At 32.6% G+C, this 113513-nt stretch overlaps 4 protein-coding genes and 1 long non-coding RNA gene across 8 annotated transcripts; 3 read left to right on the top strand and 2 right to left on the bottom strand.

The window, feature by feature from the left end:
• Positions 1–11999: 11999 nt before the first annotated feature.
• Positions 12000–28045, bottom strand: LOC134680632 (E3 ubiquitin-protein ligase RNF34-like). 2 transcript variants are annotated; one of them, XM_063539755.1, is made up of 7 exons: positions 27952–28045; positions 19375–19578; positions 18535–18822; positions 17907–18140; positions 15767–15971; positions 14949–14966; positions 12000–14427 (listed from the first exon to the last, which is right to left on the bottom strand). In XM_063539755.1, exons 2-7 carry the CDS (start codon positions 19549–19551, stop codon positions 14234–14236), a joined length of 1116 nt encoding a protein of 371 aa, XP_063395825.1. In that variant the 5' UTR covers positions 19552–19578; positions 27952–28045; the 3' UTR covers positions 12000–14233. The 2 variants fall into 2 exon arrangements, with proteins under 2 accessions (XP_063395825.1, XP_063395824.1); XM_063539754.1 differs by lacking the exon at positions 27952–28045 and adding an exon at positions 20602–20753.
• Positions 25517–37371, top strand: LOC134680631 (uncharacterized). Of its 3 annotated transcripts, XM_063539752.1 has the most exons (5): positions 25517–25663; positions 26595–26676; positions 30085–30333; positions 32877–35073; positions 36240–37371. In XM_063539752.1, exons 3-5 carry the CDS (start codon positions 30121–30123, stop codon positions 37208–37210), a joined length of 3381 nt encoding a protein of 1126 aa, XP_063395822.1. In that variant the 5' UTR covers positions 25517–25663; positions 26595–26676; positions 30085–30120; the 3' UTR covers positions 37211–37371. The 3 variants fall into 3 exon arrangements, with proteins under 3 accessions (XP_063395822.1, XP_063395821.1, XP_063395823.1); XM_063539751.1 differs by lacking the exon at positions 26595–26676; XM_063539753.1 differs by lacking the exons at positions 25517–25663; positions 26595–26676 and adding an exon at positions 27916–28252.
• Positions 37372–58643: 21272 nt separating this feature from the next.
• On the top strand, positions 58644–65551 carry LOC134727409 (thiosulfate sulfurtransferase-like). The gene is made up of 6 exons (XM_063591791.1): positions 58644–58753; positions 61871–62015; positions 62870–63074; positions 63767–63862; positions 64953–65079; positions 65532–65551. Exons 2-6 carry the CDS (start codon positions 61879–61881, stop codon positions 65549–65551), a joined length of 585 nt encoding a protein of 194 aa, XP_063447861.1. The 5' UTR covers positions 58644–58753; positions 61871–61878.
• A 474-nt stretch (positions 65552–66025) lies between these two features.
• Positions 66026–67645, top strand: LOC134681693 (uncharacterized). The gene is made up of 2 exons (XR_010100663.1): positions 66026–66151; positions 67369–67645. It is a non-coding gene; the product is annotated as an uncharacterized LOC134681693 (long non-coding RNA).
• A 5066-nt stretch (positions 67646–72711) lies between these two features.
• On the bottom strand, positions 72712–112974 carry LOC134680634 (uncharacterized). The gene is made up of 5 exons (XM_063539756.1): positions 112781–112974; positions 101247–101315; positions 76737–86082; positions 75669–75910; positions 72712–73981 (listed from the first exon to the last, which is right to left on the bottom strand). Exons 3-5 carry the CDS (start codon positions 86051–86053, stop codon positions 73011–73013), a joined length of 10530 nt encoding a protein of 3509 aa, XP_063395826.1. The 5' UTR covers positions 86054–86082; positions 101247–101315; positions 112781–112974; the 3' UTR covers positions 72712–73010.
• Between the last annotated feature and the right edge of the window lie 539 nt (positions 112975–113513).

Raw genomic sequence — 113513 nt, forward strand, 5'->3', positions numbered from 1 at the left:
GTTTGATTGGTCGAGGTATATAATTTTCCACAAATGTCACAGTGGTGATGTTTTAACCGATGCCTCGTGTAAAGAGAGTGCGACGTTCTCTGCAGGTTAAGAAACATTGCAACAAATCTATGAGCCTTGCCTTTTGCCTGAGCCTGTTGCAAGGCAAATGTTTGTCCCTATTCAATATACGTTTATTATCCAGCTGCACTCCAATTTTCATTGCCCTTTTTCCAACCCGGATGGTATCTATTACAGTACCTTGATGACATAATTGTTGTATTTGTTGTTTAATTGTTCTCGCCCTGAACATACATGTAATATTTGTCACTGGACATAAAGCAAAATTATAATATTGTAAGTACTTCATGAATTATGTTATTATAATTATGAAGGCTCTCAGAAGGATTAGTTTTAACTAATGAGATAATTGTCTTGAAATGAAGATAATGTATTTCTTCGTTCATTTTTCCTATAATGTGCTTTGTCTATATGCCTTTTCAGCTCATCTGGCCCATCATTTGGCGTCCGTGAACTTTTACAAAAACCTTCTCCTCTGAACCTACTGGGCCAAATTTCAAATTCAACCAAATTTGGCCACAATCATCATTCAGGTATCAGTTAGTTGAAAAAAATGTGTCCGATGAACCGGTCAATCAACCAAGGCGGTGGCTGGCATGATTGAAAATAGAACATAGGGGTAAAATGTAGATTTTGGAATATATCTCTAAATCCAAAGCATTTTAGAGCAAATCTGAAATGGGTTTAAATTGTTTACTAGATCAAGATCTATCTGCCTTAAAATTTCCAGACGAATCGTACAACCCGTTGTCGAGTTGCTGCAACTGAAATTTGTAATTTTTAAGGAAATTTTGCAGTTACTTTTTGGTTATGATCTTGAATATTATAATAGATAGAGCTACATGTAAACTGTACTATCTACAAATAAGTCAAACATTACCAAAATGGTCAATTGACCCCTTGATTTTTATTTTGAAATCTTACAAATATCTTCTACTCTGAAACTACTGAGGCAAATTTAACCAAACTTGGCCACAATCCGCATTATGGTATCTAGTTTTAGAAGTGTGCTTGGTGACCCTGCCATTCAACCAACTTGACAGACATGGCTAAAAATATAACAAAGGGGGAAATGCAGTTTTTGACTAATATTTCTTAAACTAAAGCAAAAGAATAACGGTTGCATTATTTCATGCATCAATTATAAATAAAAATATCAGGAAAGCGACACAGGCTCATTGGAGCCTCTAGTTGTGTTTCCTTGTTACATGTTTGTTGTTATAGAGATTATAACACAATGTTGACTATTGTACCCCTATTTTTGACATTTTTACCTATTATGTTTGTTTTGTTCACATATTGTTGTCAATATAGTGGCAAGTTTATACGACTGTCATGCAAGGGAGAGGTTCAGAGAATATGTACATTATGTAATGAGGGAATTGGGATGAGTTTTTGTATATTTTTTATATATAAAAATGCTGAGGCTTCTGCTTTAGATCAACGTCTATACCAAATTATTATTTTATGAATCCAAGCAAGAACAAATTCACTGGCTTGCTGTCTATATGTAACGTACAAGTTCAAATGAAATTATCAATTTTCGAGAAGAAAATTATGAAATACTTTAACTAATTATACCAATTGTTCTTTATAATATATCTATGTATTTGTGTTTCATCTGTCCTGTCTCGCTATGTATTATCTCATGTTTGTAAGTACGTCTGAGTCAGTGACAACTCTACAACAGATGTATCCATCGGATCGCCATCAATGATGGTGATACATGGCTGTGTACATAATGTATAATTACAACTCGTCTAAACATCAACCCAACAATGTTAGATCTGTAAATTTGCTTTCATGTTTGTATATATTGTCCTCTTGTTCACCTGAATGAGTCTGAGGTTATGAATAAAATCTTGAAAATCTTGAATCTTGAAACTAGATCTATTAAACCAGATTTAAACTACCATTTATAAGGAAATGCTTTTACCATAATATTGTTCAATTATATTCGTGTCGGACTATTGGGGTGTCGGACTAATGGGGTGTCGGACCAATGGGGTGTCGGACTAATGGGGTGTCGGAATAACGGGGCTGCCCCATCTGTTCAACCAAATTTTGCAATTTTCACAGCTTTTTTAAATATTTTACCTTAAGTTTAACTTCATAGAAACCAGGTATATCCTGAATTGTACATGTATCAGCTTTCTACATGCCAATTTTCAACATACCTTTAAAGCCTTCTAACAAAATAACTGACCTTCAAACAGAGGTACTCCAAAAAAAAAAGGGGCAGCCCCGTTATTCCTGTTTGAAGGTCAGTTATTTTGTTAGAAGGCTTTAAAGGTATGTTGAAAATTGGCATGTAGAAAGCTGATACATGTACAATTCAGGATATACCTGGTTTCTATGAAGTTAAACTTAAGGTAAAATATTTAAAAAGCTGTGAAAATTGCAAAATTTGGTTGAACAGATAGGGATTTTTAATTGGTGGTCTGACACCTTTAAAAGAAACCGTGCATATCCGATTCGCTGTATAGAATTATATGATCGACTTTGTTTGTACCAGCCTCTCTCGCAGTAATTGTTAAGGCAACATTAAGCTTCTCAATGATCAAAATGTTTTGAAATTATTAGATTTTTGTCAAAGGGTCAAAGTAAACATGTTGTCAAAATTTTATGAAAATTAAAAGAGCTAAATTAATATTAGTCAAGGTGTTGGTTACTACCTTTAAAACGTGAGAGCATGGCACTCTCTCTCTCTCTCTCTCTACGTCCCACAGGCACGTGACTACGCATTTGTACATACTGCAGCCAAACCGACGATTAACTTTAGTAAAGGTTTTACTGGTGCGCTGGTTGTCGGAATAAGACTAATGGATGACTATATTTTTAAACCATAAGTCAACCCTCAGGGTAACATGGTAAATGAAGCTATAATGTATCCGAGTTCTAGATACATGATTCTTAGTACACAAACCAGATCATTTAACTTTGACACACATTTCAAATATATGTACAGTACCGTAAAGACAAACATATAACATATTTGGCATTTGATGTCATGAAAGCAACAAGCATGATTAGGAAAAAAACACTCGGCAAATTTGCCATATATAGGATGTAAGGTTAACTAGGATCATGTGAAGGCATCAACTATTTGCCACTCGATGGTAAGCACACAAAATTCATGCAAAAGGCATCCGCATCAAATATTTGCCACTGGATAATAAGAACACAGCAAGCATGTAAAGGCATACGCATCGAATATTTGCAACGGATGATAAGAACCCAACAAGCATGTAAAGGCATCCGCATCAAATATTTGCCACAGGATGGTAAGCACATAGGCATATAAAGGCATACACGTCAAATATTTGCCACTGGATGGTAAGCACACAACACGCATGTCAAGGAATATATATACATCAAATAATTACCACTGTATGTTAAGCAAACAACAATCATGTAAAGGCATACACATCAAATATGTGCCACTGGATGGTTAGAATTCAACAAGCATGTAAAGGCATACCCATTAAATATTTGCCAATGGCCGTTAAGCCAATGTTAGAGAGTATTTCTTCCTTTTGGAACATAGTTAACGAAGGAACTTCAATTTAGTGACACTGAGAGACTTTGTGATTTTCAATCTTTAGCTTTCCGAGAATTGTTGTGTTAAGGGAATCATTGATGCATTCACACGAAACACATTGATTTTTGTCACTGGATGTTAGACATAGAATAATTATTTAAATGTATACACATGAAATACTTGCCTCTGGATGTTTAGCAAACAACAATAATTAGATAATAATTAAACCCATACACACGAAATATTTGCCATGCGATGTTATCAAAGAATCATCATAGCGGAGTTTTTCTTCACCAATGGTATCGCCAGCCCCGTGGTCAGCACTTTTGTGTTGACATGAATTATCATTGACATGGTCATACTTATAAATTAACTGTTTACAAAACTTTGAATTTTTGAAGAACTCTAAAGGCTTTTCTTACTCAGGAATAGATAACTTAAACTATATTTGGCAAAACTTTTAGAAATATTTGGTCCTCAATGTTCTCCAAATGTGTACTCTATTTTGGCCTATTTTACTTTTTTTATTCTAGCAGAACTGATGAGTCTTTTGTAGACGAAACGCTCGTCTATTGAAATTATGAAAATTCAATCCTGGTATCTATGAGTTTATAAGAAGGGATACACATTGAAGTACTTGCCCCTTGAAGTTAAACAAACAAGGATCACGAAAAGACATATATACATATACATATGACACATTTGTCAAAGAAGAAAGTCATACATGAAATAGTTGCCACTGAACAATTAGCAATAACGATATGTACAGGCATACACATGGAATATTAACTTTAAGGCAAATAACTGGTGTCCCATGCTGGCAAGATAAATTTCTATTCTGATTTAGCATCAAAATAACTGTGCCAAGAGAGTCCTAGCAAACTCGGGATACTGTATGAACTAAAGACAGAAATAAAATCAATGGAATGAATGGCCTTACTCTCCTTCCTCGACATTTTTCTGTGAAAATGTCATGGCATTCATTGAAAGCAAGATTCATTTATCATACATTTAAAAACAAATCTTGCATATCACTTTTCTAAAAGCAAGAGTTGTCAACACTGAGTGCAAGTTAGATTATGTTCAACAATAGGATATAGAAGTAACAACCGGTAAATATTCACAAGATTCAGTGAAACCAAACTTGAGCTGAAATACAAAATGGAATAAAAAAAAGAACAAGTTAATGACTGAACTTAATATAAGTAACATAGCAGGATCCAACAGAATAATAGGTATTGTATTCACTTTCTTGAGAACATTAGCTCAACTCTGATTGGTTGTGTTAAAAGCGAGGCAGAAGATACCAAATAAAATATAAAAACTCGTAAATAAAAAAAGTCAAATTAGCAATGCAATAGCCCCAAACGAAAAAATCCCAATAAACAAACATTGTCTATGTGTTACATACTTGTTTTCGTTGATTTTTTTACATAAATAAGGCCGTACGTTAGTTTTCTCGTTTGAATTGTTTTACATTGTCTTATCAGGGCCTTTTATAGCTGACTATGCTGTATGGGCTTTGCTCATTGTTGAAGGCCGTATGGTGACCTATAGTTGTTAATGTCTGTCTCATTTTGGTCTTTTGTGGATAGTTGTTTGTCTCATTGGCAATCATACCACATCTTCTTTTTATATTGGTACACACACCACAACATAGAAAACTGAAGACGTAGCAAACAGAACCATCAAAACAACGAGATGATCTCAGGTGCTCTGGAAGAATAAACAGATCCTGCTCTGCATGTGGTACCCATCTAGAAGCTTGTGTAAATCAGTCACACCGGTGATTATTCAAATTCCTTAGACCACTTTCGCGGAAAAGAGAATACAGTACATTTAATGTTTTAAACAATTAGAACATATCTGTTATCTGTGAGACAAATACTCTTTAACAATCAAACCATCTTGTAATGGTGTCTGTAAAACTTTTGGTGTGATGGTTTCAACTTCACAACTTGAACCTCTTGATTTAAAAGCTTCCTTATGAGAAGCAGTTCAATATCAATGAAATCATGATAGGAAATACAAGCCCAGGAATATCATATCAACTGAGAGGTATATACTCAATATGCAGGCTCTGTCTGAGTGCTGCTTCATAGAAATGGAAAGTTCACAATTGTTAAACTGAAATCCTCTCTTTTCTCCTTAAGTTTTGTTCTCAACTGTAAAGTGTATTCTAATCTTAAGTTTTCTGTGTTTTGTGGATATTCTTTTTGTCATTTTTGTATTTGATAAAGGTGTTGTCAGTTTTTATTAGACTTTTGGTTCTTTAGTGTCTCCTTTGTATTGTTTTCTTTATTTTTGTTCCATGTCACTGGCATAACAAATGTTTTAATAAATTAAAAACCAATTGTTCAGAGAACAATTGAAGGTCTTTCAACCAATAAGGATCTATTTTGATATGAAAATATTAAAATTCAGTTGAAAATGTCAGTTCCTATGGCTATCTGATGTATAAATATGAATTTCAAGCAAAGGTCAAAATCTAGAACGTCCAATTAACCTATGACCTTGACCTCAATTTCAAGGTCATAGACTAAACATCTCAAATCAAATTCCTTAATATGTATGGTTCATGAGTAATATCACTTTACCCGTAATTCTAAATATAAGAGGGCGAAAACTCCTATTTATTGTCTACGCATAATTTGTCGATATCTTAGATAATTTAGAATTTGACCTTGACCTTTATATTTCCTTTTTTTTGGACCAAGGATCTTAAATCAAAAGACCCTAGGTCTCTATCACTTATGGTTTACCAGTTAGAAATGCATATCACTTATATCATATACAAAAGGGGGGATAACTCTCATATGGAGTCTCCTGGTCAAAATAAAACAGAACATCCTGAGGATATAACGAGCAATTTGGAAAAATAAATTTGTTGGTTTCTTATACAGTTGCGAAGCCTTAGAGATAACAAGAAAAACAGTGTTCGGGGAGATAACTCTTATATGGGAAAGTATTCGGTTTTATAGCAGAGTGGGTTTCAAAAGCATATAAACTGTTCCATATCATATTTCAAATTTCTAAGTGACATCTAGCGAAACAGGGAAGGAAAAAAATTAGGTGGAAGAAAAAAATTAGGTGGAAGAAAAAAAATTAATGATAATCAGAACAAAACCAATAGGTCTTTCAACCGAAAAGGTTGAAAGACCTAATTACTGTAAATCCAACATTGCATGCATCTATCACTGTTATTTGGCTACAACAGACCAAATGCCAAAATAATTATTGCCATAACTTGAAAAGCTGGGTGCAAATTAATGTGTCTGCTTTCAGAATGAGAATGGTTGGAGTACTCACCAAAGTCCCATAATTTGCAATAATTTTATGAAATGTCAATAAAAAATGGTGTTGTCTTTATATTCAGTTATCAATAGCTACCAAATTTTGGACAATGGAAGTACAAACAGAAAACTGAGATATATAAATAAACATATGTGTTTTTTACAAATGATGTTTTATTAGCTCAATCAGTTAAAATTTACATCTTTATGCATGATTGTACAAATAACATAACTGTACTAACTGTGTTTATTACAATACAGATTCCTTAACTGTACAGTTACCTATTTCATATTACACATTCATTATATAAAGGACTTTGTTTAATCCTCGTCTTGTACTACAATGAACTGTGCATAAGGGAGACTACTCAAAAGAACAAAAATAAACACTTTCATTGCACTAAACTTGTCTGGTTCTTTACAATAGCAAAACAGAGATAGAATAACAAGGTAAAATAAAACAATACAATTCTACTTTTTTTTATATTACAGTGTGTGTAACCTGCTTAATCTGGCATCTGAGTATTCAAATATCCTGCTTTAACCAAAATATTTTTATGGTCCCATAAAATGCCTATCCTTGCAGAAAAAAACTGAGTGTTCGGACACCCTGCTTAATCCAACAATTTTTTGTGGTCCCTCAGGTTACGCTGTATTTCAAATAACAATAATACTGCATTGATATCAGGTATTATAAATTTAGAAATTATTGTGTCTACATGATGTTTTCATTATTGTAAAGTATAAAATCAGGTGATAGTGACATTCTGATATCTGTTTACTTTATTTGTATGCAGATTTTTCCTGATATCAGAATTTAATAAAAATTCTCATTGTTGTCTTTTCTACAAAAATCACAAAAATTAATGCACTCAATAATTTCTTCTTTCAACTGTTTTTGCCCCTAAATCTCTACCCAAACATGAACCCCTAACCATCAAATCACTGAATATCATGGTATGATATCTTTTAACTTATAAACTGGAATTTTACAACATCACAGGTTTGTTATGTTTGAAAAATACGGCAAACAACAAAGCAAATTTATCCCAAATGAACTAAAAATGGACAATAATTTACAATAATAATTTTTTTTTCAGGTTCATAGGCAACACAAAATAAATGACTGTCTGGTAATACAGGATAATTAAGCAAAAGATTTCCCTACAAGGGTTATAGGATACTTGAGTCTTATCAAAAGGCTAAAGAGAACAATAATTAAAGTGCACCAATTGTGTACAGTTATTGACCTTATATAAGTGATCACTAAAATAATTGTCTGGGTGTAGGCTTTTATGCAATAATTGTCAAATGTTGAAATTAAGAATTCATAAAATTAGTTTCCCTCAATTTAAGTAAATCAGTGCACACCAAAATAAAAGAATCCACAGAAATGCATGCTTTTCCAAAGCTGAAAGACCTTCAATCCTAATAATAGTAATTGCAGTCTTTTAGTGTCTTGTGTTTTACTTAGTTTTACAAATAGTTTAACAACTAGCATTTAAAGGGAAGTGCAGTTGTACAGAAAAAAAATAAAACTGATAAATTCATGGCTTGAAAAAAATGTACATTAGTTTATGTCTAAGCATTATTGCAATAAAAATTTGGAAAACAATTCTGATATACACTATCTTATGTTCATAAATGATTATAGGTAAAGTCATCTTATAAAATTTAAATAAAATGTATAATACTGTTTAATTATAAACTGTCAATCTTTTCAAAAGACTCTTTATTGGAATTTCCAAGTTTTGTTTTTTATTTTCTAAGCACTTATTTATCTCAATTATGTATACCATCTAATTGTTTGATCTGTAAAAAATAGGATCTAATTGAATTGTCTATCCAAAAACAATAAAAAATTTACCCAATGTTTTTTCTTAGCAAAATGACTCCATCAATTTTTTTATTTTTTTTCAAGTTAAGCATTTTGAGAATGAATAACAAATCGGTGGATAAATTTAATGGTGTTCCCAGTCAAAAAATGGGAATTTAGTAAAAACATGATTCTAGTCTTGTCAATAAAAAAGAAAACAAAATCAAAATGACTAGCAAAAATATCACATGATAAAAATGATATATATAAAAAAATAATGCACACTTTAGACCCAATATTTACTATCTTATTCTCAGACACAACATTTAGAATAAATTTAAGTGTCTGAGAAAATATATAATCAATCTACAAGGTCTTAAGCAACATAAAATATAAATCTCTGCAACAACATCTATGTTCTCTGTTGAACCTTACTGATATGCATTGATTTAATGCCAGTCAAGATACAAAATTCCGAACCCCATGTTTTGCTTATTTAATGAAAGCAATAAAGGTTTTTAGAACTTAACTACACACTGTACATGTATGTAATGTTAATTGGAAGAAAAACTCAGTCCATAAATTAGTAATATACAGGATATTTCCTTCTGTTTATGTTTGGTTAGATACCAAGGATAGTTTAAAATAGTTATTAAAATTTGAAAAACTTTAACCACTGAGTGAAAATTGTGGACGTCGCCAAATAAATGTAGGATCACTATGTCTAGCTTTTGCAACAAATGTCACAGGCTCAACAGAACTGATGTTAGAAGAGGAAGCATGTTTAAAATTGTCAAAGATGATAGATGAAATTTTTAAGCAAATTCACAACTTTGCAGGCTGATAAGAGAAATTTTATGATAATGCAATTCAATCTAAAGTGCAAAGTATTTAGGGCTATTCCAGAAACAAATGTATGGGGGGTTGGAAGGCACTTTGTATCAATAATACATGGGTGATTGGTATCAGTGCATCTTTTCACACTGTAATGCACTATAATTCTCAATTACAATTGTCTGGGTGGCAGGTGCTGACAAAAACTGTCTTCCAATCCCCCATACATTTTTTTCTGGAATAGCCCTTAGCAAAAATTGAAGTGAGCTATAATGGCAAAGTGAAGTACAGGATGTAGATATAAAATTATGCTTCTTGACTGACAATTCTTCATATAATATGGTAAACAATTTGTATTAGCAAAAACAATTGCAAACAATATATTTTGTATTAGCAAGCACACTTGCAAACAATATAATTTGTATTAGCATGCATATTTGTAAACATTTAAAAAAAAATAAGCAATATTACAGTAATGTACATTTATCACATTTGTAACAAAACACTTAATATTGACCACATCGTCAAATTACATAAACATAAAACAATGATATTGACCAATAATAATAATTAGATCTGCTTTAAACTTTTTTTTCGAATAAGACAAAGGATTTAATTTTGAACTTAAATTATGACTGAAATTCTCATGCAACTAGAAATAAATACATCTATTTATAATAAGTTATCAGGCGTTACTTAATACTCATTTTGAAATAAGTGAATTTCGGTTATGTAAATAATCATCTATGATTAAAAAGATGTTTGACTATCACCACCTGTCATGTTTTAAGGCATCTATGTAACCAGAGCTTCAGTTATATTCTATACAACCTGAGATGTGCACTACTGTGGATTCATTATAATTCGTTGGATACCAATTTTTGTGGATTTCGTGGGTACAGATGAACCCTGAATTCAAATGTTTAACTAATAACCTACTTTCTTTAGGCTTTGTATAAAGTTAATGGCAAAACCACAAAATCAACTATCCACAAAAACACAAGTTTTCTCAATTCACAAAAAATTGATACCCAAGAAAATAAATAAATCCACAGTAACTTATTCCTGCTGCAAATGTATTTTTGTATTTGAAATAGCAACATGCATATCAAATACACAGAGTTGTAATATTGAATGTGTTATTTTTAATATGTGACCTAAGCAGATACATGTATATAGCAGGCATATGTACATATTATAAAAGTTTTCGTCCATTCACAAGTTGTTGTACTCAGAACATTCTAATTTAAACATAACAACAGATACATTTTTCTACGCTATCAGAACACATTCAATTTCCTGAGAATCTGAAAATGGAAACCCTTTCTCAAAATCTGGTATTGTATGTCATTGCAAAACAACGTGTTATAATGGAAAAAAAATCACATTTAAAAATGAAAATTGTCTCACCAGGAATCACTTTGTCAGCGTAATTCCAGAGGGGCACATATGACGCAAATAAATTTCTGTCATTTGTGGTTGAAAATTTTTAAACAAATTAAATCATATGAAAATCAAAACTGTTTAATTAACATATTTCTTTAATATTTTCATTTGTTTAAGGTATAAATAAGTATTATGCATGGTTTCTGAAAAACTGATACAAATTACCTCTAAACATGGATTTTATGCAAAAGTCTTTGAATAGATTAAATGAATACGAACAAAAATATTCATAACTTTCAAATCTTATCTATTAAATTGTCAAAACAAATAATTAAACAGATCAATTTTGGCATATTAAGGGTTCAATAGGTCAAGGAAGCCCTTTCTGCTTATAAGAAATCTGTGAATCTTATGGAAAGTGAAATTGGCAAGAGTAAAAATAAGCTGAAGATAGAAGATATTGTAATGAGATCTTTAGACTGTCTCTTCCTCTTATATAAAAAAAAATAAAAGATACTTATGGAATTTCACAGTGGGAAATTTTTCCAGGATGGCCAGTCTTATGACATTTTCACCAGCCTTTAGTGATTGGTCAAAGTGTTTCAAGACATTTCTTACCATTACACAGAGAAAAATATCAAGGTCAACAATTACCAACAACTGGACCATCTTAAACATATGGCACAACAATAAAATTATCATAATCAACATTAATAACTGTAACAAAGACCTAACACATAATAATAATTTCCATCAGTAAATAAATGAAAGCAATACTTATAAAAAAAACTATTATTGAACTAAATTAATTAATCACCATTCAGGCCACTGAGGCCAGGATTGTATGATAACAAGACCAATAAATGGAAGAAATCTTACTTAAACAATATGTCTCTCTTCTCAGGAGGAGAGAATGAATAAAATAATGTCTAGTTAACTTAAAATATCATTGGATTGTCGTGTGTATACAAAGCTTTTTAAAAGCTAAGTTTAATAAGCATTATTTTGCGATCTTCTATGATGTAAGTTTGTTAAAATTTATATATTGTATATAATGATAAATAAATATATAAAATAAAACAAAAAAGTAACAAATTTATACATAAATATCACAGGAAACTGTGTCACAAATAATAATCTACCAGTATGTGTGCTGTGTAATGGATGAAAAATGTATTTCTCTTTCACATATGCAAATGTAAAATTGTTAAAAACATGGCTATACTGTAGCAATGAATTTACAGCATTCAGATTTACTAAAAATTATGTATATTGAAAATCCTAGCTTAAACTATTTAACTATTAAACTTAAAAGCAACATATAAGATGTTTAAGCATATATTAAGATTAGAAACAATATTTCAAGATACTGTCTTTTACAAACAAATTTTGACAAACTTGCCTTCATTCTCATGAAAAGCTGGCGTTAAATGATTGATTTACCATTCTAGGCATACACTAATTTAAAAATCATAAAATGTTAAGTTTATTTAAAAAAAAGAATAACATACTCAAAATTTGGCACAATGCTGTGATTGTATTCTCATTGCTAAGGCCAAGAAAAAATGTATGTTTGTTTCAAGATAACCTATATACATGTATTTAAATTTCAATAAAAGTCTAGTCTGTTTCACCAAAGTTTTTTTTACAATTCTAGTATTAAATTTGGTGCTTTCATTGAAAATTTCGATTTTTAAACTTATAATCTCTCACAAACAGTTTTCCACAACATGATTTTTCCAATCAGCTTTCAACAACAAAACAGTCACAATCTTACTGCAACAAAACTGTCTAAAACATCAAACATGAACAAGCATAATCTTATGCATCCAATGTTTTTCCAACATACATGTATCAATAACAACATCATCCTTAATCTTAAACTTCTTTAATATTCTATGTTATGTTGCACCATGTTACAGCTAAACATATTGAGAGCATAAATTAATTTTTACTTTTGTGTATACTAGGTGAACCATGAGTGTGGATGTTTTTTCTTTGTATTTTTCCCCATTATTCTCTATTCTTTCTATTTTGCCACCCCATTTTTTATTTATATTCTTTATTTTCATGCCATATTTTATATTTTTTGCTAATTTCCAGTTTTAATTTCATTGTCCACCTTGGAAGCAAACAAAACTTAACATCATTGTCCTATGTACACACTTAAGAATATTTGCTGTAAATTCTTCATTCTATTTACTTTACACAAATGTGCATTTACATGACCTTAATAAAGCAAATTTAACAATGAGGTATATTTGTCTATCACAAACTTAACAATAAGTTAAAGAACAAAATATACCGCAAATAAAATCTCTTAAGCATCAGTGGAAATTTAAATTTTGCTTCTGACAGGAAAAGCATCATTACATCAAAAGTAAAATTTGACAACCTTGAATGCAGTATATTGTTGATATACAGATTTATGTGTAATAAGTCTGAAAGTATAAACATTAACAGACACAAAATTTGCACTATTCTATGCTTTTGTTTAATTTTTCTACAAAAAATAAATTTAAAAGTGATATATTTAGATTAAATAATTATTTTTATCTATGAATTTATAAATGGACAACCTTCTTGGGTATGAAAGAAGCAAAAATTACAACTTTTTATTTAAAAGTTATTTTCTTTGATAAAATTGTCAGAATTGATATTCCAAGATAAGAGGCAGGTTAAAAAAAAATGTGATAGAAAAAAAGACATTCATTTATAATACTTAATCTTTTCAAATACTGAAAAAAAATAATTGGTAAAACATACTCAAACTACAAAATCTTGAAAACTATACAGAAACAATGTATACTGTTAAAATTCAACAAAAGGTACATTTACAATAACATTATGTACTATTCATTAACAAGATATAAAATTTGACTCCCTGAGTCATAATTTTTTTGATTTTTCAAAACAATCTACATGTTTATCAAATTGCTTTAAGGCCGTAAATATTTATTAGCTTCTCTGGTCCCGATTTATGTTTCTAGTACCAGTTCTGTCTGTTTACGTTACTTTTACAAAATTCAAAAAATTCTAATAATTCTTTCACATTTCATGACTGTTTCAAAATTATAAATCACGATTAGGTATAAAATTACTCAATTTTTTAATTGATTGAAATTTTAAATTGAAACGTGATGTGGAAATAAATTTAAAAGCATATGACCAAATTGTGTGTATTTATTTGTATCAAAAATACTTTCCAAAGAAGAAAAAACAAACAAAAAAGCCCACCTTGCTTGAAGTGAAACGTTTAATTTTGGCATGAGAAGCTAAAAATCTTTATATGACCTAACTTCTAAATGTACGGACAACTCTGACCACATACTGTCTACATATTGGACATTCTGAAAGTCTTTTACCACATTCTGTACAGGAGACCATGTGACCACATTCTAACAGCACACAATCTACCATCGCATCCATACAGATCTTACAAACTTCATCTTCAGGGGTTTTACCATTACTGGTTCCACCATTGCCTTCTAAAAAGTCAGAAAAATAAAACATTTTAAAATCTGAAATTTAAAATTCACAGAACCTTTCATATTATAGACACATAAAAAAAACCACCAGACATTGCTCATCTTTCATAATATACAACAATCTGTTGATGAATTTGAGGAAGGGTTGAACTTACGAGTCGATTGCAATATATGATTCCCATCCCCAGAGTAGTGTTACAAGTTGATTTATAAGAACTAGGCTTTTCCAAGTCTTTTTCCATTTACATTGTAGTCTTAGTAAAATAATATAATTAAAAAATTCCTAATTAATAATTATCTGCATTCTTAAGCTTTTGTTGTTTGTTAATTCTTCAATTTATGTGATCATGTGTTTCAGCTTTGCTTCAACTATTGGAAACTGGTCATGGCATTTTCAGTTTTGTAGTACTGAATCAGATAAATGTCACACTTTTGTAAACATTTGAATTTTCTTTTAATTTCAGATTCCTCTACTATGAAAGAAAAGAGGAAATAAATACATACAGAACATTAAAACTTACCATCTGCCATCTTTTTGGCTGAAATAAAAAATATTGTGATAATATAATAAGCCGAAATAAATATCTATTCATATATACAAACTGTGTAAAACTGTTATAAAGCTTCTGCACAGGGAGACATATGCAAAGGTGGATCTATACTGTTGTTAGTCATGTATTACTGTCATTTTGTTTATTTTCTTTGGTTACATCTTCTGACATCAGACTCGGACTTCTCTTGAACTGAATTTTAAAAGTGTGTATTGTTATGCATTTACTTTTTTACATTGGCTAGGAGTATAGGAGGAGGGTTGAGATCTCATAAACATGTTAAACCCTGCCGCATTTTTGCGCCAGTCCCAAGTCAGGAGCCTCTGGCCTTTGTTAGTCTAAAACTGTCTTGTATTATTTCAATTTTAGTTTCTTGTGTACTATTTGGAAATAAGTATGGCATTCATTATCACTGAACTAGTATATATTTGTTTAGGGGCCAGCTGAAGGACGCCTCCAGGTGCAGGAATTTCTTGCTACATTGATGACCTGTTGGTGACCTTCTGCTGTTGTTTTTTCTATGGTCGGGTTGTTGTCTCTTTGGCACATTCCCCATTTTCATCCTCAATTTTATTACTACAAAATTAAAGTATTGTCTTGATTACATCTGATTGACAATAGTCACAGAACACATGTCTAACACATTACCATAAATTCATATTGACATCATACATCAAATTATATGTCTATAGAACTGAACTTTTACAAAATATTCTTTAGATCATACAAAATTATCTGTTTATAAAAATGTTTTAAAGGTTAATGAGATTTAGGACATAATTATTTACCCTTTTCTTCATTATTTTTATGTTCCTTCCATAATCTTATGACTTTATTCTTTAGTTCCTCTTTCTCTACACAACCTTTGTAATCAACAAAACTTCTAAATAATAATTCTTTCATTTCCTTCACACTAAGATTGTCTATTGCTTCTAAAGTCTCTATATCACTTATATTCATTCTTTTGGTCTGGTTAGGATCCTTTTTCTCTTTCTGAAATTTCAAATATAAATCATTTTATACAACTGAATACACTGATGGATGTTTAACTTCTAACAAACCAATACTTAGATATAGGAAGATGTGGTGTGAGTGCCAATGAGACAACTCTCCATCCAAATAACAATTTAAAAATTAAACCATTATAGGTTAAAGTACGGCCTTCAACACGGAGCCTTGGCTCACACCGAACAACAAGCTATAAAGGGCCCCAAAATAACTAGTGTAAAACCATTCAAACGGGAAAACCAACGGTCTAATCTATATAAACAAAACGAGAAACACGTATATATTACATAAACAAACGACAACTACTGTACATCAGATTCCTGACTTAGGACAGGTGCAAACATTTGCAGATTTAGAATGATAGCAGACACTAAACTATATTCTGAACTGGCTCATAGCCAAAGATTGGTACATAGCCACAGACACAGTCTGCAGGAAGACAGATTTAGTCATTCTAAATTCATATTATAAAAAAGAAGATGTGGTATGATTGCCAATGAGACAACTATCCACCAGAGACCAAAATTACACAGACATTAACAACTATAGGTCACTGTAAGGCCTTCAACAATGAGCAAAGCACATACCGCATAGTCAGCTATAAAAGACCCAGATATGACAATGTAAAACAATTCAAACGAGAAAACTTACAGACTTTTCAATTTATACATATGTAAACAATTATAACACGTCTGATAGATTTTTACTGTGGAGAGCATTCAATGGGATTTAAGATTGTTATATGGTGTTTTGGTTTGTTAATTGTAAACAGCAGGGTTTCCGCTGGCGGTCGCCATTTTCGCAATTTGCGAAAAAACAATAATTGTGGCGATTAAAATTCGTCATTGGCGAAAGAATTTGGCGAAAGAAATATATATAACGATTTATTTTCAGCCATCTTGTTCATTTACTTTTTTCGGGTTTCTCTAACTTAACCTATCAGACAATACTCGGAATTCACCTTCAACTCGTTACGATTTTGACAGAAAATCAATAATCAGCTGATTGCTTTCATAGCTATCGACATCAAAGGACTAATTAATAAAGGTGTTGATTTTATGATATGACTAAATAATATGGTTAAATGGCTTCTGTTACATGTCACAAAAGGGACTTATTAACAACTTTGCGACGCACGTGTTTGCAAAATTTTTACGCTTCCTCTCCTTCTTTTAATGATAGTCTAGAAAAGAAAATTGTTGTTATGACGAAAAATGTTCAAAAGCAAGAAAAGTCTCTGATTTAAAACTTTATCATTTAACTTTTATATAGATCATTGATTTGAGTTGGTACTTCAAAATCGTATCAGTGTTCAGTGACACACGTGTATCAAGCATATATTTTAACTTATTTACGATGGTCTAGAAAAGAAAACTGTCGTTATGAAGAAATCTATTCAAAAGGTTGGTATGAGAGTAACCCTTCAATGAATTGACTTCACCTTCCACGAGGGATCAATTCCAAGTGATAAGATGTTTCGTTAATTTGGGGGGGGGGGGGGGGGGGGGGGGGCTGGAAAAAAAGGAAAATTTTAAAAGAAAAATATATTGGTGTTACTTGGCGAAAAAAATAATTAAGTGGCGAAAAATATATTGTTTTGGCGAAAGAGGTGGTGAAAAAAATAATTGACCATGGGGAAACCCTGGTAAACAGCATACATGTTGATGTTTAATTCAAGGTTATCTTGTTATGTTGGCTTTTTACATGTTAAATGTACCTCATTATCATTTAACCCATATCATTTTACCTTTTATTTCTGTAACACATAGAACTAAGAGAATGCAAACATTAGACCCAGTCATATAAATAAATAATAAAACTTCTAAATTCTCCAAAGAGATACAATTATTATGATATAAAATTTTAAAATAGTTATATAGGTTAATAAATATCCTTGTATTTGATGTCATTAATATTTACTGAATGATCAGGATCAGCATTGATTACTGGACGTAGAACCTCCTCTGATTGTCTCAATTCTTCGTGTTGTCTTTGTCGTAACCTTGCTGTCCTATCTTCATCTGTTTCCTGTCTGGGTGAAGTGGTCCTCTGAGGAACCTGACCGGGTATTCCACCATTGGTCGGGACGGAAGATGACTGAGGTGGTCTTGGTGTCTGACCTGGGTTATCTACTGATATTACACTTTCAGTATCCTAAAATAGATCAATAATCCTATTTATAGCTTTGGATCTATCACTATTTGGCCAACAATAACTTTCATGTTTCATTTTTTTTAAATAACTTAATAAATTTAAAAAATGTGTTAAATTAAGGATATTGGATGATATTGTTTTTTACTTTTAATCCAGATTCATGAGGTGCCACTAAAAAAATAAATGCTTACCCCACTTTTTCCTGATTGAATGGTTTTACACTAGTAATTTTTGGGGCCCTTGCATTTGATAGCTTGCTGACTTGTGAGTCAAGGCTCTGTGTTGAAGACCATACTTTGACCTATAATGGTCTACTTTTTCATATTGTGACTTGGATGAAGAGTTGTCTCATTGGCAATCATATCACATCTTCTTCTTTCTCTCAAATACTTACACTTCTTTCTTCTACGTCATCATTCCGAGTCATGTGACCAAAATTTATCACAATGAGATCAATTAGTTCCTGTTTTTCTCTACAACCATCGGTAGAAATATTTCGTTTCATTAGCAAACATTTTAAATCCTTAACTTTCCACTTAACAAGTTCCTGTCGTGTAAAGGTACCAGTCAGTAAGATACGACATTTCTTACACTGACGAAATGTCTCTTTATTCTGTCCTTTTAGTGATAATCTATGTACACAATTTGAACAAAAACATCTTTCACACTCTCGACAAATTTTCTGAAAAATAAAATTTAATATACATTGTATTTATTTATATGTACTATAAATTACATAATGATGAAATCTAACAGACTGCAATCATGACAATTTAACTTTATAATGTTCAGACTCACTATCTGATATGTTGTCTGTTTAAAAAGTCAATATGGATGCACAGGTTATGGTTAATAAACTACTACATTGTGTCTGAATACTGATTTTTTTTATGAGCTAACTAAATAGTATCGTCTAATTATAACAATCAAAATGTTCATGAACAATGTTTATGTATACATGGTCACAAGAAAATATTAGAAAATGATCATAAATGATCCTGAATATGTGTGGACAATAATGAACTTAATATGAAACATCAGATCATGTCATCATAACTAATTGTAGTTGCTCAAGCATGAATTGTAGGACATGACAACAAAATGTTATTCAATTGGTAACTTTAATATTCAATGATTCAAGATACATGTACATGACCTTTCTTTTGAAGATATTAAAATTGACATACTATGCTTCACATGCCATATCTTTTGGCGAGTTTGATGTATGAATTACCTTTCTTTTGAAGATATTAAAATTCACATTACATGCTTCACATGCCATATCTTTTGGCGAATTAGATGGATGAGCGTTTGAGGTAAATTGTGTGTTTGTTGTTCCTCGTTGTCCTGGCATTGGAGAAAACATGAACACATGTGTGCCTTGTTGACTCCTCACAGCAGCAGCACCCATATCAGCTTACTGTCACCAACTCATCTCCTAAAAAACATTAACAATTAGTTCAAGGTCATCACAGCAGCAGCACCCATATCAGCTTACTGTCACCAACTCATCTCCTAAAAAAATATAAACAATTAGTTCAAGGTCATCACAGCAGCAGCATCCATATCAGCTTACTGTCACCAACTCATCTCCTAAAAAAACATTAAAACAATTAATTTAAGGTCTCTACACTTTATGTATAACAGTTCCTTTGGTACATGTAATTTGCTTTTGCTTGTGTAAACACAATTTTTCAGCAACAAAGCTCATCTCTATCATATCAAGAGTAAAAACTGAAGTAGTTCATAAGTACTTCATTGGTGTGATATCACATTCATTTCATTATTCTAATGATGTTAACTTTTACATTGTGTTGCTTAGCTATTGGTTTTTATAGGTGGCTAGTTCAAATACTAATAGTGTTTTTCAATATGATCCAAATAAACACTTTGATGCATGTCTAGTCCAAATAATTATGTAGGAAGGCGTCCAAGAAAAAAATTAAAATAGACTTGCCAGTTGTCACACTTATTTGGACTAATGCGTGGCATGACATCTAATCAAAGTGGTTTACATGTATATATATTTCTAGATAAGGTGACTTTCAAAATCATGCATTATCCTCTGCATTTTCTATGTCACAGTAAGATTTGACTGTTGAATGACGATATTTACATCAAATCCGTGTTCTCATTCATCGAAAAAGCAACACAAGATTTGACCTAAACTATAAACATGATATATTTTGGCTATTTTGGAGTAGGGAGTGGAGAAAGAACAGCAGTTTTTCATATTGTTTTCTTGTTTACCAACTTAAATCTTTATAGAAATGTCTTGACCATTAAATAACCAATTATAAGATATATTTTGAGGGCCATTCAAAGTTCTAGATAATTTTTATAAGGTTGACGTCAACATTATTTCATAATGTGCACAATGATGACCGTCATTGGCTCTTATTTTTCTGAATAAAGACCAAACTTAAGACTTGAATGCCCTATCAAATTTATTCGTAATTACCATTTTCTAATGACAGACTAAAATAAGAAGAAAGAAGAAGAAGAAAGTCACATCAACTACCAGACTGCAGACAGACAAATGTATTCTACTTCCTGTAACTACGTAAATCGTCTGGGTCATCCACACGCTCTTGACAGGTGCGCGATAAAAATGTTCCGAATGCCTCAAGTTTTTTAAGCGGGAGTTTTTAAAGATCTTCAAAAAATTATCTCCATCTCTCGGGCTCCATCTGCTCTTGAACCATTGCTGACTGTAACACTGTCTGCACGCAGACACCTGTCTCTGAAAAAGGGGAAGTGACTGTCTGCAATGAGTTGAATTACATATAAAATATAGCTTAATTCGTTGGTTTTTACAGACGTCTATGACTTAAATTATAAACTAACAGGTCCCTCATGGGCCGGTAATCGGATGTCCATATACACATAATCACCGTGAAATATTTTGATACAGGGATTTCTATACTATTAGTAGAAAGTCCGTGACCAATATAATCATTAATAATTTTTTAAACAATATATATCAAATAATAAGAAACACAATCCTATATATGAGACAATATCTGAAAAAGTCTAGTTTCCATGTCCCCCACTTCACCAGCAATTATTTTTTTTATTCAACCATCTTTTTTGAAAATTTTAAGTTTCAGTGTAAACTAAATTATATAATGCACCAACCCCTGCCAATTAAACACTCATTCTTATATTTCTTCCGATAAAATATTGTAATTTAAATGTTCACCCCCCCCCCCCCCCCCCTAAAATCATGTTGTCCCTTGTGTTTTTTTGTAAACTAAATCATTCAGATAATATCCAAATTTATTAAACAGGCGTCCGATTCTCACATATATGATATATTATATAATAAACTTGCCCCTAATTTGTCTTTTTATATTATAACTATAGCATGTAATAAGATTTTGCAAATTTTAAGAGAAAAAAAAATTTGTCCCCAGGGGTGATTTCCCTCCTGTTACCACAAGGTTTTTTTTACCTGTGGAAACGTTTACAAGACTTAGAGTTATTTTCCCATTATGTATTGTGAAGAGCATCATTTCCTGAATGTATTAGTACAAAGAAATAGTTGGAAAGGCGGCCAGGTTTGAAAATTAAAGCCCATCAAAGGTAAGAATTTATAGAAAAATACTTATTGGTGTTCTATCCTGTTATGGCCTTTTCTTACACTTTCTGAGAATACTTATAAATGTGCACCACAACATTAAGTGTGTTTTTTATTATCATCTTTTTAAAAGTTATATGTCACAGGAAAAACACTTACATTTAACGTGATAAAAAGGACAAAAACTATCGCGTAATTCCTTTCTGTTATGTTCTGTCATGTTACCTGATAAAAAGTAACAGCATAACCATCATCAGTAACAAGGATATTCAAGACAATTTCACTGAAGAATAGAAAAGTTAATCTACTATATATGCCAACCATTTCATTTAATATAAGTTATCACAACCATGTCAAATAAATTTCAAAATAATACACAGTATATTGAATAAAAAAATAGTTTTTTTGCTTTTGATAACAGCAGAGAACATTTATGCAATTCTAGTATAGTAGATAGTAACAGAAAGGAATTTAATTTAGAATTTTTCATTACCTAGGCAGATTTTTCATCTTGCAAATACAGTTTCAAAGGATAAATGACATTGTTTGCTGTTATCTTCCAATTGTGACCAATCTCAAATGATAAATTTTTCTTAAACTTTAAAATAAAGCAGAAAAATCCTTTCTGTTACCAACTCTGTCCTGTTACCGTTGTCCTGTTACCCAAGATTCTTTCATGTTACCGACATATCTAACTATATTTAAGTATATTTCTAAACCTTTTGTATTGCAAATGCTAAAATCAATAATTGGCATTTGATAAACTATTGTAGGATATACTAGTAAACCACAAATAGTGTCTTAAACTTATTCCTTATTCCCATTAGAAACTTTTTAAAATTGATTCACTTTCGCACGGTAACAGGAAAGAACTGGATTTTTTTGTTCTATTTTTAAAATTGCCATTGTTTCCTTTTTAAGCAGTTGTTTGAGTTACAGACGAAGTTCCTTGATCCCCAATATGTGTTCTTCGATTTGTGCTATTAAAATACCGGGTCTAAAGATTTTTTTGGGTGTTTTTTCTTATTGCCAAAATCTAGACTTTTTCAGATATTGTCTCATATACTGATCTATACTAGAAGCAAGGATTTGTATAATGAGATAATCCTAAATATTTGGTCAGGAAATCAAATAATTACTATAAAAACATCCAGTACTCACCTGGGACTATCATAAAAGTCACAGTACCCCCATAATAACATTTAAAAAAACCACTAGGGAGCACTTTCATGTGGGATAACTGGTATTTCTTTGTATTTAGTGATCATTTTACCAGATCAATTTGATTCATTGTTTGAACCAGTCCCGGAACCAGTGGATCCAAAATATCTCTAAAACTAATTGTCTTTCGTATAACCTTTAACGTAATCAGAGATCAATATTTTAATTAGATTGCTAACCATGCTAAGTAACTAGTACATTGTAGAGGGGGCAGGACCTTTTAAGGGACGTTGGGATCAGGTGTTTTTAAGCTTGGGATTTCGTGAATGGCCCTTTCAAGATTCAGGAATTCTGTTTATGAATTTCAGGTTCCGGGAATTCTGTTTTCGATTTTCAGGATCCGGGAATTCTGTTTTCGAATTTCGGGATGTCGGGATTTTAATTTCTTTAAATTCGGGACCTCGGGATTTCGGAATTGGGACCCCTCCGAACCCCCTCATTGTTAATCTTGTCTATTAAAAAGTAGTATGCCAATCAGTAATAAACCATTCAAGTTTGCAGAGGAATAGAAGGTAGCAGAGGCGGATTTAGAGGGTTTTTCAGTGGGGCCCGTCCCCCCTTTTCTTGGAAAAATGGTTGATTATATAGGGAATAACAGAAGCATGACCGGAGCGGGCCCCCTCTAAGGCAGTCAGTGGGCCAGGACCCGCTACTGGGTAGCCTGCCTACATACATATTTAAAAAAATGTTCTTATCTTTAATATCTACAGTCAGGATGAACCAAATGTGAAACTGCGATTATTTTAACACGTGAGTAATTTTATTCTCGGTGTGACTATATATTGACTCCCTCTAGTAATGTACACCACCTTATGACGAACTATTGACAATCAGCCTACAATTTCCCAGATCGAATATTGTTATACCTAGGAACAGTAAATATCTAACAATATATATGTTTATGCTTATACTTAATGTAGTTTTTATCCTGGTTTTTTTTCTCCAAAAAAGATATTACTAGTACATTGTCTAGTTTTCATGAAAATCAAAAATTAAAAACATATCAAATATGATAAATTTACAAGAAAATAAGAATGTACGTGTCCATGGAACACGAATGCCCAATTCGCACTATCATTCTCTATGCCCATTGGACCGCGAAATTTGGATCAAAACTCTAAATTGACATTGAAATTAGAAAGATCATTAGCATAGGAAACCTGTGTACTAAATTTCAAGTTGATTAGATATCAACTTCATCAAAAACGACATTATACCAAAACTGACTTTAACCTGAATCGGGATAGACGGACGGACGGACGAACGGACGACGGACGACGGACGAACGGACAAACGGACGACGGACGACGGACGAACGGACGACTGGACGACGGACGAACGGACGGATACAGAGACCAGAAAACGTATGCTCATAAATGGGCCGGGCATAGAAATGGTGTAATCGAACACGTTTCTTGCTACAAGTGAAAGATGATTTTTGTTTAACTAGAATGGTTATCTCCCCGTGTAGTTCAATACTAGAATCAAACAAAAACTTGACTGATTTTAATTTTTATACTTGTGAATATAGTATCAATGAGGCAACAAATCCGCACTATGTATTATATGTCTCTGATGTTAATTAACAGTCTTACAAATTAATTTCTAATTTGTTTTAAATTTGCAAACTTCAACAAGGAACAAGGCCGATTATTTACAGCGATTTTATAATCCAAAATGGTGGTATATACTGATTTTCTAAATTATGCATATATTCCAATTGCAGAAACACTAGTCTAATTAAATTAACGGTACCAATTTTCTTGCACCAGATGCGCATTTCGACAATATATGTCTCTTCAGTGATGCCAATGGCCAAAATATTTGAAATCCAAAGTTATATAAAAGATGAAGAGCTTTAATCCAAAAGGTCCAAAAAGTATAGCCAAATTCGTGAAAGGAATCAGAGCTTTGCATGAGGGAGGTACATTCCTTAATTTATAATAATTTCTAATATTTTGTAACAGCACATTTTAATAACACAAAAAATCCGTATTTTCATGCCAGTAAGTTATTTTACGGTCTTTTGCGGTTTACAAATATAGTTTATACTGATAATCATTTTGACAAATATATAAATCTTTTACATCATCGTATCATAAGCTTCCTATACATAATTTTCCGTTCACTGATGTTTTTATATATACGATCAGATAATAAAGAATCATTGGTAATTCGAAAAAAAGTAGATATTCGTATTCGGGAGAAATTTTTAAACTCTAGTAAAATATATATATATATATATATATGAAATGTGTCCTCGAGAATGTGTCATTATAATCCTGGTACCTTTGTCAAATTGATAACTATTTGTATAGACTATAGTCAAGGAAATATTTTCTTGTACAATCATTGTCGCAACCGGGTATTTTCACTAAGGTCCGCGTGTCCTTCGTGTTTCCGATGAGGTCCGCGTGTCATTTTACATAGTTTTAACAGGTGTTTTCATTGATTGTGAATAGTGGATAGAATAATTTTGAAATGAACTATAATGTTTTCTGTTTACGTTTTAGTCGACATTATGAAATTAGCTATACACTGAACCCGCCAGCTTTTCATGATCCGTACAGTGTTTTTCGAACAGTGCGTTTGAAGATAGGCGAATCTAGATCAAGACGAAGCTTGTAAAAACGTGTGTTTTCATATCCACTGCCAGAGAAGAATATAGATTTGCAATCATTTTCTGCGCGCTATCAACCTTCTATTCAAAATTTTGATAATGGTAAGAATAAATTACATATATCTTTGCAATAACGCATCATTTTATTATCTTAAACAGCATAAATTCATGGGAATCTCGACAGCCTTGTACTTTGTTTATCTACTTCCTTAGTAGAAATATATCAATCATATTATAGATGATTTATGCGAAACAGACGAACAATTACTATTTTTAAAATTAATAGGCAATTTTTGTTTCTATTGAAAATGGTGCTAGTCGCACAAAACTCATATTTAATGTGTAATTAAGACTTACAAATTCAATATATGTGTTCAGCAGATGCATATAATTTGGACACTCTTATATTGAAATTAAGTTAAAACATATGAATAAGATTAATATATAATCCCTTTTGGATAAATTTTCTAATTTTGCCAGCCGAGTGAGAGCTATAGAATTTTAGAAGGGAATTTAAAAGAATACCAATTAAAACTGTCTTGGCATTCTAATCAGCAATGTTCAGTGAAGCAAGAGTTGCTGTATTAGCATACTGTCAAAAACTTTAAAACACATAATGACAAAATTATATGGTTAACTAATTTTGAACCAAAAAAATAAATTTTCTTAACATGTAGGGACCAGTCTCTCAAATGAGTTATAGCATCATATTATGACACGAATGACAATTAGGGAATATATATATTTAAAAAAAATTTGCTATTTTGAATTTTGAACAACAAAAAAAAGACCCCACAATTTAACATTTGAAAAAAAAAGACCAAAAAATATATATATATAATTATTTTTGAGCCATTTTTAAAAGCCTGCTGTTAGGTTAGAGTCAAGGCTCTATGTTGAAGACATATACAGGTGTTTTGACTAATTGTGACTTAGATGGAGAGTTGTCTCTTTGGCACTAGTACTGCATTGATATATTTGGTTAAGCACTGCTAGCCATAAACTACAATGTAGTTCAGAAATTTTTCTGTAGGCACTATAAACAAGTAAAGAAAGATCCTCAGAACTAGGTCACCACTGGTGTTCCCATTAATGGGAATTGATCCATAGAGCAGGTATGGTATCAGATAAATATTTTGTTATTTGTTGTGTAATTTTAAAGTAGTCATGATGTGCAAATAAATGTGAATAGCAACAAATTTCCTTTTAAGATATTAATTCGTGAAAGAACTGGATAAAAGTTGATGACCTCTGAAGATTATATATTTCAAGTTCATTAACTTTTCTTCTAATGATATTTACAGTCATGTCTTGAGGCAAAATATGTTGGCTTTACATCCTCTGCCTCCACCTACCGCAAATATCCTGAAACTCACAACTTTAAGTAGGCCAAAATAATTGATACATGAGTTTCCGCTAACGTGTTTAACAAAATATGGTAGGTAGATAGACACTAATTTTATTTTACAAACATCTTTTACATGTTATAGGTGGTTACTAAATGTACAATGGAATCAGTCTTACTTTAACAGTGCTTGTTTAAAATGGCATAAATAGTTTTAAGGTATAGACACTAAAAATTAGGGTAGGTACATGTAGGGTTAGAGATACTATTTTTTGGCATTGGACATTGATAACTGATTTGGGGTCAAATACACATGTTCAAAATGTATCTGAAAATGGGGATAATTCCTTTTTAGGTGGAGAGTACCCAACTTGATAAAAGTCCAGAATATTTCCCTAAATTCCATATGCAAAATAAAAAAAAATGTAGCACATTTGTACATAAGAAATTATTAATTGAGTAACAAATTAAAGTTCTTTGGTTCAGGATGTATCATATCTTCCTCCTTCAAAGGAGCACAATTTAGTGCCAACCAATGTACATGTATCTTTTGTTGAACTGTATATTATTACCAGTGTTTATTTCTATTTCTTTGAAAAAAAAATAGATGCTATTTTGATGGTGGAGGTCTAATGTTACAAAATCTTGTTGGTGAATATTTATCAAAAAGAAATTGTTGTATTGTAATTTGGAACATGTGAAGCTGTTTTGATGATAAAACATAATTCCCTGGAAAAGAAGAAATTGTTAAAAAAATTATCTATTATTATGAGTTAGAGACTTTAGAGGAAACTTCTTGAAAGTGGACAAAATAAACTCATCAAAAGTCTCAGAGTGTACATGTATAATAAATAGTAAAGAGATGGCTCAAAATTAGGATATCACATACATTGTACATTGTACATGTATATGATATTTGGATTTTGGAAGAACACCAAAAGACAATAACCCTTTAATTTGATATTTGTACATCAGGAAGTACATTTGTAATTATGGTTGTTTAATTTAAATCTCTATGTGACTTTGTGTTATAGGTGTGTATTACCTGTGATCTTAGGAGAAGCCATATTTTTAGGAACACAATCTTTGCCTCCTATCTACCTGTGTACATTTTTTTTGTAATTATCAAGTGTTTCCCAAAATAGCATGTTACTTATATTATGACCTTTAACTACATTTCGGGGTTTCTCTGACTTTAACCAATGTACAATGTACATGTATATGCAGGTCAAGGATAGATATAAAGATAAACATACTAACATTGTGATAATTTGGATGTAATTGTTGTTCACAATAGTAGTTTTATAACAGACGGTAAAAACTAAACAGGAGACCAGTGTGAGCTCGTATGTATTTTACCTCCCACCAGAATCTCCTTGTATATATGATTTGTGGTTTTTCACCAAGGCAAGTCCTATGTAAACGTATTTCTGAATTAGAAGGGTGAAAGTTGAAATTCACCAGTTATATATGGTCATTACATTTGTATTTTACAGCACAAATTAAAATTTCTGATCAGATCAATTTAAACTTCGTCATGTTCGTCATTTAAACGCTATTTACTGCCAAATTACTGGACATTGGTGGATAGTTTTATGACTCCCAAGTGGAGATAACTCAATGTTTTTGAAATGCAAAAACTGTCTCGGAATCTCTATTTAAAATTGAACTTTTTTAAAATTCAAAAACAACAGACACATGAAACTATTTAACCTTGCACTGTAATCTCAAATATGTGGTTTTTCCTAATATACCTGTTTATTGATTCACAATGTAGATTAAAGCCATAATTTTAGAATAAGTTTATACATCATGTTATATTTATAACAGCTTTCTCTGTAAGGTAGGGCAAACAACAAGTATGACACATTTACATTATATAGATTAATTAAACATATGTACGAAATACCTTTGGCCTAAATTAATATATTGTTTGTTTCCCCAATCCCGACCCTGCCAAGCAAGGTGTGGTAGGTAGGGAAATAATTTTATTTTTCCAAAAAGCCTGAATAGTATTGGAAGATGTTACAAGCCTGAAAATCTGAAATGAATAAAATAATTTTAGACTTAGTTTTGACAATAAAATTAATTTGGTTTTGACAATAAAATTTTATGAGTAGCATCCTTTTTGAAACAAACAATATTTTATTTTAGGCCTTTTATGTTCAGTTCTAGAAGTATTCAATATTTTTTTTTAATTGAAAGGCAAAAAAATTAGCAGATAGCTATAGGCCTAGGACATAACCCTGAAAAAATACACAATTTGAATATGATGAAAAATTTCATTCAGTATATTACTTGTTCTGAAACACCTGTTCACATGTCTCAGGTGTGTCATCTGTTTCATACCTGCTAATTATTTATAATCATTGATTAGTATAAACACCATACAGAAATCAAAATATTGATGTATTGACGACAACTCAAGTCTAGGAATTGATGCATGGAAAATGAAGACATATATTGTAATATTCAGTAGACATGTAGATTATGGATTTAATTTGACACGTTTTGATGTTTGTTTCTAATAAAGTAAAATAAATACTAGTTTTGACATGTTTAAATATTTCTGATAATTATAAAATAACCCTTATTGATCTCTATTGATTATTTCAGTAATTTAAAGCTTGAAATTTTGCTGGTATAAGATGACACATTTTTCTTGTTCCATATATGGTAGGTTTTCGATACAGATTGGAGTTTCTAAAAATGCATGCCAAACTACATGTATGTTAATATTTGAAGTTTTCAGATCATATCAATGAAATTTGATATTTGCGAAAAAAGTGATATCTTGTTGAATGTATTTTTGATATGAAACGATTATCCGTAGGCTCCCATTTTCCAGATCTGTTTGCCCCATTTTTTAAATGACATGGTTTTGCATTGTTTTGAGGTTATCATCTTTATAGTACTAAATAAAAAGTATGTATATCCTTAGGCACATAGTTCCATGTTAAGCCTGTGACACAAAATCCATGAGAATTCACACCTCTGGAACATGTATTGCTTTGTTTGCATCAGTTTTAATTAAAAAAAGTTCTGAACCTTTCACTAAATATATAGGGCTAGAGGAGTTTGCTGACATGTCAGATTTTAGTTGGTGTGAAAATAATAACATTTATCTACAACCAAAGTATAAGTTGATTTCAATTTTGTGTGTTTTATTTTTCTTCAGGAATTGAAGCCATGATATGATTACCAGAGAATAAGCATGGATAATACACAAAATATTGCTCTAACACCAGTAACCAACCCTTCATCTGGACAGGTGACAAATTATAATGCTAAACCATATCACATGCAGCCGGTCCAGACTAGTGGTGGGCGTGACCTGGCTTCCGATTTAGTTTGGCAGCGCGACCCAGACTGTTCTAGGGATCCTAATGTTGGTAACCATGGTAATCCAATGATGGTTTCACAAGGGGTATGTAAATATCAACAATTTATCCAAACCATTGAGCATTGTCACTAATAAATATTTTTTTGCTCGTTTTTACAAGAGCATGTTGACGGCAGATTATATTTTTTTTTTTTTCAAGGTTACCTGTTACATGTACCTGTATAAAAAGTAGTATATGCATTTAAAAATACCCAGATTTGAACATGGGTCATGCAGTTACTGTTAAACTCAATCACTTAGGCCAACAAAAATAATACATGTTTTTCTGCTATGTTTTTCTGCTAACCCTACCTACCCAAAAAAATTTGATTGCCTACCCTAACACTTTTTATGTCATTTTGGAACAAGCGCTGTTAAAGTCAGGCTGATTTCCTTGTAGTAACCAGCTAAACAATTTGAAAATAAAATGATATTGCCTACCTCCCTACTCTATTTTTTCAGCACATTAGCAGAACACATGTATTATTTTTTTGGCCTAAGACCCAAACTTAGCAGTTCTATTTGGTAAAAATGACAAAGCCTTATGGATGAGCAGAGTTTTAATCTCAACCAAAGATTGAAGAGTCATATTCCATTTAAAAATATGTACACATATATGATTTCAACAATCTATACTATTAAACGAGAAGACCTCATTTTGGGTGTCGCTTCTCTTCTTTCCATAATAAATTAATCATCATGCCTCTGTGTCCTATGGGTACAGTACATAATCGCATTTTGTCATCCATTCATATGATTATTCAGTTTGAGTTATTTTGGGTGAAAAACGAGAAAAAAGACGTCCGGATATGTTTCCGTCATTGGGCGAAATTTTAAGTCAGATCATACTTCTGGTTTGCGTTTTCCTGTATACTTTGAACATACATTAATACTACGAATACAGTGTATTTTCTGTCTTATATCCGTCATTGAACGAAATTAGGGAGCTACCATTTGAGTTTTATGGGGGGCCATGATGAAAATTTTTACCGTGCACTTTTTTTTAGATATAATCTTTGTCCTGCCTTTTATTTTTCACTCTGTTCGGTCCTGCCTTTTTTTTAAAAAGTTTATCCTGACTTTTTTTTTACCTTAATTGTCGTCCTGACTTTTTTTTTTTGCAAGTGTCTCATCCTGCCTTTTTTTTAACTCAAAACTCCTGTCCTGCTATTGTTTTTCAAATTTCATCATAGCCCCGCCATAAAAATCAAATGGTAGCTCCCTTAGACCTCCGGTTTGCGTTTTTCTTTTTACTTTGAAACAAATGCATATACCACGAATAAAGTGTATTTTCTGTCTGATTCATTTTCAAGTTTACTATCCACGGCAGTCACAGGGTTTCTTAATAGAGAGGGTCTGAATAATATATCAATGACCGCTGTGGATCAATTATTAAACTGAGAATTGACTGTTAAAAGAAAATACACTTTCATGACGTCTGGAACGGGTGTTTTTAAAATCGAAATTTCAGGATTGACCATTTGGGGATCCGGGATTTCTTTTTTCAAATTTCGGGATGTCGAGATATTTAATTTGTATACTAAATTCAGAACATCGGGATTTCATGTTTTTAAGCCCGGGATATTGGGATCAGGGCCCCTCCGCAGTGGCGGATCCAGAAATTTCCATACGCAGGGGCCCGTTGACTGCCTAAGAGGGGCCCGCTCTGGTCATGCTTCAGTGATTCCCGATATAAGCAACCAATTATTTTCCAGAAAAGGGGGGGGGGGACCCCCTAAATCCGCCTCTGCCCTGAACCCCCCCCCCCCCCCCACCTCCCCCCCTTTTAATGAATGTTCATAATATACAGATAAGCGCTAAAATTATTCATGTGTTAAATTAATAGAGAACAAACAAAAAAAATAGGATTTTTTTGTGGATAAAGGAGAAGCCAGGCTAGAAAAACAATTATCCTATCCCAAATTACCTATTACTTTTGATACCTTTTCTGAAATTCTCAAGTCACTAAATGTTTTACAAAAAAAGAAGATGTGGTATGAATGCCAATGAGACAGCTCTCCACAAGAGACCAAAATGACACTGAAATTAACATTTAAAGGTCACCTTACGGCCTTCAACAATAAGCAAAAGCCGATACTGCATAGTCTGATTTAAAAGGCCCCGAAATTACAATGTAAAACAATTCAAATGAGAAAACTAACAGCCTTATTTATGTACAAAAATGAACGAAAAACAAATATCACTGAACCACTGAATTACAGGCTCCTGACTGGAATGTTCATTAATCATGTACACTAAATGTATGTTCATAATGAAATTAATAGAAAACAAAAAATGGGAATTTTGGAAATAAAGGAGGAGGGTTAAAAAAAACATTTTTCCTGTCCCCAAGTACCTAAGACTTTTGATACTTTTCCTGAAATTCTCAAGTCATTAAATATTTTTGCCCGCGATTTCGCAGGTGTGTTCTAGTGTTATTAAAACTAGCAACATTTGAAGAAAAAAAATGATTTGGTGAAGGACAGTACATTTTTACTGTATTCTCACTTATTCAAAATTCATTATAATATATAAATCTGTAGGTCTGTTTATATATTTTGTATATTAATATTTGAAGTGTATTTTAGGTTCATGTTCCAGGAAACCAGACACAAATGATGCCAATAAATCAACCACATGGTGTTCATCAGATGCAGGGAGTACCAATGAGCCAGCCACAAACAGTTCCAGTAAACCAGTCACCATCAGGGTACCCTGTACCTAATGTTAACAATACTCTACCTCATAATCCTGCAGGTTACCAGTATCAGGGGCAGACAACTACGGTTCCAAATGCCTCTGGCGATCATGCTCACGTTAATATGGGTCAGACATTTCAGATGCCACAAGGAAACGTTTATCCTGGGATGAGACCCCAAGGTTTAGGTAATTATTTGCCAGTCACAAGTCATCAGCAACTCATGATGGATACTGACGGAAATAGAATTCAACAAAATACCATGATGCAACAGAACATGGCAATGACGGGGTACCAGATGCCTCCTCAAAATATGGTACCAGTTCAATACAATCAAAATTTTGTACAGGGAGGTAATATGAATGGCAACACACAGTATATGAATATGCGCCCACCTACAACAACAATACAACATCAACAGCAGCATCAACCACAGCATCAACATCAACAAGCTAATTACAATCATCCACGTCTTGTACCATACAATCAGCAATTAATGAATGCTCCCAGAACTCAATATAACAACCCTAGACCACCAGTGGTCCAAACACCTACTTTGAATATAATGGCAGCAAATCAGATAGCTCAAAAACCAACAAATCTTAATTTACCATCTGGTACTCAAGTTTCTTCACCAGACATAGGTTATCCGACTGTCCAATCACCAACCGTCGCTTCACCAGGGACTGAAAGTGTTAAATCACCCACATATGTTTTCATGTGTAATAAATGTAACTATGTAACACCACACCGCAGCTCATTCAAAACCCACTACAGCAGTCATATACAATATAAACCATATCAATGTGCCTACTGCGATCACGCTACCATTATGAAACAGCCAATGCAAAAACACGTCAAAATGAAACATGCTATAGAGGATTCCGAGGGGTTCTCATATGAAAGTGATTCAAAAAAAGAAAATATCATAGAATTCTTCAGCAATCAGTGTAGGTCAACTATGAATTTGGAAGAAGCAAAAAAATACCTGGATAAATATGAATCTGGTGAGAAACTAAAGAGTGGACCAGCAAAGCGTAAATTGTCTATGGAAGAGAGGGAGAAGGATTCTTCAAAGAGGAAAAAGTCTTGGCCTGAAGCTGGGGAGGATAGTAACCAAAGTGAGGCTTCATTAGGTCAATCAAAATCTCCAATTAGCCCGAGAAAACTCACACACTGGAAACAGGGCGTTACATTTGATCATCACAATCAGGATACAAAACCTAAAGTAGGTCGTGGTCGATCTATTAAATCTTTTACTAGTTTTGCTAAACAGAAAAAGTTCATTACTTCAGGTGTTATGAAATGTCCATTTTGTGAATTCAAATCTGGATCACAGAAAGGTTTGAAAAGACATTGTAATTGGCGTCATCTTGAGAAAAGATATAGATGTAACAATTGTGACTTTTCTACTTTCTTTCTAGAGGAGATGGAAGGTCATATCCAAAGAGATCATTGTGAAAGTTACCAGTTACATAGCAACGAAATAAGGAAATCTCCAGAAAAAACTGTTGGGCGACCAAGAAAGAATGTATCCAGCGCAGAAGAGACTACCCCTAAGACAGTTAACATTGACAGGTTTGCTGATGACAATGCAGACGACAGTGGAAATGATGACATGCAGTTGAATTGTCCACACTGCAATTTTTCTTCAAATCCATTTGCCCTCAAAAGACACTTGTTCTTCTATCACAAAGAATGTGATTGGAAATGTAAGATTTGTGGATTTATTTCTGGCAGTAAAAAAGAACTTGTACGACATTCCAATAAGGCACATCCAAATACTCAACCAAACATTGTTCAAACATTTGCCGATATTTCTTCTCTGTTACCTGACGATGCTTCAGAGCAAGAGAAGGGAACTCCCCCTGATAAGGATATTGACGAAAATGAAAAGGTAGTGGGTAAACATAAACTAATTGACCGTGATTATATAAAAACAAACAAGAAGCGAATGGTGTTAGGGAAAAAACGGGTATCTAAGATCATCAATGATTCCAGTGGGGAAGACAGACTGCAAATTATGAAAATTATAAGTGAAAGAAAGAAACAGAAACGTGGTAGAAAAAGAGAAGAAACAAAGAATGGTAAGAAAAATAGGAAAAATTGTAGTTAAAAGTCATGGCCTTGTGAAATTTAAACCAGTTAACTTTTCTAGTAACTTCTGGTGCTAAGGATTTTACGATAATTACAATGATATAAGAAGGTGTGGTATGAGTGCCAATGAGACAACTCTCCATCCAAGTCACAATTTGTAAAAGGAAAACCATTATAGGTCAAAGTACTTTACTCAACAGAAAGTCTTGGCTCACACCGAATAGCAAGCTATAACAGTCCCAAAAAAATGACCAGTGTAAAAACAATTCAAACAGGAAAACCAACGATTTAATTATATAATCTATCATGGATATATGAAAAAAATAGAAATGCTAATGAACCACATCAACAATAAACAACCACTGAACATCAATTTTTATTATGGCTAGGCTTTATCTTGTTCATTCAAATTTAGATAAGCAAATGGTTCAGCATCAATTATTTGTAATTTATTGTATACTTCTGTAAGTAGTTAAAACAGATAAATTGCAATCATGCTGTATCAGCCATCCGTGATAAATCGATATTGGTTACAGTTGCAGAGGCTTTTTTACACCCCTTAATTGTATGACGTCATATCTTTTAATAAAAAACATCTACTTTAAATTCAGAAATTATTGCGATTTTGTCATGCTTGACTTAAATGCGTTTTAATTTTTATGATTTTGAGAAAAATCCTGTTAAATTCATATGAAATATTTCAAAATGTGAGTTTAAATTATTGCGATTACAACTCAGTCGCATTTTTCGCAATAATAAAAACCTCACATTAATTTCTGAATTTACAGTACTTGAGGTTCAAATGTATATAATGAAGTGACTATAATATAGCAGAGCTCTTTAGGTAATATTGATGTCTCTGGCTGATACGGATGTGATATTGGAAAACCATATGATATTCTTTATATATTGTTTTCCAACTTTCACAGTTGACTTTCACCTTGTTTGTCATTTACTTCATCTGTCCTTTTGAGCAACAAATATTTACATCACAATATTTTTTGTTACCCCTAAAGAAATCACTACATTACATGCTTGCATTCAGTTGCAGTTATGATCAGTTATATTAGCATTGGCACATCTCATTTAACAATAAAGCAACCAAGTTACACTGTACATCTAAATACATCATAATTCTTTGGTTTCTAAATTTCAGATCAGAACTCTTATGTTTTGCGTCCATTGAAACTAAAGGTTGCCAGGATAGGATTTAGTTGTGTTTACTGTACCTACGCTGCTCCTCTCAGGCATCAGTTACGACTACATTGTTACGAAAAACACACTAAACATCCAGCTTGTTTGATGGAGTTCATAAATAGTACAATGGCGTTGGAAGAACAGGAAGACTATGCTAGAGATAAGACTGAAGAGAAAAGAAGTCCAGAGAAGACGGGTAGTACTTCAGAGATAAACGCAGAAATACATGTCTCAGGGGATATGGTAGTTAATTCTAGCAGTGAGAAGCAGGAAAAAGATATAAAAGATTTGGAAGAAAAATCTGTTCCAGAGGGAGAACAAGAATCCATAGAGAAATCAGAAGGAAAGAAAATCCAAGCGATGGCAGCAACTGAAACAGTTGAAGAGAAGAAAAACAAATCAGAAGAATCTATTATTGAAATTAGCTCTGCAGATGAAACGGAATTAGATATCACAATAGAAGATTCTGATTGTGAAAAGAAGACTGAAGGAGAAACAACCAAAGACATCAAAGACACAAGTAAAAATGAAATAAAATATCTTCCTGAAAATCCAAATACAGGAACAGATACCTCGATCTCAAAAGTAGATGAAGATCAAAACAAGGAAGTTTTGACTTGTATGGAGAACATTCTTGCCAATATTGGGAATGCAGACAATACTACGACAGAAAATGGTGCTAATGACTACATTTTACAAACTGACAAATTTAATGGTCACAAATTTTCAAATCCTTTTTCTACGCTTATCGTTCAACTTAATTCCACCCAGTTATTAGTTAAAGATGCCTTCGAAGGAACACTTGATGATGTAGATATATATTTAGAAAAATATGGAGTTCGTACTCTCAACATGGATTCTCTTACTCCTAAACAGTTTTCATTGTTCATGAAAAAGTTTGGAAGTAATTTACAGCAAATTGCAGCATGAATATCTATTGTATCTTGACTATTGTTGTTAGGGTTTTTATTTTTATGTACTATATTGTTAGTTTTGTAAAGTTGTGGGTATTTTTTGTGTTAAACTTTGTCATACAATGTTTAACATGTCATACAATGTCTACAGAAGTATTCCGAAAAAACAAAAGCAAACAATAGACATTTAATTTCTGTAATTCAAACTGTCAATAGTTCAAGGTTTTGTCATAAGAAATACTGTAACCATTAATGAATCTAAGTTTTTGTTTACTTATGAAAATGTCTGTAAAAGTACAGTTCTTCTTTTATTGATAATTCACAAGAAAATAATGTTAGGGGCCAGCCAACTCTCAGCATGTGTCCTAGGCACTAATTACCCAATTTTTTTGTCCCTTTCTCCAACCTTTGTTCTGCCACTCTGTGTTTTTCAACAACAAAAAACATGAATTAACTTATAATATACAAAAACAAAGTTTGCTATCATGTTTGATTATTTTGGATTTGTTCTACCAAAGTTATATGTAGGTATCAGAAAATCCGAAATGGTCCTTCATTTCATTTATAAATCAAATTACTTTGTATTGGTTTTCTTCATTTTATACAGTTTTTGGATTTGAAGCTCCTATTTAAATATTAAGGTTTGTCATTACAGTAATAGATATGAGTTATTAAAATTGTAAGAGTTTTTTTCATTCTTACATGTAAATGGCTTTTTATGGGAAAATATTTGTATTGTAGCTTATATTCTTTTCTGCCTCATTCCTACTTTCTCATTCTGAATTTTCCATTTTAATATTTTCTACAAGTACTTCATACTTACACTTGCCTTATCTTGACATTTCATATTTTCTAGTGTGGATTCAATACATGCTTGAGCGGTTTACATGATTCATGTGTAACACTTTATATGGGTCCTTGTAACACAAGTTTTTGATGGGATTTTTGGTTGTGCTGAGTTTCTAATGGTTAAGGTGTGATTGCTTTTTTTGTCATTTTATAAAAGATAATTATTATCAAACACAGTAAAGGTTAACAAGGCTGTATGTACAGTATGAGCAGACAGAATAATAGTAAATGTTTGTGTTTGGTACATTTTTTTTGGTCCCAGCTCAGTTTTTACAGTGTTACTCACTCTTTACAGACAACTAAAAAATGACAAAAACTTGAAAAGTTTCAGGTATTTTTACTTGCATTCTTTTTTTTTAATGGTCACAAATGGAGGAAAAACCTTGTTATTAAGGATTTATAATCACAAATCATGTACTTATGTTTCCCCCTGTTTTTATAACTTTAATATAAATTATCTCCCTTAATTCAATTATTGCAGTTGTTGTATATCTTAACTTTTAAATACCTCAACTTGTATTACACATTATGTTGAAAGTGTTGGTTCCTCTAAAGAGTTGTTTTTCATAGTGTCACAATAATATGTAGGGTATACTATGATATGATAATGGTCATTCAATTTCCTCAAGTGTAAGAATAAACAATATAAGACAAACCAAATGACACAAATAAGTAGTACATATTTACTCTCTTTGGAAACTATCATAGCAGTAGTAGTTTGTTCCTTTTTGTCAAGTGATTTTGTTGTATTTGTGTAATTATAGAAGGAATACAAACAAAAAGGATTGTTTGAAAACAATTTTGGAAGTTTTTGTATTAATTGTACAATGTATTATAGACTTGCAAACAAAACAATAAGTTAGGACGCATGATTTTTTTAAGGTGTACATGTATATTTTCAGTTACTTGTCCCAAAATGAATTTTAAGAATGAAAAAAAATCCCCATGTTGTTTTTGAATTCCAGTTCTAGAAAGTAGATTCATTTGTTTTGCTGAGTACTAATTCTTGTGGATTGAGTAACAAATATATAATGCTTGTTCTTTGAGGTTTTTACATAAAATTGTAATTAATAAATACATCAAAAGTTGAAAAAAATAGCAATTTGTTGAGCATTCAAAATTGTGCTTCAACTCTATCTACACAAAATTAGAACCTAACAAATGTTATGAGTTGGCCGTTTCAGAATCTAGAGCATCATAGGTAATTTCATTGTTCGTACCTCAAAGTAAAAATAACGTTATGTCTGGTTGAATTTCCATTGTTTATAACGTTGTAAACCAATCAAAATGCTTTGGTGTACACTTTTGAAAATATTACCCAGGATGCATTAGATTCAAGTACATTTCTCTCTGTTTGTATAGTGCTACATAGATTTATATGAACTATATTCCATTGTTTTTCTTATAGATTTCTTTATATTTTGTTGTACAGATTTGTTTCTTTACTAATGTTGACTTCTGTTGTAATTTTTATTTTGTTGAATCATGTTATATAAGGTTTAAATTTTTCCTAATGTTTTGTTTTTCACTTAAAAGCTTGATATTGATTTTAGTAGATGCTTAAATTTCGAATGCATCCAATTTGTTGAAGTTATTATTCTAAGATCATGGTATTTCATTTTCACTTCATGATTTTATTTGCAAGATTTATGTTTAGATTTTACAAGCCTTTGATAAATTTGTAATTTATCTTACAAGTTATAATCCATAGTTATTGTCCCAATTCAAAGTTCAGAAATTAGTCTGAAATAACTGTAATTCAAAATTTTAAAGGTTGATAATAACAGAAATCTTAAGTTCCCTTGTTTTGATAATCCAATCAGATTTTTAGTTCTTAAAGGTTAGTGCATTAACATTTCAAGCTTTTGACAACCTGTATAAGCCTATAGAGTAAGACTATTCAGATAGATGAAAGAAAGTTGGTCTTAATTTTATCAAAATTGAAGATAGGGCCATGTATTTTCATGAGAAATTATGAATTTTTGCATTTTGTGTTCTTCATTATGTGACCAGAGAAAATGTACAGGTCACAGTACTGTATATCAGTTTACCCTGGAAACTCTGTATCTTTGAGTATGTTAAAATTAAAAAAGTGTTCATCAGCTCAAATTGATATCAAGTTCTTTACTTAAAATGGCAAGTTTCTCGTTATTGTGAGAGAAATTAAGACAATTTTGTTTTTGTACGTCAAGTTCTCAAAAATATTTTTATATGGTCACAAGTTATCATGATTTTTAGAAAGATGATGTTTTTTTCTTAATTCTTGTGTATGGTTATTATAATTTGTTTATGTTTTGAAAAATGTACAAGAGGAAAAAAATGAATAAGGAAAAACAGGACTATCACATGCATTAAGTCTTATCCAAACCTAAATGTCAGAAGAAGATTTTTTTTGTAGATACACAATAAGATAATTTTTGGTAACAAGAGCTTTGATGTATAAAAACTTTCTTTTTTGTTTAATATAAATTAAAGAAGTAAGGTGTACATAAGGAAAATTAATGAATTTGTAAAATCTTTATAGACATAATAATTTAACTTGGATCAGTTTTGAAGAGAAAAAGTGTATTTACTTACAATTTGGTTTAATCCATCAACAAATTTAGTAATTGTTTTAAACTTTTATGTAAGATTAAACCAAGTTTTAGAAGGATCAAAGCTATCAAATTCTTTTTTATTCAAACTATTCAAATAATAATGAAAAATACTAAAATTAAATTCTAGTTTATCCACTAACTATGTTCGAAAAGTACTGTCAACTCACTGAAGTTATCGGTCCCAGAAAAACATTTTGGTAATCCTTGTTCATATGTTCTAAATATATGCTAATTCTCTTAATTCTTTTGTTGTATTCTTGTGCACATATAAAGGGGTTTTGTAATTTGATGTTATTAATGTCTACAAATGGAAATAAAACTATGCATATTCAAAAATACTCTCTTCAGGCCAAAATTAATGATTATGTTAATTTCTGTGAATATTCCGTTAATGATTTGGGTAGATTCACATTTGTTTAAAATTCCTTTTGATAGGAAGATCATATAGTTATCAAGTTATAGGTACCAGGATTATTATTTAATACGCCAGACACGCGTTTTGTTTACATAAGACTTATCAGTGATGCTCAAATCAAAATATTTATAAAGCCAAACAAGTACAAAGTTGAAGAGCCAAAATTCCAAAAAGTTGTGCCAAATACGGCTAAGGTAATCTATGCCTGGGATAAAAAATTCTTAGTGTACACAAAAGTGTACACAAAGTACATGTATCAACAAATGAGAGATTGACATACAGTATAGGCATTTATCTATTGTTGAATACGCTTCTGACCTCTTTAACAGGGGCAGATCTATGAGGAAAGGGAGGTCATAATTGTTGTAAATTGTAGAAATACTGCAGAGCATAGTTAGGCTTATAACAATTGACAATTAAGAGAAAGTAATTATAGTGATATTTATTTTCAATCAAAATGTGTGTGCAGTCGATGCTCTAAGAAACAGCTACTTTATAAGTCTTTTGTGCTTTGCCTTCAACATATGTTCAAAAGAAAAACAGATGTTATCCATTCCTTTGATGTGTTTGTAATTTTGATTTTGCCATTTGATTAGGAACTTTCCATTTTGAATTTTCTTTGGAGTTCAGTATTTTTGTGATTTTACTTGATGTTTGTTATATAGATCAGTTGTCATGCTGCCATTTTATTTTTAGAAATTATAAATATACGACATTACAAGAATAATGATTTATGAAGCAAGTGGACACAACTTACAAAAGTAGAATTTGATAAAGCATGATATTCAAACTTGGTGGGAAAAGATCAAAAGAACATTTGAATTTCATTATCACAGAGAGTCTTTTTATTAGTTAAATGAGTGGCCTGTCTATGGATTGTAAGAATGTTCACCAGGATACACACCACATATGTCTATATGTCTAATTGTAATCAGGGTATCTATGATGTGTTTACAACTTTTTGGAATTTTGGATCCTCAATGCTCTTCAACTTTGTATTTATTTGGCTTTTTAACTATTTTGATCTGAGCGTCACTGATGAGTCTTATGTAGACGAAACACGCGTCTGGCGTATAAAATTATAATCCTGGTACTTTTGATAAAAGCCACTGCTGGTGGACGTTTCGTCCCGGAGGGTATCACCAGCCCAGTAGTCAGCACTTTGGTGTTGACATGAATATCAATTATATTGTCATTTTTATAAATTTTCTGTTTACAAAACTTTGAATTTTTCGAAAAACTAAGGATTTTCTTATCCAGGAGTAGATTACCGTAGCCATATTTGGCACAACTTTTTGGAATTTTGGATCCTCAATGCTCTTCAACTTTGTATTTATTTGGCTTTTTAACTATTTTGATCTGAGCGTCACTGATGAGTCTTATGTAGACGAAACGCGCGTCTGGCGTATAAAATTGTAATCCTGGTACTTCAGATAACTATTATTGTATATTTGTATGATTGGTGTATGTAAGTTCTTGTCAGTACCAAATGACACCGAACTGACCGTGCAGTGGCAAAAATAATCTATGACAGACGACAAAATGGCAAATCAAATAAAAACTAAAGACGGAATAACATGAATCCCACAAAAGACGGGTGATCTCAGTTTCTGTGGAAGGATGAGCAGTTAAATTTATGTGCTGAAGTCGATAACTAAATCACAATGCAATGGTATAAATATAAAAAGAGTAACAAGAATCTCACAAAAGACTGGTGATCTCAGTTCATCTATAAGGATTAGCAGTCCAATTTATTGTAACTGAAATATAGATGAGAAATTGCGTTTTAAAATGAACTTCATTGAAGCAGCAATTTTAGAAGATTTGATAATGTCCACTTCTCTAAACATGTAGTTTCTATACAAAATAGTTGTCTCTTTAAGCAAGAGCTCATAAAATTTATTTTGAAAACCCCAATTTCTGTGATGTGTCAGATATATGTAGTACACTATATGAAAAGAGCGATAGGGGCCAATAACAAACCGTACCAATTTTCTGCAACAGTTGAGCATTTCGACAATCAATGTCTATTCAGTGATGCTCTGGGCAAAATCTTTGAAAATCCAAATCTAATTAAACATGTTAAAAGGACGAAGAAGAAACATGCGACTGGCGTGCTAAATTATAATCCTGCTACCTTTGATAACTATTTAAACCAAAAAAGAACAAACAAAGTACCGCCAAAACCGGGCAAGGAATTGGAGAGTGAGATACATTCCTTAATTTTAAATAATTTCAAAACTTTTGCAACAGAATGTTTATATAACAGAGGCATCGACCCAGTGGTAGTAATAATATAAACGGTACCAGATGGGCATTTCGACAAGCAATTTCTCTTTAGTGATGCTCGAAGCCAAATTATTTGAAAATACATGCTACAAGAGAGTATGAATTGAATGGCGGTTTATAATTTAAAAATGTCAGTGTATATCACAGATTGGTCTTGTGTAACATGAAAAAGTTGAATGTGTCGATCGACTTGGAGATGGTGGGAGCATGTACACAGTCACACATAGTCCTGCTGCTCACGTTATAACTCAAGGGGTATAATCAAAATCACGTGATGGATGTACACACACCGGAAGTAACAGTCGAGCAGACCGCTTGAAAGGTAAGTAGACGTATTTACTTGTTTATATCAATAAAATTTAATAAATAAGGTAGTGCACCGAATGTCGGATACTATCTAGTTTTGAAATACACAATTATCCTTGCTGGAAAGCGTGCAGTTAATGCTAACACTTCGACACAGTTCTAAAATTTCACCAGATAACTGTGTCGAAGTGTTGCAATAACTGCACGCTTTCTATCAAACATAATTGTGTATTTTAAAACTACATACTATCCGACATTCGGTGTGCCAACTTATTCAACAAAATTTAATTGATATAAACAAGAAAATGCAACTACTAACCTTTCAAGCATCGAGTTCGACTGTAACTTGGGTTACACTTATGTCCTGACAATGTCCTGACAATGACCTGACAATGTCCTGACAGAAATGTAAATGCTTAATACTTTTTTATTATTGGAAGGATTTACTTGAAATTTGGAATAAAGCAAGATGAGAACTTATATTTAATAAATAAAATTAAAAAAAAATAAAAAAATATTTTTAAGAGTTAGAAAACTTGACCTGACCAACTTGACTTTAAAACTACTAATGTCCTGACCGATATGAAATGGCTAAAAAATGTTTTATTATTGACAGGATAGACTTCAAATTCGATACCAAGGAAGATTAATACATTTGATACACAAATATAAGAAAAAATAAGAAAAAAAATATTTTCAAGAGTTAGAAAACTTGACCTGACCAACTACGTACTCCCGTGACTAATGTCCTGACCGATATAAAATGCTAATAACTTTTTTGTTATTTGAAGGTTCGACTTCAAATTTAATGTCAAAGAAGATTCTAACATTGAATACATAGATATAAGAAAAAATATTTAAAAAACTATTTTTAAGTGTTAGAAAACTTGACCTGACCAACTACGTCTTTCCCATGACTATAATCCTGATAATGTCCTGACCAATGTAGAAAATGCCTAAAACTTTTTTATTCTTTAATGTATGGATTTCAAATTTAATGTCAAGGTAGATTATAATACTTTATTTATTGATGCAAGAAAAAGATTAAAAAAGATAATTTAAAGAGTTAAAAAAGTTGACCTGACCAACGTTGACTCTGCTCTGACTAATGTCCTGACCGATGCAGAAAACTTTTTATTATTAAAAAAGAAATGACTCAAGTTCCTTACCAAGGAAGATGATAGCAATAAATATAGGAATTTATGAGAGAGAAAATAAAACGCTGAAAAAAAAATGTTTTTTTTATTTTTTTGAAATGTTAGAAAACTTGACCTGACCAACTTGATATTTGTCATGATAAATATCCCGACCGTTATACAGATATCAATAACCTTTTTGTTATTTATTGGGATATTACCAAGTTAGGTATCAGGGAAGATTACAACACTTACTATTAGCATGTAAAAAAATATTTTAAACTTGACCTCACCAATGTTTACCTTGTCTTGCAATGTTCTGACTGATGAAGAAAAGACAAAATGTTATAAAACTGTTTTTTTTCTCTATCTAAAGACAGAATATACTTAATTCTTTAAAATATATTGATATTTTTTTTATTTAAACATAGTAAAGAAAGAACTTGTATGCACTTTTTATTATTCGTAATATATGTGTACATGGTGTATAAGAAAGGCAAAAGACAGTGACATAATAAAATTATATTTCTGTGTGATTCTAACATAATTTTACTTTGAATGCTTGTAAAAACAATATATCGACATCAAAAGAAGCCCATTTCCTGTCCTTATTTATCATGTTTATGTTATTTGACATGTTTAATCCCTCATTAACTAAACAACAAAAAATGAGTGAAATAAATAAGAAAAATATAGTTAAGTATTTCTGTAAACACTCCAATTTGTGTTAATTTTAATCAATGTATGTGTGAATAAATTTTAATTATTCATGTCACTGTCTTTGGACTTAATTGCATTCTGTACATCTTTATAATCCTTTCATATTAAATGTAGAAAAGGTGCATTTACTTATATCTACAGCATCTCTAATCACATATAACTTTTCTCAGTGATATTAAACTTAATTATATCCTTTCCAATAACAAAATAGTGATTGAACCGACATTCATCATGATGTATATAAAGATCAAGTTTTCTTACATTTAAAAAAATAACAAACATTTTTTTTCATAAACTTTTATTATGAATATTATAATTTCCCTCGGTAAGGATCTATAATTAAGTCAATTCTTTCAATAACAAAAAAGCAATTAACATTTTCTACATTGATCAGGACATTAGTCAGTGCAGAGTCGACGTTGGTCAGGTCAAGTTTTCTAACACTTCACATTAGTTTTTTTAATATTTTTTCTTATATCTATGTATTCAATGTTAGAATCTTCCTTGACATCAAATTTGAAATCGAACCTTCAAAGAACAAAAAAGTTATTAGCATTTTACATCGGTCAGGACATTAGCCACGGGAGTACGTAGTTGGTCAGGTCAAGTTTTCTAACTCTTGAAAATATTTTTTTTCTTATTTTTTCTTATATTTGTGTATCAAATGTATTAATCTTCCTTGGTATCGAATTTGAAGTCTATCCTGTCAATAATAAAACATTTTTTTAGCCATTTCATATCGGTCAGGACATTAGTAGTTTTAAAGTCAAGTTGGTCAGGTCAAGTTTTCTAACTCTTAAAAATATTTTTTTATTTTTTTTTTATTTTATTTATTAAATATAAGTTCTCATCTTGCTTTATTCCAAATTTCAAGTAAATCCTTCCAATAATAAAAAAGTATTAAGCATTTACATTTCTGTCAGGACATTGTCAGGTCATTGTCAGGACATTGTCAGGACATTAGTGTAACCCCTGTAACTTCCGGTGTGTGTATATCCATCACGTGATTTTGATTGTACCCCTTGTAACTGGTGACCTTGTAGATAATAACCAAATCACTCCGAAATATTGAATTCCGTAGCTCATCAATTGAACGGAAGGAGAAGAGCTTTATATTACTAAAAATGTAGTTGATGAAACTATACCAGAAAAAAAGGAAAAGTGCGAGTAAGATAAACCAATACTGATAACTTTATCTGATATAACAATGTTTTTCAGTTATGTATTTAGAAGCGCATTTAACATCTACGATGCACAATGATGGCATACGTTTATGCCCTGTACTGCATTATCGTATCTTCATGATTATAAGCAAAGCTTCCATACATTAAACATACAAACATCGTTATTTAGAATGTCCGAATGAAGAACCGTGAATTTACATCAAAACTGGTAATCCCACATATACCCAACACCATTCACAAAATATGATTTTATATCGAACATCAAAATGGACGATGACCTTTCCCGTCTTTATACTGAATACATAATCTTTACACACCTCTCTATGGCGATAAAAACAGGTCATCAAAATGTTCGACTAAATGTTCGTGCATTTTAGTTAAGCTCGAGGCAAAATTATTTGAAAATCCAGAATTATTAAGAAGATGAAGCGCTATAAACCAAAAAGGACAAACAAGGATACCCAAAGCAAAATCGACACTACAAAAGTAAACTGACTGGCGACATGTCTTCGCGATCTGGAATACCAGAAAATTGCATGCTCTGTAGTTCTATCAAATCTGTCTTTTCCCCGATTGTAATACTATGGATTGTATTCGCATGGCGTGTGATGTTCGTATAGCAGGAGATGCTTATTTTTTTTTCTGATACCTTGATTTGTACGTTTTTATACTACATTGTAGAATATGATCACTAGAATACTTTCTGCTACCAAAAGTCACAACTAAATGGTATCTGTAAAACTCTGAATTGGTTTTTCGTTTTGTGAGATTTGACCATCGATAAACTACTGTTGCCTCAATTTCAGTATTGTATTATATCCGATAATTAAGATGAGTGTTGGTACATTTTTTTGGTTTTTGTGCAAATGACACAATTTCTCTTTGGTTGTTATCTTTCAAAATTAACTATTGGACTGATCAGGTAGTTTAAATCGCTAATACTCATTTAAATAGTTACATAGTTTTACTGTCAGAGATTTAGAATGAGCTTGTAATAAATTATCTAACTTGTGCCGATTTGGCCAAGAACAGTAGAATAAAGGTGTATAGATTACACTTTTTGATTTTAATTCAAAGATATTTGCGTCAGTAGCTCGTTTGTCATGGATCTTCAAAAACCAAATTCAAAAGACAATGATATCTGTAAGTTAGCTGTCATCGACAGGTTTTGCTACCCAGCTATATCATACCATTAATCGTCTTTTTCGTAGGATTGGTGGGTGCATGTTGAGATATTTTGTGGTTCAGTCAGTGCTAGTAATGTTTCAGTGCGTACGCATAGAAACTTTAATGTATATTCGTCACCCTTTGTGATACTTGTTTTGCATATTTCATGGAATTTACATTTATCTGCATCTGTAGAATTTGGAACATAAGAGAGACATTATGTTTATAATTTTGGTTTTGCCGTTGTTTTAAGAATAAGAGAGTAGAAAGATAGAGAAGGAATAAGTCAAACTAATACGTCAACATCAACGGATAATGTCATGGCAAAAAAAAAAAAAAAATCGAAAAAAATAAAAAATAAAAACAAATCAAAGTATATAGAAAACAAAAAAATGAGCAACCAAAACCCCACCAATTTTAGGAGTGTATTCAGGTGCTCAGGATGACTTAGATGATCGTGCTCCACATGTTGCTCATGTAAATACGCCTCTGTTGATTAGAGGAAAAGAGGACAGAATTATGGTTACGACTATTGGAACATATCCATTGTAATGTGTGTAACCGAGAGCTGAGGACATTTCGACTCCAAGGGTATCACCAGCCCAGTAGTCAGCACTTTGGTGCTGGCATGAATATCAATTACATGGTCATTTTTATAAATTTTCTGTTACAAAACTTTTCGAAAAACTAAGGATTTTCTTATCCCAGGAATATATAACTTTAGCCGTATTTAGCACAACCTTTTGAAATTTTGGGTCCTCAATGCTCTTCAACTTTGTTTTTCTTTGGCTTCATGGCTATTTTGATATGAGCGTCACTGATGAGTCTTACGAGGACGAAACTCGCGTCTAGCGTATTAAATTATAATGCTGGTACCTTTGATAACAATTCCATAACAGTTAACCAGCTCATGATAGCTACAAAGAAATTGTTGAAGGGATGATTCCAGCTGCATCATTCACCGTACAGAGATATATACTCCATATGCATGCGCTTTTGGAATGTTGCTATATAGAAACTTAAAGTTCACAAATGGGAAGCTAAAATAGACCGACCTTCATAGTGGAAGATGAAGTTAAAGAATAATGCTGACTCCTTCATAAGAAGCTCTTATATGAAGTCAATCTCATATGGATAAAGGAACTTGTCGACATGAAGAAGAGAACAGTTGATCCCCATGTTATGTCCATTTTTTTGTTGAACAACACGTTCCCTAAAAATTACAAATACATGTATTGTGTAAATTATGCAATCAAGTATCTTGATAATGTCAGCATTAGAGAATTATATGTTTGAATTACAGTGATGGTGTTTACAAAGTTTGTTTGGTATATGTTTATGATAAGATTAAGAGATGCTAGACACAGATTGATCTGTAAAGAAAGGGGTATTTTCGAATGCTCGGATTCATGATGAAGTATATTTTCCAAGTTGGTGACTTCAACACATTTGTTGGCAAAGAAAAGTTTTGGAAGTTATCTTTCATCCTTTTCATCTTTTCCAATGAAATCTAGTCTGAAAAGTCTGTGACTGGCAATATGAGCTGATAGATTTGTATTGCTTTAAATGGGGATTAGTTACTAGTACAATGGTTTCCAAACAAAACCTGTACAGAGAATGAAGTTTTGAAAGGGGTAGTAAATTCAATTGTGTCAAATAACGACTATGACTGCGTCTATGCCGATGTGCAGAGTTGAACACGTTCATCCCATACACTAAGTACAGGAAGAACTTTGTCATTGGAACTGGTAGAATATCTACTAGTATTCCATCAACTTTGTCATTGGAACTGGTAGAATATCTACTAGTATTCCATCAACTTTGTCATTGGAACTGGTAGAATATCTACTAGTATTCCATCAAATTTGTCATTGGAACTGGTAGAATATCTACTAGTATTCCATCAACTTTGTCATTGGAACTGGTAGAATATCTACTAGTATTCCATCAACCTTGTCATTGGAACTGGTAGAATATCTACTAGCATTCCATCAACTTTGTCATTGGAACTGGTAGAATATCTACTAGCATTCCATCAACTTTGTCATTGGAACTGGTAGAATATCTACTAGCATTCCATCAACTTTGTCATTGGAACTGGTAGAATATCTTCTAGCATTCCATCAACTTTGTCATTGGAACTGGTAGAATATCTACTAGCATTGCATCAACTTTGTCATTGGAACTGGTAGAATATCTACTAGCATTCCATCAACTTTGTCATTGGAACTGGTAGAATATCTACTAGCATTCCATCAACTTTGTCATTGGAACTGGTAGAATATCTACTAGCATTCCATCAACTTTGTCATTGGAACTGGTAGAATATCTACTAGCATTCCATCAACTTTGTCATTGGAACTGGTAGAATATCTTCTAGCATTCCATCAACTTTGTCATTGGAACTGGTAGAATATCTACTAGCATTGCATCAACTTTGTCATTGGAACTGGTAGAATATCTACTAGCATTCCATCAACTTTGTCATTGGAACTGGTAGAATATCTACTAGCATTCCATCAACTTTGTCATTGGAACTGGTAGAATATCTTCTAGCATTCCATCAACTTTGTCATTGGAACTGGTAGAATATCTACTAGCATTCCATCAACTTTGTCATTGGAACTGGTAGAATATCTACTAGCATTCCACCAACTTTGTCATTGGAACTGGTAGAATATCTTCTAGCATTCAAACAACTTTGTCATTGGAACTGGTAGAATATCTACTAGTATTCCATCAACTTTGTCATTGGAACTGGTAGAATATCTACTAGCATTCCATCAACTTTGTCATTGGAACTGGTAGAATATCTACTAGCATTCCATCAACTTTGTCATTGGAACTGGTAGAATATCTACTAGCATTCCATCAACTTTGTCATTGGAACTGGTAGAATATCTTCTAGCATTCCATCAACTTTGTCATTGGAACTGGTAGAATATCTTCTAGCATTCCATCAACTTTGTCATTGGAACTGGTAGAATATCTACTAGCATTCCATCAACTTTGTCATTGGAACTGGTAGAATATCTACTAGCATTCCATCAACTTTGTCATTGGAACTGGTAGAATATCTTCTAGCATTCCATCAACTTTGTCATTGGAACTGGTAGAATATCTTCTAGCATTCCATCAACTTTGTCATTGGAACTGGTAGAATATCTTCTAGCATTCCATCAACTTTGTCATTGGAACTGGTAGAATATCTACTAGCATTCCATCAACTTTGTCATTGGAACTGGTAGAATATCTACTAGCATTCCATCAACTTTGTCATTGGAACTGGTAGAATATCTTCTAGCATTCCAACAACTTTGTCATTGGAACTGGTAGAATATCTTCTAGCATTCCAACAACTTTGTCATTGGAACTGGTAGAATATCTACTAGTATTCCATCAACTTTGTCATTGGAACTGGTAGAATATCTACTAGCATTCCATCAACTTTGTCATTGGAACTGGTAGAATATCTACTAGCATTCCATCAACTTTGTCATTGGAACTGGTAGAATATCTTCTAGCATTCCATCAACTTTGTCATTGGAACTGGTAGAATATCTACTAGCATTCCATCAACTTTGTCATTGGAACTGGTAGAATATCTACTAGCATTCCATCAACTTTGTCATTGGAACTGGTAGAATATCTACTAGCATTCCACCAACTTTGTCATTGGAACTGGTAGAATATCTTCTAGCATTCCAACAACTTTGTCATTGGAACTGGTAGAATATCTACTAGCATTCCAACAACTTTGTCATTGGAACTGGTAGAATATCTACTAGCATTCCATCAACTTTGTCATTGGAACTGGTAGAATATCTACTAGCATTCCATCAACTTTGTCATTGGAACTGGTAGAATATCTACTAGCATTCCATCAACTTTGTCATTGGAACTGGTAGAATATCTTCTAGCATTCCATCAACTTTGTCATTGGAACTGGTAGAATATCTACTAGCATTGCATCAACTTTGTCATTGGAACTGGTAGAATATCTTCTAGCATTCCATCAACTTTGTCATTGGAACTGGTAGAATATCTACTAGCATTCCATCAACTTTGTCATTGGAACTGGTAGAATATCTACTAGCATTCCATCAACTTTGTCATTGGAACTGGTAGAATATCTACTAGTATTCCATCAACTTTGTCATTGGAACTGGTAGAATATCTACTAGCATTCCATCAACTTTGTCATTGGAACTGGTAGAATATCTACTAGTATTCCATCAACTTTGTCATTGGAACTGGAAGAATATCTACTAGTATTCCATAAACTTTTTCATTGGAACTGGTAGAATATCTACTAGCATTCCATCAACTTGTCATTGGAACTGGTAGAATATCTACTAGTATTCCATCAACTCTGTCATTGGAACTGGTAGAATATCTACTAGCATTCCATCAACTTTGTCATTGGAACTGGTAGAATATCTACTAGCATTCCATCAACTTTGTCATTGGAACTGGTAAAATATCTACTAGTATTCCATCAACTTTGTCATTGGAACTGGTAGAATATCTACTAGTATTCCATCAACTTTGTCATTGGAACTGGTAGAATATCTACTAGCATTCCATCAACTTTGTCATTGGAACTGGTAGAATATCTACTAGCATTCCATCAACTTTGTCATTGGAACTGGTAGAATATCTACTAGCATTCCATCAACTTTGTCATTGGAACTGGTAGAATATCTACTAGCATTCCATCAACTTTGTCATTGGAACTGGTAGAATATCTACTAGTATTCCATCAACTTTGTCATTGGAACCATATGGTGTTTCAGTTCCCAATTTCTGAAATGTAATCGAAAAGTAATCGATGATTACATCCAATTTTTTGCTGTAATCGATTACATTACGATTACATGTAATCGAAAATGTCTTCGATTACAGATTACTGTCGATGACTTGAAAAAATGTAATCAATTACAATCAATTACGATTACAGATTACGATTACCCCATCCCTGTTCTGAATACAGATGTTTTCGATTCCTTTTGTCAACCGAGAGATTTTGCAGGATGAATATATTGTAAGACAATTGCTTATAAGGCTAATTGTTTCTTTAAGGAATTCTACTCTACTGTTGTCCTTTGTTGCTGTTGATACCAAAGGAGTTTGAATTAGTTGTGGATTTCAGTGTTATTATATTGGGATGAAATAATTGTTAGCCTCGTTGCATTTGGTTCAGTAGAATTTGTTCCGTTTATGTGATCCTTCTGATCTCAATGAAGCTTTACTGTGTTGGTATCTAATCTTTTTGAATGTTTCTCTCAATGATTTGGCTCTGTGGACACGGACGTCTCTTTCCATCTGAAAATCAATGTTCTTCTTTGTAATCTTAATGCTGTTGGTTGTCCTTACCTTATGCGTATACTAAAACTAGTGTTAAAGCAAATCCAGGTATTCTTGTATATTGTCCGTAAACATGTAAAAAATTGCCCCAAATGACGATATTTTAACATGCTAATAACTCGTTTGTTGATAGTAGGGTTGCCGTGGTCGTTTGTATTGATAGCGTGTTCAAATTGATGTCCGAAAAGTTGAGATGACTTCGCTATAAAACTTTCCTTTCACAAAGTCGAAGTTACTTTACTAGTGTCTATATAGATATCCCTTAAAAGGATGGATTTGTGTGCAAATGTAATGATTAATCTTTCTTTATTGCCTATGGGACTCCTTCATAACCATTTCGTCCTGACGGATGACCCCATAGTTCGAACATTTCCGCAATGCATACTGATGTAAAAGAGGGATGAAAGATACCAGAGGGACAGTCATACTCATAAATCGAAAAATAAACTGACAACGCCATAAGCAAAAACGAAAAAGACAAACAATAGTACACATGACACAACATAGAAAACTAATGAATAAGCAACACAAACCCCACCAAAAACTATGGGTGATCCCAGGTGCTCCGGAAGGGTTAGCAAATCCTGCGCCACATGTGGCATCCGTCGTGTTGCTCATGTTATAACAAATCCAGTTAATAGTCTAATTCGGTAGGTCACATTCATGAAAGGGATGGGAATTGTAGTTATGACGTAATTAACATATCCGATATCATCTGTGAAACGGTTATTCCATATAACGGTCAACTAACTCGTGATGGCGTCCGTAAAATTTACGAGGGAAAGATTTAAAATTCACCATTTGAAACGCTTTGTTTAATAGCATCCTTGTGAACAGTAACCCTCTATCAAAAAAATCTTGATAGGAAATACAAGCACGGGAATATCGTATCAATTGGGAGATATTGGGAGGTATATATATATATATACCTCGTATGGTGGTATTGCTGGAATGTTGCTACTTAGAAATGAAAGTTCACAATTGGAAAGCTGATATCATCTCTTTTGTCGTAAAGTTGTGTTTTCAGCCGATCCTCATTGTCAATTTCTAGATGTAACTCAAAATATGATGCCGACTTAACTGTATCTGTTGTATCATTTATCTCTATAGTTCGATGGAATAAATGCATTCAACAAAGTTACCAAAGTTTGAATTATTTAGTGAGAGAACATCATCTATATATGTAAGACATTATTTTCTACATTTTGAACATCTTGCAGCCAAGAGGTTCAGTTTTACCAAATTTGCTGTCGGTTCCAGCAATACCTGTTCTCCTTCAGTGCGTCTGGATATGTGAACTGGTAACACAGCCTCAGAGTTAGGTGGTAATTTACAGGACTTTTTACATCTAGCTAAACCTGTGTTTGTTTCTAGAATACTATTTTTTGCAGTTTTATCAGAAAATTTCATTGAATTTTGCGCCATATTTATTGTTACATTGTTAGCCTGCAAAAAGTCAATGCCAATGATTATTGAATGAGGGATGCTTTCGATCACATGAAAATCAAAATTAAAACTTTTATCATTGATCTTAACTGTTAAATTTATGAGGCCTAGAATTCGTAAACGTTGTTGTCCGACTCCAATAATGGAGTAAACATTCGATTTTCGTAGATTTGGTTAACAGAACGTGATTTTTTTTCACTTTTCACAAATGATTGTGATATGCATGATATGTCGGCACCTGTGTCTACCAAAGCTTTTGTTGTGATTCCATTGATTACAAGTTTGAATACAAAATGCATTAAAAACTTTTAGTTGGGGGCATGGAACACTTATTATAGGAGTTATTATTCTAATTATTTTAATTGTTGTTTTAATATTACTAGTAAAAAGCAAAAACAGAAACACAACAGTGATGCTTGAAATCCCATAAGGGGACGCGTATGTCACGATTCCAGTTACTTATTTTCCATACTGCCCATCGTATTGGGAAATACAACCACCAATTACCATTCAAAAACTTTCCATGGAGAACCTACCATCAACAAAACTGAGCATTGACTGGCCTGGATTTACAGTAACAAATAAACTTACAAAACAAAACCTAAAAATCAATACTAAGGTCAAACTTGGCTTTTACAAATATTTCAAGGTAAGACGTATCCTTAAGCAACATTTTTGTGCATACATGCTCATTGTGCACCAAGGTTTGGCATTCCCTCTTAGGGAATAGGGAAAGAGACAAAAATGCTTCAAGAGAACCAAACTCGAAAGACAAGGCAAACAGCCTATATCCGCTTCTTCTGTCATAGTGGCCACGACATTTTCCTTAATACGCAATATCTACTCAAAATTAAAATATTTTTTTAGTTAAACGTAAATCCGATTATTATGTATTAACATTTATTGTAGTATTTTACAGGATATGTTATATTTTCTTATCATGTGATCATTTAACATTATATGTGAGTACACAAATGGATGGATACCGTGCATAAACATTATCATGCTTTTCGAAGGACTTGTGCTAATGAACAATTTACTTGACAGTGTTTGTGATATAACCGAACTATATGATCATTATAACATGTGCTATTGATTGTGTATGATTTTGTAGATTTTTATAAACGAGTTAAGGATATATATATATATATATATATATATAATTTTTTTCGGGACGAATTTTCGGGGGAGAAGAAGGCAGTTGTAAGACATTATTTTTCTACATTATATATTTTGAGGTTTTGGCTTGAGAAACGTGTTAGAAAACATATCAAACTGGGTTTCATAAATCATAATTACAATAACAAGTTAAAATATAAAAAGATATATATGACAGGCTTAGAGCTAAAGGATATGCACAATTAAGCAGGATAAGAAACAAGATTGAAATTCTTTATCTGAGACAATAAATAGATGAAAAGAGTATATAAGCACGTAAATTAAGTCTTAAAAAGAGAAAAATTGCCTAATACAGCTTTAAGAACGGGATGTATCAAAAAAACTTGTGCGTAGGGTGGTATATGAGAAAACGTTGCAGCCAGGTTAAGCACTTCTGGTGTGCAATAAAACTATTTATCACTCTAGTCTCGTATCTACTTTAACAGGTACGTGTTGTCTTCTTACTTTATTGCATTTTAATTTCTAACAATTTTATCAAAGGTAACAACTTAATTGAAACACAAAATTGATCGCAAATGATACTATTTACTATCTTATTTTTGACAACTATTTTTATGCTAACTGAAAATATTAGAAATATGCTTTATTACGAATTATAAATTAATACCTATAGTTCATGGTCAGTCATCAGACTTTATAATCAGATTATCTATGTCAAATCATTACAGAAAATATAAGGTCAGTAGGTAAACGGAACTTATATATGTATTTGTGTTTGTTTATTTATATATAAATTTTGTGTTTGTTTATATATTCAAATGAGGTTTTTGACTTCTGATGTGCAATAAAACTATATAACATTCTAGTCTCGTGTCTACTTTTACAGTGAACAATTCCCACCCAAAACCGCTGTGGTCAATTGTCGGTATCGACAATTTTGGTGGAGACTCACTTTTCAAGCAGCACAGAGCTAGATCCCCCAAAGTTAGTGAACTAATTTAACGAAATCTTGATTGACACAAAATAGCTGCGTGATATATATAGCGAAAAGTAAAGTTAAAGAATATTGCTAACTTCTTTACTTTCTTCCCAAGAAGTTTCTGTCTAAAAGTGGCCTCACAATAAGTAACATTTTGACAACAGGGACCGACTATTCGACCAGGTACTTTATATTTATCATCTCTAAAGATGACGACATCTACTTTCATTGTTGAGTCATATGTTGTATCTTTTTGGTACTCAGTTGTTGGAATAAGACACTTCAGTGATGGGATTGCTTTCAGATATTACATGAAGACATAATTATAGTCGAATGGAATTAACTTGGTTAGAATTTGGCATTCTACATTTCATGTCGTTGCATGACATATTATTCAGAGACATCCAAACATGCAAATCCACGATTTTAGTATGTGAACATTTTTGGGGAATTTTCGGAAACAACTAGTCTAGTTCTGGATTCGGGTTTGTGTCTCAGGCATCGAAGATAGATTTCAAAAGAGGGTGAGTACATGTTCACTACGGTAACCTATTCTAACTCTTGAACATATTCCACGAATCTTTACGTTGGAAAGGGCAATACTATTCCTCCCTGCTGTGCATTGTCTTTAGAGTATGTAGCGAAAATCTTAAAACTAATTCCACTCTCCGTATTTTGAAGCCGTTATTAAATAGATGATGAATTAATGTTAGATAGTTTACACACTATGTGACGGAAATCATTGTGATGTTGTTAATTGGTTCACAAAACCAGAGGTTTACTTTGCAATTTACATATTTTTTTCTATTGGGAATACTTTTTGCACAATCATTGTGGATCAGTATTACCACTTTGGATTTTTATACAGTTTGAAAAAATACCTTCTGAAAGTACATGCTCCTCTGGACATAAATAACCGAAAACGGTCACATTTGGTGTGATAATTTGTCATCATATTCTCTAATACAATAGAATATTACACAGTTATAGCCTTTGTATGAAGTCCATACGAGCTTATATCGACCAAAAAGAAGTATATTGACTGTACATCGTATTGACATAAAACAAAGGTTATAAGTGTTCTGTTATTAATTATCAACTACTGCAACTGTGCAAGAACAATGTACAATTTAGGAATTTCCAGAAGATATTTTTGATAGCATGCTGTATGTCCTGTGCAATATGCTGTTTGTGACCCACAAAAGCTAAACACAACAGTATTAACGTGCACATTGAGTAAATACAAATGTGCATGTGATCACGATTTAACGAATCACACTTCTACATGTTCTATAAAAGTATTCAATTAATGTAATGTAATGTAATGTAATATAATGTAATGTAATGTAATGTAATGTAATGTAATGTAATGTAATGTTATGTTATGTAATGGTAATTTAATTTCATGTAATGTAATGTTATGTAATGTAATGTAATGTAATGTAATATGATGTAATGTAATGTAATGTAATGTAATGTAATGTAATGTAATGTAATGTAATGTAATGTTATGTAATGTAATGTAATGCAATGTTATGTAATTAGAGTAATGTAATGCAATGTTATGCAATGATAGACAATGTAATATAATGTAATTAAAGTTATGTTATGTCATGTCATATATCATAATATCTTTTTTATTCTGACTATAATCCCAAAACATGCAAAATGCGGAGAATTTTTAAAAGTTAGTTTTTACGGCACGATATAATCAAAACTACATTTTAGACAAGATATATCGCAAAACACACAAAGTTAGAGTATAATCATATCATAAATAAATAAATGTCAAAACTGTCATTGATCATACACACGTAAGTAACATAGAAAGTGTTTACCTGTGTACTTGTTATCATATATGTCTTTAAAAATAAACAAAAACACTTCGACATGTTCCACACATTTAAACAGAATCATGTTGTTACATGGCTTTTATGTCTGATCATTTCTGTTATTAATAGACTTATCAGCTAGTGTTTTACAAGGTAAGTTAAATGATTGTGTGTATACAACTTTTTTGTATAAATACCCGTCACTTTTATATGATATGAAATAGATACACATGTGTAACGGTTTATTTCTTCCTCTGTGATATTTTATCCTGAGGAGTGGAAATCTATCTGTGTTCATGCGGATAATATGTACGGGTATATATTGCCGTATTATATTTCACAGAACCGTGTGAAATAGAGTCCCATTAACTACATTGTACGTTACTCACAATCAATATATACCTGACTATAATTATAAAATGTTTCACAAAGGTAAAACAAATTTGCATAATTTATCAAAGGGAGGTAATTATGAGGAATTGATATTTTAAGGATATCAATATTATAACATATGTCTGAATCTATTTCATAATGAAATTTTTCCTTGAATCTTATTTTTTTATATATATTTATTTATATAAAAAGATGACTTCAACTTGATTTAATAAGACGGATAATATTTCACAGGTAAATACTATCCAGCTGTTAAATATGCTTTTGTTCCAATATATTGTTATGCTATGATTTATCTAATTTTCATATAATCAACAACTATATATCTACATCTCTGTCCCCAGACAAAACTATTCATATAGTTAAAAATATCATCATAATCAAATTCTTCTATTTCTGTTAACAGTAGTAATGCAACTATATTTCTACCTTTCTTTTAAATTTATATTTGCACTGAGATCTGAAAACAACTCACTTTTACATGTATTTCACTAACCTTATTTAATCATGATATTATTTTAATATTACGATCTTTGAAATTATTTCTGGTTTTCTTCCTTATGTTTCATGATAATTTTCTTTTAAAAGGATGATATTGACTTGAATATTTCAGGATTTTTTTTCAATGATAATTTGTGAAATTATTTCTTATTTATGATACATTTTTATTACTATTTCGCTGTAATTCAATTACACTATTATTATTTCATAGTATTTAAAAGGATAAGTTTTTTATAAACTAAATTAACAATGCTGATAGAATTTCACGGCAAAGGAAAAAATATCCCAGGAAAATATTTTCCTCCGGATAAAAAAATAACAACAACTACTGTGACATATTTTCCTCCCGATCAAATTTCACCCGGATATAATTTTGCTTTACACATGCAGGTATAGTATGATAACAATTCAAAACAGCCAATCTTGTCAACGAAAACATTTGTGTCATAATTTTCTCTAGTATCCCTGATTTATACCAATATTGTCAAATTTATTGAAAATAGTGTTCAGATGGTTTACTATAACAGTGTATAAGTGATATGCTATTATTAGGTCTTTCCACTTTTCTGTGGAAAGACCTATTGTTTTTCTTCTGATTATTTTTTTTTTTCTTCTTCCGCCTAATTTTGTTCTTGCGATAAACATTTGTTTCGCAATATGTGGCTTAGATATTTGGTAGAGGATATCGAACAGTTTATGCGCTTTTGAAATTTACCCTGTGTAAACAAATACTTTTCTTTGTAGGAGTTATCTCCCCAAGCACTGTTTTCCTTGTGAGCGCAACTCCTTCGCAACCGTAAAATATTATGACAAATTTATTTTACAAAATTGCTCGTTATATCCTTCGCATGATTTGTCCTATTTTGACTGAAGTGATATGAACGCTCCATATGAGAGTTATTTCCCCTTATGCATTTGATATAGGTGATATGCATTTCTATCTTGTAAACCATAAGTGCTAGAGACCAAGGATCTTTTGATTTGAGGTCCTTGGTCCAAAAAAATGAAAATAAGGTCAAGGTCAAAGGTCAAGGTCAAATTTTAAATTTTGGCTTATTTTCACTCTTTTTCATTAACTTTATAAGATTGCGACAAATTATTTTTACTAAATTGTTAGTTGCGACATGTCGTAATTATAAATTTTGATTGGAAGGGTGCGTAGACAATAAATGGGAGTTTTTGCCCCTTTTATATTTAGAATTATGTGTAAAGGGATATTACTCATGAACCATACATAGTACATACCTAGGGTCTTTTGATTTGGAATCCTTGGTTTATGACCTTAAAATTGAGGTCAAGGTCATAGGTTAATTGGACGTTCTAGATTTTGACCTTTGCTTGAAATTCATATTTATACATCATTAAGCCATAGGAACTGACATTTTCAACTGAATTTTAATATTTTCATATCAAAATAGATACTTATTGGTGGAAAGACCTTCAATTGTTCTTTGAACAATTGGTTTTTATCTTAAATAGATTTAGAAGTCACAGTAAGGTAAGACATAAAATTATTTTTACTTGTCAATGTTATCATGCATGTCATTAGTCAAAGAGGTCCAAGTGGTGAAGTTCAAATCATCCCTTCGTGAGTTTTACGGACGGCATTCTTTTCACGAATGTGACATACTAAATTAGAATTATTGCCGGGTTTGTACTAAATGTACTAACATAAACAGCATGACAGGTAGAATATATGTAACAGGATTTCTGTTTACCCTCCCGGAGCACATAAGAACACCCCCAGTATTTGTTGGGTTTCCTGTTGCTCAGTCTTTCGTTTTCAAGTTGTGTTTTGTGTACTACTGGTATGACTGGTGTGTCATATTTTTTTTAGCAATGGTGTTGTCAGTTTATTTTTTACTATTAAGTTTGAATGTCCCTCTGGTATCTTTCGCCTCTCTTTAACCATGTTAAAAACTTTGCCAGATAAGCTGAGCGTCCGAATGTTGATGTATATATTTTAAGAATGAAATTAAAAACTTAAGCGAACAATCATCGATAAGAAGGCCAATAACTCTTTTATTATGATTATTTGATAAAAAAAACTAAAAAAAATTGTTTTGTGTCAAACATTTTTCTTAAACAAGTCCACCGAAATGGTCGTTGATATCAGTATGAATGGCGATTGAATGAATGGGTCAACTTTTTGTAAGATTTAGTGATATTTACGAAATTTTCAAGTATTATATTGCAAGGTTTCAGTGTTGTTGTGTGCTAGATTGCAATCTCAGAACAGAAAACAAACAGTGACGAAAACGGATCTCGCTAAGTAAAATCATTATTAAAAAAACTACTTTGGATTATACCACAACGAAATACTCAAAAGTTATGACAAGCCTCCAGATTATAGGTTCTCCTACTTACTATTTTTAGGTTTCAAAATGACACACGAAATTGAACCATTGGTCAGTTGTCGGTGGCTTAAAGAAACAATGCTTGATAAAGCTTTGCACGATAATGTTGTAGTCTGTGACGTATCCTGGTCCCCGCAGAATGACATGGAAAACCAGTATAAAAGGTAAAACACTTATGACAGGTATTTTAATGGTTTATCTACTGATACATTTGTTTTACAATAATTCCTGCCAACCTCGAACCCTGAATGAAAAATATGTGTAATCTCTCTTCTTGCACAGTACAAGCAAAACCACGTATTTTATTAATATGCATCAGTTGTTAATCCTGAAAAACATAACTTAGGTTATGAAACTTTTATTCTTTATTCTCCAAAATCCGAAAAAAAAATTAATCGTCATTCAAAATGAAACAACTTTATAATAGTTTGTATTTTACCTGTCTATTTTAATGAGTTGCTATCTTTGTATAAGTATGGACAAGAAACATAGAAACGCAACTGTAAATGTGTAAACAATTCAATTTAAAAAGAAAAAATAAGGAAATGGCATGGCTTATTCGAGCAATACTAGTTATTGGTGTACTGGCGTGAGACGTAAACCTATAAGTACGTGTACGTAAATCTCCTTTTCGATAAAGTTTCTTATCAAAAGAACCCAGGCCTTGCGGTCATAAAACTTTCGAGCACGATTTTTGTACTCAGACTCAAGAATCAACCAATCAAATTTCTGGATTTTATGCTTCGAGTACTTATTTTGTACTCCGAGTACTGAGTGAAGTTTTATGACCGAAAGCCCAGGAATCTGTATGTTTACGGGAGACAATGGGAAACATATATACTTACTCTATTAAGTACTCAAAGAAGATTGACTAACTACTGGATACATTACACAAATTGAGGTTTGAAGAACAATTTATTTAAATCATATCAATTGCTTTTTATAAAGATGGCTTTCTCAAGATACATATCATTAGTAATACAGACTAACAGATGGCTATGTTCTTCCAATTTTTCAGCTGTCATATTCCCGGGGCTGTATTTTTTAAGATTATGGACGAAGAAGAGTTTTCCGAGACTTTTCCAAGAAATCTACCAGCAATTGATAAATTTGAACAAACTGCGAGAAAGGCTGGCATTAACAAAGACGATCATATTATTCTATACAGTGACTCGGAAATGAACGGCTTCTTTATGTCCGGTAGAGCGTGGTGGACATTCAAGGTAAGATTATATAGACATCAACTCGGACATGAACGGATTATCTTGGGCATAAGTGAATTCTTAATGTCCGGAAGAGCGTTGTGGACATCATGGTAATTTTATATAAACAGTGACTCGGACATTAACGAAGTTTCTTTGTCAGGTTGAGCGTTACGGTAGTGGACATTTGAGGAAATATTATTATATCCAGTGACTCGGACATGAACAAATTGTTTGTGTACTATAATTGAGCACGGTGAACATTATTTCATGTTTTGATTATTCTTTGACACGGAATAAATGAATAAAACCTAATATTGTAAAATTAACAAACGTAATAACTCTTTCGTTCTACTTTTTTCATAAATGTCAAATCAATTTGGTGTATTTAGAATGATTGCAATGTGTACATGTCAGTCTGGCATTTCACCTGACCTTGACCTCATGGCTCATTTTACAATACTCACTTTTTGTGTTTTGGTCTGTTTGTCTCGTATCCCAAGCAAAAGGTTACTATATAGTGTATGGAATAATTGTAAGATGTACATGTATGTCTGGCAGGATTTATCTGACCTTGACCTCATTGTTATGAATCTTTATATATGTTACTTTAGTAAGTTTATGTGACACTTATTAAGTCAAATGTAGTATTAGTACAAATGTTGCTGACACGATCATCAAATTATTCTAATTGTATTTTTCAATTCCAATAGGTATTTGGACACGAAAAGGTCTCCATACTTGATGGCGGATTGCAGAAATGGAAAAGGGAAGGTTTTCCTGTTACATATGATGCTTCAAAGCGACAGGTTACAATACAATATATACTCTTATTCTAAATACAATTATTGTTTAAGTGTTGCATCATATAGAAAAAGAAAGGGTCTTGGATATCCACAACACACAATCAGCCTATGTGCATAGATTTTTTTTTAACAAAAAGCAAATGAACAGCGCTTTATTGCTGGCCACTCTAAATTGAAAACGTGACCATCAGACTTTAATATACGAAAATTGGAGTGAAGCGCATGTTTTTTTCATGCACATTTTAGCAAGCAACACCTGAAATAGGCGAGAACAAGGCGTAATTTATATTTTACGCTACAAAATTTCTGCAATCAAAATGCAAGAAATTAACTTAATTATCACATAATAAATAAATTTGGTGTATTTAATGTCTTCTGATTGGTTGAAAATATAACTGTTATTTTCAATGTTGTCATTTTTTAGGGCGACACGCCCACTCTGACTTTAGGTATGCATACGCCAACATGTGTAATTTACGTTGTTATTGTTAATTAAAAAAATATAAAAAGTTCTTTGAGCCGTATTTTTGATAGAAATTTATTTATAATCAATGGCAATGATTTATTTTGAATTTATTGAACCATAAAATTATTTTTTTACTCTTTACAATTTACATAATCCGCTTCGCGAATTATTCAATGTACAGAGTCAAAAATCAATTTTATATGGTTCAATAAATTCAAAATAAATAATAGCCATTTATTAAATGTAATTGTCTGTTTATTTTGTGTTAACGATCGTATTTTAAATGGAGCAATGACTTATAAGTCTTGAGAAAATGGTGGTAATCGTTTACCAGAGTTTCAAAATGTTGGAGCGAGCAAATCCGAATAACTATGAATATATTTGAAATGACATAAAAAGAATTCTGTTTTACTTAATGTATTGCGCCAAAGCATGTGATGAAAAACCTTTTTAAAAATATAATCGTATATATTATACCAAGTGAAACAATATTGGACTTTCATAAAGCTTGTGCTACTCAAGCTTCATCTTAAAATAAAAATGACGAACTCTCATATTTACATATTTGATACTTTATCGATCGAGTAAAGAGTTATATTAATTTATTTTGTTGTCGATTCATTTCAGCCAGGAAATTTTGCTGCGAATTTCACAAATGAATATATTAGACATTATGGTGACTTGGTAGATATAGTTGAGACGAACAGCATACAGATATGTGACAGTCGACACCAACATAAATACTCCGGTCCAGGTCAGTTCAATATAATGTACTACATTAAAGACCTGTTGGTGACCTTCTGCTGTAGTTTTTTTCTTTGGTCGGGTTGTTGTCTCTTTGACACATTCACCATTTCCATTCTCAATTTTAGTATTTTAAATAGATGTGGCTATAAGAATTTGAGGACTCCATGTTGACAAACACAAATGCCTGATGGAGGCAGCTGAGATTATAATAATCTCAAATAGAGATATAACAAGGAAGATGATTGTTAAAACAAAAACAAGTAATTATAAAGTTTGCTTCACGACATGTATAAGATCGATTTTGACCTTACACGGTAACGAAAATCTTTGTTTTGCTATATCAATACTCAATTTACATTTCTCAACATATGAAATTCCTGCTCCCAAATAATTTTCGCATCGATTGTTTTCCTATTTATAAAACAACTTTGTTAATTTTGGAACCTTTTACCAAATTAGAAATGCCCAAGAATGGCTGAAAATTATGATTATTTTAAGATTTTGATCACCAAACATTTTACTAGGACTATAACGACAAAATATAATAAGATCGATACTAAAGCTATATATTGTCTATCAAAAACTAGTACATTTAGTTTGATTATTTTCATCCATCAAAGTTTTACACAAAAAAAAACCAACATTACAAATCCTGATACCGATCAGCATTACAAAAAGGAGTTTGAATAGTTCCAGCGTCGCAAAGTTTTCCTAGCTTTCCGGTGATAAGCATCTCGAGTACGAATATCTTTCTCAGACTTAGATGTAAACCAATTAAATACTGGATTTCGTGTTTTGGCCAATCAGTTTGTACCCCAAGTACTGACCAAAGTTTTATGACCAATTACGGTTTACATACTATATAGTACCATCATATCATCTCCCTCACGTACATATATAGTTCGTAAATACTAATATTGACATCTATAACAAAGACTACTGTGTTCATTTCAGATTTTTCGTCTGCTGGTATAGATATAAGTAAACCTGTAATTACTCACTGTAACAGTGGAATGTCTTCATGTGGTCTATGTTTCATCCTCCATTTGTGTGGTTGTCCTGGTACCTCAGTATTTCTGGTATGTTTATTTGTAGATCAATCATGCTATCTTTATGTGGTTTGTAATTTTTCTTATGTGGCATTGAGGTATTTTGAACACTTGAAATGTATGGTTTCTTGTACCAGGACTGAAGGTAAAAGGCTGAAATCTGTTAACTTAATTTTCCGCTCCGTACTGAGCAGAATGAACTTGATATTTGTCAAGCAACTAAATAAAATATATTACAATGTGTGCAATTTTTTCATATCAGTTTTCCCAAATTTCGAATTACAAAGGAGAGTATTCTGTGCATGTGTTGCTACATCTTCTTACACTAAGTTTAATTAAGAACTAATTCCTTCATGTCATGCTCTATGCTCATTTTAACATGGGTAGGCATTATATTTGTCGATATTTTACACTGAGCGTTAGCGAGGTGTAAAATGTGGTCAAATATAATGCCTACCTATGTTAAAATGAGCATTGTAGCATGACACGAAGGAATTATTTCGATTCTAATAGGACAAACACAGTATTTTTATAGGTTGAAGCGTACGAAAATACCGTAAAAATGTTTGGCTTTTCCCGTTTCCTACCCGAGGAGTCTGTGCATTACATTTCATATCTGATAAGTTTAAAAACTACGAGCAGGGTAAATATATGTTAGTTTATTATATAGAAATATATAATAAAAGTTTATGCTAGCTGCTTAAATGTATACATTTTAAATGATAACGATGGAAATAACGTTTAGTTCGTGCGCATGTGTCAAACATATTTTTTATGCTCATTAAAACACGGCTTTGTTTACAAAGCGTAATAAGGACGTTATATTAGAATTCAGATTAAACATACATATTTATCATTATGCATTTTATACTGATATCAGCTGACTTTCTTCTGTTGAGTTTGGAGACGGACGTTCTTATGATATAATTGGTCTTTTATCAAACACCAATCAATCAATCATAGATCATGTTAAGGCATAAATGGATGGGGTTTTCACCATGTTAAGAACACGTCTTTACCATGTTTACTAGATGGAATATTAAAAACGCTCCAAGTAGAAATATGATGTTTTATATAAATTTGTAAGATTATGAACACGTGAGACAACAAGGACAAATACTCGCTGGGTAAAGTAATCAGCTCTTATTTTTTTCCTATCACAGTTTCATACTCAATAACACAAACATAGTTTCTTTTATCAAACAAACTGCCTTTCATTGACAATTATGCGCATTTATGTTTTGTAGGGAGGATTCACAGAATGGAAAGATAAAGCTCCAAAGGAACTTATTCAGAAAGTCAGCTAGACAGAATCCCGCAAAGCAGAAATAAGATACAATTATGCAAACATTCCAATTTACATAACACGTATCCAATCATAATAAACTTCTGGTGAAAATATTGAAAATAATTTATTTGGTCGATTGAACAAAAATCAACTATCGCAGAATTCGAATACATGTAGTTTAAAATAAAGCACAAAAGGTGATAATGTGTTATCGCTATTTTGTGCATTTTTCCTTTGATCTTTTTTTGTGATAACTTTTCATATCGTCCTATTCGCTTGAGATGGAAAATTATCGATAGAAACCAAGCAGACACGTGGCGTTGCTAACGAAATTGACATCAAATTGACAAATTCGTCATAGGTAAAATAGCGATAAACAGATTATCATAGGTCATCTCAACTCGCTTGCCCTTCTCGCTTTCGCCGTCCCGGCTCAAGCGAGAAAATCAATCTCGTTGAGATGATCAACGATAATCTATAATTATATTTGATTCAGTTCCAGGCGGAGTGATACATACTAAACTATTATTCATGTTACTGACCTTTGACTCATGAAAATATTAAAACATACTCATGGGTAGACCGATTTATACTCAGTCAAGTAAAAAGTAAAATCACAAAAATACTGAACTCAGAGGAAAATCAATACGGAAAGTCCATAATCACATGGCAAATCAAATAACAAAACGCATCAAAAACGATTAGACAAGAACTGTCATATTCCTGACTTGGTACAGGCATTTTCAAATGTAGAAAATGGTGGATTAAACCTGGTTCTATAGCGCTAACCCTCTCTCTTTAATAACAGTCTTATCAAATTCCATTATATTTACATGATGCGTTAAATAAACAGTCACAATTAATAAAATAGTCAAAATATGGGTACATCAGTCATCATCGCATAACAATTTTAAAAGGGACAATTTAACAGAACACAAAAACATCTATCTACGAGCACGTGAATTGACTTGAGTGTCTGACGTCATAAAATGTGTATACGTCACATAAAAAAGTAAGAGCAACGGAAAGAAGTTAATCAAGCTAAAAATCAGTGCGATTTTTTTGTCAATTTTGGACCCCAATGTAGACCATCTTGAATATTGTGGCAAACATAAATTATCTAAATACACGCATAGATTCATCATATCAAAAACCCTCTACCATCCGTTTTTTTTAATAAAACAAAGTTTAATTTTGAACCTTATTCATGTTAATGTGGACCGACCATGCCCCAAATTAAACATCTAAATTCACGCTTAGGTTCAGCATGTAAACCCATATGCTCCGTAGGGTGCTGCGTGATACGACCGCAGAGGTCGAACCCTGAACAGTTGGTACAAGTATGGACACAACATTCAAACTTCATAAATTTCTGAATTTGGATTTGATTAAATAGTTGACACCGAATAGGTTTCTGACACAGAATGAATGTGGTCTAAGAATTAAAAAAAAAATTAGACATTCACCTATTATGGTCCATTATCCAAAAACTAAATACATTGTTAGATTCAGCATATCTTTCAACGAACCCCATTTATTCATTTTTTTGTTGAAATCAAACAGTTTAATTTTGGACCCCGATTTGGACCAACTTGAAAACAGGGCCCATAATCAACAAGAGGCTGTCACAACGACAGCAAACCGGATTTATTAACATTTATTTGTGGCAATATCACAAGAACCATTACTGATGAATGGTGAAAGTAAAAATCGTCAATATCAATTTTGACCTCCATTTTGTCATCAGTATCAACATATTAAAATTTGAAAAGCTAATATTGAATGGTTCATGAGTAAATGCAACATGAATGGAAACGCCATTTTACGATCTTTCAGGAACCATAACTCCTGAACGGTAAAAGTAAAAATCATCATTATTGAACTCGACCTCTATTTTGTCATCAGTAACAACATATTAAAATTTCAAAAGCTTTGATTAAATGATTCATGAGAAAATGCACGGACACGACTGGAAACACCATTTATCAATCTTTCAAGAACCATAACTCCTGAACGGTAAAAGTAAAAATCGTCATCATTGAACTTGACCTCCATTTTGTCATCAGTAACAACATATTAAAATTTGGGAAGCTTTGGAAGAACAGTTCATGCGTAAATGCACGTACACGACTGGAAACTCCATTTTTCAATCTTTCAAGAACCATAACTCCTGAACGGTAAAAGGCCATTATTGATCTTGACCTTAATTTAGTTGTCAGTAACAACATTATTAAAATTTTAAAAGCTTTGGTTGAACGGTTCATGAGTTAATGCACGAATAACATTTGATTGCCGCCCGGCCGCCCGCCGTACATCCCCAAATCAATAACCGACATTTTTGTCACAAAAATCCGGTTTAATATCTACATGGTTAGATTCAGCATATATAAGAGTCCCAAGATTTAAATTTTTGTTAAAAACTTACTTGGTGTAATTTTGTATCCTTTGAACCTTAATGTAGACCAATTTGAAAACGGGAACTAAATTTAAGAATATGCTTAGATTCGGCATATCAAAGAACACAAATAATTCATTTTTTTGGCCCCAGATTCCTAAACTGTTTGGACCAAAACTCCCAAAATCAACCCAACCTTCCTTTTGTAGTCATAAACATTGTGTCTCAATTAGATAGATTTCTATCAATTTATACTAAAGTTATTGTGCGAAAACCAAGAAAAAAGCTTATTTGTGCCCCTTATTCATAAACTGTTTGGACCAAAACCCCAAAAATCATCCCAAACATTCCTTAGTGGATATGAACCTTGAATTAAAATTTTATTGATTTCAATTTACTTATTCTGTTATTATCCGGAAATCATCCGTTTTCGACGACGCTGACGTGATACCAATATACGACAAAAACATTATTGATGATTTTTTTAATAGTCCATATTATTTTGAAGAAATATAATATTTTACAGTGTATTTTTTCTGCTTCGTTAGGATCAAGTTCCCGTTTAAGTTCACGACTGTGAAGCAAACAAATGTTAACTTCGCTTTAATCAACGTTGTACATTCGAACCTACGATAGACTAAATCACTCAATTGATTTCATATCCGAATATTGCTTAATCGAATTCAACCACTTCGTATTGGACGAATGACCATTTGTTTTATTATGCGATTGTTTTTGTTTTCTTACTAGGATTTCCTACAAGGTGACTGATTCATTTCTTGTTTAAATCTGAATCTAATTAAATCGAACTGTTTATCACTTTGTATTTTTCTATAAATATGAGATTCAGGCGAGTTGTTGCTTCAATGTGGAGCTTGAAAAGACTTTAAGTGGTTCCACATGACGACTTTTCGATGAACCTGCTACGTATTTTGTCACAGGCGATTTGAGCAAATAATTGAATTTAATAAATTTCTACTGAAGTTTTATCAAACTTTTAAAATTTTGCAATTATCCAGAAAGTTGATATTTTTTGTTGTTGTTGCTCTATTATTCTATTCCCTGCTGGTCAGCTTTTATCGCTGGAGGATGACGGAGTGCCCAGGGAGAGTTCATAAAGTTGATGTTCTTATGCAGACGACGTTGTGTCAAACGCAAAACACTACATGTTATGACGCGACTGCTGTGTGTACATTTACATCGGAGACAGTGAACAAGAACTTTATTATATATAAACTTTTGTGTTCCCTTTTCTATGCATCTTTGTCTTTTGTCAACCGTACATGGTAATGTTCCAGATTATCCATAATTCTATTTGGACATTTATGAAAGCAGCTTGAAGTCGCGAATTTTTCATGTTCTCGCTTTGTTCGTCTACATTACTAGATACATTCAAATAACAAGGGCTTGTATTTCATGTCATGGTTTCTTTGACAGAGGGTTGCTGCACACGAGAAAGATATCAAACCAAGAGTTCAAAGTGATGAAGTTAATGTCATCCTTTCTGTTTTACGGACGCCATCAGGAATTGATCGTTATAGAATATTCGTTACACAGATGATGACAAATGTGTTCCTAATGTCGCAACTACAATCCCCATACCCTTTTCCCTAAAAAGAATTATTACCGGGTTTGCCATAACATGAGCAATTTGAGGGGTGCCGGATGTGGAGCAGGATCTACTTACCCTTCCGGAGCACCTACAATCACCCGATTTTAGTAGGGCTCTTGTTTCTCAATATTTAGGTTTTCTATGTTATGTTTAAGTTATACTGTTTGGTCATTTTATTTTTTATCCATTTCGATGTCTGGTTAATTTTCAAAACGAGTTTGAATGCCCCTCTGGTATCTTTCGTCCCTTTTTTTTATGAGTACCTGTTTCCCTGAAGCGTTTCAATATGTCCATTATCGGCTGGTCATATATCATATCATGCGTGTAAAATAATTCTAGTGAAAATAAACTGTCGACATAGAAATGTGCCTCGCATTTGTAATTCGGACAGAACAAAGGAAAGGTAGGAGTTAAGACGGAAATACTTTAATGTAAACTATGAGAAGCAATCAAAGTGAATTAAACATCAAAAAAAGGTCCGGAGCCTAAACCAGGTGTAATGAGAAATGCTACTGCTAATACAACTGCATACCAAATACCAATGACTAATGACATGTTGTTCCATGACCTAAACGGAAAATATGCCAACAATGCAAAAGTGTTGAGGTCTTTATAATCTTGATGAAAAAGATATGCAATTGTTTATGAAACTGCACATTAAATATCGTCGCCTTATTATTAGCAGTTCATCGTAAACTTTCCTCACCACAAACTTAGCATACTATGCAAATCAATAGACCGTGACTAAGGCGTTCCCAAAATAATAGCCATAGAAATATTAGATGTGCAAATGCTAATACAACTTTAACTAACTATCAATGACCTACCACTAATAGATACACTGATAGTGACCGTATCACAGTCTAATATGTTAATCAAGCAATTGCCAAACGTTTTAAAGTAAATAGAGCATGTCTGAGGGGGATGTCATAATAATCTCCATAGGAAAACCGCATTAAACATACCACACGTGCATTTAGTCTACTAAAGACCCATCAGTGACTGAGAATGAGAAATGCAGATGCTTATACAACTGCACAGTAACTATCTATGACCTACTTTTAGTAGTTCCCTTCAACCGACATTGTTAACGCCGCACTCACCACAATGGCCAACATCTAATTACTTTGCTACTTTAACGAATTTTCAAGCAAAGGCGGACCACAAATGCTACAGGAAATCAAATTTAATAATAAGGTCTACCAGTAAAGTGGCATTCTCAGTTAATTGTTTTGGTTCTTAGACAATCTGTTAAATTGGTGAGGCTGAAATTAGTAAATAAACTCATAGCAGAGTTAACGTCATAATCTCACTTATCAAGCTTATGATATAAGACATTTTTATTTTGAAAAAAAAAGATCTCAACCTCTTGTAAAACTTGTGTAAAATTGTACAAAATCAAATAGAAAACCAACCTAAAGTAAATATTGAGCATATTTGTAAGTAAAATGAGGTTCTATTAAATTACAATACTTGTTTCGTAGCACTACAAAAATGTATAATCCCTGGGAAAATAGATAAATATTTATCATGCAGCATAACTTTGCTCGATGTATTTACATTACAAAACAAGATGAACATAATATATGTTCATTTAAAAGTCATCAGTGTCACTAATATCCTCATATGTAAGTTCACTTTTCACATAAAACTTTTGTTCATTCATTTTAAAAATAGCACCGTTTTCAGAGTCCATTTCTGTATCACTGATATCTTCATATTCTGTACTGGATACATTGGTAGTCGAGGGAGTATTGATTACAGATGTTTTTTTCTTTTCATTTACAATTTTGTCAGTTGACTTGTCTTTTTTGCCATGATCTCCCTCACCATGATGAGATTCGTCGTCGGCTATATGGGTTTCATCGTCAGTAATGTTAGTTCCGTCATCAGATGCATCACAATAATTACGTGCATCAACTTCATTATCCGAATCATTTCCTCCTTCATCACGTTCGTCATCGCTTTCTTCTGTCTCTTCTATCATTTTACGTTTCTTCTGTGGAGATGGCTTCCACTCATCCTCATCACCATTAACTCCAAGTAATTTAGAAACATTACCAAATTGTTCGTCTGGAATACTGTGGAGATCAATTACACTAACATTGGCATTGATCAGCAATTCTTCAAATGATTCAGATTCCATTGTAAATATGTCTCTTAATACAATATTTGGTTCTATATTTACAAGCAGGACTTTTGGAATCTTGCCATCGCCAGTAAGGCAGCTACTTGATCTGTCTTTAAGAACTTCTACTTTTTCCCCAGGGTGCTTATTCTGGATATGATATCGAACAGAAGCTTGATTATACTGGGAAAACTGACAATAAGGGCAATTATACGGTCGGGAATTAAGGTGTCTTTCCATGTGTTTATCAAATTCTTTGCTATTGGTCGCAATATAGCCACAATATCCACATTTGTTTTTCGATTCTAAAGATGTTCCCTGTATTTGGTGTTTGAAGCCCGGATGAAATGTGAGGTGCTGTCGGTATAGGTAAAGAACATCTGTACTGTAATCACACAAGTTGCATGAGTAAATAATTTTCCTAATTTTATCATCAGCTGAAAAAGATAAGAAATAGATACATCCGTCTGATGACCATGGATTTCAATAATGACATCCATATCTAAACATTATTTTCAAAAAATTCAAAAAATTCTTAAATTTATTGAAATTAATGCGTGTTCCTTGCTCGAGTAATTATTTATTCCCTTCTATTTAGGCCTTCATTTCCAATACCAGTGAATACTGGATCTTGCAATGAACACCGTTTTTGAATTCTTGAGAAATATTGTGCATTTTCAGCAAGACTAATGTAAAATCACTTGGCAATTAATTTCTAAAGAAATTCTTGTATGGTTTATTTTCATTTCACTGCCATTGTTTTTAGTTCTTTAGACAAAATTAAAGGGAGAATATGTTTATGAGAAACAGATGATACACCGCTTGAAAGTGGGAGTATAAAGTGACACAACTGTAAAACTGATACCAACCAAATTCATACTAGATCAAGAGTGTTGATTAAAATCATTTTGTAAAAGTTTCATAACATTTGGTTAAGTTGCAAACGGATATGAAAATTTGTTAAGGTGCATAACTAGGGAATATTATTATTGATCAAAGGTACTAGGATTCTAATTCAATAGGCCAGATGCGGGTTTCGTCTACATGAGAGTAAATTAGTGACGTTCAGATCAAAATATTTATAAAGCCAAACAAGTACAAAGTTAAAGTGACGCTACATAAGTTCAATTTTTATCTACGTTTTGTGGTAATAAGCGTAGTGTATATGTTTCATAATACTGTATTGATATCAAGTTACAGAACAGAACAAAATTTCGGGACATTCATAAGTATCTCTCTACAACGGATGCTTACAGTCAAAACACAAAGACTTAATGTTGACTAATGCGGCGTAAAAATAAGGTAAATGTCAGAGGTAACACACCACATAAATTATTCTGTATAAATTGTAAACTGAGAAAAAGATTTCATGATCAAGAAAACGTAACCGTTAATTGACGACGAGGTCAGGTGAACCTTGTCAGACGAACATGTAAGCCTAGAAACGATCATATATACCAACATAAAGTTATCCTGTTATTCATAAAAGGTCAGAAACTTCAAAAAAATAGAAAAAAACCCTCAACAGATTCTATGTGCATTCGCTAAATCAGAACCACGTACATATCATCCAAGGACAATGGATAATGGATATACGACAGACGAAAACTCATAATATAAGGCTGAAGAATCACATAATAAGCATCCTAAAGTATTGTTTAATAATGCATTGAGAACTGTTAACAGAGATGTGTCTCGCCTTTATGTTATTTTGATAGCAAAATGTAACATTGAAATTAAAATAGCAATACTTTGTCCTCCTAGTCGTGCTAAGGGCTAAATAATCTCTGGAAATGAGATGTGTCAATGCTAATACAACTGCATACCTAATATCACTGACCTACTGATAGTGGTTCTCTATCTACATAAACTGACCTAATCACAAACAAATACAAGTGGTTCCCTATTAAATACTTATAAATACATTGTTCAAGACGCAACCGATGCTGATAACAGCATACCAGACGAAAATAAAGTGTACTTGGAAAAGTTTTCGACTGGAATCACAAAGAATGAGATATAAGTACGTGTTACTTTTAACCCTGTCACACATGGAAAACGATATATATGTAACCTCCTGTGGTATATGTTGCAAGACAAAGTGTGAATAATCAAAAAACTCACTTTTAGGAGACTCACTTCCTCCCGAAGTTTTTTGTAAAGGCTTTTTTCGTCTCTTCTCTTCTTCCTCGTCAGATGAGCCTTCAGAGGTGAAAATTTCTGCATCAAAGTCAAGGAAAGTTTTCTTTCGTTTTTTATCTGGTGATCTAGGTTTTTCTTTTCCATCTAATGTCTGGTGGCGTAAATCAATAACATGAACAGCTTTATCTGCATGCGTATTTCTCACGTGCCTTTTAATATCCGACCTGAAAAAAAATATTAAAAAAAATATAATACTCGGAGAAAATGGTTATCTGTAGACAAAAATACGTACCAAATATACTGACTTATTCAAAGCATGAAAAATGTTTTCTTTTGCTTATATAAAGAAAGTTTAAATCTGAACAAAAAATGAGACTCTGTGAAATGTGTGTAAAATTTTTAGTATGAACTTTTTCAATCTCCGTCGGAACCCAAAGTAAATTCAGTTATGTCACTCAAAGTATCTATACTCATTTAAAGCTTATATGATGTACCACCTAGTAGAAACTTTTTATGGAACTCTTTATGTCAAGAACAATGTAGAATAGGATTTTGGTCTGAAGTATTAACTAAATTCCCAATACTAGTAAAATCTATTTAACATGTTTAATGCAGATTTCTTTTAATGCATATTGATTTCTACTAGTTCATATATTCCATAGATTTGTTAAAAATCGTGTTACAAACTGCCACTTTACAATATCTGTTCTCAATAGGTTCGAGGCACACATTGTTAAAAAAGGAGTTGTGTGAACGAAATAAAAGAGAGCATCAAGGATCAATTATCATTATTTCTTATTTCTGTCTGCCGGATAATTGTTCCATAAGATCACTGATTCAGTAAAAAATGGATTACATATTTACGAATGTTATTATTTTTTTTTTCTAACTACTATCACATCAAAACACGTTTTAAAAAAAATAGTTTCATCAGAGAACCTGTTTCTTTGGTAATATTGGCCAATATCATTGTTCACAAATAAGAGAATGAAATATCAAATACAAATGTGATACTAATCATGTCAGAACCGACGTCTTAGCGTTTCTTACCTTGGATAGCTCTGGAAATTACAATACGGACACTTCATACACTTTGGCATATGTCTGTAGGTGTGAAGCAAGGCACAATGTTTAGCTACTGACTTGTATGGACATTTAGTACACAAATACTCCATTTCCTTTGTAGTTTTGTTTCGCTCTTCCCTGATGAAATAGGCTTGATTAAAAGCATCTGCACTTAATTTTGTGAAATCAACCTGTTTCAAATCGGAGGTTCTTTTCTTCTCAATTTTATTGCTAACAGCACCTTTGCAATCTTTAATAATTTCGTTCTTGTTCTTAGAGTCGGATTTCATACTTTGCCTGGACTTAGATTTTGTTTCTTGGATTGTTTCCAAGCTTTCTTCTTTCTTTTTCAATTTCACTTTTTCAATAGAATTTGAATTTGACTTTTTTGATCCCAACACCATATTATTTTCCAATATGTCTTCCACTTCTTTTTCTAGCCTTTCATTTGTTATTTTATCAAATTCTTCCGATTCGGTATTGTGGATTGCCATGTGGCTTTCACAAGCACTTCTATCAAGAAACTCTGCTTTGCAAAGCCTACAAAGGTATCTTTTATAATTCATATGTCTGTAGATATGACGTCTTGTAGAGTTTTTCGCTTTGGATACATATTCACATCTATCACAGTGATACAGTTTAGGAGCATTCGTCTTTGCTTCTTGTTCTATATTATCTTCATTGGTTAGAGTGTCATTTTTAATACTTTTCAATTTGTTGTCATCTCTAGATCCAGAACATGTGAGAAAGTTTGTTGAATAATATTCTTCTAGTTTATGAAAATCTTGAAAGTGCTGAAACATTGTTCCTAACGATTTACTGGACATGGTACACATTTTGCACCTCATGACTTTTGTAGGATGTTCTCTCCTATAGTGTTCGATGACTTTTATGATTTTGTCCTTACAGTTACAACTAAGTACAGGACATTTTATAACCTTCGTTTCAATGTCTTTCATTCCCGAAAACTTTTCAGCTATTCTGGATTTATCCGTAGTAGAATCTTTTTCAGAAGGAGCCGGTGTTTTGGTTGTGGATTTTTTCCTCACAATTATCATCTTTGTCATTTCTTTTAAAGAACATAGTCCTGGAGATTTCTTGGAATTATGAGCAGTACGCATATGTTCCTTGACTTCCATTTCATCTAAACTAGTGAACTTGTGACAATCAATGCATTTAAAGCGAGGAACATTGCAACTTTCATTCTTTTTAATGTGTCTTGAAACACCAGAGTAGGTTTCACATCTAAAGTTGCACTGAAGACATTTCGACATAACGCACTTCTTTCCTTTATCATCTTCTGTTGTACTAGTATTTGATACTTTACTTATGCTGTCCGTTTTTTTATCTTTCGAACTGTAATCTTCTGTATCATGGATTAAACTTTGAACTATTTGTTCCTGTTCTGGATGCCTTAGGCTGACATGATTTTTTACGCTCTTGGTCCAGTTTGATTTCATGTCGCAGTATGGACATCCATACTTTGGAGAGGCATTGTGCATATTCTGATGTTTGATAACTGCTGCTGAGTTTTTACACTTAAAATCGCACAATCGGCAAGTGTAACCACTGCTTCCCTTCTTGAAAAATGCTATTGTTCCAGACTTGTTTAAATTCATCTTTGTTGATGGTGGTGTGCTTATCATTTCTACTTTAGCTTCCATTGGTAATTCCATAACCTTTACGTTCTTTTCTTTGTGGTCTTTCTTTATGTGCAACTCTACATTATCAGTTGATATGTCCATATAATCACAATGTGAACAACCTTTCAACGTTTTGTTACACAATGCTGATATTGCATGATACATACAAGCATTTCTATTCTTGAAAGTTCTTTTGCATGCTTTACACTTGAATGCTATGCCTCCGGACAATTGTTTTTTGCTGTCTTCATTTTTAATCCCACTTTCGCCACAGGGTACTCTATACATTCTTATTTTATCATTTCTCGTTTTGATTGTTACTTCACCATTGTTTACTCCATGTTTGATCTTCATGTGCTTTTTAACCGTCTTTTCGTCAGCATCTTTGAATTTGCAAGAAGGACAACCAAACATGGGCTTTTTACATTCGGTGCGAAAATGCCCTAATATAGCATATTTCGACTTAAAAGTCTTTTTACATATCAAGCACTTATACAGTTTTTTAAATGGCCTTTGTTCTTCTACCTGCTTTTTTTTATCTTCAACTTTTGAGACACTTAATTTTAATTTAAGCGGTCGTTTATTTGGACTGCTAATCTTTATATCTGAAATATCACTTTCAAGTTTTTGCTCACTACCTAATGTCTCTGATTTAATAGTATTGAATGTTGAAAGAAACTGTACTTTTGCTAAATCATTGTAGGGCAGACCATCCTCAGTGATGTCACATGGTGTTACATCATCCCATAAACATTCTGCTTTTTCTGATTTATGCTTTTGATCCATATGTTTTGTTATATCACCACGCCATCTTGATATATGGTTGCAAATTGAACACACAAATCGTTTGACTGAGGAATGCGTCCATATATGTTTATTAGCAGCACTTTTTTGTGACACCTTCAATTCACAAATTGTACAGACATAATTGTTCTTTTCCTTCTTAATTCTTGGATGAAGATCTTCCACTTCTTCTTTGATTGTATCATCATTCTCCTGCCTTTCTGGTTCCTCTTCTTCCTTTGTAGTATCCATTTTACCTCCCCAGTGTTGAAAAGTGCATTCCCTTTTCAATGGTTTATGAGCCAATATCTGCTGTTTTTGAGGGGATTTCTTATCAAGATTTGACGATGTCGACTTTATTGGAGATTTTTTTTCAACATTTGTCGGTGCTGACATAACTGGAGATATTTTTTCAACATTTGAAGATGCTGACTTAATTGGTGATTTTTTATCTACATTTGAAGACGCTGACTTTATTGGTGATTTTTTATCTACATTTGAAGACGTTGACTTTATTGGAAATAATTTTTCCAGATTTGAGGATGTTGACTTTATTGGCGATTTTTTATCTACATTTGAAGACGCTGACTTTATTGGAAATAATTTTTCCAGATTTGAGGATGTTGACTTCGTTGGATACATTTTTGCTTGAAATGGTCTCTCTTTTTGTAAAGGTGACTCAATATCATGTTTTAATAATGGTGCATCCAATTTTTTTGACACTATCTCTGATTTAATAGACGACTCTCGTTCTAACTTTGGAGTTTCAGTTGTTATTTTTTCGTCCTTTTCATTCTTTACCTCAAGTATTTGGTTAATGTCTTTTTCATCAGTCTTTTTGAGTTTTTCAGAAGACGATTCCTTATGCATCTCTTCAAAAACAATGTTTTCCTGTCCAGAACCAACTTGAGATTTCATATCATGAATAGCTTTGTTTATATGGCTGTCAATTTCTTCCACATCTAGTTTACTGTATTGAATTGCTCTTCTATGTTCTCTCTGTATGTGTACCATGATTGTTGTTTGATCCAATGTCCCATGGTCACAGTATGCACACTTGTAGAAGTAAACGTTCATATGCTGCAAAACATGCTTGTGCAATTTGTACTTATCATCAAGAACGTCACTGCATATTAAGCATGTAAAATGTGTGGACTGCTTAAATTCTGAAAAACAAGGTCTAAGTTTCATGTGCAGCTGTTCTCCACCAAGGTAGTACAACATAGATTTTACACCAATGGAAGGTCGATTAGTTGTTGATTTTGTTGCTACTTGTTTGCGGTATCCTGTGTCTCGTTTTGCACTATCCATCATTATCCTATCGTAAGATATTGTTGGTGAAACTGGTCGAGGCTTTTTCACCACAGGGTTCAAATCTGAGCTAATTCTTCTTTTTCCTCCTAGTTTTGAAAAAAGTGGATTTTGCACCCTTTCGTTAACTTGACCTTCTGTGGCAGATTCTGTCTTGGGTTCTAAAGATGGATGACTTTTTATATGTCTTAGTAACTCTATTCTTTTCTTCGTTTTAAATATACAAAGTGGACACTTGATAAACTCTTTAAAAACAGTTCCACTAGGAATTAAAAATTCCTGCTTTGGTCCCGAATAAACATCTTTTGTTTTGTTGTTAGCGCCTGAATGACTACTGAGAAGGTGATTTTGAAGTCCAGACACTTTTTCTGTACTAAAAGTACACAAATCACAATGAAATTTGTCTATCGACATATCGTCTTCTATTGAATCCGTTATATATACATTTTCCATTACACGTTTAGGTCTCACTATTTTCCCTGGATGTTTTTTCTGTGAGTGTGCACTGATGATTAACTTAGAAGTAGAGGTAAAATCACAATAGTTGCATTTAAATAAAGTTATTTGACATCTATCTTGTCCGGGATAATGTTTTCTCATGTGCGACTTTAAGTAAGGAAGCTTTTTGGAAGCCCATCCACATTCATTACATGTAAATCGTCTTGGATTCGATTCATCGTCATTGTCTTTTGAAATTTTGTTATGGACAGATGTAATATTGTGCCCATGTTGCTCAGTTTCTAAATCATCTTTTCCAGAAATTTCGTTAGTTGTAATGCCATGTGATTTCAGAACATGGTCTCTGTGAGCTTGTGATGTTTTGAAAGCAGCGTTACATTTTACACAAACTTTCGTTGTTACGGAGAATTTTATTGTTCTCTGTGTATAATCTTTTCCTTCTTCTGAAGAGGTTCCATGAGAGTCTGTAGTATGCTGATTTATTTTGTTACTTAGGTTTGTTCCAAATCCACAATGCTGGCAAATGTAGATATAGCACAAGTGATCCCCGACGTGTAAATTCAAGTGAGATATGAACTGTTGTAATGTATTAACAGCTTGAGGACAATCTGGACAAATAAATGGCCTCTGAACGGATTGAATAAAAGCTGATGTATGCATCTCCATATGTTTCAAAAGCTTATTTTGACCAATTCCTATGTATGTGCATGATTTACATCTATAGTACGTTGCTCCCATTATAGATGGATTCGATGTTATCTTGCTTATCATTTCTGCATCCTCTGGATCATTCTCCACTTTATCTGTCAATTTCGAACTTTTTTCGTCAATGCCCCGGGTATCTCCCTGTTTATGTGGTTCTGTTCGAGTGGACTTCTTTTGTTCATTCGCTAATACCTGTAATATAGAATTAGAAGTCTCTTGAGGTAATTTAGATTTTGCTTTTTCAAATTCGTTCGTTTCACGCTCTTGACAAACAAGTTGACTTGTGACATTAATTTGTCTTGGTTTTCCTGGATGAAAAGCAGTGATGTGATTTAAAACATTTCTTCTCATACCATCTTTCATTGTGCAGTATGGACATTGCACAAATTTCAGAAGATTACTTTGCAAGTGCTCTATAAGAAGATCAACAGAAGTGTAACCTTCCTTGCAGGAATGGCACCTGTGTAGCAGTACGTTCTGATGAGACAGTTCTAAATGATCTTTATAATGGTGCAATAAGTTGGCTCGAAATCGACATCCAATAACCCCACATTGAAAGAGCAGTGAGTTCTGTGGTTTTGAATGAAAAAGTAAATGTCTAATATGAGAATCTTCAGTAAAACTTTTCTGTCCACAATGAGCACATTTGTATTCTACAGCATCTCCATGAGATTGACTGAGATGTTCTCGAAATTCTAGAGAAGTGGTCGTTTCAAATTTGCAGTTTTCAAAACCACATTTATAGAAAGCAACTAAAGGAAATGCTATTGGCTTTTTATCAATATCATTAGTACTAGCAAAGGCATCTTCCGTCTTTACTATTCTGAACAGTAATTGTGTTGGGTCCTGGTCAGTATCTACTATTTCTTCCTTTATATTGGCTGCTACAACCGCAATATCTTGTACTTGCAGCGATTGTCCCTCTCTTTCAAGTTCTACATCATTACTACTGACCTTTCTAGTTTCTCTCAAAATGACATCCTCGATTCCACTTTTACCTGACTGTGAATGACTTTCTTCAACAAGCCTTTCATTCTCTTTTGAAAGGTTTTCCTCCTTGTCATGTGTTTTATGAAAGCCTTTTTCACATTCTTCAACGTTGAAATCGTTTTCCACTCTCAGTGCTTTACTTTTATGGCTGTCACTTGAATTACTCTCATCAGAATCTAAACTTATTGTTTCTATCGCCTTTTCCATCTTTCTTGAATCTTCTGTTACTGTCGATGATGTTGCTTTGTCATATTTTGCACTAATCAACTTTCGGTTACTTGTGTCATTCTTGTCAGGGTCTTCAATGCATTCTTGATGTTTTAGGAGAATTGTTTCTGTTTTCTCAGTTGACTCGCATGTATCACTTAGACTAAATGTACTTGTTATTTTTAATTGAAGCCCTTCTTCTTTCGGTTCTGAAGCAGAAGCAATTTTGACTGTGTCAGATCTCTCTTCTGTTGATGGACAGACAATGACATTTTGCTCTTTCATAGCTTCGTCTACTCTCAATTTACCTTCTCCATCGTCCTCATCGTCAGATATTGTAACAATATCTTTGGGTAGCGATACTTGTGTTTTGTTTGGTGACGAAAGTTGTGATCCTGTTGAAGAACTAAGCAGTCCAATCATTACTTTCAGAACAATCTTACATGGAGCAGACACGTTGAAAGTCGGTGGACAATCTTTGCATATTTTTTGCATCTGGTGAAAATGTTTCCATATGTGCTCTTTGAATGAATCCTCAAGAGGTGTCTCACTTTTACAATAATCACACATATACAAATCTCCATATTTCCTGAAATACAGTTTATTTCCGTTAGTTTCAACCATGGAAGATTTCATATCTTCAGAAGTACTTTTGTCTTTCTTAGCCAGGACCTCTGTGGACGTATTTGTTGTCGGTGCAACACAATTTATATTTTGAGCAGACAGTGAGGACTCCTTCGTAACAGACGTTGCTGTATTTGTCTGTCCTTGTGTAACTGCATAAGTATTCACATTTGGAGTCTGAACTACTGTTGGAGTAATCAAAGACATCATTGGAGCGTGGTTAAGTAGAACACCAGTAATGTTTGAAATTGACTTATTTTGTTGGTTTGTCAAAGGTGCTTGTGAACGTGCAACAGGATTTACTGTAGTCTGTGGAAGTAAAACAAAGCGTGTTGTATTATTTTGGAAATTCAAATTTTGAGAAAAGCCAGGATAAGATGATGCATTTCCCTGAACTCCTTGGAAAGTATTTGTTGGAAAGGCATTTCCTTGAATCGTCTGCATATTATTCACCTGTATGGTACTACCTTGAATACTATTACTTCCTTGCAGTGTTGTTGCTGGAATTGCATTCCCTTGAAGCCCATGGATACTGTTTGTGTGCAATGTATTTCCTGATATAGAAAAATTCTGGGATGCAAATCGCACTGGTGCAAGATTGATGAACTGATTGCTGCCAGTCAATGTTGAGACGGACACTCCTGACTGAGATGAAGCTGTGTTAACATTACAAATGTTTGTTTGAGATACAACATTTGAAAATGGTACCAACATGTTTGTGTTCATATTGTTCACTGGTACAAGTATAAGTGGTCTTTGTGTAGTAAGAGGAACAGGTTGACCTATGAGTGTTGTTTCAGGTTGCTTTGACAGTAAATTACTAGAAACACAAGTTGTGGTAATACCAGTCGTTGCTGAAGAAACAAAAATGACATCTGCATCAGACGATACTGGTACAAAGTTACTAGAAATCGACCCTCTGGTGGTAACTGGTACACTTGTCTGCAAAGATGGCGTGGCAACAACAGCTGAAGCGTTTATTTTCTCCTTTGGTCTGCTTGTTTCCAATAAACTTTGCACTATTTTTTTATCAACGGTTCGACCAAGAAATTCATGTTTTTGAGAATTTATTAAAGAGTCAATTATTTGTCCAATCCTTTTTGAACCTTTCAGTCCACACTTTACAGCATCATTTGCATGTTTCATTTTTACATGAAATTCTATTTCTTTTTTCGATTCAAATGTTATGTCACAAGTCATGCAAATGTATGGTCGAATCATAAGATGAAGTGCAATATGCTCCTCAAATTTCTTTCTTGAGGATGTTGGGTATCCACATGTTTGGCAATTAAACCTTTCGCCCGAATATGAAAGCATTACTTTAGTTTTTACTGACTTTTTGGAACATATAACATTGTGGGAATCAATCAATGATACATCATCAGTTGTAAATTTACAATGTTCACATCTTAATACACCTAGACGTGACCAAGCTGCAGAAGCTTGCTGCTGCTTGGCTGCTGCATTTGCGACACTTGATATTTTCTGTCCCTGTTTTTGGTGTGATGCCTCACCATTATTTGGTACTTCAGAACATACACACTGGCATTTTTCGCACTGTTTACACAAATAATCCGATTTACTTTCGATTACTTTTTGTACAGCACACGGATTAATCAAGTCAGTCTTTTCTTTTCTTGTAGTATTAACAGAATCTTCGCTGTTACCAAATATTTTACCATTCGTGTCCTTTGAAAGAATATTTCTCCTTTGTAATTGTTTACTTTCTTTGCTTCCTCCATCACCCTTCATTTCAGATTTGTTTATGTCATCTGATTTGGACAACACGTGTATACTCTTGTTGGTCTCTACATTTTCAAGACCTTGTTTTCTGTTGGTTTGTTCATAATTAAAGCTATTCCTCACATCTTCTACTGAAATCGTGTCTGTTTCACCAATTGATAAAGCATGTTGTTTGACTTGTTCGACATCACCATCAGTTTCATCCATTTCCGTGGTAAAGTTGGTATCTTTTTCAACATTTGCTGGCTCACTTTCAATTTGCTGGTTAACAATTGTTGCCTGGTCTTGGTTTTTCATCTCAATGCCGTCTAGGTATACTACATGATCTATTTTATATGAGTTGTCTTTTTTACCTTCTTCTGTCTTTGTTTTATTAACACCTTCTTTTGGTTCATTTACATGCTCTTCTTCATTTGCACCATGTCTTGTTTCCTTTTGTGTTCCACATACTGAATCGTTTACAGAATCATTATGAATCTTTTCATTTTCACCCTTTTCATTGTCTACGGATGAATCAACTGTCGAGGCAGGTTGTCCTTTCATTAATTCGTCAACAGTTGAATCCCAGAAATTTCTATCAATTATTACATTTTCCATCTTCTTGTCTTTTGCAGTCTGCGGTGATTTGCTCGTTGACTGATCTAGGTCGATCACCAAATTACTTTCATCTTGATCCTTTTCATTTGAATCGACAATTAACGAATTATTTCTTGTGGTTTCCATTTTGTCATTACTGACATCATCTTTAGAAACTTCAGTATTTGTTATATTTTCCAGATCTTTTTCGTCATTCACACCATTCTTATTATCTTTTTCTTTGGAATCAACGTCACCCATGACATTTTTTTTCTACAGCAAACACATATCTGAAATGAAAATAATATCTGATTTCAAAACTGACATTTACATCTTATTGTATTGCTACAGCTAGCAATATCTTTATATAATTAAACACACCATATGCCTAATAACATACATATATTTGCATATCAAGAATTATATATATCACCCAATTGATAAGATATTCCCGTGCTTGCATTTCCTATCATGATTTTATTGATAGAGAGTTGCTGTTCACAAGGAAGAGATTATACCAACAGTTCCAAATAATGAAGTTGAAATACTCCCTTCGAAAATTTAACGGACGCCATCACGAGTTGGTTGACCGTTATGGAATAACCATTTTACAAATGAAATCAGATATGTTCCTTACGTCGTAACTACAATCCCCTTTCCTTCCATGAATGTGACCTACCGAATTAAATTATAAACCGGATTCCTTATAACATAGGCAACACGACGGGTGCCACATGAGCAGGATCTGCTTACCCATCCGGAGCACCTGATATCACCCCTAGATTTTGGTGGGATTCGTGTTGCTCATTCTTTAGTTTTCTATGTTGTGTCATGTGATCTATTGTTTGTATTAGTGTTTGTCTTCTTTCATTTTTAGCCAAGCGTTGTCAGTTTATTTTCTATTTATGAGTTTGACTGTCCCTCTAGTATCTCTCGTCCCTCTTTCACTATACAAAATACTTTATCATGATTATGTGAAAAAAGTTGATATGACAATGAAAATTTAAAAAAAAAAGTTAACGAACGGCGAAGCTGATGGACGAAGCACACCAAGTGATGAGAAAAGCTCACTTGGTTCATTGTGTCAGGAGAGCCAAAACAAAACATAGGTATTTGACCACTAAAGCTTTAAATCCTAAAACAATCATAGTCTTCCTTAGAGGTATGGAACATTGCGGTATAATTTTCTAGAGATCCATACATTTATTTTTATCTTATCGTCTGAAAAAAGTCTCTTAACAACGACGATGCTGACAATAACATAACTTTATACGAACGCAAAACTTTTACCGATATATAACCAGATGCTCTGCAGTGTACAGCTTTATACGACCGCAGAGGTTGAACCCTGAACAGTTGGGGCAAGTATGGACACAACATTCAAGCTGGATTCAGCTCTAAACTTGGATTGTGATTAAATAGTCAACACAGCATAGGTTTCTGACACAGAATGAATGTGTTCTAATGATCTTAAAATTTTTGTTTTGTCTTTGAGCAATTCACTATGCTGTTGAATATAAATCCTCTCAAAATTTTTTTTGTAGAAATTTTCTTTTTATTTATGAAATCGGAAAAATTGACCCCCCCCCCATTTTTTTTCACATCCCCCTTTCCCGACGACGACGCAAACGTGATAGCAATATAATACGAAAAAATTTTCAATATTAAAGTGCGTTCAAACAAACGAACATCGGATTGCACTAAACCAGACACATATAAAACTGATTTTAAAACATATTCATTTATCAACGTAACTGACGAAGACTCACGGTTGACCTTCAGTATATTATAGCCAGACTATTTACTGGGTATCAAATGAAGATTCAAGTCGGCATAAAGTTTAACAATTTAATAAACGATCCAACAAGAATATAAACGATGTCACAATATTGAGTTCGGTGTTCACGGTTTAAGAACCTATCCAAAACTGAATATAAATTATTTTTAAGAAGTATATAAAACAGAATAATATAGAAATACATGGAACAACGGATTAATCAATTATTGTCCATTGTTCAGATAATCTGCTTAAACTGTAACACAAGTCGATGTTGGGAGACTTGAAAATGCATGTTGCAAGCATTCTTAAATCATTAACTTTGTGTTTTGTCACACTAGTTTCATGAATATTTTTCTAATTTCTCTAATATGTATTATGAGATTTATTTTTTTATTGATTCAACTTTAAAATTTTTGTTTAACCCTTTTATGCATATTTTTCGTTTTTCTCCGACAGGAATACGTCTCCACATTAAGTTGTTTTGTTTTGGAATCCAAATGTGTCTTGACCGTTTTTCCGATGTTTGAAGGATATTTTTTCATTTATTTAGTATTTTTTTAAACCTTTATGCATGATATTCTTCTTCTTCCAACAGCAATATAGCTTCGCATTTAGAAGTATGTTTTGGAATCCAAATGTGTCCCGATCTGTTTTCCGATCAACGACATTCGTTGGTACAGCATCCGGATGGGGAGTGTTCCTTATCTGTTTATGTTTTGTACTTTTTTTTTTATTTTGAGTAAATCAGACGATTAAGTTGAGTATCTTTTATTATTGCATTGCAAAAAGTTGTTTTGAGAAAGTAAACTTTCTTGATTTAATGTGTTACGGCCAGGAACTGGGTATGTAAATGCTCACAGTAATCATTGTCAATACAGAGTGCTGATTTTTATCATTTACAACAATGTCACCATTGCTAATGATGGTGCTCCTTAGCGATGGTGCTCCAAAGAAAAGAGGAAGATTAAAAGCATACAAACATAATATGTCAAATTTGCTTATAATGTCACCTGTAGAAAATAGACGGATTAATATAACACTATATAAGGTAAAATAGTGTGGTCTTTAAATCTAAAATATATTTTTAAAGATAAATTTGAGAAAAGGAATGTGTCAGAGATACAAGAACCCGACCAAAGAGCAGAACAGCCGAAGACGACCAATGGATGTTCAATACAGCGAGAAAATCTCTCACCCGAAATCGGGCTTTAGCTAGCCCCTAAACTAAAATTTCTACTATAGTTCAGTGAAAATGGTCTTCACAATCAACTCTAAAACATATAAAGGAACTAAAATAAAAAAGAGATTGCTATGAGTGATACGATTGTCATTGATTCATTAACACATGTATACATGTGGCTGGATAATATTATTTTCAAAACTAATTTAACTGCACATGTAAAATGTAAGTAACGTAATCTGGATAGTTACAAAATAGCCAATCTCTGATAAAAGTGTATGACCAATGTTCTCAGGCCTATTTTGCTTTATTTTTGTACTATCAATTCCAAGATACATTCCACGTCAGGCACTGAGACTCAGAGTGAGAGAAGGTATTTCACTTCGTATCTTATCACCTATTTTCGTATCCCTATTTTCCTACGTTAATTCTAGGAGGAACCCCATTCCTAACTCTTTAAATATTTAATTTCCTTTGGGTCAGTGATCATGACTTCTTTCCGTACACATTACTCGGTTTAAATTGAGATCGTTTTTAATATAATAACGACGTTTATCGACAGAACGAGCTAATATTCAAAGTGATGTTTCTGATTCAGAATTTAAATTCACGGAAGTTACTTCCGGAAGGGAGAACTCGAACGATAATATGGAAGACTCCATTTCGCCTGAAGGGGTGTTCTAGTAAAAACTACATTCATTTTAATTTAAATGATGCATATGATTTAAAATTATGCAACAATAATAACCATCAATAACAGACATACATAGAAAAGATCCAATGAGTAATAAATTAATTAATTGAGTGGGAATCCAGAGCAACCATTTAATCTAATACCCCTTGAGGTCAAGAAAACTATACGCATGCGCATAATTACCAAATCAAACCCTGGAGCAAGAACGTATATTAAATGTTTATTGAACGACCTATATGATTCTCTATTTCTTTATGGAAGTACAATCTCAAATATCAGTTTCATAACCGTAACATATAATAAAAACTCCACTTTAGTTCTTATATGACAGAAATAAATTTATCGGAACTCAGAGAAACTCGCATGTTTATCTAAACTGGGGAATTCCATCTGACGTGTTTCTAAATTTATAAAAACACTAAATATAAATACTGATTTTCCGTGTTGTTAAAACACGCATATAAGTCAAGGGAATTATCAAACATGAAGATTATGAAAAGAACATTATAGGAAAGTTGTTGAAGTTCAATCCTTTTGTTTGTTTTTACCTTTTAAAGCAAGACAATCATAAGAATCTGTGAAGTTCCTTAATGTTAAGAATAAAACGGTAGACGTGAGGGCATTGCTCTGAGCCAATGGTAAAAGTCTACAGATTGCTTGAAAGCAATTGTATCCCAAAAATCAAAGCGCTGTAAGCACTGAAGGCAGTTAACCAAAAACCAAGGCAAATGTAATCATGAAAACTGTTTCATTTATAGTAAATTTATGTTAATCTAATGAGTTAATTATTAAGGCAAATAATTTATATGTAATCAAGGTTTCAAAAGCAATGCATATATCAATGTATATTTTTATGGTGAGTCTGCAGTGATACAAGTTCACAATGATTGCAGTTGTTCTACTTGGTAGTTAACATTGGTTTTACTTGACTGCTAGTAGTACAAGTTGAGGTCTGACTGACTGGCACATATAAAATGTAAATGATTTGCTATTTTGTCCCATACATAATTATATTTGGTTTAAGGTTGGGGATCTCAACGGTTTTCAAGTTCTCACACAGGAAGGGGTAGGTTGACCCTAGGGATAGGGGTAGGTTGACTCCTAGGAGGAGTCCCTACCCCCAGGAGGGGGTAGGGACTCCTCCTTTATTTCATTCAACTAGCTATATTGACCCAGACATTAATGTATATATTGTTTTTTAGTTGGGATCTCAACTGTTTCCAAGTTTTCAAACAGGAGAGGTGGGGTCACCACAGGGACTTCCCCTATATTTCATTTGATTTGTTATATTGTCCCATTCATGAGTATATATGGTTTAGGGTTGGGGATCTGGGCCGTTTCTAAATTCTAAAGCAGGAGGGATGGGGTATATTTCATTTGATTTTTAATATTGTCTCAAACATGAATATATATGATTAAGGGGTGGGGATCTCAACCGTTTCCAAGTTCTCAAACAGGAAGGGTGGGTGACTCCAGGGACAACTCCTATATTTTATTTATTTATTATACTGTTCTAAACTTGATACTGGAATATGGTTTAGGGGTGGGGATCTCGACCGTTTCCAAGTTATCAAACAAGAGAGGGTAGAGTGGCCTTAAGGACGCCACTTATATATCATATGATTTGCTTGCATTCAGGTATTATATAATATAGTTGCGTTATTTGTGAAAATAAAGTAAGAAACTTCCAGCTACTTTAATTGACCCTACAAAATTGAGGAAAAAAATACCCCTTTAAAATTGCAGTAATTTTTTTACACTTTAAAAGCACCTCACATGCATTATCATCATTTATCACTGATAAAGAAAATTTATACTGTAGTGGGACCATTGACATATATATATATATATATATATATATTGTTAGATACACTGTTCCCAGCTGTCACATTGTATTGGATTTTGACATTAAAATTTGTCAAAAAGTATTAGTTTTGAGTGTCTGTATAAAATATTTTCTGCTGAACATTTCTTTCTTTAAAATATATATCTTTTGCTTTTCAATTCTAGTGTTTATATTCATTTACTATGCATAGATGTATTTTGTCACCTGATTTTTTAGTAGTTGACCGCCAAACCCGGAATTACCCTTATCCGCTTCCGGTTCCGATATTGTAAAAATTTTATTTTGTCTTCACGGCAGCCATTTTATTGTGTTTACAATGTCGTTTTTTGTCAAACAGATACGATTTTAATTGAATTTAAACACTATTTGTCGGCGATTTTCTGTATAAAGCTAGAGGTTGAACAAAATAACCATCGCTGTCATGAATTATAATGAGGAAAATAAGTTTTAGATCGTTTATTTGGAGACTGTTGTGCCGGAAAAGGTTTGCAAAGTTATTTCTTATTTTCTTTAAAAACCAAGTCGAATTTCCGCGTGCTAAAGTGGAAGGTCGCGGACCTCGGACCACCGCTAATTTGAAACCCTGCCTAGAAAAATATAAGAGATATAAAAATTTCGTCTTCTTATTTGAAATTGCCGCCAACAGCATGAACAGTTGAACTTATTATATAATAGACTACTGACGTTGTACTCCGTAGTGATGACAAACAATATTCCTACGACTAGAGATTTTCGGCGATTAAATATTTCATACATTATTTCTTTGCCATCTTAGCCAAAAGCTCAGGGGATAATAAACTACACAAGGATTTCTAATGTGCTCTACTTCCTATGTGCAACTTCAAAACTTTTGGGAAAATCGACGATCATTTAAGGTTTTCCTGGTCATATTTTTTTTAATCCAGAATGTAAAGTATGAAAAAACAGTATAATAAGTTTAAATAACATAGTAACCAGCTAAATGATAACAATGGCCCGTATTTCAGCATTTATTGGGTAGGACACAAATCCAGGGTGCTCGCATAAGGCAGCTTAACTGCCTAAAAACCCACGAGACTAAGAAGGACCAGATGCTACAGACTTGAGACAGGCGAAAAAATGCAGCAGGTTTAAACATGTTTTATGAAATCTCAACCCTCCTCCTAATAACTCTAGCCAATGTAGAATAAAAATAAACACCAATACACACAATGAAACTCAGTTTAAAAGAAGTCCGTGTTCGATGTCAAAAAAGGTATCAAAAGAAACTAAGCAAAATCACTATGATACATAATTAATAAGGCACTACTAGCAGGCCTGGGGCCAATACATTTCAATTAATTTGTGATTCTAACATTACAATTACAGTTACATTTTTTCTCACATGCATTACATTACACATTACTTTGCTTTGTAATGCATTACAGTACACACAGAGTTGATGTAATCTCATACTCCCTACACTGTGTAAAAACTTGGTGTCACACCAGGAAACTCCAGTAACACCAAATCTTGGGAGGAAATTGGGAGAAACTTGGAGTAATTCCTCCCTTAAACTCCTTAATTGTTTATTACCTTGGTATGGTTTCTCCCAACACTATGATTTTTGTTGCTATGTTTACCTTTGAAGTGTGCCACTAGAACCAGCAAAATTTCCGTAAAAAATGCAAAATCATACTGTTTAGGTGTTTCCCAGACCCTTTATCAATTTGAAAATGTAAGTTCTGTTTATATGAATTTTTGGCAATATGTTAAGGCTCAAAGCAACATAATTATTTAGATTAAGTATAAGACTTCAGTTTTTAGGGACAACATCAAAAGACCAAAATGTAGGATAAGCAATATTTATTTCACATTGTTAAGTATGTGTCTGCTATTTTTTTTAATTCATGATCAAGTTAACAACAAAATTACTAAATTACAAAAGGAATGCAACACTAATAGAATACAGAAGGGCTTTCAATGAGTAAAAATGACAATTCATATTCATATTTTAATTAACGGTTAAAAACTTAAGAATACTTTCAAATGATTAACATTCATCAACTTAATGTCAGTTGCACAGTTTTAACATGCTTATCTAAATAATACTACAGAAAATTCAATTGGGTATAATTTTCAGTCTTATTTTTCACTTGTCATTCAACCCAAACTCTAATTGAAAAACCCTTTGTTCTTGATTACCTTTGATCTCATCTATTCCCATTTTTTTTACCTGTACTACCCACAATTTTAAAAGTTGGATAAATGAGAATGAACCGTTTAAACTGGTTATAAATACAACTTATTGTAAATATCAAGTTGCCATTCTTAATTATGAGATTCTGAAAGAATGTAAATAACTTTCCAATCTAAAAATACTTTTTGTATGTATTTTTTTAAATCATTTCATTGACCTTTTTTTTTATAGCTTTCAGAAATAAAACTAATTGGGAAATGATTGAAATAGGAAGAAGTGGGAGAATAGTTGAAATGTAATTTTGTGTTACTGTCAGACCATGCAGTCATGCTTTGTTGATTTTTATTACTTTTACATGAAATCAACAGGTCATAAAACCCTCCCAGATGGGAGTATTTACTTGGTGTTTTTTGGGAGAGAAATCTGTGTTTCACAGTGTGACACTGTGTTACACCAGAATCAGTGTTTGGAGTATGAGATTACATCCTCTCTGTGTGTACTGTACATAACACATTACTTTTTTAATATAAAAACATAAAACATTTCAAAAACAGATTTTTATAAGAAATTGATAAATATCACAGGGATACATATATAAACATAATACATTGTTAGTGACATAGATTTCAAATTCTGGTTAATTAACATGTCCATTGCACTTTAAGTGATTCAAAAGTGCTGTCTTTAAGAGAACAGCAATCAGGTTGTTGAACACCTTTCCGGCAATACTAAAAAGCCTTTCTACAGGAGCTCATGTGGAGGAAATGGGTAAATACTTGATAGCTGTATAAGGCAAAGAAGCAAGGGCACACTGAATTTGACTTCCAGTATTCCAGTGGATTGATTGACATAATTAAATTTCTTCACATGGCTCAGCCAAGTAAATGTCAAACATCATGAACTGTGACAAACCTGTGACTACTCTTTGATGGAGTAGTAGGAGGCATGAAACTGAAAAAGTCACTTTTAAGAGTTGTAGATGGTGGTGAAAAATAAATTATATTGCATGTTTTTTCATTTCTATTTGGTAGTATTTGCATGATACTGCATGATTTTTTATGTGATAGTCAGTAGGTAAAGAGCTCATCAGAGCTCATGTTTTGTCTGTTATCATGTATATATGCAGACTCTAAATAAAATTTACTTACTTACTAAATAAATTATTATATAATTTTATTTCTAGCATTGATTACTTAATCATTTAGACATCATACAGGGATTACATAGGAATATAATAAATGTGTCATTAAAGGATTATCTTGTTAAATGTGTAAGGGCTCTGTGAGGACATATATAAGTTGAGAATATTTGATTGCAATAAAAACATTTTGATATAAATTAGGTGATATAACAACACAGACAGGACCCACAGTTTGGTTTAAAAATGTTGATTGACAAAATCAACCTTTCATTGAAATACAGGAGATGTGTGTATAGAATTATGATCAATTATGAAAATTTCATCTTTATGTTTTTTCATTCAACTATATAGTTTTGTTTAATAATCTTTTTAGAAGATTTTTCATGGACCAGCCACCAAACACCAAAATATTCCCAATATCATTTTACACAAATATGAGAAACCCAGATCAAAACTTGATAATTTTCACCATTTTATATTTCTTACCTTGTGTGTTATATAGTTAGAAGCAATTTATTTAATACAGTAATTATCTCTGACAATAATTCTATTCAATACTTTCTTTTGTTTTTGTTAATACTTTTTTATTTATTTTTTATTTTACAATATTCTTCCATTTTATGTATTTCACCAATTCTTAGGGAAATGTAATGTACAGTAATTGAGGCATCACATTGATTTTAACTACAGTAATCATTACATAACATGTAATTGTAAGGCAGCAACCATTTGATTTTCCGGGGGGGGGGGGGGGGGGGGGGGGGCTATGGGTTTTTTTTCTGGAATTTTTTTTTCCACCTGTGGCGAAAAACAATCTATTTTTTTGTGACAAGTCGAAAACAATTTTTTTCTTTCAATTTTAGCATTACCTTATATGCTTTAGCTTCAATATAAAAAACATATTATTATTTATTTCTCCAAAAACTGGAAACAAAACTTTTTTTTCCAAAAAAAAACCATAGCCCCACCCAGAAAATCCAATGGTTGCTGTCTAAAGCAGAAAATGTGCATTACAAATAACCTTGCATTACATAAAAAAAATGTAATATTACAATACATTACAATTACAAATTATAACCATTACCCCAGGCCAGACTACTAGCAGCTAATTAAACTGACTAAAAGATTATGTCTTCATCATTTGATAATCAAGCACAATCCCTCCCTTTAGGATATCATAAATACCATCATAAAATATATAAGAACATAAAGAGCCTGTGTTGCTCACCATGGTCTTTGTGCATATTAAACAAATGACACATGACAAAATTGTGTTTTGGTGTTGGTGATGTCAGTGATGTGTTTGTAGATCTTACTTCACTAGACATTCTTGCTGCTTACAGTTATCTCTATTTATAATAAATTTGGCCCAGAATTGACAGTTGAAAATAATTTGTAAAAATTTGCACAAAAACTTACAAAAATTGTTAGAAATTTACTATAAATGGCAATAACTCCTTAAGGGGTCAATTGATCATTTTGGTCATGTTGACTTATCTGTGGATCTTACTTTGCTGAACATTGATGCTGTTGACAGTTCATCTCTATCTAAATAATATTCAAGATAATAACGAAAACTGAAAAAAATTCTTAAAATTACCAATTCAGGAGCAGCAACCCAACAAAAAATTGTCTGATTGGTCTGAAAATTTCAGGGCAGATGAATCTTGACCTAATGAACAATTTTATCCACAGCAGATTTGCTCTGAATGCTTTGTTTTCAGAGATATGAACCAAAAATTGCATTTTACACTATGTTCTATTTTTTTAGCCATGTTGGCCATCTTGGTTCATGGGTGGGGTCATCGGACACAATTTTTAAACTAGATACCCCATTAATGATTGTGGCAGTAGTTTCCGAAAAGATTACTAACATTTTGGAAAAATGGTTAAAAATTGACTATAAAGGGCAATAACTCCTTCAGGGGTCAAATGACAATTTTGGTCATGCTGACTTATTTGTCGATCTTACTTTGCTGTACATTATTGCTGTTTACAGTTTATTTCTATTTATAATAATATTTAAGATAATAACTAACCAGATGCTCAGCAGGGAGCAGCTTTATACGAGCGCAGAGTTCGAACCCTGAACAGTTGGTGCAAGTATGGACACAACATTTTAGCTTGATACAGCTCTGAACTTGGATTGTGATTAAAAAGTTGACACAGCATAGGTTTCTGACACAGAATGAATGTGGTCTTAGAACTTAACCTTAAAAATTTTAAATTGGACATTTACCTATTATGGTCCAATACCCAAAATCTGAATACATGGTTAGATTCAGCATATCATACAACCCCAAGATGAAATCAGATAATGTTCAATTTTATACCCTTTAGACCTCAATGTGGACCAATTTGATAACCAGACCCAAACATTAAAAATCTAAATACATGGTTAGATTCAGCATATCGAAGAAACCCCATATATTCAATTTTTGTTGAAATCAAACAAAGTTTAATTTTGGACCCCGATTTGGACCAACTTGAAAACTGAGACCATAATAAAATCAAATCTTAATACATGTTTAGATTCAGCATATCGAAGAACCCCAGAGATTCAATTTTTGTTGATATCAAACAAAGTTAAATTTTGGACCACGATTTGGACCAACTTAAAAACTGGGCCCATAATAAAAATTCTAAGAACACGTTTAGATTCAGCATATCAAAGAACCCCAAGGATTCAACAGTAGAAGTGACAACACCAAAATTCAAACTTAATATATGTATTGTGGTAATAAGCATTGTGTACAAGTTTCATAACATTTGGTTGACATGGTTGAGGCAAACTAAATTTAAAGAATTGAAACGAAAAAAATTGCAACTTTTAAATTAGTAAAGGGCTAGAACTGTACAATGATAAAAGTGTAACCACTAAACTTTAAACTTGATCTGTGGTGATAAGCCTTGTGTACAATTTTCATAACATTTGGTTGAGGCAAACTAAAGTAAGAGAATGGCAATGAAAAATTGCTCCATTTGTAAAGGGGCATAACTCTAGAATGGTAAAAATGAAGCTACCCAAACTCTAATTTGATCTTTGTTTTGTGGTAATTAGCAGTTTGTATATGTTTAATAACATTCAATTGAGGAAAATTAAAGTTAGAGAACAGAAATGATAATTCATCAATTTTTCCATTTGTAAAGGGGTATTTATATAAGTCTAGAATGGTAAAAGCGATGTTACCCAAATTCAAACTTGATCTGTGTTTTGTGGTACTAAGCATTGTGTATATTGAGTCTATAAACTAGAAAACTGTTGTTTGGGTCCCTTTTTGGTTGCTTATTTCTTAACTGTTAGGACCGTAACCCCCTAAAATCAATCCCAATCTTCAGTTTGTGGTTATAAACATGTACATTGTGTTTAAATTTCATAGATTTCTATTTACTTTAATCAAAGTTATTGTCCAGAAACCAAATGTCTCGGACAAGGCAGACTATAACATGATACCAATATATGAGCACAAAATGCTTTGGGGTCGTATAAAATTGCTTGTTTTGGGACCCTTATTCCTAAACTTTTGGTACCATTGCCCCCAAAATCAATCACAATCTTCCTTTTGTTGTATTAAACCTTCTGATAAATTTTATAGAGATCCATTATCTTCAACTCTGAAAGTAATTGTAAGGAAAAACAATATGTCTTTGGAGGACATCGTAGCATTATATGAACCCATAAAATTTTTGTGGTCGTATAAAAAAACACCAAAAATGTAATTTTAGTAGAAATCAAACAAAGTTTAATTTTAAACCCTTCAAATCTAAAAGTGGACTGATTTGAAAATAGGGCCAACAATAAGAAAATCTAAATGCACAATAAGATTCAGCATATTATAGTCCAGTAGTTGAGTTCTTTTTTATGAAATCAAACAAATGTTAATTTAAGACCCTTTTGACCTCGTTAATGAAGACTAATTTAAACAAGAATGTGTCCATAGTACACGGATGCCCCACTTGCACTATCATTTTCTGTGTTTGGTGGACCGTGAAAATTGGGGTCAGAACTTTAATTTGGAATTGAAATTAGAAAAATCATGTCATAGGGAATATGTGTACTAAGTTTCAAGTTGATGTAACTTTAACTTCATTAAAAACTACCTTGACCAAAAACTTTAACCTGAACTTCGCACTATCGTTTTCTTTGTTCAGTGGACCATGAAATTGGGGTCAAAACTATAATTTGGCATTAAAATTAAAAAGATCATATCATGGGGAACGTGTGTACTAAGTTTCAAATTGATTGGACTTCAACTTCATCAAAAACTACCTCGACCAAAAAAAACTCCAAAAACTTTAAGTTGAAGCGGGTCGAACGGACGTACAGACGGATGCACAGACGAACGAACGAACGGAGGCACAGACCAGAAAACATAATGCCCCTCTACTATCGTAGGTGGGGCATAAAAAGGGGGCCAATATCCAACTAGAGGCTCCAAAGAGCCTGTGTCGCTCACCTTGGTCTATGTGAATATTAAACAAAGGACACAGAAGGATTTATGTCAAAATTGTGTTTTGGTGATGGGGATGTGTTTGTAGATCTTACTTTTCTAAACATTTTTGCTGCTTACAATTATCTTTATCTATAATGAACTTGGCCCAATAGCTTTAGTGGAAAATGTTAGTGGAAATTGACTAAAAAGGGCAATAACTCCTTAGGGGGTCAATTGACCATTTTGGTCATGTTGAATTATTTTTAGGTCTTACTTTGCTGTACATTATTGCTGTTTACAGTTTATCTCTATCTATAATAATATTCAAGATAATAACCAAAAAGAGCAAAGTTTCCTTAGAATTACCAATTCGGGGGCAGTAACCTAACAATGGGTTGTCTGAGATTCATTTGAAAATATCAGGGCAGATAGATGTTGACCTGATAAACAATTTTTCACCATGTCAGATTTGCTCTAAATGCTTTGGTTTTTGAGTTATAAGCCAAAAACTACATTTTACCCCTATGTTCTATTTTTAGCCGTGGTGGCCATCTTGGTTAGTATGCCCGATCACCAGACACAATTTTAAAACTAAGTACCCCAAAGATGATTGTGGCCAAGTCTGGTTTAATTTGTCCCAGTAGTTTCAAAGGAGAAGATTTTTCTAAAAGATTACGAAGATTTACGAAAAATTGTTGAAAATTGACTAAAAAGGGCAATAACTCCTTAGGGGGTCAATTGATTATTTTGATCATGTTGACTTTTTAGTAGATCTTACTTTGCTGAACAGTTTTGCTGTTTACAGTTTATCTCTATCTATAATAATTATTATCAATTCAGGGGCAGCAACCTAACAACCGGTTGTCCGATTCATCTGAAAATTTCAGGGCAGATAGATCTCGACCTGATTAACACATTCACCCCATGTCAGATTTGCTCTAAATGCTTTGGTTTTTGAGTTATCAGCCAAAAACTGCATTTTACCCCTATGTTCTATTTTTAGCCGTGGTGGCCATCTTGGTTGGTATGCCGGGTCACCGGACACAATTTTTAAACAAGATACCCCAATGATGATTGTGGCTAAGTTTGGTTAAATTTGGCCCAGTGGTTTCAGAGGAGAAGATTTTTGTAAAAGTTTACGGCGGACGGACGCCAAGTGATGAGAAAAGCTCATAAATCTAAAATAAACTGACAACGCCTGGTGGCCATGGCTAAAAATGACAAACAGACAAACAATAGTACACATGACACAACATAGAAAACTAAAGAATAAACAACACAAACCCCGTGAACCTTGTGGTACAATGTCAGAGAGATCCATAATTTTACACACAAGTTAATGTCCAGAAACTGGAAAAATGCTTGTTTCTGGCCCCTTTTTTGTCCTTAATTCCGAAACCAAATGAATCCAAACCTTCTACTTTTGGTATTAAACATTTTGGAACAATAACAGAGCAATTGAAATACTTACATGCATACACAATTTATTAACCTGAAAGTAGAAAATGCTTCTTTTGGGCCCCTTATTCCTAAACAGCTGAAACCATCATCTCCAAAATCAATTCCAACCTGCTTTTTGTGGTATTGAACCTTCTTCTAAAATTTCAAAGAGATCCATTGATTTAAACTTAAGTTATTGTTCTGGAAACCTAATGTGTCTTCAGATGACGATAGAAATCATAAATTATATGATTTCGAAATTAGGGGAGATAGATCTTTAACTTGATAAAGAATTTTACCCCATGTCAGATTTGCTCTAAATGCTTTGGTTTCAGAGGCATAAGCCAAATCTACATTTTACCCCTATGTTCTATTTCTAGCCATGGTATCAATCTTGGTTGGTTGGCCAGGTCACCGGACAAATTTAAAAACTAGATACCCCAATGATGATTGTGGCCAAGTTTGGTTAAATTTGGCCCAGTAGTCTCAGAGAAGATTTTTGTAAAAGTTAACGATGACAGACCACGGACGGACGACAGACGACTGACGCCAAATGATGAGAAAAGCTCACTTGGCCCATTTGGTCAGGTGTCGGAGCTAAGAATAATAGTGAAAATCAAAAAACCACAAGTCCGAAAACTTTATTTATGAGACTAACTTAAAGTGAACAAGAAGATTTTACAAACATCTTAAATCACAGGTTTATCATGTTTTTTTTATATTATTTCATATAACAAGTAAAGTGTACAATATTTTTATTCAAATATTTAGAGGTCACGAACCTTGAAACATGTTTTACTGCCAATATCCTCTGTTAAAAATCTTTTTGATTCAGTTCTTCAATTGGAAACCTGTTAAATAAAATTAAAACAGATTATGATAATGAGTTCATTCTATTATACTAACAAAAAATATAAATCCTAACATACTATATTATAATGATAATAATAATAATACATTCTTTATTGAAAGGGGTAAACAAATATGGGAACTACTTAACATGCTTAATTCGCTTGTAAACTGTATTACACAAAAAACATTATGCAGGGGGGGATCCAGCCATTTTAAAAAGGGGGGGGGGGTCCCAACCCAGGACAAAGGGGGCTTCCAACTATATGTCCCCATTGAAATGCATTGATCGGCCAAAAAAGGAGGGGGGGGGGGTTTCCAACCCCCAGAACCCCCCCTTGGATCTACCAATGTAATGTACATCATGTTAATTGTATGTTCATGTAGATATGATTGTAACTTTTGTTTATTTGTGTTATCTTTGTAAATATCCTACAATAATAAATCTTAAAGATTTTAAAGTCTTGATACTTTTTTAACATCAACTTCAAACAAAATGTAAAAATCTGTTAATGGCTTTTGTCAATGCATTTAACAGGAATATAATAGATACATTTTCATGGATTATAAAACCACTATTGAAATGTAGGCTACAAATCTACGTCATGTGACCATATTCTACCTGCTACATACTCTACTCCGAAATTAAATGCAACTACTCTGAAATTTTCCTTTATTTAACTTTCGTACATTCATAAACAGTCATGTAATACAGCCTTTATATGTCATCTAAGCCATTTCAGTAATCTGACTGTTCTGCTGAAGCAAATTATTTTGGTAATCAAACTTTATCAAGATAATAACACTATTTATTGTATATAGCAATATAATATTTCCCACAGAAAGTAACCAAAAGTTAGCGTGCAATAAATTCCAATATTTCACTAGTGCAATAAATCTTCAAATTCATGATGTCATCCACGACAAAATCTTAGTTTAAACAAATTTTTACTTTAAAATATTATATTGCTATACAGTATTAAAGGGTTATTGCATGAATATTGGGGAATATTGTCACTTGTAGAACATATATTGCACTCGGGACAATATTCCCCAATATTCATGCCATAACCCTATAATATAAGATGAAGGTTTGTATGATGTGCAGTCACAATTAATACAACAGAGTTTTGTATTTGTTGTGAAAATGAAAAATTGAAATAAATCAATCTTATTCATTCTCTTTTAGTTGAATTCATTCTCTTTTAAAATGCCTAACTTATAAACACTTGAAAAACAATCTCCTTATAGAATTAAATTTCAAGTTTCTGTGATTAGTAAAATTAAATAAAATAATTACAGAATTAACTTTTATGAACTTACTTTATTGAAATAGTTACTTAGTTCATAAAATAAAGTTGGAATAAATGTACAGTTATTAAATGAGCTTAATAAATCCTTATAGATAAGAAGTTCATTGCTAAAGGTTGCACTTTGTAAATACAGTTGTTTCTCAAAACACGCCTCTTTTGAGGAGATCTTGAATATTCATAGAAAACAAGTGAAACTGCGAGCTACTGCTCACTGATGATACCCCCGCCGCAAGTGGATAATATAAATAGTGTAAAAATATGCAAGTGTTCGATAAACAGGAAGTTGTCGAGTGATGAATCTGAAAACGCATCACACAGTATAGCTGACTTATATAAATCCTGAAACCAAATTTCAGAAATCCTTGTATTGTAGTTCCTGAGAAAAATGCGACGAAAAAATAAATAGTGTAAAAATATGCAAGTGTTCAGTAAACAGGAAGTTGTCGAGTGATGAATCTGAAAACGCATCACACAGTATAGCTGACTTATATAAATCCTGAAACCAAATTTCAGAAATCCTCGTATTGTAGTTCCTGAGAAAAGTGTGACGAAAATTTTCAACTTGGCTATCATGTGTAAAATTATACAAGTGTTCGGTAAACAGGAAGTTGTCAAGGGATCAATCTGAAACCAAATTTCAGAAATCCTTGTATTGTAGTTCCTGAGAAAAATGCGACGAAAAAAAAAATTGTGTAAAAATATGCAAGTGTTCAGTAAACAGGAAGTTGTCGAGTGATCAATCTGAAAACGCATCACACAGTATAGCTGACTTAGATAAACCCTGAAACCAAATTTCAGAAATCCTTGTATTGTAGTTCCTGAGAAAAATGCGACGAAAAAATAAATAGTGTAAAAATATGCAAGTGTTCGGTTAACAGGAAGTTGTCGAGTGATGAATCTGAAAACGCATCACACGGTATAGCTGACTTATATAAATCCTGAAACCAAATTTCAGAAATCCTTGTATTGTAGTTCCTGAGAAAAGTGTGACGAAAATTTTCAACTTGGCTATCATGTGTAAAATCATACAAGTGTTCGGTTAACAGGAAGTTGTCAAGTGATCGATCTGAAAACGCATCACACGGTATAGCTGACTTAGATAAACACTGAAACCAAATCTCAGAAATCCTAGTATTGTAGTTCCTGAGAAAAATGCGACGAAAAATATTCATGGGACGGACTGACTGACCGACGGACGACGGACAGACGGACAGAGGTAAAACAGTATATCCCCCCTTTTTTAAAGCGGGGGTATAATAAAGAGGGGGTATAATTAGTTTTGTTTACATACTGGTTCCCATTTATGCTCTTTGTGTTCCATCTCACAGAGACATAACTGGGGAATGTTACCAGTAAATATATATGTGCATATTGTTTACATTGAAATCTGTGGCAACCTTTCATTCGAGGTAGGGGGAGTTAAGAAAATTAGTGTTAGTTTAAACTCGAGAATTTCAGGGCATATAAACATTGAAAATATGCCGCACAGGCCTATATTTTTACGTTTGAAAAAAATTGTGGTGCATATGAACTTTCAATTTAAGGATAAGAAAAACTTCATAGTAAAAGTAGAGTTTTAGCCGTAAAAGTAGAGTTTTAGCCGTAAAAGTTCCTATGGGAAATTGCATTGTCAATATTTACAGAAATGCAACCTAAAAGAAGCTATTTAAGTTTGATATCAACAGTCAAAAAACATTGATAACTTTACAGCTGTCAAATGCTGTATCCAATTTTTTTTAAATGTTTATATTTTATCACATGATTGATGTTGATTAATGATTATTTAAGAATACACCTCATATTTGTAGTCATTTATTATTATGTATTTTTTTCAATTCAATGTTAATTGCAAAAATAAATTACACAAAGAACTTTATATTTAATTCAAGTGGAAATGAAATTCACTAACACAATGTACTAGTAACCTCAAATAGACTGACCAGGGGTGGATCCAGCCATTTTTAAAAAGGGGGGTTTCCCAACCCAGGATAAAGGGGGTTCCAACTTTATGTCCCAATTCAAATGCATTGATCGACCAAAAAAAGGGAGGGGGTTCCAACCCCCAGAACCCCCCTCTGGATCAGCCACTGCTGACTTTGACTGGCAAATGCAGTATGTATATATTGTAATTAACTTCTACATATAACTTTAGTTAAAACAGGTTGCTTTTTTAATAAACCTAATAGAAGGCATATAGCAGTTACTTGTGACAAGTCAATATTTATCAATTTCCCACCAATTAATTATTTACTGAGCATGCTGAAAGAATTAAAGTCTGCTTCCTGCATCTGTTAAATTGTTTAAGTGCATGATGTGGCCAACAGCATGAAAAGGAATAAATACAAGTACATAATAATCTTAATAGCTCCCTAGAGGCTGATAAATTGACAGCATTTTGAATAAAGCAAACAGATGATACCCGTCAGAGAAATAAGATTATTTTATGTAAATAGTTATATATATAGATATCAAAACAGACATTTTATCACTCTTATCAAGATATGCAGTCTGGAAAAATTCAAGAATAGAAGAAAGTATTACAGTAATACTTTATTCTATTCTTGAATTTTAAAAGTTAAACTTTACAAGTTAGTCGTGATTTCCATTGAGACATCAACTGTCCAACTACCAGACATAAGATCTTTGTGAACAATTATTACAAAGACTATTTATAGCATTTAAGAAAACATATCTTTCATTTACATAATAAAAGATTATCCAACAAGTTTTAATTCTTTGTAAAGTCAGGATTAGATTGATAATCAATTGTATTGTTAAAATTTTATTCTATTCAATATCACAGTTGCCTTAGAAATCTAATATATACATGTCCTATTTATACTTGGTCTAGAATATTGACTAAAAGGTGGATAAACACATAAAAATGCCAAGCTAACAAATTATTAATTGTATAAATCAAAGAGTAGGTAATACATGTCTTATTTAGACTTTGTCTAGAATATCGACTAAAAGGTGTCATATTTTCAACTGAAAATCTGAGGTATGAAATAACCTCCCCCCCAAAAACAAAAATTAAAATATATAATTAACTATTCCATTTGGTAAGGCTAAGGACATTTGAAATAGGAAAGAAATTTTTTATCAAGGACTGAAAAACATTAGTTCAATTTTTAGCATCATATTTTAAATTTTATGTTAGAAATAAAAGAATGCCCAAGGGAGATAAAGTAAAACACATAAAATTGCCAAGCTAACAAATTATTAATTGTATAAAACTTTCATTAATCTGAACAATTTTTAAATAGGACTCAATTTAAGGAGAATAAACTTGATGATGATTAAATTCAAATATCAATAACTGTATTAATGATTCATCAAAATAGGCTCTGATGCATACTTTAGATTTAAATTTGCTGAAAATAAAACCACATTTCAGTGAATGAAACTTGCTTTTTTGTACATAAATAAGGTTGTTAGTTTTCATGTTTGAATTGTTTTACATTTTCATTTAGGGGCCTTTTATAGCTGACTATGTGGTATGGGCTTTGCTCATTGTTAAAGGCCATACTGTAACTTAAAGTTGTTAATTTCTATGTCATTTTGGTCTCTTGTGGTGAGTTGTCTTATTGGCAATCATACCACATCTTCTTTTTTTATTTATATGTGATGCATACTTAAGATTTAAATTGGCTGAAACTAAAACCACATTTCAGTGGATGAAACTGGATTTTTTTGTACATAATTAAGGCCGTTAGTTTTCATGCTTGAATTGTTTGACATTGTCATTTAGGGGCCTTTTATAGCGGACTATGCGGTATGGGCTTTGCCTGTTGTTGAAGGCCGTACAGAGACCTATAGTTGTTAATTTCTGTGTCATTTTGGTCTCTTGTGGTGAGTTGTCTCACTGGCAATCATACCACATCGTCTTTTTTTATTTATATCTGATGCATACTTTAGATTTAATTTGGCTGAAACTAAAACCACATTTCAGTGAATGAAACCTGCTTTTTTGTACATAAATAAGGCCGTTAGTTTTCATGTTTGAATTGTGTTACATTGTCATTTAGGGGCATATTATAGCTGACTATGCGGTATGGGCTTTGCTCATTGTTGAAGGCCATACTGTAACCTATAGACATAGTTGTTAATTTCAATGTCATTTTGGTCTCTTGTTGAAAGTTGTCTCATTGGAAATCATATCACATCTTTCTTTTTTTATATCATATTTAGAACAAGAAGCAGACATCTAAAAATACTAAATGTGTTCATAGCTTAATACTTTCATCAGACATTACAATCATAAACTTGGATCTCACTTATTTATTTTTAAACACATCCTTTTCTTTGGTATATTTGATTTTGAGTTCACAAGATCAAAGATGTAGCTGTAATAGATAACATCTTTACAAGTATATTATTTCAGGGATATAAAACACAATATCTGAGTGATTGACTAATGCTTGCTTAATGTCCAGCAACAAATTTCAAGTAGGTGGTTTCAAGGCAGTAGCCATGGGCGTAAAGATGGAGATTTATATATTATAAATGCTTTGATCTTTTACAAGAATCCTTTTAAACATTGGCCATATAATCAACTAGTTTAGCATATATACCAATATTTAAGATATTTATTCAGCATAGTATCAAATATCAAGAAGATATTATTTGGAGATACATGAACAATGCAATACAGCTCTTTATTAAAATGCTAAAATGCATCAACACGGGGGGATCAAGGATTTTGAGTTTAATAGGGGCCCACAAACTTATATTATGGTGTATGGCAAGCAGGGCTAGGAGAATATTTTAAAATAAAGTAATTGAATACAGTGGTAGATCCAGGGGTTGGGACCCCCCCCCCTTTTATTTCAAATGGCTGGATCTGCCTCTGGAATATTCTTCTAGAGTGTTACAGATGGTCTCTTTTTAGAGAAGCTCTTGTATGTCTTATAATATTTTATTAACTATTTGTATGTTTTATAAAATGAAGAGGTGAGACTTAAATAAAATATTTCCTTGTCTTGAACCCATGCTTTGCCAATTGTAGGGGTGGATGGGTACACAGCTGGCGGCACAGCTGCCAGGCTATAGCCTGAATCTGCCCATGATCAATATAAAATTACCCATGTATCTAGCAAACAGGAAGTAAATAAGTTATGGTTCTGAAAATGTGTTACTTCACAGTATACATGTATAATTCATCAAATTATCTCATTTCATTACACACAATTATTCAATACAGTTGGAAGCTCTATATGAGAATATAAGAATCATGGGTGTTCAGAAATATGTATACATGTACATTGGTATTGGATTATATTTTAACCCAATGTTAGTTATTATAATAATTTTTACCTTACATGTTATTTATAATTTCATTGTGGTGTTTTTTTTTAATAAAATATAGACTAACTGCACTTTCTAACATTTGTTGTGATCTTTAATACACCAAAGTCACCATTTTTCTATTGAGTTAAAGAATTTGATGATAAATAGGTATCTAATTATTCAAGTTCAAAATTATTCTTTACAGTTTGATTGAAACTTCAACAATTTAATTATTACAGTTTAGGCAGTTTTTATGATTTTTGATCTTATGATCAACTTTTTTACAACAGGTACTTAAAAGTTCAAGTTTAAATTTATTGTCTAGTGACTAGTTTGTTAGAAACTTCCCTGGTTTTATGATATCAAAGTGGCTTAAAACCTGTGAACACTGGAGGTTGATGGTTACTTTAATTTTGCAATGGTTCGTCACATTTAGGAAAAATTTAGAGATGGTTTTCAATTCCTTTGTTTATAATGGTGTATTTGTAATCAAGTCTAATTTTTAACAGATAAATTGATAAATCATGTGCAACTTGTGTTTTTTTTGTTTTTTTTAATAATTTTATGACAGATATGGTCACAATAACCATGTAAAGTATTTCATCCCTATTTTGTGCATTTTTCCTTTTAATCTTTTTTCGTAATAATTTTCATATCGTACTACTCGCTTGAGATGGAAAATTATTGCTAGAAACTAAGCATGCATGTGGCGTTGCTAACGAAATTGACAACGTTGTCATATGTAAAATAGCGATAAAAAGTTATCATTGTTTATCTCAACTGGATTGCTTTTCTCACTTTTGCCGTCTCGGCTCAAGCGAGAAAATCAATCTGGTTGAGATGATCACCAATAATCTACAAATATTGTCAATATAATACATTTTTACTTCCATGCACTAACTTACTATGAAAACTCCTTTTGTGGCTTGAAAATAAATGCAAGTGTATTTTATTATCAATCTGCAAGACATGGACAAAACATGATCTAAACTCTACTTATGGCCACTAATGATAAGGACATGATTTAACATCTTTTGCATGAAATCTCAACTTATAAGTAAGGTGATGTGATAATATATTTTCAGACTATTACAAGGGTTAAAATAGAGTAGTCTTGTGTAAATGCTAGTGGAAATCTGTTCATTTTATCTTTATTTTTACTCCTAGGTAATTGCATAGAAAAAGGTTTCCTATTTGGGAAATCCTGTATTGAAGGAAAATGTTTGAGATAAACCTATACCAAGTTAAATATGGGAAATTTTACTCTTGCCAATCAAGCTAGAAAATTTCAAAACCAAGTCGAAGAGCAAGTCTGTGTCACCAATCTCAATAAAAGAACAGAGTTCCAAGGTCACCCATGTATCATATAATATTATCATTCCAAGGGCAAGTCGCAATAACTAAAAGTAGCACTTTTTTCTTTGTTTCATGTAAAAAAGAATTTTCATTAATTACTTAGATAGATGAAGCATCAGAGCAAATGCAATGTGGTTTCCATTATAATCTATATTTCCAAGGGGTGTTACTCGTTTAAAATAATTGATCAGAGCTTATTTTTGAAAGTATCAAACATTGCTGAGATAAACCTTAATATGGTATTTACAAAAAAATATAAGTTTCAGAAATTTCCCTAAAATTTATGTTTCCGTTCCTTATTGTTTGTGTAGCTTGTTCTAATGTTGCTCCATTACACCAATGTCTCATGTTAGGGGCAGGGATTAGGATAAAACCAGTCAGACAAGTATTGCCAATTGGCTTTTTTTTCCTCTAATTTATCTAATCTAACCCTCTTGCTGGTCTATTGCTTGCCTCCAAGGGAAAAGTTGTGGGGATGAAGAGTAAGCGCAAAGAGTCAGCTCAGCGTCTAATTAACAAAATGTGTAAGGGTAGATTGACACGTCTTTCTCTTTTTTCTCTTACCATGTTAATAACAAGGTTAAAATCAGTCTGCACAAAAATCTTTTCCAACAACTAGTCTTAAAGACCAATAATATTATAATTAGACATTTTTCTCTCGTGTCTAAACAAAGTTTTGCAAATCCTTACTAGTCAGATAAAATTTTGCTAGTCAAGGGCATCGGACAAGAAATTAATAGTACAGACTTCAACATGCACATTAAATTTCCACTTCAGGGTGTTGGTTAAGTACGAAACAGGGTCTGTATCCATTTCACATTGTAATCTCATGAATATACATTTAACTTGCAATTGGACATTAATGCTCTTGATACTAGAGTGACACATATGTCCATATGCTTTATTTATGTAAGCACTTGTTCATTACTGTGCCTTTATAAAAAAAAACATTGGAGAGCCGTTATGTAGTGGATCGTGCCATCAACACCAAAAATTCCCAGTTCTAGTTCTGAAGAGAAAATTTCAGGGACTGAATATTTGGCAGACTCCATTGACACCATTTGCAAGTATAGTCTCAAGAAAGATTATAGTCCATAGAAGTAGATGATAAATTGCTGACCCGTGTCAAGAGAGAGCAATATCTCTCGCTCAAAATAAAGATGCTCTTGATTTTGAAAAAGAGCAATCTAATGCCGCTAAAATGCAGCACTTGGACCTGCAAAGTGGAAAGGGATTGAGATGAGTTGTATTAAATAATAAACTTGTTTCCCAATCCACTATAAATAAATATGTTTTAATAAACTAAATAAAGCATCAATGATATATATTTTTCTGTAAAGGGTTTACAATGTATTATAATATGACATTCTCCGAATGCTTTTAGTGCACATCTGTGGACAAATTCGAATTTATTTATACTTTGTACTTCAGCTGATAGGAAACATTATGATATGTTTGAGCTGTTCCATTCCTCACTCCAACGTCTTATGCTATTAATTTAATGAATGATTTACCTCATGTCAGATGGTGTAAATGATGTCATTGAACTATGACATCAGAATGTAAGGATCTTATTGGAGAATGCATAAATGGGAATCTAAAATTCGTCAAAACATGAAAACATAAACCAAAGATGATTGAAAACTTGTATATAAATGTCCATATCTTTTTTATTCAAAGGAAGATGGTGGATAGTCCATGAATTTATTCAAAACTATTAATAGTTATCAGAGGTACCAGGATTCTATTTTTTTATGCCAGACGCACATTTTGTCTACATTAGACTCATCAGTGACACTCAAATCAAAATAGTTAAATTATGTTATTGTATGTTGTTCAAGATTACCACTTAAAATATTTTCTTCATCGTCTTGCTATTTAAAATGCATCGAGATGTCACAATTTCCATTGTTAAAGCATGTTTAGTACAAATTCATATGACTTACAAAAACATGATCTGACAATGACAGATGTTAGAATTTTTGAAATGTCAAGTAATATCGGATAAATAGTGATAAGGTGCATGACAAATGCTCCAAATTAGTATCTTCAACCACAATAGACCACTTTGAAATTTGTTCATAAACCAGACATTTCCTATGTCACAAAGCTGTTATTTCCGCAAGAATTTATTGTTTCGTGATGTCATTGTTTTTCACACAAATTGACCCCAGGTCAAACTTAATAGACTAGTTCATTAAAAAAACATCTTGAAATCTGTCCAACTGGAATTTTTTTACATCATACAACAATCACTTTTCCATTGTGGCATTAGATATTTTCTATTAAGACGTCAAAATTTTACAGAATCTTTTGAGATGTAGAGGAATGGCAGACAAACAGGGATAAGGCGCATTAATATACCACTTTCGAGTTCATCCGTCACCAGAAAAAACTCCTCATTTATACGTTCCTTTATGACATCATTTACCAGATAGAGGGGGTCGCCTTTAGGCCAAATAAAATAATATGTGTTTCCTGTTTCCTCTTTGAAAAAAATAGGGTAGGTAGGTAGGGATTTTTTTTTATTTTACCATTTTTTTTTACATTGAGTCTATGGGAGAGAAATCCTGACTTTAACAGTGCTTATTGAAAAATGACCAAAAAAACTTTAGGGTAGGCTATTTCTAAGCTTAAAATATAGGGTAGGTAGGGAAACAGGAAACACACATGCTTTTTTATTTGGCCTTATCCCTGCACTATTTACGTTCATCAAGCGTCTAAGTGATCGTCATTGTGCAGGATAAACTAGAAATAATGGTTGTTCTGTAGGTACTTAATGACATTTCGCTAATGACAGCAATGCTGATTGTCAATTTTGAGAATTCAATTAGCCGAATAATTCGTACAATATAGAATTATAGTTTTCCAACCACTCGCTCAACATTGGAAAGAAAGTGACGACGCCCCTAAACGCACAAATGACGTTCACTAAAACCAGAGTTTTTGACGGAAATGCATCGAACTCTAAAGTTGTCTATTGGTTTCATTACAAATGTCCTATAAAATCACTTAATGTTAATGAAGTATGTTCCACTGGACAATAGCAATAACAATCAATTAAATCATTGTATAATATTTTTATTTGGATATTATCAAATTTTAACTATTAACTCTCATCACATAATAATAACAGTAAAATTGTGACGTCAGACTAAAGACCTCTCATCATGTGACGTAAAACGTTGAGAGCGTCTTCCCAAATCACGCGACGTCACATGGCGTGCACGCATGTTGTCTAAAAGCAAATACAAAATTTCGTCTTTAAAAGGCTAAAATATACGGGTTTTTACTTAAATAACAAAAGAATTAAATAAATTTATTATCTATAAATATGTTTATATTGCCTCGTGTCTTCGTCCTACTTAGCAGATCTTAACAATGTCGGAACGTCACGAGTCGACAGACATGAAAATCAATGAATGATGACTAACTATATATTATCGACGAAACTTCTCTCTTTTCATTGTTTTTGTATATATGCAAACTATTCATATGTAAATCCTCACCTGATGTTCTACGGTATTTTCCAAAACTTGTTCATTATTCAAAATTGTGTCACTCAATATCATGCTACAACATATACACAAAGCCGCGCACGCTGAACGGAAGAACTTAGTTATATATGGGACTCTTTCATCACGTGGTTGTCAGCGCCTCCTAGGTAAGTAGCAGACGTTCTAGAATGTTATATATGCTAATGAGACAGAGCACTGCGGCGTGACGTACACTGTTTGTGTATCATGTGATCACTGTAAACAGAGACAATGCGGATATTTAAAGTGACACGTCGTAACACGATTAGAAGATCAAAACAGAGGAAGAATTTGTACATTGTTTGTAGGGAGTATATTATAAGTGTGATTTGCTCATTAATGTCTTTGTGAAAGAAATATAATGGAAATGTGTATAAGCCAATGATTCTAGTCAAGTGTTAGATCGATCTTCATTCCTGCTACTGATGTAGAATCAAAACAAGGGAAGTACACGTAAATTGTACTTTCATTATTGATTTATCATGGCGACATCTGTTCAACTGTGGTAAATAACAACACGTCTTGTTTAGTGAATTCAGCGGAGTATCATTGTGTGGATTTATGATGTTTGTGTATGTGTATTTTAGTATTAAAACGAATGGATTTTGTGATTAATATTTTATGTATCTTTCACGATTCTTTTTGATCTGTTATGTTTATTGGAAAATTAAAATACAACAACATTGCAGGTAGGAAGAACCTATTA

This window comes from Mytilus trossulus, chromosome 8 (genome assembly GCF_036588685.1).
Source record: "Mytilus trossulus isolate FHL-02 chromosome 8, PNRI_Mtr1.1.1.hap1, whole genome shotgun sequence".
NCBI classification, from domain to species: Eukaryota; Metazoa; Mollusca; class Bivalvia; order Mytilida; family Mytilidae; genus Mytilus; species Mytilus trossulus.

Coding starts and splice junctions, on each gene's coding strand:
- LOC134680632 (XM_063539755.1), bottom strand. CDS start 19,551: ATGGGTGCTGCTGCTGTGAGGAGTCAACAAGGCACACATGTGTTCATG. Junction 18,823..19,374: donor TTAATATCTTCAAAAGAAAG/GTAATTCATACA, acceptor TTTATTTTTCAG/AAAATTTGTCGAGAGTGTGA. Junction 18,141..18,534: donor ATGACGTAGAAGAAAGAAGT/GTAAGTATTTGA, acceptor GATCTATTTTAG/GATACTGAAAGTGTAATATC.
- LOC134680631 (XM_063539752.1), top strand. CDS start 30,121: ATGGATAATACACAAAATATTGCTCTAACACCAGTAACCAACCCTTCA. Junction 30,334..32,876: donor CAATGATGGTTTCACAAGGG/GTATGTAAATAT, acceptor AGTGTATTTTAG/GTTCATGTTCCAGGAAACCA. Junction 35,074..36,239: donor AAGAGAAGAAACAAAGAATG/GTAAGAAAAATA, acceptor TCTAAATTTCAG/ATCAGAACTCTTATGTTTTG.
- LOC134727409 (XM_063591791.1), top strand. CDS start 61,879: ATGACACACGAAATTGAACCATTGGTCAGTTGTCGGTGGCTTAAAGAA. Junction 62,016..62,869: donor ATGGAAAACCAGTATAAAAG/GTAAAACACTTA, acceptor CCAATTTTTCAG/CTGTCATATTCCCGGGGCTG. Junction 65,080..65,531: donor ACATAAATACTCCGGTCCAG/GTCAGTTCAATA, acceptor TTACCAAATTAG/AAATGCCCAAGAATGGCTGA.
- LOC134680634 (XM_063539756.1), bottom strand. CDS start 86,053: ATGGGTGACGTTGATTCCAAAGAAAAAGATAATAAGAATGGTGTGAAT. Junction 75,911..76,736: donor AATTTCCAGAGCTATCCAAG/GTAAGAAACGCT, acceptor ATTTTTTTTCAG/GTCGGATATTAAAAGGCACG. Junction 73,982..75,668: donor AGGAAGTGAGTCTCCTAAAA/GTGAGTTTTTTG, acceptor TATCTTTTTCAG/CTGATGATAAAATTAGGAAA.